The sequence below is a fragment of the Ammospiza caudacuta genome, chromosome 22 (genome assembly GCF_027887145.1).
Source record: "Ammospiza caudacuta isolate bAmmCau1 chromosome 22, bAmmCau1.pri, whole genome shotgun sequence".
NCBI classification, from domain to species: domain Eukaryota; kingdom Metazoa; phylum Chordata; class Aves; order Passeriformes; family Passerellidae; genus Ammospiza; species Ammospiza caudacuta.
The window spans coordinates 7,806,829-7,928,724 of NC_080614.1; the positions used below are offsets into that span (position 1 = coordinate 7,806,829).

The window sequence follows — 121,896 nt, forward strand, 5'->3', positions numbered from 1 at the left end:
TGAATTGGGTAATGTTTATGGCCCCATCTGTGCTTTCCTCATCTTCCTCACAGCCTGTGTGTGTCCTGTGAAGAAAGCAGAGCATGTGGAAGGAGAAATGCTGGTTGGTTGTTGGAGTAAGGAGCCAAGCGGTGGAGCAAACAGGAAAATATCTGAGGAATAACACAAAAGAGGTGTTTGTGTTCCATCATCACACAAAGAGCTGCCCCGCTCTGCCTCCCAGCACCCCAAATCTCAGGAATTCCCATTATTTGCAGCACTTTGTGGAGAGGCAGCAGAAAGAAGAGGCAGAGACTGTGGCACTGCTTTGGGACCCTCTTTGTCTGTGGCCCCAGGAAATGCTGACAGGATCAGACTCAAAACCCAGAAGGAAGCGCCAGCTCCTCTGGCCTGGCTGAAACAACAGGGCCCAGACATTTCCCTGCACTGGACCTGCTGGGTTTTGCTTGGAGAAAGGTTGTTTTCCGTAAAGGCACAATTTCCATGGCACAGAAACCACTTCCATGTGAGAGCTGCTCCAGCAGCTCGGGACATCCAGGGAGAACCACAATTTACCTCAGTTAACTTTGCCTTCTCACCACCAATGGGTTTTTTGGCTGATGTGAGGACTTCTACAAGGATTCCCTGCACATGGAGATCCTGATATACATGGTGGCAGTATTAGTCCATAATCTTGATTTTAGCCATTAATTTTGGGCCCATCCCAAAGCCCTGGAATGAGGAATGTGCTCACTGAGTAAGCAAAACTCACCTGAAACACCTGCAAGCCCTAAAGCTCCCAGCTTTGGCAGACGGAGAAGGAAACCAGAGTGGAAATCTCAGCTCTAAGGGACTTGCATGACTTTGAACCTCACTGAGCATTCATTTATGGGTTAGCTCAGCCTGGAGCCAGGCACAGCAACCCACAGGGCTCCCTCTTCCCAGGTTTTCAGCAATTCCAGCTGGCTGCACTGTCACCTGTGCAGAAAGGAGACAGAAATGCAGGTCTGCATGCCCAGCAGGTACCTGTGGCTCACCAGAGCAGCAGTCCCAGGGATTTTCTATTTTAAGGTGAAGGTGGAGCACACAGAAGATCTCAATGTCACAGCAGAGCTGGGAGGGAGGCCTGCAAGGAGGAGGAGGAGGAGGAGGAGGAGGAGGAGGAGGAGGAAGGCAGGAACCTTCACAACCAATGTCAATTTTCTGCATCAAATATTTTGATAATTAAACAAAGCTGATCAAGAGAGGAAAACAGCATGTCTCCAGAGCTCCGGAAGCAGAGGCCCATTAAATAGAAGAGTCAGAAAGTGCCAGAGGCGGCAGCCTCAGATTAATGGCACTCCAGTAATAGATTTTTCCCAGGCACAGTCACACAGGAGACAACTCCTGTGCAGCCAGAGCAGCGATGAGGCCGTTAAAGCAACAGTAACATTAAATCACCTGGTTCCAGCGGGCTGCCATGGATGGGAGCGCATCGGCCCCACCAAGGTGGAGAGCTGAAATGCAGAACCCAGGAAATTCCTCTGGCTGCCCTGCAGGACTTGAGACCTGCCCAGGGGGCTCAGAGACCATGGCAGAGAGCCCCAGACCCCTGTGACTGTGATTTAGCCCCTTAGAAAAAACAATTATCAACTTTATATGAAGAACTGCAAGCCACGAAAGTTTAAGTAGGATGATAGTGAGTTTATCACAGGGTAAAAAATGGATTTTTGGGGTTTTTAGAATGGGGTTCAGGGGGCAAGATGGAGGAATCTGGGTGTGTCCAGCCTTTCTCCTTTTTCTTCTTCTTGGCTTCCATCTTCTGCTGTGATGTTGGCACTTTTGGATTGGTTTAGCATAGAAGCTCACTGTCTAACATAGGTGATAGGTATTGGGAAGTTATGGTAAATAATGTACACGTAGTTTTTAGCATAAAAAGAAAACACCAGTGTGCCTCAACCCAACCTGCCAGACAGACCTACAGCAGACCAGAGAAAGAATTTTATAGATAAAACACAATAAACAACCTTGAGAATGAGAATAGAAGAGTTCTGACTCCTTTTTCAACTGCTGGGCTGGGAAAAGAGTCTTGTACTTACCTCAGAGTCACTCTGACCAGCAGAAATCCCAAGACTCAGGCACAGGGGCTGCATCCCAGCAATCTTTCCCAGCTGACAGCTGGGATGGAGGATTCATATAAAAGCAGCATTGCTTGCAGAAGGAGCACAAAGGTCTCTTCGTGGGATGGAGAAATGGGGATTAAACGTTGCTGTGGTGGTGTTTGCAGGTCCCAGGATGAGGGAAGAGATGAGAATCTTGACTCCATGTTTCAGAAGGCTGATTTATTATTTTATGATATATATTATATTAAAATAAAATTATATATTAAAATATACTAAAGAATAGATGAAAGGATTTCGTCAGAAGGCAAGCAAAGGAAAGGAATAGAAAAGAATGATAATAAAATCTTGTGACTGCTCACAGCCTCGAGACAGGTGGCTGTCATTGGTCATCAAGTAAAAAACAATTTCACATGCTGGGGAAACAATTCTCCAAATCACATTCTAAAGTATGGAGAAGCTGAAGCTTCCCACCTTCTCAGGAGAAAAGATCCTAATGAGAGGATTTTTCAGAAAATATGTCAGTGACACGTCCCAGCACATTTGCGTTTGCAGGGACCGAGAGCAGTTGTTTTGTTCTTCTCAGGGAATTCTCAAGTTCTCATTTCAGGTTTTAGCTGCAGTGTTCCTCTCCTGACTTTCAGGGTGTGAAAATACAGTTTTGAATTTATTTAGATGCAACCAAAGTCCAGGGAGGGTATGGGAGGGCAGGAAATCAGCCCTGTGCTCTTATTCACGAGTCAGTTTTATCTCAGCAGTGCCTGAGCTGATCTTCCTTGAAAAGTCCATCCTGTCTAAAACATTTCTATCCATTTTTATAATACAATAATAACAGAAACAAGGGGTTCTCCCAAGCCCAGGCTGGCATGGATTAGAGTCCACCACAAAAGGACTTCGCTCCCAGCTGGGGTGGATGGAAACCAGATGAAGTGGCTGAAAATCGGAAATAACTTTGAGACGTTCTTGAATCCTGATATGATCACATCACAGGGATGGGTTAAATTTATGATCTTATCTGGGATTTTTGTTTGTAATCAATCCCAGACCCACTGGCTATCACTCACTATAAGCTTATGATTTCCTGGTGCTAACAAGGAAAAGTTGGGACATCAAACTCCGAGGGAGTGAAGCCAAGCTAGGATATTAACAGATAGGATCAGAACTGGAATGCAGCAACAAGAGCAACAAAAACCCCAAAAAACAAACCCCACACTACAAAAGGAAAGTGCCACCCTCCTGCATTTCAGCCTTTGTATCTTTTGGCCTGTGTTTCAGGTGTGTGCATAAACCTCATTTCCCAGGCTGAAAGATTTGGGGATAAAAGCTAAAACCACCAGAAATTTAACAGGAATATCCTGAGATCAAAGCAGAGCTTCAGCATGGAGTAAGTACAGTTCATCCTTCGTGCTGGATAGGCAGTGGGAAATGCAGCAGGATGCACTGATTTCCTAAGTTTTCTCTGGATGAATATGGATAGGGAAATTGCAGAAGGTTTTGGCATCTTCTCTTATTTAGATTCAAAGCCTGTTTGGATAAAATAAAATAAAAGGCAGGGCCAGTCTAAGGACCCTTCCCTGGTCACTGTTTCCCAGCTGATCACTGCTGAACAAGGATTGGGGCTCTTGCACATTTACCCACAGCACATCAAACTTTGGAGGTCTTCAGCTGTGCCAAAAACACAGCAGAATTTGGATATTTCTGCCCAATTCTGTCACCCAGGACCCCTCAGGCCTGGAAAGGCACAGGGAGCACACACCCACCTGCACCTGCATTGTTGCCACTGTTCCCTTTTCTTAGGCTCTCCCCACACCTTTTCCTGGGGTTCAGCCAGGTTCTCCATGTACCTGTGATGAAAAAAAAATGGATTTACATGTGCAAATTAATGTGCTCCACAACAGTTTTGTTATATAAATTTATTCAGTGAATTCCCTTGCCAGGTGATTCCCATGTGCAAATCAGGATTTGGGTGTTTAGGAGGCTTTAGGAACATCCCTGCCCTGCACTCTGGACAGCCCTTCCCACAGCCAGCAGCTCCCAAATCCACCCTGAATTGCTTTCTTCCCAACTTTGCATGGATTAGCTGGGACTAACAGTGTGACAAATCTGTTAATGTTCCAACAGGCAAGCCCTAATTTCATCCATACCCTTCAGTCATTTTCCATATGGACATGGAAACTTGTTTTTTTTTTTCCTTTCACAAGCAGGCTGTTAATATTTTCAATATAGGCATGAAAAGATGGTTCAGAGTGAAAAAGTTTCAATAGGAGACATTCAGAGTGTTTCAAAAAGTAGAATTCTTCAATAGTTCCTAAGGGTTTTGTACAAAAAAACAAAGAACTGTGCAGAATAAATAGAATATATAAGTTTAGAGAAGAGATTTAGCAGAGGATGAACTGTAATTTATGGATCTCAAGCTCCAAACCCAATCCAAAGGGTTTTTTTAATAATTACTTGAGAATATTCAAAACTGCATTTGGTTCAGGAGCTCACAGCCAGCCCAGCAGGATAATTCATCCCCCAAAGAAACAAAACTGTCCCAGGGAAACCAGCAGGGCCAGGCTCTTTATCATGGAATAAATCAGCTCCATAAATCAGGAGTGGCTCAGCTGAAGCCACTGGTGCTGGTCTGCTTGGGAAGGAATGGATCAGAACCAAAGTGTGGGACTGCATCAATACCTGGAATTTCTCCTAATTAGCCCCAAATGTGGAACAACTAATTACCTGGGCAAGGCAATGAGGGAGAGAAGGCAGAAACTGAGTGTAAAGCATGTGGAGAAACATGAACAGCAAGTTCACACCCAGATAGGGATTGAGGTGTAACAGGCATTAAATAATAGCTATAAACTTTTATGCCTGGACATGAATCACAATATTATTTCTTCCCAGCTGATGCTCACAGTAGAGGTGTGTGATGTTTTTCACTCTCAGTGATGTAAAAATGGCTCCTAAAATTAGCATGGAACAGGGTTTGTGTGGAGCAAATATGCTGCAAATTTGTGCTGGTGCAAATTTGGGACACAGGTTTATGAATTTTTTGACTGCAACTTTGAAACTTTTTGCAACTTTAACTTTTTTTAACTGGCTTTAAAACCAGCTGGAGAAACAATTTGAAGTCCATGAGCTGAGGAGCTCACTAATATAGATGCTCACTTCAGGGTCAATGTCCCTCCTGCCACCTAAAAATGATAAAATTTGGGATCTGTGAATGTATTTGAGGATAAAGACATCCATAAAATCCTGAAATCACAGCAACCTTGTTAATCCTCAGAAGTGAAAGTTCTTGAGGATTCTTTTGTTTATTCAAGCAAACAAACTTAATAAATCCTGTTAAAGTGTTACCAAGAGTTTTGCTGCTCTACTTGAGCTTCATCCCCTCCAGTCAGAATGATGGCTGAGGAGAGGAAGTGCCATTAACTAATGCAGAAAATAAATCCTGCTTTATTCCCAACAAATGAGGCTCCTTGAGATTCCCAACGACAAAAACCAATAAGTTTGAATGATGCCATAACAGCACAGAGACATTATACTTGCTGATCCTTGTAAGTCCTTTCCAACTCAGGATATTCAGGATATTCCATGAAACTTTCTGCTGGCAAAATGCAGCAATTAAATGGTAATAACCACCTGGATACATCTTCCTTCCTGAATTAATCTAGAGGCTTTTGAAAAGCACATCCTGAGGTTAATTATGTGGTTAATTAATGGGTCTGACTCACAGGTCAGGCCCTGGCACAGGGTGCCCAGAGAAGCTGGGGCTGCCCCATCTCTGGAAATGTCCAAGGCCAGGTTGGACAGGGCTTGGAGCATCCTGGGGTAGTGGAAGGTGTCCCTGCTCATGGCAGAGGATGGAATGAGATATCTTTAATATCATCACTCTGATAAGAGGGAAACTCACAGCGCTTGTAACCATTTGAGTGTCCCTAATTTGAAATTATGCTGAAACATTTCAATTATCACTGCTGTAAAGGGTCAATTTGCGCTCCCAGAGGTGCTATTCTATTTTACCATCCCAGTGTTTCAAAAACTTACTTGTTGAGGTAATTCTTAGTCAAAATTCACAGCACAGCCTGAGCCTGGAAGCTTCCTGCACTGAGAGACAACATCTCTGCAGTGCCTCAGGTCTTTCCTATGCCAGAAAGTGGCTGTGCACACTGAACATTCCTGTTGTACCCCAAAAAGTCCCTGCCCACCCTCCAGTGATGCTGGGACCAGCCAAAACCCCACACTGCTTTTCATCCCTCAGCAGGGAGAGCTGGCCACAGCCTGGCCCCAGCTGGCCCCCGTTCCCCAGGCCCTGGCAGGAACTTGAGCTGCCACACAAAACCCTGGCCTTCCCCTTCTGTGCTTTTTGGAGTCTCTATTTCCACAGGGGTGGAAGGGATCTGCCTTTCCCTTCCCTTTTTGTGCTTTTTGGAGTCTCTGTTTCCACAGGGGTGAAGGGATCTTCCTTTCCCTGCCCTGAACAGCAGCAGCTGCCTGCAGCTCCCACCTGAGCAATTCCTTGGGGTCACCTCCCTTCCCAGTCCAATTTCCTTCCCAGGAAAGGAATTCCTGAGCTCCAGCTACTGTGCTGGCCTCTCACATCACCTGAAGCTGTGTCAGGGGGGATTTTGGCTCAATTTTAGGCAAAGATTCTTCCCTCAGAGGGGTTGGGCCCTGCCCAGGTTCCCCAAGGAACAGGCACGGCCTCGAGCAGCTCCAGGATGTTTGAGCAACATTCCCAGAGTGGGATTTTGGGGTCTCTGTGCAGGGCCAGGAGTTGGATTGATGATCCTGTGGATCCCTTCCCACTCAGGACATTCGGAGTGACATTTTGAGTCTGTTCTTGTCCTTGTCCCTTCATCCCAGGAATGGATTCTGAAAGCCAGGCCTGTCCCTGCTAACACAGCCAGGGGCAGGCCTGAGCTCCTGCAGGTGGGCAAAGGAGACACAAAAAGAGCAGAATCTCCTTTTTCCCTGAGATAATTCCCAAAAATAGACCAGACAGGTGTAGAAATACACAAAATTAGAGGGTTTTGGGAAAGCTGCAAAAGGCGGCCCTCAGAGGGAGTAGAACTGTGATTAGAGCAGGGGGTCCCAAGAGCTCCATTCTCAATTCCCACTTTGCTCCCCTCAGGGTTTCCAGGCCTGTGTGTGGGTGGGAGTTTGCACAGGAATAAACTGAGAGAATCACAACTTCAAGGCAGAAAAATCCTCCAAGCAGCCACTTTGCCTTTGGAGATGGGCAGCCCTGCTTCAGGGGGAAAGCTACTGTGTGAATTGGCCCTAAAATTTTATTTTCCCTTTAAAACAAATCCCTGTGCTGGCATTTGAAGCAGGCCCTGTAGTGATTTACAACACAGAGTGACATTTCAGAAAAAAGATAATGTGGGTAATTAATTATTTGCTGATCCAAACGAACAATTGGACATACCTACTTTTGGTGGATTTAATCTTCGCCGAGGCCTTAGCTGGCAAGCATGAAATATCACTTTTCAGGGGCATTTTGGTGCATTTATGCAGGGTACAATTACATGAGGCAGCTTTATGACACATTGACTCGGCTGGGTGTGATGCAATGTAATACAACCAAAGTAATACGAGCTTTTAAATGCAACATGATGGCCAAAAAAAAAAAAATCCATCTCAGATGTGATCTTTGTTTCATTTCAGATGCCAACTGTCATAATTCACAGGGTTGTGCTCTGTCAAAGCCAGGGGGATGTGTCCTCATGAAGGAGGAAATATCAAAGAGGAGTTAAAACAAGGGGCAGAATTAATTGCAATAACCAGGGTGAATCCTCTGGGAAACAAAGAAATGAGCTGCAGTTCAGAGGGAGTTAAAAAGTGCCAATTCAGAGCTGGCACAAAGGGTGCCACACTTCTGAGTTGTGTTTTAAACCCAGGAGTTTTCTCCTCTTGCTGTATTTTGCTGCACTGAGGGATTTGGGATGTGCAGGATTTCCCTGATCTGACTGGGTGTGATGCAATGTAATACAACTAAAGCAATATAAGCTTTTAAATGCTTTTAAAATACATGTTTTTAAATGCAGGAGTTTGCTCCTCTCATTGTCTTTTGCCTGCTCTGAGGAGGGATTTGGGATGTGCTGAATCTCCCTGATCTATTCCTCCTCAACAAGCTCATGAGAGAAGATTTCACCCCATCCCTGATAACAAGCAACACCTGATAACACATTTCAGCACTGAGTGGGAATGGTCAGAGCCAAGGCAGATGCAGGGAGAGGAGATGAATTTGTTCCTTTTTCCTGTCTCCCTGCATTTTTTTCCCCTCCTGTGAGGTATTTCAGCTCTGCACTCCTGCCCATCAGGCCCGGACAGTAGACAGAAATGTGTCCCTTCCAATTCCAACCCTGATCCTGGGATATTTCCAAGCCTTTTCCATATCCTTGATAGATAATGGTTTAATAAGTGATCTGGTTTTTATTTAAAGGGTCGGTAGTAAAACCCAGATCACATTTCTCACTTGGTGGGTTAAAAAACCGCTTACGCTCATTTCTGCAATGTAAAACGACACTATATCAAATCAAACATTTCCAGATGTGGCCAGCTTGTGGATGCAAGTGCGAGAGAAGCCAGCAGGCTTTCCCAGGTTTTTTTAAACAGGATTGGAACCCCACCTACTGGCAGAGAGGGTTATTGTGATGGCAAGGCAGGAACTCGCACTAAAAACCACACACTTGCAGTGAGATCCTAAATATTTACTGATTTCCACACAGACTGAGCATCACTCAGGTCAATCCAGGCACTTCAGTGCTTGAAATTTATAGAAATCATATCTTAAGGATATCCTTAATATGGGCACCTCGGTGCTTGAAATTTATAGAAATCATATCTTAAGGATGTCCTAAATTCCAGCTGCAGTGACAGACACAAGGAAAAGCACAAATGTCACTTTAAAGCTGATAGGTGTTGGCAACACTTCAGAACTTCAGAAAAATTCAGTGTGAGCAAATAATCTTGGTTTTAATTTGGATAATCTTGGTTTTAATTTTGGGTCAAATCAGCTCTGTTTAGCAGATTTGCTAAACAGATTTAACAGATCTTGTTTAGTTAATGATCCCAAAAGTCTGTAGTTTTATATTTTAGTTTTACAGTCTAGGAAGGCAGAAGGATGAAATAAATTACATCCCTCTATGTTATGCCTCTCATGGCAGATCAAAAATTAAGACAGAAATTATACAGGATGGAAAAATCTCATTCTAAGTGCCCACTCCTGAATTAGACAACTTAAAAAGGAAAAGTTCTTGTACTTCACTTAGAATTAACTAAAAAACACCCCAACACTTCCTGTGCTACAACTTTCTATAAAAACAAATATCAACAAACCCATTCCTGGAGAGCATTTCTGCAACCTTAGGTCTTGTTAAAACAGCTCAATTAGCAGCCTGAAAATTTACATTTTAACACATTTCAAAGCCATGTAAGCTTAAAGAACAGAAGAAATTCACAGAAAGCAATCTTCAAGCACTAGAATCAATGTTTTAGCATTCCCAAATGAGACAATTTCCACTTGCAGCCAGAGCAGCAGAGCTCATTCCAAAGGCAGAAAATCTGCACCTCGTGTTGCTCCATGGTTGCTGTTTTATTCGCATCAGTCCCAAATGTCCCAGCTTTGATTTCACCACACAAACAAAAAGTGTTGCAACAATTTCTCTCTGGAAATCCCAAGCAAAGACTGAGGAAAGAGCAAGGAGAGGGTGGCACAGGGAAAAAAAATCACCCATTTCCAAAGGGACTCATGGAAAAACTACTCTGGCTTTACTGGGTTTAATCAAATTATTCCATTTTTGGCGGGGAGAAGAACAGTAAAAAGTTTTTTAAAGCTCCAGGTGTGCTTGGAGATGTGCACTTTTATCCTTGGTATGGGTTTAAGTGTGTAAAGGAGGATTTTCTGCAAGGTTTGCCCCTAAATCCCCATTGAAAACACACAAAGGTGCCCAGTTCTGAGCAAATGATGGAGTGGGTGCAGCTCCCTGATAGCTCCTTCTGTCACAGTTATCCCTTCTGCAGAGAGAATCCAGACCTGTCTGCCCCTGGAATGGCACAGAAGGAAAAAGTCCTGATGAAAGAAGAGAAATTGAGCTATTTACGACAGCTGGAATATGAGCCAGGCATGTCCAAATATGAAGAAAAGCAATTTTCTGTCGTGGGACAAAGTGCTGAGAAGGAGAAGAGGTTTCCACAAATCAGAAGGAGCTGGAAAGGTTTTCCTTGCTGAACTGATAACGAAAGGATAAATTAAAGTTGTTTAAGGATAACTTAAAGCTGTTTAAGGATAAATTAAAGCTCTTTGGATGGGGCTGAGGTAGAGCCACCCTTCCCTCCATGAGAAGGGAAAGGAGATGTTCAAGCTCAGAGAGAAGTGAGCCCCTGAGAGTTTCTGCTGCATTTAGGGAAAATAATCATTTCAAAAGTTGCATTTCCAGCACATTTGGAGTGGGATGGCAAACAGGAGATAGTTGTACCTGGCCAGAGAGAGGACACAGCAGGTACCATCTGTACCAACCCTGCTGGCAGCCCCTGCAGCTGGACTGAGCTTAACAGAGCTTGTTCTGAATAAAAAAGGAGTTTGCAGCAGCAGCCCTGGCTGTGCTTGTCCTCTATCTGCTGTGATCAAAGAATGGAAACAGCTGCATGTCTCAGCTCCCTGGCAATGAAAGCTGCAGCAGATCTGCTGTGTCCCCAGGCACAGAGCAAGAAAGAGGAAAGAGAAAGGGAAAGAGCAGCAGAGGCTGGGAGAGGGAAAAGCCAGCGAACACCCAGGCTGTGTTTAGCCACACTCCACGTCCTCCTAAACTGCAATCTCTTAAGTGCCACTTACTCAATTAATCCAAGCTCTTCTAGTTTAAAAGCCAAGCTGTAACATATTTAAACAGCTCAGAAACCCTACCCACCAAGCCCTGCTCTGTATCTGATCCATCAGCTGCAGCAGTGACTGTGCATTAACTAAGAAAGCCCAAGGTTTGATTAACACTTCCTCTGCCACTTTGCTGCTGCTCATTCCTGCTGGAATCCTGCTAAGGCTGCAATTTCTCAGCTTTTTTTAGCAGGGTGGATCTCATCCCAGCGGGGACTGTCTTTTGGACCAGCTCCTAGAACATCCTTGCAGCAGCTATAGTAACTATTTTTATAGGCAAGTTTTATTAGGAAAGTATTTTAAATGGCCTTTGAATGCAATTTAGCAGCTGGAAATGGGGCAGTTTGCCAGCATCATGTGAGCAGACAAGCTGTGGAGCACCAACAAGTGCTACCAGAGATCCTCAATCCCCTCCAGGCTGGGCATGAAAACCCACAAGAGTTCAATGAGCCAGAAGGTGCCCTTAAAATGCAAATGTTTGCAAGGCTGAGCTCTGCTGTTCTCAAGTCCCTCACTAGAAAAATCCCTAATTTTGGAGGCCTAAAGGGCATATTTAGAGCTAAAATTGGTCTAGAAGTGGTGGTTTTGTTACACAGAGGATGTCAGTTCACCATAAATACATGTAAGGACATCAGCAGCACTTGGATTTCTCATGAGTGTGAGTTCAGTGCTTGGTCCTCAATAAACAATCCAAGGTATAAAACGAAATGGCCCAAACACACAGGCCCCAACACATTCACCTTCTGCCACATGGAGAAGCAGGAAAAGGATTTAGAAAACTGCTGAGCAGACACGAAGTCCTGGTGCTGCAGCCATGGCAAGGAACCACATTGGCATCTCTGGGAGCAAGGGCATGGCTGAGAAAGCAAAAATCAAACCATGAAAGAGCTGGAGACCCAGTTCCAATCTCAAACCACGCTGGCACAGTCCTGGGGGGGGTTACTGTGGTTTCAACTCGTGCAGATAAGAGTGGAAAGTGGCCTCCAGTGGGAGCACACGCTGAGGGAAAAGGCAGCTTTGCTTTTAGACATGACTCCAATTGTACAGTCTGAGAGTCAATTAAGCTTTGCTTTCTCCATATCTCCTTCCAAATAAAGGCTCAGCTTGTGTGCTAGGCATTTTTAAAAATAAAATCAAACAAAAATCATACATTTGGCAGGTCCTGGGCATTCCTGCTATTAAATTGTTCTGTACTTGATGCAAACTCTGAGTGTATTAAATAAAGAGAAGTGGAGTAGCCCCTTTGACCAGTGTCCAAGTGTTTAGAACTGTTAAATGTGAGTTTCACCCGTGTTTACATGTGGAATGGAACACAGCCACTCAACCACAAAATGTTCCCAAAGCAAACATCCAAAACCTGGTTGCTGGCAAGGGACACTGACAGGCTTGCCTGAAACCAGTCATTCACAGGATGCCAAAAAACAACAGATTACCAAGCAAAGGAGGGAGGAGGGAGCCAGGTTATTTTCTTACCTCCAGGGAAGAGGCCATGGCAAGTGACAGCAAACAGGGACTGGCAAAGCAGAGTGTGGGCTCAGAGGGGCTCAGGATGGAGAAGGAGGGCTGGTGTTACTCCAGATGTGCAGAAGAGACGTGGACACAGCCAAGTCTCCACGTGCCAAGGGGGTGTGTGAACCTCCTGAAGTGGAGGGGGGATATTCTGCCAAGTCAAGGCTGGCTAAGCAGGAGAATCACAGAATGGATTGGGCTGGACAGAACCTTAAAGCTCGTCCAGGAGCACCTTCCACTATCCCAGGGTGCTCCAAGCCCTGTCCAAACTGGTCTTGGGCGCTTCCAGGGATCCAGGGGCAGCCACAGCTTCTCTGGGCACCTGTGCCAGGTGTCCTCTCACTCCAATTCCAGGTGAACAGTCCCTCTTCATCCTCCTTGCAGCCTCTTCAGGTCCTGGAAGGTTCAAAGTCTCCACACACCCTCCTCATCTCCAGGCTGAGCAGCCCCAGCAACCCCAGCCTGGATAAAGAGGGAAAGTGAACAGAAGGAAACTCCAGCAGGACTCACCAGCTCAGAGGGGAAGGTGGGATCAGGAGGTGACCTGTGCTCCCTCAAACACTGCCCAGGTTTTTGTGACAGCCCACGTTTGTGTCACCGTGGGGCTGTGCTTGTTCAGAGGAATGGAAACGCACCCTTGGAGGTGGCACACGATGGAAAGAACAAAACAACGCGCTGAGATCACCCTCTGGGTGTTGCAAGAAGGGAGAAATCTATGAAATAGGGCAAGAAATTACAAAAAAAAAAAATGTAAGCAATAGCTTGGGACACAGCTGGGAAGGATCCTTCAAAGTTCCTTCAGGATCCTTCCAGGATCTTTCCAAGGTCCTTCCATGGTCATTCCAGGATCTTCCCACTGCCCCTTAAAACAAGGTCAAGGCCAATTTCTGCCACCTCCAGCTCCAAGCCCTGCTCCCACCTGTGGTGGTGCTCACAGGGGTCCCAGGATGAGGGAAGAGATGAGGATCTGACTCCATGTTTCAGAAGGCTTGATTTATTATTTTATTATATATATTATATGAAAAGAAAATGATACATTAAAACTATACTAAAAGAATAGAAGAAAGGATTTCATCAGAAGGAAAGGAAAAGAAAAAGAATAAAATCTTGTGACTGACCAGAGAGTCCAAGACAGCTGGGCTGTGATTGGCCATTAATTAAAAACAACCACATGAGACCAATCAAAGATGCACCTGTTGCATTCCACAGCAGCAGATAACCATTGGTTACATTTTGTTCCTGAGGCCTCTCAGCTTCTCAGGAGAAAAAATCCTGGCAAAAGGGATTTTTCATAAAATACCATGGCTACACTCACCCACCCATGTGAACCTTGCAGCTGCCCCTGTGCCCCATCCCACCTCTCACCCTGCCTCTCTCCCCTCTCTTTAAAAATAAAATCCAACAAAATCAAACTTTGTTTGATTTTATTTTTAAAAATGCCTAGCACACAAGCTGAGCCATTGCTCCCAAAGCCCAGCCAGCTTTCCTCTCCTCCTGCATGTTAACACCTCCCCACAAGCTGAGTGATCCCTGCACACTCCAAATTCGTGTTTTTATTCTGCCTCTGCATTGACACCTTGTTGCCTGAGCCGTGTTGATGGGTTGCAGGTGCCCCCTCACCATGAAACTGGCCAACAACCCACTCACAAATTTGCTCCACTTGTTAATATTAAAATCAGATGGCCAATGCCTCCCCTAAATTGGTTCAGGCTTGAGGTACTGCTGCCTCACAGTAGGAAGAGTGTTCCAACAGGCTTTCTGCAGGACCTGCTATTTATGGTAAACACTCCACTTTGTTGAAATAACATAAAATTTTGAGATAAACCCATTCTAGACAGGGAAATGTTAAAAGTGCCACCGCCTCTGCTTTGCAGCTTTGCAATAATTTGTGTTTGCAGCTGCCTCGTGGGGCTGGGGAGGACCTGAGCACCACATGTTCCCTGCTCAGCACTTGCAAACCAAGGAAATTTCTTTATTTTCTGGCTCTGCTGGGTTATGGGGCTGTCTGGGCAATGTCAGGCCGGGTTCTGCCTCTGATGGTTGGGACAATGGGAACTCTGTGGGACCAGGACTGCAAGGAGTGGTGGAAATTTTGCAAGGTTCTGAAGATTCACTGCTTGCTGAGCCTGGAGAGGTGGAGGGGAATATTTGCTTTCATTTATTTAACAGAGGAGAGAGGGAAACTCTCTTCAAACTGTAATTTTGGACTGAATTTTTATGTGGATTGGCTAAAGAAAGAGTCATTATTCCATTCTCCAGCATTCATTTACAGATCCCAATTATGATCTCTGGGGAGCTCAGCCACCATCAAAACAAAACCAAAGAAGCCCTCAAGGACAAAACATTATCCCAAACACTCCTGACGAGCTTCTACTCCTTTCCTACTTTGTTGTCTGCAAAATATTTTAACAGGTGGACTGGCAATGGTGTGGAAAGTGATTTGAACCCAGAATTTTTGAGGTATTTCAGGAGATAAGCAGCAAGCTGGGCTCCATTACCCAGCAGTGACACGGAGGGGCTGGAGCTGTTATAGAAACTGAGTCCCTTGCCAGAGATGCAGGCAGGAAACACGGTCACTGTGAGAGCCAGAGCACCCAGCCAGAGCTGAGGAATTTGTCCATTTTCTGCCAACTCCTCGCATGGAACAGAAAAATAAAGTAACATGAAACATGGCCCTCGGTGCTGGCACAGAGCTAGGAAGGAGACTCTGCCAGCCAAGGCTGTTTCCTTCCTCTAAAAAAGTGACCACCCTATTTTTTTATCATTAAAATATGTGTGCCTTTGTTGGACAGGCTGATCTGCAGGTTTGTGGCCGTCCCAGTTATGCTCAGAGAAGCAAATAAAAAATGATGGAATTACCTCTGTTCTCTAACAATAATTCCAATGAGCGAAGGTCTAGGGAAATAACCTGTGGAGCAGAAATAATCTGTGGAGCTCAGCTGGCCCCAGAAGATCATTTATGATGTGCCATGGCTACTGTAAATCCAACTGGAGCCCTCTGTGGTTGTGTCAGTGAAAGGCTTCTGAAATCTGTGAGATTTTCCTGGAAATCTTATTTAGATGTCAAAAATGAACAAAAAAATAAAATAGGAAGCGTGTGTGATTCTGCAATTAATAGATAATTTAAAAGGAGAAGTTTACATGGCATATTTATCTGCTTATTAAAAGAATTCCCTGGAATGTGCTCAAAAGAATGAGTGACACTGACTGCTCCAGGATATCCCCTTAATCCCTCACAGAAGAACCTGTGGCTTCCCTCCACCAGCACATTCCTCAAAGCTTTGACTGAGATTCCTTCCATCTTACATTTTACATGTTCAGGGTTAGGAGCAGATGCATTTAAAGGTCACAAATTTACTTTTTGTTGGGGATCTCACTTGGGATGAGCTCAGGGAGTTGTTTGAACTCTAAACACCAGGCAGGAAAGCAAAGGGAGAATTTGAGGAGCAGAATCATTATCAGAACATAATGCTGAGCTGCTGATAACGTCATAAACCAAATGTGAGCATCTTCCAGGGGGGTTTTCCCAGAATAATGGCACTGCTCATGAAGGCCACCCCAGAAGTTGATGGTTTACGGTAGTTGAAGTGGGATTAGCCCTCATGAAAGACTCGGGAATACTTTTTCTCAGTGAAAGTTTACAATAATATTTTAAAGACTCTCAACCAACACCCACACTTAAGCTTTGAAAACAGATAATGCATTTTTAATGGGATTGCACATCTGACAAGGAATTTGACTAATTCCTCTGATAGCAGACAGCTTCCTCCCCATAATTCATCTCAAAAGGATCAAAAACCCAAACACTCCCTGCCATCCTTGGAATGGCCCCCTCCACCCCTGGCCTCCTGGAAAGGATCAGATCAATTCCAGCCATTCAGTGGCAGGAGAATGGAGCCACAGATCCCTGAGCTCCCTTTGGTCTGTCCTACCAAAATAAGGGCTGGAGCTGAGCAGGGAAAGAGGGAAAATCCTGGAGGAGACCAGGGGATGTTGGGCTGCTGACACTGAGCCCATTGTTCCCATTTGGCCACCAGGGATTTGGTAATTCCAATGCTGGTGCAGCTTCCAAAACCTCCAGGGCTGTTTGAATCCCACCACGGCTTTGTCTGGGAACTACCAGGGGTGAAGCACTGGGAGGTGGCTGAATTTGAGGTGGTTTAGAAGGAAAAGCATGAAGAGCTTTCCTCAGCTTTGTTATGATTTGCCCAAATGAGGATTTCCCACTCAAAACCATCTCCAGAGGAGGGGAACCTCCAGTGCTGGGCACAATCACAGGGCTGTGCCTTTAACACCACTCACAGCATAAATCCCTTGTAGATGCTCCACAGCACAAACCCCAGCCAGGTTCTGTCAAGGCATTTTTAGCATTTGTTCTGTTAAAAAAAAAAAAAAAAAAAAAAAACAAGGCAAAAAAACCAAAACCCTGAGGTATTAGGGTGCACTAATCTTTAGAAAGGTTAATTTATTCATAGGGATTTTGACAGAGATGTATGGCTGGGCTGGAGTCCCAGGCACTCCTTCCCAAGGGGAGCTGCTCGTGCAGAGCCTGACAGAAGGAGAGAGAGGCTTCACAACAGCCCCAAACCACATCAGAGAGGGGCTCCCAAGGGTTCTGAGCATTGCAGTCAGTGTGAGCAGCCCCTGCTGCTCCCCCTGCTCCCACCAAACCTCAGAGACCCTGGAGACCACGGCCATAAAGAGCTCCAGGCAGCAAAAGCAGCTCTGTCCCTCCCAAAAATTGTGGATGCTGAAGCTCTTTGCTCTTTTAGAGCAGGTGAAAAGGCCAAAGGAGCTCCAGGCAGCAAAAGATGCTCTGTCTCTCCCAAAAATCCTGGGTGCTGAAGCTCTTTGCCCTTTTAGAGCCGGGAGAAAGGCCAAAGGAGCTCCAGATAGCAAAAGCAGCTCTGTCCCTCCCAAAAATTGTGGATACTGAAGCTCTTTCCCCTTTTAGAGCAGAGGAAAAGGCCACAGGGGCTCCAGACAGCAAAAGCAGCTCTATGTCTCCCAAAAATCCTGGATGCTGAAGTGTTTTCCACGTTTAGAGCAGGTGAAAAAGCCACAGGAGCTCCAGGCAGCAAAAGCTGCTCTATCCCTCCCAAAATTCATGGATGCTGAAGCTCTTTCCCCTTTTAGAGCAGGGGAAAACCCTTTAGAGCAGGGGAAAAGGCCACAGGAGCTCCAGGCAGCAAAAGCATCTCTGTCCCTCCCAAAAATCGTGGATGGTAAAGTTTTTTCCCCTCTTTCCCCTTTTAGAGCAGGGGAAAAGGCAGCTCAGGGTGGTGTGAGCTGTGTCAGCACTCGGGGCCACCTCAGGACAAAGAGTTCTTCTGTCAGACATCTCAGCCCAGGCTCTTTTTGATGCTCCACAATAACATTTTGGATTTCCAGACAACATCTTGGATGCTTGTTGTCAGATTGGTGTTAGCGAGAGTAAATGAAATGTGTTTTTCATGGATATTTGGGGATCTCTTTTCCAAAAACACAAGAATATAAATCTGTGGATGCTCCAACAGGAGACATCTGCTAAAATAAACTTGAAATAAACCCATTATAAAGGCAGGGGGGCATCACTCTAAAGTATCTGATCATGTCCTATTTTTCCTTCCGGGAGCAGAGTCTACTCCACAATAAGATTAAAATCTCTACCATTCCAAATTTAGAGAGGATGTGGCAGAAAGCAGCCAAACCTTGTCTCTGCAGAGGCCTCTGGGACCTGTCAGGACGCTGTGGGAACAGCCTGATAACTCATTTGGCTGCTTCTTTTTTAATTTGCTTGGAGTCTGTGCAATTAAAACTAAAGTTTTAGAAGGACAGAGCCAGTTTGTGTCTGCCCTCCCCTTCCTGCAGCAATTCCTCAACGCCAGGAACACCTGAGCTGATGCTTTCAGGCTCTTGACCCACAAAGCAAGGTGGGAAGAGGAACCACATCCCAGGGTGTCCTGGTGAGGGTGCAGCCAGCAGAGCCAGGAAAATGAGATTTTCCCCTCTTTTCCCGTTGGGGTTGGGGCACTGTGCCCAGTTTGGGGTCATCAGAGGACTACAGAACCAAAGGGCAGGGGCTGGAGAGGGACTTAGAGGAGCACTGGGCAGAGGTGACTCAAAATTTTGGGCATAGGGAGAAGGGAAAGGGGAGCAGAGGTCTTAAATAGGATCCTCTGAGTGAGGATGGGGCCTCGGAGGAGAGGGGTGATGGTGTGGGGGCACTGAATTTCCAAATGCACATCAGGACAGCAATCAGACCCCAGAAGAGGCTGCCCAGAGAGGTTCTGCAGGCTCTGCCCTCGGGGGTGTTCAAGGCACAGCCCTGAGCAACTCATCCTCAGTGGAGCTGCTTGCCCTGCAGGTTGGAACAGAGGATCTCCAGAGCTCCATTCCAACCAGGGCTCTGGAATTCCATGATTTCTCTCCGTGGCTTTCCCTGACACATGTAATGCCTCCCCACACAGAGCCAAGCACCTCTGGGAACTGTGAAATGTGCTGCAGCAAAGAAACCTCTTATTCTCACCAAAAAAAAAGAGATTTTTTGCCTGAGCTGCCTGTGCAGGACCAGGATCTCATCCCAGCAGAGCACAAACCAGCTCTGAATGAAGAGCTCACCCGAGAGCTCCCACTTCCCTCCTCTCTCAAGGATTTTCTATCAGTGTCTTATTTCCACCCCAAACGTCTCCCCCAGCACCAAAATCAGGAATGATCATCTGCAGCTCACCTGGTTTGGTCTCCACCTGCATTTCTGGCACTGCAAAGGACAAGGGACCAGCTCAGCCTGCCTGAGCCAAAAGCAATAATGCTCTGCTGACCAGAGCTAGTTAACTGCTAGTTTAGATTATTAACCTCTTGCACTTAATGAGAGTCCTGAGGCTGCTTAAGCCACAAGACTGAATTTCCCCTAACCACAAACATGGAATCCTCATTAATACGAATCCAAGACACTTTCCCAGGAAGAAATAATTTGTAGAATGTAGAATCTACCCAGAAGCAAATGATGCTGGATTTAGAAGCAGGCTTGAAACTTGTGCAGTTCAGTTTAATTTGTCCCCAAGGACAAGGAGGAAGGCCTGGATCACGAAATGGATTTTTATTTTTAATTGCCAGGTGTCACCAGACTTTAGCAAGAAAGATTTCTGATGTTTTCCCCAACACCCCCAAATACTTGTAATTATTTTCTGGGGAATATTACTTGAAAAACGATCCATTTCTAACTGAATTTAAGCCTGTGTTATGCAAACAGTAAACCAGCTTGTTTGAAAGTAATCTGTACCCAAGGGCTAGCAGAGGAATAAAAATAAATAAAGTATGAGAGGTTTTACAAAACCACAGACACCACCAGGTTTTCCAGGTCTAAGGGAGGAAAATCTCGTTCTGCAGGCTCCCTTTTGCATCTTGGCAATCTTGGGGGTTTTTCAGATGCCTCACAATCGATCCCCAGGTCAGGTTTCACAGCCATCAGCACCTGCTGCCTCTGAAGGGGAACGTGGCCGTGTCCAGCAGCAAAGCAGCCAGGACAGGAAGCCAAATTTATTGCATTTATTTGAAACTGCAGCAGGGAAAGGCTTGGCAGCACAGGGCCGCTCACAGAATTCACAGAATTCACAGAATTCACAGAATCCCCAGGTTGGGAGAGATCTTCAAGATCATCAAGTCCGACCCAGCCCCAACAACTCAACTCAACCCTGGCACCCAGCGCCACATCCAGGGATGGGGACTCCACCACCTCTAATTCAATATTTAATCACTCTTTCTGTGAGAAACTTTTTCCCAATATCCAACCTGTATTTCCCTTGGTGCAGCTTGAGGCTGTGTCCTCTGGTTCTGAGAAAGAGCCCAACCCCATCTGAGCACAGGCACATTTCAGGAGCTGTAAAGAGTAATAAGGTCACCCCTGAGTCTCTATTCCTTATCTTTTCCTAATATCCAACCTATATTTCCCTTGGTGCATCCTGAGACTGTGTCCTCTCATTCAGGTTTAGCTTTTCTATTTTCCAGATTCTGTGCTGATGCCTCAGATTTTGGTTTTTCTATTTTTCACATTCTCTGATGCTTTAGTGTCTGGGTTCACATTATGGTGAGCTCTGTGCACAGAGCAGGGAGACAAAACAATTCCTGCTCCAGCTGGGCACCAAGGACAAATGATCCAAATCTCAGGCCAGGAGCACAAACACCGTGGGCTGGAGAGAGAAAAACAAGCAGGGTGGGACTGCCCGGGCTAAAGCTGGAATGGGACAATGAACTGCAAGGTGCAAATGGAGCAGAACTGATAAAAGTGAGAGACCCCGTGAGTGATTGTCCATTTTTGGGTTGTGCTGCCCAAGGCGGATTTATTGAGGCCTCTTAATAAATCCCTACTTTATTCTTTAGCTCTGTCTAGTCTCTGTTCTAGGTCTTTAACCTTCACTGCCAGGGGAATTCCTCTGGACCAAAGCTGCATCTTCAACCTGCACTGCCAGGGAATTCTCCTGCATCTTTAACCTGCACTGCCAGGGAATTTTTCTGCATCTTTAACCTGCACTGCCAGGGAATTCTCCTGCATCTTTAACCTGCACTGCCAGGGAATTTTTCTGCATCTTTAACCTGCACTGCCAGGAATTCTCCTGCATCTTTAACCTTCACTGCCAAGGGAATTCCTCTGGACCAAAGCTGCATCTTCAACCTGCACTGCCAGGAGAATTCTCCTGCATCTTTAACCTGCACTGCCAGGGAATTCTCCTGCATCTTTAACCTGCACTGCCAGAGGGGGAAGCTGAGGCTGGGGAACACATCCTCCCGATGGAACCGGCAACACAGCAGCCCTGGAATGTGCTGGAATCCACATCCTGGAAAGCATCAGTGTGTAATGCATTATCCCCTGGTGTCTGAACTACTGTGCTGGCAAAAGCTTTTCCTAATGACACTCACATCCCCCCAGCCCCTCGCACACACTGGTTTGCATTACAGAAAACATGCAGCAACACAAAGGCAATTTCTCCAGGCTGGGTTTGGATTTATTCCAGGCTGTCACTGTCTCACAACCTCCTTCCAGGGGTTCCCACTCGCTCCGCCCATATCAACTTTTATGTTTTTATCTTGTTTTAATCTTTTCTGTCGCGTGGGTGCAAGTGCAGCAGCAGATGGGGCTCAGTTCTGTGCATCACTGGCTGGGCCATAATGCACCTAAAGAGTTCTCTCAGGTGTGTTTGGCTCCATGCATGGTGCTTTTCATCAGATCTGTTTCTGATTTGGTTGAAATTTGAAGGATCAGTGGGGCAAGTCTTCCTCTCTCTAATTTAACATCATTTTTATTCAGATTTAGTAGCAAAGAGGTGCCTGTCAGATATACAATATTCATATTTTTTTGCTGTAAGAAATGGCTATTGGATAAAACACAGATATTTTCATTCACAAAATAATCATTTCATCGTTGATTGGGATGGGGATATGTCGAATTCCCCAAAATGTAGGAACACCAAATTTCTGCCAGCTTTATTGGATAAAGACACAGGTATTTGGATAAAACACAGGTATTTTACCTCACAAAAGAGTATTTTCATTATTGGTTGGGATGGGAATGTGTTGAATCCCCCAAAACATAGGAACACGAAATTTCTGCCAGTTCTGTTGGATAAATACACAGGTATTAGGATAAAACACAGATATTTGGATAAAACACAGATATTTTACCTCACAAAATAATAATTTAATTATTGGTTGGGATGGGAATGTGTCGAATCCCCCAAAATGTAGAAACACCAAATTTCAGCCATGGGGTTTGTTCATATGGGTAAGTCAGACCTGAGCCAAGGAAGGGCTGCTGCCATCCCTGGTGTAAAACCCCTTCTGAGCATAAAAATAAACATTATTCCAATATTATTCCATAAACTGTGAACAGGAGAATTCACAAAGCTCATGTCAAACCGCACATGGTGCAGCAGAGAATTTAAATACAACAGCAAGGAATAATTATAATTGACTCTGCAGGTTTCATTCCTGGTGGTCATCCCCAGCTCAAGTGACAAATGAATTCCTCAGGCTTCCACCTCTTCCTGAAACCCAAGAGCTTCCAGGGCTCAGCAGGGATTGGGAGAAGCCAAGTGCTGCCCAGGCATCCCAGCAATCTCAGCTTTCCCTCCCTCCTGCGCACACAAAGTGGTGTCACCCTGGCTGTTCTCTCCCTTGCCCTCCCTCACACGTTTAAAATGTCATTTTGGGGTGAGTTCACCTCCCAGAGTGGAATTCTGACACACTTCCCCTCATTTGAAGTGTCGTTTTGGGGTGAGAGTGGAATTCTGACACACTTCCCCTCGATTATTGGATGGTAAAAGCGACTTCCCAGCATCATTTCACATCAGCAGTTTTCACCAGCAAGGTGTAAAAATCCCTTTAGTGCCACTCAGAATCTACAAGATCTTAATATGCAAATAATCACAATAATCACAATAATCACAACCCCTTCTCTGCCTGTTCAGATATCACTAGGCCCAAAACCTGGTTTTTTGCAGTATTTTCCCTTCATTTTAACTTTCTCCTGCTGGTGTATCTGATCAGTTACATCAGGGAAAAAACTGTGTTTATTTTCTCATAAACAAACCCCTTTTATAAGCATGAAACAACCATTTCCTCCCCAGCTTCCTCTACCTGGGCACAGCATTCCTGGGATCATGGAATATGCTGAGCTGGATAATCAAAGTCCAGCTGCTGGCCCTGCACAGACACCCCAAAATTCCAAAATCCCACCCTGTGTCTGAGAGCATTGCCCAAACACCCCTGGAGCTGCTGGGGTGTCGGGAGTTTAGTTCAAGCATGGCTTAAAGAAAAAGGCCATGAAGCCATGCAATTGAGAGAAAAGTAAAAGGTAATTGCAAAGCAGTTCCAGAAGCAGTTCCCAGCCTGATTTCTATAAACAATTAGTCTCTCTCAGGCATCACTTTATAAACAATAAGGTTCTCAGGCAGTCTTCCCATAACAAGCAAAACACCCTCTCTGGGAAAAGATGGCACCCTGGGAACAGATATGGAAGTTTTGGGAACCTTTCATATCACAGTGGGAACACTGGTTTTGTTTTGTGTAAACAATTATCGGTATTGTAAAACAAAAGGATGGTTAGAGTTTTCTCTGTTAGCCTATCGTCAACCTGGATTTTGGAATATGCATGAAGTTAATTAACACTGTTATTTAAAGTGACTGATCGATCAATAAACCGGAGTTCGATGCATTAAAGGATGGTCGTCTTCCCCTCACTTCAACACTGGGGCACATCCCAAATTCCATGGAACACTCCATGGCCTGACAGAGGGACATAGACCCTCACCCACACCTCCTTCTGACCTTTTTTCTTCTCTGAATAATGCAGAAAAGAATTTTAGAGGCTCATTTTGCCACATGTTGAATAACAACGCTGGTACCTCTATGATTTCCACCAAGTTTTCTTTTTTTTTCCCCCCCTTTTTTTTTTTTTTTTTTTTGACATTTTACACAGGACAGATGTTGTCACCACAGCTGCTCTTGTAAACAAGATATGGAGATGGTCTGGATTGGGTTACCTTGCTAAAATAGGCTAAAATAAATAAAAGGATGGTTGGTCTCTCTCGGATGAATTAGCCTGATTGGAAATGTCAGATTAAAAAGGCCTAAATAAACAGAGTTGGGCATCCACCCTTAATGGAGCCAAGAGCACAGGAGAGGCAGTAAAGATACAGAAAATGAAAGGCTGGATCCCAGAATTATCCCTGCTGATAGGAAGGGAAGCATCTCCTAAAGCCCAGGCTGAGGAGGGCCCTGGATTTACAGACACCTGGATTTAGCTAAAAGCTGTGCTGCTTCTTCTTCCCTGCTAATAAAGAATTTCACAGCAACATAAAAACAGGAGCCAAGGGCACCTGGAGGTGACAGAGACTGTCACTGCCTGCAGGGTGAGGTGGGATGTTCTCCCACAAACTCTGCTTTGAGTGAGTTAATTCTTTAAAAACCAAAGTTAGTGCACTGATGTCTCCTTCCACGGGATTACCCATGTTCTAGGATAGTTACAGGGTTTTTGTGCTCGTTTCTGTGCCATCACAAATCCTTCTGGCTGCTCTGAACTGCTCAGCCATCTTTGATATCAAACAATCCATGATCCTGCAGCTCCCATAAAATACATTTAAAAGAAAACTGTTCATGTGGTGCAATGGCAAAACATTGATAACTAAAAACTGTTTCTTCTTACACCATTTCCCTTTTCTACATTAAACACCTTGACCTGTTCAGACTGACGCTTTCAAAGTCTGTCCCAGACAGGGGTTTTCCCCCCAAAAACCCAAATCTTGGTGTGTACACCAATAAAACATAAAGAAAAGCAAATTGTTTTGCCATGCTAAATATCTTCTAGAAATGGAGGTTTAGATTTCAAGCTATTAGAAATCCCTGAATCCTACAACACCCCCCCCCCAAGTTAACAACTCTGAACACAACCCTACCTACACAAAGAATTTGGCCCACAGCAAACATACATTATTGTAAAGTTGTCTAGAAAACAGATGCCGTTCAGACCAGAAATTACCTTAAATGACTGTTGAGTTGACTGGGTTACAATATTTTAAGGATCATAAAAATAAATATAGTTGTCCAAACAGCGAGGGAGAAAGGGTTTGCCAAGGAAAACACGAGGCACGGAGGGTGCTCGCCCCGCGCCGCCTCGACACCGCGAGGCCCGGGATGAAGTGGCTCTTTGTTCAGCGCCGTGTGTTTAAAAATTGACGAGAGCTCCGCGGTATCAATCACGCCTGTCAGGCAGCACAAGTGCAGATCTGTTACACTTAAAGGCTTGTCAAACCAGACATGATTTAATTTGTCATTTTTCTCTCCCTCTCTCCGCGCGCAGCGCGCACGTGCTCTTCATTACTCTTCATCATCAGCAAAATGAATGCATTTTTTGTATGGTTTTTTTTTTTTCCCCCTTCTCTCTGAGAGGGTGGAGGGATGGTTGTTTACCAATGACCCAGCACTTGTGAAGAGATCATAAGCAGCTGTTCCCTACATGCCCTCACGATCTGAGAATTTAGCTGAAGCCGTGGGAGGAGTGGGAGACCAGAAGGGGATTTTTGGGGCCATTTTATTTTTTTTAATAGACAAAGGCCACAGTCCCACACAGCTCTCTGGAGTTTGTCCTGCTTTCTATCCCTCCTTTAAATTTTCCTCTTCAAACTTCTCTAAAAAAATCAAAGTCATTGCACTGATGTCTCTGAAATAATGTTTTAATGTGGCATCCTCATGGTGTGGATTTGGGAGCACAATTGTCAGAGTTTTTGAAATTTAAAAACTTTCTCCTTTCTCTATGACTTATTTTGTTCTTGGGAAAAACTTTACCTGTTGCCATAACCCACAGAGAAAAGCAGATATACAAAATATCAGAATGTTTTTAGGGAAAAGATTAACTCCTTTGTTTCGCAGTTCATGTGGGATTATTTTTTTTTTATTAAGATAAAGAACGAAGGATAAAGGAGAAAACAAATAACATAAAGCAAAATATATCACAACTGAAGAAAGAAACATTACCTATTGATAAACATAGTTTTGAAATTGATGAGAAACCTGAAGCTACATCCCCTAAAGGAACTTTCAGATACCTGTCAGTTCTGTTATACCCCTTCCCTTCAAAACAAGACTAAACCAACAGAAAAGTGTTTAACTCTGGGCAAAATTCCAAATATATTTTGAAACAGATAAATCCCCTCTGCTGCCAGGGAGATGATACCCCAGATTTGTCCAAGGATGCCACAGTTTGGCATAATAATATTATGTTGAAATAATAATAATGATAATGAAACTACTACTACTACTACTACTACTACTACTACTACTACTACTACTAATAATAATAATAATAATAATAATAATAATAATAACTTTTTAATAGAATAAAGCTTTCAGTTAAGACTCTTCTAAAGAGCTCTCAGCAGAGCCAAGGCTGTGTGGAGCTTGTCTTCAGCACTTCATAGAAATGGGTGTTTCCTTTGTTTATAGAGAAAACCAGAACATCTCTAGAAGGAAGGAATGTCACAGATCACCCATCTGTATGAAAAAAGGACTAAAATCTCTGGAACAACACTGCAGGAAAAACAAATCTGCTCCAAATGGGACAAGAACACCCAGATCCTGGGCCAAAGCCACAGTGTGAGCTCAGGAGGGCAGGAATTTAGGTGCATCTTTCAATGAACATTTCATTCCCTGGGAGATTTTGGATAGGAAAGCTTAAACTCAGGTTTTCTTACTTTTTTTTTCCAAAATCCATCTTTCTGTGCCATAAAGAAGCTCTCTGCCTTCTGCAAACATCTTCCCCCTGCAGCCAGGAGATGTCATGAGAAATTTCTTCCAAGCACAACAGTGACAGTCCTGTCTCCCATGAAGGAAAACCAAAGCCAAGCCTCACTCATTCCCACATTTCCTATGGAAAGATTTCACAGGTCCTCGCTGCAAGGGAGCTTGAATTAAGCTCAGTGTAAAGAGGAATCTCTGCTGTGCTCCAGCAAGGTCAGATCAGCAGGTCCATCAACAAAGTGTAAAGATTTTAAGGACAGGCACCTCAATAACTGGGGTGAAATGTGATTTATTCCGGCCTTCTGTGGTCCACAGGGTTCTCTGTGCTCTGAGCAGGAGGAATCCTTTATGCAGAGCACACAGTTCTGTTTCAGGCCTTTCCTCTCTCCAAATAACTCCTGTGTCAGAGGCACAGATTTAGGACTTGGTTCTGTAAGCGTTACCCCGTTAGGCTGAATTTCTCTTGGTGGTGCATTAAAAGCCTCAATTTCCCAATATCTAAGAAAGTCTCAATTTCCCAATATCTAAGAAGAGAAAAGTCCTAATTTCCCAACATCTAAGAAAGAGAAGAGACCAACAAGGACAATTGTGCCCCTCACTGAAAAGTAATTTCTATCACCTACATTAAGAGCAAGCAAGTCAAATGATAGCAATTTTGAGTGGTTTTTCCATGTTTTGCCATGGCACAAGGCACAGACAGCCCTCAGTGTCCAGGGATCAGCTCATCCTCATCCTCCAGGACCATTTCTGAGAGCAGGAACTCCCAGGGCTCTGTGACCCCTTCCAACCAGCAGGAAATTCTCCGGGGGACTGTCCCCAGTTATTGATCACTGATCGTGGATGTATAAACCAAAGCAGGGGCCAAGCACTGAGCTGGAATTTGGGATACTTCCCAAGCATCCCATCCCCAGGAGAGCAGATGCAGGGCTCCAGGAAGCTCCAGCCTCATAAAGCATCTCAGGAGTGATGTTCCTGGGCCAGCCAAAAGGCACAATGGGGACCCCAAAGGCCACTGAGCCCCCAGCTCATGCTCCAGGGGCTTCCTGAACCCAGTCCCAAATCCTGCTTTCCCTTTTAATGTCAATGGCCCTATTGAATCCACTTGGATTGCTTGTGGGAATATGGATAGAAGAGTTTGGCTCTGCTTTGGTAAACTAAACTTCAGGAAGTCTGAGTATACCATAACAAAGCCCCTAAAGCCAGCAAGCGTCATGAAAGGAGCTTATTTCATTACTAAATCAATTTATGAGTATAAACTTGGAGTTATCTGACTAAAATATGGGTATTGCCCACTTGAAATACTGCACCTCAAGCCCACTAAATGTCACCAACAGGCATCCCTGAAGGAAGCAGGCAGCATGCTGCCTTTGGATGCCCCAACTATAAATCAAGAGATTTCCTGAAGGCTGCCTGGAATAGTGGACAGAAGCCAAAATTGCATGAAGTGCTATTTGTGTGCTATTAGTTTGTGGGGTGGGAGCAGGGAGGAGTGGTGGGAAGGGAAAAAGGGGAAGAAGGAAAACCACTTTCTTAAGAGTTCCTACAATGTTTGGAAAACATTCATTCACAGCATCCATTTATCAGGCTTTCATGTAATAACTCCAGACTAAAAAAAAAAAAAAAAAAAAACCTCTAAAAAAAGAGGCTGGAAACAGGGATAGTGGGTTTTAACAGGGAAACTTTGGAATGTTGTCAGTGTTTCCATGTAAAAGAAATGCTGGGATTACAAAGTGCTGTTTGTGTCCAGGTGCCGCTCGGAGGTAGGGGATGATGTCAATTGGTTCTGCTCAGTGCTCTCACATCCCAACAATTGCCCACTCTTAAAACAACTCAGATTTTTACACCCCTCAGCCAACTGCAGCCTCTCACAGCCCAGATGAGTCCAAACCCACTTCAGGAATATCCATGGTGGCATTTCCATGGCTGGAAAAACTGGTCGGGTCCTGGAGTCTCAGAGAGCCCCATGAGCTGTGCTCAGCTCGGCTGTTCTGGGTTCTGTGCTCAAAAAAGGATTCTGTGACACCTTTGGGGCTGCCTAAAACAGAGGCTGGACAAAACTAACAGAATAAAGTGGTTTTGTATTAAAAGTCTTCAACAGATTCACCTTGGGCAATGAAAAGCCTCTGAGGGGCTACACCCTACATGGACAATGGCCATGAGTTTTTCATACACTTATACATTTGGTTCATTTACCCATCAGGGCTTAATTTTCCAATTAAATTTTCAGGTAATTAAGTAATTTACTTCAAGTTTGTCCCCCCAACTCACTGTTGTTGACATCTCTCAAGGCCTGATACAATAAGGTGTCCTTGAGTTTCAGGCCTAGAGAGGGATTGTTTTGTCTGAATAAAATTGGAGAACAGCAGCTGACAGGCCATGGAGTTTTAGAGTTACACTCTAAAGCAGTACAGGATCTGAAAAATATAAAAATTAAATCTTAAGGCATCACCTTAAGATTGAAAAGGGGTATTTATGGACTGCACACACAAGGGTCAGCCCTGCAGTTTGTCCTTCTCCTGGTGAAACGTCCCACAGCCATCCCACGGCCAGGTGAGATCCTAGAGGCAGAGCTGGCCTTTCCCTAGATGAAAAACGAAAAGGTGGCAAAAAATCAGCCCTGGGATCTGATTTCATTGTGAATCTAAAAAATGCAGCAGGAACCAGGACACAGAAATCCCACAATGTGCACGTGAGGAGCTGGGGACAGGGATGGGAGCAAGGTGTGAGCAGGAGGAACTTTCCCTACCAAGCTCAGAATCAAAAATCCTGCAGCAGCTGAGAAGGAGAGATCCCCCTGCAGCTCCAGCTCCCAGTCTTGTCCTCATATTTTAGCTGAACACGCTCGTGGTTGCCTTTTTGATGTTTCTAGCTGAGAGAACATTTTCATAAAGCACAACAAAACAGAAAAATCTCTTTGGGAATCCCTGTCGGCGCGATGGTTTTGATTAGTGCTAATGTTTTTCTGGCTGGCTGTGAAAATGCATTTAACTCTAATTGACTGGGCATTGTAATTCCAAAGCTTTCTGCAACAAAAACCCGCCGAGTGACAATCTGATACAGAAATCTGGCAAAAGATGATGTCTCCTGCTCCTCAGAGACGAGTTTAATGGAATAAAAATATTGATCTAATATAGAAAGATTGGATATACATTTTCCTATAACTTCCAGTATTGTCAAGGGGATAAGGGAGAAAATTCTTAACATGGAAACCTTTTCATATTTGGAATAGTTTCCTCTTCAAGGAAATGGTGTAATTGTAATTTCAGCACTGCAAACCAGACAAAGCACCGAGGGCTGTGCCAGAGAGGCTCTGCACCAGCTGACTCCAGCCCATCTTCCCCACTTCCAATTCCTGTGATTCCATTTCCTTTTCCACTGAAACTATGAAAAGCAGTGGGGAGGGAGGCAGGAGGAGGAAAGCAGCAGAATTTCCTCCCTGGCTTCACAGTTACACCAGCACTGGGTTCAGCCAGGCAGAGATGGACTCAAACACCATTTCCCATTTCCTGAAGAGCTCCTTTTCGTGGGAGCCATGAGGAAACCACGTGTTTGCCCAACTCAGCCTCAGCACTGGAAAAAAACACAAGCCTGGGCGATTCTCACACTGTAAATTTCAGCAGGGACTTTTAAATAATGCCCTAAATTGGATCTTCGTGTGGGAAAAACAAATCTGTCAAGAGAAGAGGCTTTTTAATTTGTGAAACCAGGAGCTCAGCTGTGCAGCAGCAACAGCGACAGCATCAATTTGGTGGTTCGGGGAGTTGATGCTTCCAGGGATGGAAGCAGCACTGAGTGGATGGCACCATGGACTGTCCCCTGCTCTCCCTTCTGTTCTAGGGGTGGGGTGTTCACAACTTCATTTCAACCACAGCAAATGTTGGGGATGGTTTTGAAAGGGAAAAGGAAAAAAAAAAGAAAAAAAAAAGACCAAACCAAAAGAACACTGAGGATAAGGAGGAGAAAAAAAAATTGCAGCATCGAATCAATTAATGCGAGTTCTTCCGAACTTCCATGCATGCTTTGCCTTCAATTAGCATGATCTCACTGAACCCTCTTGTGCAGGCCTGGAGCAAAAGCAATGGAAACTTTCTCCCTTCTTGTTTTAATCTTTCACCAAGTCCTGACTTTCGCCTCCAGCCCGTCTAATTGAAACTAATCTTCGCGGGCGAGGCCTGTCTCTTTCCCTTAATCCCTCTCTAAGGAAGCTCACATGGTCCCAATTACAGCCACACCGGCCCCTTTTATTCCCCTCCTCGGCTCCTTCTGCCAGTTTCATTTTTTGAAAGTTTGCATTATTAACTCCATGCTTGCGAGTTCCTGTCTGTCACGGGGGCCTCGAGATGTTATCACCGCTCGCCGCTGTCTAAGGTTACCATGAAAGCATTTTATGGATTACATTCTGTGAGGAGGCAAAGGAGGCCACCATAGCCCAGCACAGTGGCCAGCTTCAGAGCAGCCCAGGGCTGCAATAAATGGGAGGCCAGGGAAGTGTTTATCTTGGATTTAAGTGTATACCTGCTCAGTTATCTGCGGGCAAGGACAATAAGAGCTAAGAAGGGAGCGCCGGCGCTCACAGAGATGCTTTTGAGATGGGTGCTCCTGGCCTGGGAGGAAGGCAGGACACGGAGAGGAGGCTGGCTGGAGAATGTGTTTAACATTACGGAGTTAATGAGGTTAGAGGAAGGCAAAGATAGCCCTCGCTGGTTCCCAAGCTGGCCTCTAATCCCAAGGCAAAGCCCAGGCTGTTGATACCGAAGCTCAAGCAATTTATTAAAAATAGACAATTTTCTTTCTCTTCCTTTTTTTTTTATCCCCTCTACACTTCCTTCTCATAACTTGCAGACTCCCAGGGAATATCTCCTGTGCTCCAGGATTTCTAGCACAGCTTCAAAGTGATGAATCCATGGTGGTGGTTGCCCCACTGAACACATTTGAACTCCTCGGTGCCACCACAGTGACCTCCCTCCTTCCCATCCCCAAATCTGGATTTCTTGCAGCTTTCCAAGAATGACCCTCCCAACCTCACGCTCCTTTCCAAGAAATCACACAAGAGAAGAAAGTTTTCCACCACAGCAGAGCAGATGAATCAGTGCTGAGCCAACTGGTGACAGGAAAATGAAGGGAGGACATGTGTGGTCACATTAAATTGTAGGTGTGGTCTTCATAATCACCAGTGGTTCCACAATTTGGGCTGCAAACAACCAAAACCTACTGTGCCAGGAACCAGATGTTACTGCCAGGGACAGATGTTCCCATCACCAAAACAAACACAGCTCAAATCTGCCCATTTTTGTTCAGTTGGAGTCTCACCTTTCTCTGCCCACAACCACCAAGGATGTTTAGTTGCCTAAAGAAAGCAGTTTTCTGTTTTCTCATATTGTTTTCTCATATTGTTTCCTTTCACTTTGGAGAAACATTAATTTTTGAACATTTTTAAGTGTCTTTACTTCAGTTCAATAAAGTTCAAAAGCAAAAAGTCATTTCAACGAGGAAGATGACAACTGCACCCACTAAAATTTCAAAACAACACATCTTGACAAACTCAAAGCGTTTGTGCAAAACACAGTTCAAGTCAAGAATTGTTGAGAAACCATTCTAAAGAGGAAAAATGCATTTTTAGGAAAAATAGAAACTTGCACATCTGGATAATGAAGTTTTGGCCAAGGCTAACTCATGGACTGGGGTTAGTGAGCAGCAGCTCCACCTGTAGCAGAGTCACAGATGGATCCTCAAGGAATCAACCATGAGTAGGACTGGGGTTATTTCAGCTACTCTTGGGTGAAGTCTGCTCACAGGTTGGCTTTTACTCCTCCTGACCTTCCCTTATAATGGAAATACAACATGGGCTTTTCTCCATTGGTTTTTTTCAGTATGGAAATCCTCATGACTCATTATTTCCTTCTCTTTTGGAAGATATTTTCAATAAATGCCTGAAAATGTCTCCCTTCAAGAACAAAAGTGGTTTTGACTTCTGCAGTTGAAAGTCAACCTTGAAAACCCCTCCTACCTTCACATTTTGAATGAAAAAAAAAAAAAAAGATGAAATAATGACATAATTGAGGTTTTCTGAAGCCTAGCCAGAAGAGGTGCTGCAGTAGTTTGGAGCAGTGTTTTTGTAAGTTTGCACCACTAATATAGATTTTAAAAAGAGAAAACACACCAATGCACACCTACATGTGACCCTGGCTGTCTCTATTCTCTCTCCTGGGAGATTTTGTGGTTTCTGAACACATTTATTCCACCTCCTTTTGGCCGAGAAAGCAGAGTCAGCAAGAAACCCCTACACTGCAACCTCTGGTTTGCTGCTGAATTTCTCACCTGTGAGCTGAGGAGTAAAAACTCATAGCACAACACCACCCATTTATGGCACAGCAAGAATAGGTTGTTCTTTTCCTTTGCCCAGGATATTTATGAGGACTTGGAGAATGATTAACTGAGGGGGAGGGTGGAAATGAATCCTTCTAAATAGCAAAGCTTTGGATTCTCCAACCAAACAAATGGCTCTTGTTCCAGATTTACAACCTTCCCACAGCCTGGCTATGAGGGATAGCCTATCTTTGTCCTATTAAAGAATTTATGGTGACTATTTATCAGCAAAGTAACATCACAGGGCTTGAGGAGGTTGGGAATAATGAGGAGAGGGCAGACAATATTGTCCCAGTGCTCGTTTGCCCAAATATTGCAGAGCTGAAGTGGGAGGGGAAAGTGTCCCAGCAGGTGGGGGAAAATCCAGAGTCCAAAGGTGGGCATAGGAAGGGAACAGCTCCAAAGGAAAGAGAAACAGAGAATATATCTGTGTGTATTTGTACCTCTGGTGTTCCCTCTTTATCCCCAGGCTTGGTGTTGGGGAGGGAAATAGATTTGCAAGAGGGTGTTTAGGTGGAATAATGAGGTTATTCCCCATGGAGAACAATTCCCTGTAGTGGTAACCAAGTGTAACCAAGCCCGACCCTGGAGATGCCCCATCCCAGGCCAGGCTGGACAGGGCTTGGAGCAGCTGGGATGGTGGAAAGTGTCTCTGCCATGGCAGGGGGATGGAAAGAGATGAGCTTTAAGGTTCCTTCCAACCCAAACTATTCCATGGTCCCGTGCTGCCCACAGCAGAAGGAGCTCTAAGAAAATGAACAGCAACGCTGAGTGAGCAGAGAGTGCTCTGGATCTGAGGGGAGCTCCCCAAGGATGCCCGAGGAGCCATACAATATTCCACACACCGCTGGCTGGGTTTTCTCCAGTTTTCAGCTGTGGAACTGTCTGAATTACAGCTGCCTCTGGGACTTTGCAGATTGAGAACAAGGCTTGAGCCCAGGGCACGGGGAGTTTCAAAATTCACTCCATCACTTGAGCTGAAAATATCCCTCCTGAAAGAAACCTCCCCATCTCCTTACAAGAGGCTGCTGCTAGATGAGTTTTCCTCTTTGCAGAGGTTCCATCCTGATGGCAGCTCCAGCCCAGGGAACCAGGAGCAACCGTGGATTGGCTCCAGAGCCTCCATGTGTAACTGAGATCAGCCCGTTCCACTTTGGAAGCAGCCTGTCAGTAAATGTCATCTTTTATTTCACTTCTGAAAGAAAAATATGGCAACACACGCTCTGCTAGCAGGCCAAAAAGAATTCTAACTGCATTTTGCTGAAAGCAATGTTGATTTGGATTTAGGCTAGCACTGCTTGTAAAACTGAATTAGACTGAATTTGTTCTAAGCAGCTGCGACACAAAGATCTTTACACACACACACACACACACACACACACACACACACAGAGTTTCTGCTGGCTGGAGGGAAACTGCAGCTGATGCTCAGGGGAAAAGCAGCTCCTCTCAAAAGCACAGGAAGGCTCTATCCACTCTCTCCAAGAGTGGGAAGAGAGAATTCCTGGGCAGTTCTAGGTGATCCAGTACCAGATTGGTCTCAGGGAGGAGAAGATCCAGGGGTACCTGGAATCTCAGTCAGTCTCCAGCTAAGAACCAAATAGAAACTGAGACCCAAAGCACTGAGTTTCACAGCATTTCCACTCCCTGAACAATCACCTGCAGCTCCAGCCCAACCCACAGGCTGAGGGCACCAGGAAAATTTGAGGTGAGAAGTTTGTCAGAGGGGGTAAAGCCCAAGGACAGTGGGCAGCAAATTGCAGGGGCTGGAACTGAAAGAGGATGGATTGGGGTGGGATGGACTCAAACATCTGGCACAGCTGCAGAGGCATCCAGGGCCTCAGGGCTCCCTCACCTTCCCAGTGGGGTGTGGCTGAGCAGAATGGCAGGAGGCAGATGAGGGATGTGTGTGAGAGCCATGCAAAGCACCTGAGCTGTTCTGGGTTTCCACTGCCCTGCACAGACCTGACAGTGGGGGAAAAGCAATGAGAGGACTCCCTGAGCAAAGGAGAAGGCTGTTCCCTTCCTCATGGGCAGAACTGGAGAAACAGACCTTCCCTGGACAGCCAGGTTTGGATGGGAACTTCCTCCCTCCATGGAGAGCTCTGCCATGGAGCAGTTGTGTTTTAAGTGCTCAAGCACTGTTAGAGCTCACAACATTCTGCCGGGGTTTAGGTCAGGTCTAACATCTCTGGGGCAGCAGCTCCTCTCTTTCCACAACGTATTTTTGTTCCATATTCAGAGAGTTCCAGGAAACTTCACAGGGTCATGCCCCAGTCTGAGCCAGAGTCTGCTCCCAGAATAGGATCCCAGCTCTGCCAGCTGTGCTGTGCCCACTGCTCCCACTGAGCTGCTGTTTGATCCCTGACACCTCTTCCTTCAGGAAAAACTTCCTACAAGTCACCACCCAGAGCCTGCTTGTGGCAATTGGATCTGGTTTAGGCACCAGGGTGGATGAGAGGGGTCACAAACACGACAGGGATGGTTTGTGTGCTTCCAGAACACAAGCTCCAGCCCAACTCGCCAATGCCAGGGCTCTGAGCTCCCAAACCCCATCTGCAGCAATCATTAAATCAACTCTTAACTGTGTCTTCTGTAGCTTTTAATAGACTGGAGTACTTATACTGTCAGTTTTTACTGGGCAAGATGTAATTTTCCAATAAACACGACCTCTTCCAAAAAGCAGCACTTTCTGAACTTTTTCCAGAACCCAAAGGTTTTGGCTGCAGCTGCAGCAATGGGAATCAAATTAGAAAAACAAAAATCCCTCCTTTCACTCCATGCTTGCAAATGTTTTTCCAGGGCTGAGACGAGAGGAGCGCTCAGTGTTTGTCTCTGCTTCTGTTGGCTTTTAAAAGCACAGGAGGGTGAAGGGGCTGGGTGGCTGGGACTGGAACTTTCACAGCTTGCTTATGTACACAGAGCCATAACCTTTGTGTCTGGCTGGGAGCAGCTGGGCTGCCATTGTGCTCCTCTGCCTGACTGTAAACTGTGGGTGAATGTGCAAAACAGATTGTGAGTGATGGTGACTAATTGGAGAACATCTTGGGGGGACACCCTGGACGTGTGGGAAATGTCAGCCAGCTGGAGCTCTCGGGGTTAGCAGGGCCCACCAGGAACTTTACAGATAAATGGCATGAGGAGCACCCCTTGTTTCAGCCTCTCCACCTTTAGTAACTGATAATTAATCACTTATTTAGTTGTTAAAGTTAGCAGTTAGCTGAGAAGTTACTGATCAGTTATTCTGATAATTAATCAGAAATTTAGGAATAAACCTCTGATTTCTTCCAGGTCATTCAGAGCATCCCTGCGTAGAGGAGCCTCTGGCAGTGGTGAACTTGGATAAATCAGCTGCCCTTCCAAAAAAACCTCAAAAACCCAAGTAATATAAAACATCAACACAGAGATAAAAATCCTAAAAACACTCCCTTCATATTCTAAAATATTTTCCCTTGTTCTGGTGCTCTCACAGAGGGACTGACCTCTCCTAGAAAACCATTTTATTCCAGGCTTGGCATCACTGCCAGTGCCAGGGATACAGGGTGGGAGCCCCTGGTTCAAAATTCCAGCAGATCTCTAATCCCAAAAGGAAAATTTACCCATTAGAATGAGGGTTCCTGTTACAGGAACCAAGACTTGCACTGGAGGAAATATTCTATTTAATTGTCAGACCACTGGCCAGTCATGCTGGTGCTCCTGAAAGATTCTCCACCAGATAATGTGGATGGGATGGTGCTCCCACCTCAGAAAGCAGCTCAGGATTTATCTGTCAAAGCCTTCCACTGCAGGTGATAAAGCCAAATAAATTCTGCAGGGGACTTCAAATGAAATCACTAACACTTCTTTAAAATTACAGCTCTGCTGCATAAAAGACTAATGGGTGTGTAGCAGTAAAATGTTCTTTTTAATGGACATAGAAAGTGGATCAGCTCTTTTCTTAAAAATCACTACACAATGTATTTTAAAGATCTTACACTTAAAAATAACAGATTAATAAGAGTGGCCTAGAACCACAACAACCAGTTTTAATAAAAAAAATATATATAAATAAAATGCTAAAACAGCTGGCCTGTGGGATATGCCCACAGCAGCTGCCATGCCACACACCCACTGGGGTCCACAGCAGGTGAAATATTGCAAATTATGATCATTAAAGGGTTGCAGCTTTTATCCAGAGAAGCCATTAGAGCTGAGAACATGCAGGATTCTGTAGGGAATGGGAAGTCCTGGTTGAAACAGGGATTTGTGTGAAGGAGCCTCCTCAGGCCTGTGCAGAAAAGATTCTTCATAAAACATGTCAGTGACACCAGGGGCTCAGCAGGGCCTGGGGAGCTCTGAGGATGAATGGGAGGTGACCAAGGCTCAGAACCAGCTCCTCCAGGGAGCTCCTGGAGATAATCAGCAGCAAATTTGGGGTTTGCAGCCCAGGGTGTCATAGGGGTGTTTACAGGGCTCCCAGGATGAGGGAAGAGATGAGAAGCTTGACTCCATGTTTCAGAAGGCTGATTTATTATTCTATGATATATATTATATTAAAATAAAATGATAGATTAAAACTATGCTAAAAGAATAGAGAGATTTCATCAGAAGGCTTGAAAGGAAAGGAATGGAATGATAACAAAATCTTGTGACTGCTCACAGCCTCGGCACAGGTGGCTGTCATTGGCCATCAAGTAAAAACAATTTCACACACTGGGTAAACAATTCTCCAAATCACATTCCAAAGCAGCAAAACATAGGGAAGCTGAACTTCTCAAGATAAAAGATCCTAATGAAAAGATTTTTCATAAAACATGTCAGTGACACCAGAGGCTCAGCAGGGCCTGGGGAGCTCTGAGGATGGCTGGGAGGTGACCAGGGCTCAGAACCAGCTCCTCCACAGAGCTCCTGGAGATAATCAGCAGCAAGTTTGGGGTTTGTACCGGGGCTCAGCAGGGCCTGGGGAGCTCTGGAGCAGCTCCGTGTGAGGATGGCTGGGAGGTGACCAGGGCTCAGAACCAGCTCCTCCACAGAGCTCCTGGAGATAATCAGCAGCAAGTTTGGGGTTTGTACCGGGGCTCAGCAGGGCCTGGGGAGCTCTGGAGCAGCTCCGTGTGAGGATGGCTGGGAGGTGACCAGGGCTCAGAACCAGATCCTCCCCAGAGCTCCTGGAGATAATCAGCTGAGAGATTTGGGTTTGCAGCCTGGTCCAGAGGCTCAGCGTGGCCTGGGGAGCTCTGGAGCAGCTCCATGTGAGGATGGCTGGGAGGTGACCAAGGCTCAGAACCAGCTCCTCCACAGAGCTCCTGGAGATAATCAGCAGCAAGTTTGGGGTTTGTATCGGGGCTCAGCAGGGCCTGGGGAGCTCTGGAGCAGCTCCATGTGCTGCTCAGGTGGGCACAGGGCCCTGGCTGTGCCCGTGACCGGGCCTTCACCCCCGGCGCTCCAACAGAGCCGTTTTGTTCCCCCGGCGTGGAGGGCGTCCAAACACCGAGCGTTCAGCGAGGGCAGGAAGGGCTGTTTGAAGCAAATTCTTGCAGAAATAAATGTGAATTTACTTAACTTACCATGTCTCCTGCTTTTCCCCTCAGCCCCTCCTCCTTTTCCTTCCTACCGCTGTTCCTCAATAGCATCCCTCTCCTTTCCAAGTCATCCCTCACACTCACCGCTGTGTCCCCCGCTCCCTTTTGCCACCCACTGCCTGCTGCTTTATTTTCTTTTTCCAATTTCTTTCCCCTCCCTCCACCTCATCACAGACTTCTTTCCAGGTGAGAATATTTTACCTAGTGACTCTGTTAAAACAGGCTGTAAAAAAAAAGCCCTATCACCATTTTTAGCTCCTCACAAAGCCACTGCTGCAAAATAAAAGGGACCCACAGAACCAAACCTGCATGGAAATATTTGTTTCCCATGTTCTCTCCTCTAAGTGGATCTGAGGTTTTATGGCTTTGTCAGCCACACAGATATTTTGTCCCGACTTTCAGCACTTTGCATCAAGCCAGAGCTGTGTTTACAAGGTAATTGAATTTTCCTTTACAGCAAGTTGTGGACCAGAGGTTGAACATAAGAAATACAAACCTTCAAAATCCCGAATTTTAAAACAATCTTTCAGCAGTAATTTGTGGGTTGAAGCCAATCCCATCAGCTGGGGGATGGATGATTCCCTTTTTAAGCCTCCTTGGTGAGGCTGGGCCATCTCTAGGAAGAGCAAAGCACAAAATTTTGAGATTTTGCTCCCTGCAGAAGCACAAGGAGAAAGGACACAAGGAAAAAGGTGAAAAAGATCTTTTTTTTTTCCATATTTCAGTCCTGCATGGAACCCCCACTCCCCCAGGGGCTGTCAGGACAGGTAACAGCCAAACTGTTGTGTGGGACAGTAAAATTTCCTTTTCTCTTCCTCAGTTATTTCTTTTTAGGGATGTCCAAACTTCTCCATCCTCCCCATGCCATGACTGAGCACAGACACCTCAGTAACAGCCTCCAAAACAGCTGCACCCTCTCTCTCATCTAAATTCCCTACAAATATGGGCTCAGAAGGAAAACTTTCCAGAACAGAAACAACCCCAGCAGACAAAATAAGAGGACACATTCCCTGCTTGCCATTTTTGCCACCTGCCAACAAAATTCCCAGCAACAAAAACACCTTTGCCACCCCCAAGAGCCTGGGAAGAGTTAAATCCTCTCCTGTTCAAGCTCCTGGAGCTTTTGGAGTGCAGATATGTCCAGAATAATATTCAGGTTGCCATTAAGTATGTTATAATAATACTCAGTATTAAATTTTAATATAGTGATTATAGAGGAGAAAAATTGTCCTTCAGATTAGGAAGGTATTAAAGAGTTTGGAGGGAAAAAAAATCTTTCTTTTGAAAGAAACATTTATCAGGCAGCTCCCAGGACATTGGTTATTCCTCAGAGCACTTCACTGGGATGTTCAGAACCACATTAATAAAAATGGGAGATTCAGCAGCATCTCTTCACTTCAGTTCCTCTAACATGAACTGGAAGTGTGCTCCCAAACCCAAAAAAAAAACCTAATTCCAAGGGCCTGGTGATGGTTCCTCCCAGTTTTAATTATCAGTAAAGCACAGTGAGCCCATTGATTGGAGATTTTCTTTACCTGACCCCATCCTTTCAGATACGGAGGAAAAATAAACAAACAAAATAAAAACCAAACCCAACTTTTGGCAAGTCCTCTGCAAATCAGACTCAAGGCAGAGTTCGGCTGGATCTCAAAATCTCAGCTCCTTTGCCTCCATGGGGATTTTTATGGTGTCCAGTTCTCCTCCAGACTACCTGGAAGGCTTCAAATTTTCCAAAGGGAGGAAAATGCTTGTGCAGGGACAGCACTGGAACCACTGATCCCAGAGGCCCAGATCCTCCAGCAGCAGGGGGAAACAATGGAGGCAGTGTTTTCTGGGAATGAAATGGAAGAAAAATAATTTTGGCTGAAGCAGCACTTAGCAATGAAAACCCTTTTTGTCAGAAAATTCCCAGCTAAATCTGCTGGTGGGAAAAATATAAATATCATGCTCCATTGCTGTGAATCACCCTGATCGAAGACACAGCTGATCACAGGTATCACAGGGAAGGTTTTTCCTTGGAAAGCCTCATGATATCAGCAGAAGAGTTTGTAAGGAAAAGCTCTTCCCAATTACCAACACCAGCAGAAGATTTTGTAAGGAAAAGCTCAAACACCAGCAGAAGAGTTTGTAAGGAAGAGCTCTTCACAATTACAAACACTGTTCCTTAGATATATTTCAGGAGAAGGAGAAGAGCAGATTACAATTTTTTTCTCAATTTACTTCTTGAGTTTTGTATGACCAGCATGAAGATGAAATGGAATGAAGCAGATTTTCAGCCTCACAGGAAGATGCAGGAGGCATCTGGATACTGAGCTTTGTTTCATGGAAAGTTTCACATTTTCTTTATCCTATTTTCAAACAGAAAAGACTGAACATTTCCCAAAGTGACAATTCCAAGCACTGCTCTGGCTCCCTTATATGCACAGGCATTGATAAAAGGCAGAAAATAATGGTCAGTGCTAATTGCCAAGAGTTGCCTTAACTTCTTGTTTCCTTCAGGTGCACCTTGAAGACACATCAAACACACCCAGAGCCAGCAGAGAGCCTGAATGAGTTCAGTGTCTCTGCACTTTCATTAGCAGAAAAGCCACAGTTCATTTCCTAAAGAAAAAAAAAAAAAAAAAGGAAATTGAAGGGTTGGTTTTAATCTTGTCCCAGCCTGAGTGAATCCAAGAGCTGGAGCAAATGGGATCCCCGTAAATCTAACGGGTGAAACCTTATCCAGGCCTGCTTTAGGAAGTACTTAGTGTAAGAAGTAGCAGAACTGGTTAGTGGAAACAGACCCTCTCCTCCTGCTGCTGTGACCCTGCCAGATGTGGCACCAGGGCCAGGGAGGGACCCTGGCCATGGAATTAATCAGTTCCCATTTATTTAACCCCTCCCGTGCCCGTGCTGGGCGACTCTCCACAAGCCTGGAGGTTTCTGTGGCCGCTCAATGCTGAGAAAGGCACAGAAAAACCTTTGCTGGCCACTGAGAGAACAGAAATCTGAGATTCTGAGAAATTCCAGGTGGCCAAGGCTGGTGCTTGGAGCTGAGGAAAGGAGGAGGAGGAGGAGGAGGAGGAGGAGGAGGAGGAGGAGGAGGAGAAGGAGAAGGAGAAGGAGAAGGAGAAGGAGAAGGAGAAGGAGAAGGAGAAGGAGAAGGAGAAGGAGAAGGAGAAGGAGAAGGAGAAGGAGAAGGAGAAGGAGAAGGAGAAGGAGAAGGAGAAGGAGAAGGAGAAGGAGAAGGAGAAGGAGAAGGAGAAGGAGAAGGAGAAGGAGAAGGAGAAGGAGAAGGAGATCCTGGGCTGTGCCTTCACCTGGGCAGTGTTTGCAGAGCTCTGTAGCAGTTCCCAACCCCAGGACCCCTCTTAGATGTTCTTCACAGCCTGGAATTCATTTTACATGCACCCTCCTCCTGCTCTGCCCCTGGAATAACTCCTGCAGTGGCTCTAATTCCCTCTCCAAGCTGAATTCCCTGCCTGGCTTCTCCCAGACTCACACATGGGGATTTCAGGGCTTGGGCAGCACAGCCCTGCCGTGGCCTGGGCTGGTCCCCACACCTCCTGCTAACATTCCAGCCATGCCTGCTGATCCCAGAGATCCCAGAGATCCCAGTTATCCCAGAGATCCCAATGGTCCCCGTGCCTGAACTGGCCAGGAATCTCAGGGATACAGGCAAAAACTGCTGCCATGGATGGAGGCAGAGGGGAAATCTAACCCTGCAAAAAGGGCTGAGCTTACATGGGCAGCGTGGTGGATGGGAAACTGGAAAACCAAGGGATGTCCTGGAAATGGAAATGAAATATTAGATTTAATTGAAAGGAAAGCTTAGGAAGCAAAAATGCACTTTTTGGGCGTAAGAGGAAGCTCTGGTATCTGCACTTATAGCAAGCAGGAAAACTGCTGTGCTGCCTCTTCCCACCTGTGCCTGAGCAGCGTTATTTCAAACTTCCTCATGTTGTGTTTTTTATTTAATTTTCCAGCGAACGCACTCTTTTATCATCCAGAACCGTGAAAGTAAATTAAGAAGAAATGGTTTTCTTTCAATTAGACTCACAGTTGCTTTGAGTAACTGCCTATAATTCTATTTAATGAAAAAATAAAATCATTATTCCAGCTCTCCCTGTGCCCTGACAAGCACACAGACGGGCCCCATTAGCAAGCACTGTAGATTTACTTAATTAGAAAAATATTTTGTTTTCTCCAATTTTTAAAAAAGGAGAAAGAAAGGGAAGAAAAAAAAAAGAAGCAAAAAAGAAACCTCCAGGCTCAATATTAATCTAACCTGTTACCTGGTGCTTAATAACTTATAAACTAAAGGCATCTATCAATCTATAATTTAGTTTTGCCTTTGATCTGCTCCAGCCTTTGGCTCCCAGTCTGGCAGCTGCTGCTGTCTTATCCTTCCTGCTTTGCTTCCAATCACAAGGTCCCACACCCTGCCTGGGCTTTAATGGGATTTTTGGACACAGAACCCTGAATTTGGAGGGTGCAGAAGAGCAGAATTTACACCTTGAGCTTGGGGAAATAAGAGAACAAAAGGAGGGAGCCCAGTGCCCACCCTGGACCAACCACCCACCCTCTGTGCCCTTCCCTTGGGGTGATGCTCCCATCCCACTCTTGGCTGAGGGGTGGGAGATTTTCAGAACGTGATCTGCAGTTGTCAGTGACTGCCTGGTCTGGTTTCAACACTTTGAGAACAAATATTCTGCTTTTGGTGAGCGTTTCCACAGCAGGACAATGAAATGACACAACCACGACTTGGGCCTGGCTGTGCCCAGCCCTGGTGCTCCCCAGGGAGTGACAATGCAAACGAGGGCATTCTCCAGGAGAAAAAGACCAAACCCCACATTTCTGACAACAAATCTCCTGCAGCTTCTACAGCACTGCTGGTAAAATCCAACAGAAAGTCCAGTGGGCATTCTGGAGCTGGGCACTGAGTGCAAGAGTTTCCCTGGCACTTCTCCTGGGAACAATGCCCTCTCATTTTATCTGCATCTCCCTTTCTTTCCTGATGATTATTATTCCTCTGGAGCAGAATGAATGCCTCCAAGAAGAGGAAGTTTCAATTAGGACGCCGAAACCCTAAGCTGCAGTTTTATGGCTTTAAATTAACATATAGAGATTCGCTCCAGGTACCGTAACAAAATCAACATCCAGCCACGCTCTCTGATTACAGAGCTGATAAAGAATTTATGGAACATAGCACAGGAAGCTCTGTCTTTGCTGGCTGCCATTCCAGGGGCAGTGCCCCTCGCTAGGAAAGGATGGGGGCAGTGGCAGAGCACATAAAACACACGGGGCTGCCCCTCAGCTGCTGTAAATCACCCCCTTCACCCCCTTCCCAGCCATGCAGGGCTCTGGGGCTGCCTGGAGCACTCCACCCTTGTCTCATGCAACAATTCCTTCCCCTTTCAGCGTTCGCTGTCTTTTCTTTGCTAAAATTACACATTAACCTCCAAGGATTGCAGCTTTGCACGGTACCCTTCATAGCCACTCTCTGCCTGCCTGAGCTGGGGGGATTTCAGATTTTCCCTTGCCCTTAAAGACACTCTTGAATTAATAAAGGCCAGTGATGTGCCAGCAGGTAAATTCAAAAATCAAAATCTTTCTGTCTAAGGGGAAAAAAAAAATTCAAAAAGGAAGAAGCAAAGACATTTAAGGCATTTGAGCCCCCCAGAATTAACTCCTTCATTCTGGATAGAAAAGTCAGAATTTTGCAAGCAGCCTTTTGGGGCGAGTTCCCTGCGCTGAACCCACACGGCAGCGGCAGCTTTCCTGCTCGTGTGTTAATAAAAAATAAAAATAAATAATAATTTAGGGGCAATTCCCAAACGGGCCCGTCGCTGCCCTTTCCGGCGGTGCGCTGGCCCCCCCTGCTGGCCAGGCCCCGCCATGGCAGCGGTGGCGCTGAGGGACCGGCGGCGACAATCGCGGCGGTGCCACCTCTGCAGCACAATTTGGGCACAAACCTCTGTTTATTTACGAGCCACGACCACGGGAATCGTCATCTTGCTGTAAAGAATCCCTGGGTTCCCGTGGAATGGGGATTCAGCCCTGGTTTGGGGTGAAAGCTGCGGTGAAAGGGGTTTTGTGGGATGCTCTGCTGCCGCATCCCAGGGAGTGTCTGCAGCCAGGCTCTAGGGTCACCCCGCTGTCAAAAATCAGCATCAAAAATGCCCAAACCTTCTCCTACAAATGTTTATCTGACCCATTCCCAAAATCCCCGGTGACAGACCCCACAACCTCCTCGGATAATGTGTTCCCATCCAAGGACAAAATTCCTGCTGCTTTCCATCAGATTATTGACTCCTGATCCAGTGAGAAGCGCTCTTGGCAGGGAAATGTGGGATAATTCCCAGAATTATATTTTATCTAAGGGATAAGAACAGAGTGAGCCTCACCTGCAGATTTTACTCATCCAGGATCTTGGGAAAATCTCCTGAATCCAAATCCACACAGGTACCTGCACCTGACATCAGGCAGAGTGGGCAGCACCACCTACAAACCACAGCTTGCATTTCTCCTTCTTATTTGGAATTGTCTTCCTTTACTTATTATATCCTTAAGACAAAATTCCAGCTCTCTGTTTAACTTTTGACTGTAATTTTTAAAAATCTTAAAAACAAGAAAAAATTCTTTGAAATGCATGTGAGCTGGCTATTATTTATATTGGAATATAAATAAAATAATTATTATTTATAATGTAGTTGTGGGATGGAAGTATAACCACCTGCAAAAAAAACCCCAAAAAATGAACAAAAATACAAAATACAACCAAATAATCAAATTATATGTCAATAAACAAACTATATTTAAATTTTCCATTAAATCAACAGAAAATTTCTCACAAAAAGGAAACAAAATAGCGGTAAAACTAAAGTAAATTAGTTTTTATTAGGAAGTTCAGGATTTCTTAAGTAGATACCAGTCAAAAAGGCTGAGAGAGCCTTGTGCAAGGGTGCCCAGAGCCTCAGTGTGCACAGGGGTGTGTAAGGGCACATCTGGGGACCCCAAATTGCCCAAAACAAACCCAAAACAAGCCCAGCCCTGCAGCAGGACCAGCACAGGGAGAACTCCCTCGTCTGACTTCATTAATCCAACTCTTGCTCGTGTATCAAAGTGCAGCACGTTTTCTTGTAAAAATGATTAAGCTGCTAATTAAGCTGTTTATAACTTGTTTCCCTGGTTGCTAATGATAATTAACATGCAAATTAGCTGAGGGAAGAGAGGCACAGGGGTCCTCAGTTCATTACCAAGTTAATTACTGTTTGCATACTTAAACATAACAGTTATAAATGGTGGCATTTAATGTAATGGCCAGGATGATAATTATACCAACGACATTTTGAAAAGTCGTTTCACTCTGTGCTATTTTTCTGGGTGATTGATGTTGCCATGGCTGCTTGATAAACTTACTGCAGGCCCAGATGACTTGGAAACAGCAGAACCAAACAAGTTATCCCTTAACAACATCCTCTTATCCCTGGTTGTTTGGAAAGCAGGGAAGGAATGAGGGGAAATAAAAGCAGAAAGATTCAATATGAACAGAGGAGGGATGAAGTGGGATGGTTAAAAGTGTTTCATTTCAGCTGGCAACATTAACAGCTTCCCATTTTTATCCCTCATTTATTCCAAGTTTTAGCGGTGCTGGGAGTCCCCTCTGAGGCTCAGCCCACCAAACTCATCACTGTCCTCAGCCTCAAATAAACATGGAAAATCACACATCACACCAGAAATGTGGTGACTTTGTCACTTTGCACAGGGAAGAACAGAAGCAGAGGGCACAGCTATTCTTTTGGAATGCCCCTTGCTTGGCACATGGAGGAATTTGTTCAAACCAACCTGTTCCAATGTCCCTCACTGGCCACAGAGGTGCTGAGCCAGCTGGAAAATCAGCCCGATTATGAGGGTGGGAAGTCTGGGATTTTGGAGTGTTTGGATATCCAGAGGTTGGTCTTGGTCCCCAGTCACACATGGCCCAACTGCTCCTGATTTCAGCACTTTCCATTTGGAAAATCCTGGATTTGCAAAGCCAGGCTGGGAAATTCCAGTGGAATAACAGAGCAGGAAAGGACAAGATTACAGGGGGTGAATTTTGAACTACTCAGCTAGATCCTGACTGACTGGGTCAGATTAGAAAATCATAAAGGATAAAACTTCTCTGGCCTGGGCCACCTCCCACCCACATGTTTGAGAGTTTTCCTAAACACCAATTTAATCACTGGACAAGGACTCAGAGCTCTGGTCTGGGTGACAAGGTGGTCACAGGTTGGATTTGATGATCTTGGAAGCCTTTTCCAACCTCACAATTCTCTGACTTCAGCTGGAAATTTCTACCCTCGAGCCTCTGTGTCAGAGGATGCAGCATCAGAGGGGAAGGCAGGTGTGTGACCATCCTAAGGGAACACCATGAACGTCAGAGGGGAACCTCCTTCATTCACCCCACAGATTTTTACTCCTGGTCAAGCACAACCATTGTGCCTGTGGAATAGGCAGAGCCACTTCCCTGCCTCACATGGAGCCTCTGCAGAGCTCCCAGCACAAAAAGAACAGATTAAATTAAATTCTGCAACTGCTGAATCACAGAGCCACTGCCCAGCCAGGCACTGAGACAGCAAAGTCTGTGTGTGGTGACCTCTGGGTGCTTTCTGCTGTCACTGCTTTAATCTCCAGAACATAAACAAAGGGATTATTCCTTTTTTCTAATGGAACAACCACGCTTTTCTTGTAATCTCACTCAAGTGCATCTTAATCCTGCTCCTTAAGGAGGATCCCTGCAATCCTTTGCCTTGTCATTCTTATTGGGTGGGCAGAGATGAAATAATCCAGTGCATGGAGAGATCATCTTGGCTTTCTGTGCCCACACACCTTCATGCACCCACGAGGTTGTGAATACCTGGTGAGCAGAAAAGTTCGACTGAGGATCTGTCTAACATATCCTATAACAGGATTTTAGTCCTATTATAGAATCTAGGACTGGAATATAGAATATAAGTCCTGGAGGAAAGGAGGTTCAAATGGGAGCTTCTATCTCCACAACTGCCTGACAGGAGGAGTGTGAGGCTCTGCTCTCAGGGAAAAAGGGTCAAGATGAGGGTAAACTGCCCCAAGGTGGCCAGGGCAGGCTCAGCTTGGACATCAGCAGGAATTTCTCCATGGAAAGGGTGGTCAGGCCTTGGCAGGGGCTCCCCAGGGAGGTTTGGAGTGCCCATCCCTGGAGATGTGCAAGGAAGGGCTGGACATGGCAATCAGTGCCCTGGGCTGGTGATAAGGTGGGGATAAAGCACAGGATGGGCTCTGATCCTGGAGATCTTTCCCAACCTCAATGATTCTGTGATAAAATCCACTCTTAAAAGACTGAAAACATCCTGAAAATGAATAATTCCTACCAGACTGCATTAGGAAGCAGATCTGTCACCAAGAACCCTTAAGAGGTCTCTATTAGACCTCTGCTGGGACCCAAAGGAACAGCAGCAGCTCTGGGGACATGGGGACGGACACAGTGCCAGGGCTGCAAATTCCCTCCGCAGAAGAAGGAGATCCTGCTTCAGGATCTGACAACAGAGCTCCCAGCTCTCCCAACAGACTGAGGGCGTGGAAATAAAGATGCCTTGGGATGAAATTTCATCCTGTGGCTTCACACACCAGCAGAGCTCCTCTGGCTTCTGTGGGGAGGGCACCCAGCCTGGACCATTTAGAAGAAACATCTTCATTCCCCAGCCTGAATGTTCACACCAGCCTAAAGAGAGCAGAATTTGGTGTTGTTTACACCATCCTAAAGAGAGAAGAATTTGCTGTCTGCTCTCCAGCCCAGGTACGGCTCAGAGTGAAAAATGGTCATCAGATAAATACAAGATTTTTTTACTTTATTAATACCGAACCCCATTATGCTCCTTTCTGTCAAAGAAAGGTCATCCTCCTTTTAAGGCAAATTTTCAGCCCCAAAGTGCTGGTTTCTCAGCCTCAGCCAGAGCTACACGTGGCATTTAACAGCTGTAAGAGAAGGGACTTGTTACACTGCAGGAATTGAGAGCCTTTAAAAGAAAGAAGTGCAGGATTTCTCAGCCCTGACTCTGAGCAGGGCTGTTGCAGATGTATTTGTGAACCTCCTGCTCTGCAAAGCAAGAAAAACAAAGTTTACAAACTTGTTCTGTGTTTACTCCCTCCCCACCCACCTTCCTTTAAAAATTCATCAGTAATCGGAGACATCCCGAGGAGCTGTTGTAGTAGAGTTACTATTTAATGAGTGTGTGGCAGACTTAATATTTAATGTTTAGATAAACATCTCCACCATTTCCCTCCCCTGCCCTGTGTTTTTATGACCCTTTTAGGAAAGGAGCTGGTCTTATCTGCCCCACAGGCCACGCAGCAAATTGTCTGGGGGCTTGAGAAGAACCTGTAAGTCTTTAAGAGACATTGCTGGTTCCACCTCTTAGACAACAGGTTTAAACACTCACACTCTCAGGGATCACACCAGGACACAGAGAAATATTCTCATTTCCCACTGAGCTCCTTAGATGTTGCTCCTCTTATTCCTTCAAGCTCCAAAGTTAGGAACCTAAATTGATTTCAGTTTATACACAACGTCAAATTTTGTGGACCTTAAGCCAACAAAACAACATTTCATGAGGCTGCTGCCTTTTTGGCCAAGCACATCATCCCCTAAACCATCCGTGTACAGCAGGGAGCACAGGGCATCCTTACCCAAACCAGCCTTTTCCAGCTGGAAATGATGGATGGAGGACAATGCCATCCTCACATTCTCTGTATCTACAGGGCAAAACATGGCTGGAAGCAACTTCCAGCCCACTCAGTCATGCAGCAAAGTCAGATGATGGGTAATGATTTCTGCAGCCTGGGCCAGGCTCTGTTGGAGGCTCCAGTCCCAATTTTATTCCCACAAGCTCTGCCTGAGCCTCCAAGGAGGGGCAGAGGCATTTGATCAAGCCAGCTCCCCTTAATGTGATTTCTATTTCGGAACTGCTTCTGTCGTGCCCTTGAGTCTTTTCCTGGCAATATCACCTGTGGCCCAATGTGACAGCAATGCTAAATTATATCTTGATGGCTAATTAGGGTAATTAAAGTGAAAGTAATCAAATCAACGTAATGGGCAAACTCTTAATAAAATGTCAAAAAATCTCTATTCATCACAGAGAGGTTTTTTTACTCTTTTGAATGTCAAAGAAAGAAAGAATTGGGCTTCAGAGTGGCCCTGGCTTAAAGGGGCACCATCAGGCTAAACACACCTAAAAACAGAGTTGATCTATTGCTAAAAACACTCTAATTGTTAAAAAATAAGGGCTATGATTTAAAAATAAGGGTTATTATTTAAAAATAAGGGTTATTATTTAAAACATAAGGGTTATTATTTAAAAAGTAGGAGTAGTTATTTAAAAATGAGGATTACTATTAAAAATAATGTTTATGATGAAAATACAAGGCTTATTAATAAAAAATAAGGTTAAAAGTTTAGGCTGCATCACAGAGTTTGCTGTTTCATGTAATTCCCTGTATCGTGTCCTGCTGAGGGTCATGACCTGGATTAGTTTCCTGAAGATGATGGGGAACATTTCTCCAAAGTGAGGAGGATCTTTATCCCAAAGGTGAGGAGGATCCTTTCCCAAAAGTGATGGGGATCCTTTCCCCAAGGTGAGGAGAATCCTTTCCCTGAGGTGATAGGTATCCTTTCCCTAAAGCGATGGAGGATCCTTGCCCCAGGGTGAGGAGGATCCTATCCCAAAAGTGACGAAGATCCTTTCCCCCAAGTGAGTGGAATCCTTTCCCTGAGGTGAGTGGGATCCTTTCCCCAAAGCAGTGGAGATTCTTTCCCCGAGGTGTGGGGTATCATTTCTGTCAGATGAAGGGGATCATGCCCTGGCCATGCCCTGAGCATCCCTCCCGGTCCCTCGGGATAAGGAGGGAGAAGCCCTGGCTGGGTTCCCGTCCCCGCCCCGCAGGACACCGGGGCCAGGCAGTGTTTGCTGTCTCCAGGCAACACAGCTCCTGTCCTGTGCTCCCTCCCTCCTTTCTCCTTCCTTTCCTCCATCCCTCCCGTCCCAGCCCCGTCTCATCCCCTCTCAGGTATCTGCAGGGACAGGCTCAGGTGTGCGGGATGAGGGGCAGGAGCCTCCTCCTGTCCGCTGGCTGGAAAAAAACCCAAATTTGTCCTCCTTCCTCCAGGCCAAGAGAAAAGGTAAGGGGTGGGTGATGCATCGAGGTGTGGCTCTGTCTCCTCCGTGTCCCCACCAGCGGCGACATTGATGATTAAAAATTTATCAAATGGTTGTCCCAGCCTCATTCCACGGGCAGGGAACACTGACCAAGGGGGGTGGGTGCTTTCCAACCTCTGTGATGTTTCTCCTCGTGGCTTTACTCCCCCAGAAACCTGGCAGTGACCAAACCCTGGCTTTTCATAGCGCCTGGGCTTGCTGGCATCTGGAATTTGAAAAGCTGCTCCCTCCAAATGGAAAAACTTGTGTTCCAGAGCCCCTCACGGCTGATTTTCTGCTAAAATTCTGCTCCATGGTCCCCCATTGCTGATTTTCTCTCAAAATTGTGGTCCACAGCCCCTCAGTGATGATTTTCTGTCAAAACTCAGCTCCACAGCACCTCGTTGCTGTTTTTCTACTAAAATTCTGCTTCACAACCCCTCATTGATTATTTTCTATTGAAACTCTGCTCCACAGCCCCTCACGGCTGTTTTTCTGCTAGAACCCTGCTCCACAGCCCACCATTACTGATGTTCTATCAAACCTCTGCTCCACAGCCCCTCACTGCTGATTTTCTGATAAAATTCTACTCCACAGCCCCTCATTACTGATTTTCTGCTCAAACCTCTGCTCCACAGCCCCTTGTTGCTGATATCCTGCTAAAATTCTGCTCCACAGCCCCTCACTGCTAATTTTCTGCTCAAATTCTGCTCCACAACCCCTCATTTCTGATTTTTGGATAAAACTGTGCTCCACAGTCCCTCATTACTGATTTTCTGCTAAAATTTTGCTCCACATCTCCTTATGGCTGACTTTCTGCTCAAACCCTGCTCCACAGCACCTCATGGCTGATTTCCTGCTCAAACCCTGCCCCACAGCCCCTCATTTCTGATTTTCTGCTCAAACCCTGCCCCACATCCCCTCATTCGAAATTTTTTGCCCAAACCCTGTTCCACATCCCCTCATTTCTGTTTTCCAGGCCCCGGCCATGTCCGGCCCGTGACGCCGCTCGGTGAAGGCCCAAGGCCCGGCGATGTCCCCTGAGGAGCTCGCCGCCCTGCTCTGTGGGGAAGGGGACGAGCGCCTCTTCCTGCAGGAATTTCCAGCAGCCACAGCTTTTTACCTGGCTGCCTTCAGCTGCTGTGCCCCCACAGCAGTGCAGAGAGTGAACTCCATGGCCCATGCGCTCTGGGAGAGAGTGGTGGCCACCTTGGAGGCCTGGTGCCAAGGCAAGGCTCAGATCCCCAAAATCCAGAGCAGGAACTTGGCCGTGGTGTCCCTCAGCGTGGGAATAGCTGCGATTTTCCTCTCCACCCTCATCCCAAACAACATGGTGGCCTCAGTGTACGAGCTGGAGGCCCTGCTGAGGCGAGGGTGCTCGGAGGAGGTGGTGAGGAAATGCAATCTCCTGCTGGAGGGTAACCCAAGGGGTTCCATGGAGCTGCTGCTGCTGAGGGCGCTGGCACGGGTGCTCTCAGGGACACAGGTTGGGAAGGGAATTGTGGATTATATCCAAGCCTTTGTGCTGCACCAAGCTGAGGCAGCAGCCTACGTGTGCAGCAGGCAAAGGGAGCACCTGCCCCAGGTTATCCAGGCTTTTTCTGATCATCTCTCCACGTGCCATGAGGAAAGCCCAAGCTGCAGCTCCTCAGAGCAGTGGCTGGGTGAGTGCTACAGATTCCTGGCTGCGGTGGCACCAGGGCATGCCTGGGTGTGCAGGGCACGGGCAGCCCACCTGCGAAAAAAAGGAGAGTTTCAGGAGTGTGTGGCTGTTTGCACCAAGGCTCTTGAGGGAATCTCAGCTGAGAATCTCAAAGGTGAGGACGTTCTGGCTCTGCTCCTTGAACGAGCTTCTGGGTATTTCTTCCTGGGAGGATGCACGCAGGAAATGATGCAGGATTTAGCAGCAGCCTTTGCAGCAGACCCTGCCCAGGCAATGAAATGCTTTGAAGAGCTTTTCTCAGCCTGTGATGCTGAGAAAATCGAGGAGCAGGCCAGAGCTGCCCTGGAGGGGAGGTTTGCAGCCTACAGGGAGGCTGTGCGTGCTCGGGCTGAGCTCAGGGGCACCTGTGGCACTGAGCTGCTCCCTCCTGTCATCCAGACAATCCAGCTGCTCCTGCACATCTGCCCAGCGTCCAGCCGGGAGTTCAGGGTCCGGCTGGCAGACTGTCACCTCCTGCAGGGACACCCCAGGGCTGCCCTGGACATGTGTGAGCAGCTGCTGGCAGCAGAGCAGAGCACTTACCACAACACGCTGCTGGCACTGCGAGGCTTCTGCTCCCTCCACGCCCAGGACCACCATGGAGCCCTGCAGGACTTCCAGAGGGTCATCGAGCACGAGTCCCCACACCCCAGCAGCTGCATCAAAGCCCTGTGTGGGCGTGGGCTGATCCGCATTTCTGGTGGCAGCAATTACTTGACAGCTCTGGATTATATCACAGCTTGCCAGCTAAAGCTGGATGAAACCATCTTCACCATCAAGTCCTACGTGCCATGGAACCAGAGGGGATTGCTGCTGAAGGTGCTCCAGGAGGAAGGACAGATGATGCTCCAGAAGAAGAGGTACCCAGGAGGCAGCTCAGTTTCCTTTCACAAAAATCAAACAGAGCTGTGCACATCCCTAACCTTGAAGGTGTTTTGTTTTGTTGGCTTTTTTTTTTTCCCACTCCAGAGATGCCCCTGGGGTTTTCCAGCTGGCTTCTCTTTTGGTGGAGCTGGACAGCTCTGACGAGGCATCCCGGATCCTGTGTGCTGATGCCCTGTACCAGATGGGCCGTGGGGAGGAAGCCCACGAGATGCTGTCACTGGCCCTGTCCAGAAACCCCCAGAGGGCTCCTGTGCTGGCCAGGCTGGCCCTGCTGCAGCTCAAGAGGGGCTCTGTGTACGATGGCAACCAGGTAAGGAGCACCTGGAAAGCCTCATCCTCGGGGTCATTCCCTCCTCAACAGCTGATTTGCCAGATTTTTCACATTAAATTACAGATTAATCCCTGTGTTCAGTGGTTTTGGTGCATTTTCCCTTTATATTTCCCCTTTATAACTAAACTTTGCTGTTAGGAGCTCCCTGAATAGCAGCAGGAACAGAGCTGTGACACAGTGAAACTTGGAGCCCACGTGCAGAACCTCTAGCAGAACTTAAAGGTGTAAATACAGGGCTGGTATTGCTATAAAATCATAGAATCAGGAATTTGTGTTGAAAAAGGCCACACAAGGAGTCCCAGTTAAATCCAGCTCATTCCTCATGTGATTTTTAATGGGATTTCTCAGCACTTTAATCAGGCAGAGCATCCTGTCCCTGGGGACAACATTATGGGTTTGGGAATGTTCCTTTAGAGAAAAGAAGGCACAAGTGCCACCTCCCCATTGTTAGAAAAAAAGACACAAATGCAGAAATTCCAATATCAGTCTGCAGTTTTCTTTCTCCAATGTTGATAAATTGTGCTGGAAACCCTGAAAGCCATTCCAGCAAAGTTGCTTCTCCTAGCCAGGATTACAAAGCTGAAATCCCAGGCTCTGCCATAAGAGGGAACTGTTGTATTCTTTTTAAAATGCCATATAATTTCTGCTAACCCATAAGGAGAAAGGTTTTGTTGTCAGCACTTCACTACTGCCTATGAAAAATTAAAGTTTGCTGTAATTTGCTGCTTTTAGGATGGCTGTTAATGAAGGGTGTGGCTTTATTACAGTGCTCTCTTTGGACGTTGGATTTCCATCTATAGCTTCTGCTTCAAGTTCTGCATGAAACATCTGAAAATTTCTCTTCAAAATATTTTATCTCACCTGCCTGTCAGATGCCAATCACTTTTATCTATCAATAAAATAGAGAAAGTTATGAGTTCAAGGGATGTGTCTGGTACATCAGGATAACTTTATTCTTGTCCAGACTTCTCTGGCTCAGATTTGAATATTCAGTCTCTGCTGAGCACTGCAAAACCATCTTTTGATTCATTTTCATTGGAAATTATGTTTAAAAAGTGCTTTTTGAGGCAAAGATACCAAAGGTCAGACAGGATTCTTTTCCAGCAGGACTTTGTAGGTTTGAATCCATGCTTTTCCCAGATTACCAATAACAATACTAAAAATAACTTACAGCACTTCTCTAATTTTCCATTAGTACAGTGTTTTTGATTTTGCAGTCAAAAATGTCACTGGAATCCTTGTGTTCCACAGGAATATTCTCTTTTTTGGGCAATCATCCTTTATTTATAAAAACACTCCACTGCCAATGTGGATGCTGCCCAAAACAAAGCAGGCAGCACCAGGTACTTGCCCAGAATTATTTCCACAGCTGCAGTGGTGGTGAGAAAAGATAAGAATTCCTGTTTTCTCCAACCTGCATTCACAGCATGGCTGTCTGAGGAGATAAATCAGAGATTTGTGATCCTGGGCTGGCTGAAGCCCCAGGGAGAGGCAGGGATGCTGAGGAAGGACACAAATCTCTCACACACAACCTCACACCCCATTCAACTCTTTCTCTGCTGCCTTTTCCTCTCCCATCCTTAAGCTGCTGAGGAGGCTGATCAGAATTGGAGACTCCTCCTGCCTCCTGCCAGTGCTGGACATTTTCCAGGACGAGGACAGAAAGCTGCTGCAGAGCCACTGCCGCTGGCGAGCCCTGGCCATCCTGAAGGGCAAACAGGAGGCTGCTGCCATCAGAGAGGCCATTGCCCACCTGTCCTTTGCCATCCTTGCTGCAGGTAGGACACCAGGATGCCCGTGGGGATTTGTTCCTAAGCAAATCAGGGTGGGACAGGATGTCCAGATGTCCTCTGTCACCTCCCCAGTGAGGGCTGACACAGCACGCTCACCTGGGCCATGAATTTTAAATTTTAAATTTCAAAACTTTTAAATTTCAAAACTTTTAAATTTTCAATTTCAAGGAATTTAAATGGCTTCAGCACAATTCTACAGGGACATCACCCCCTCTTCTTTACCCTGTGCAAAGAAGTGAATGCAGGCCCTCACACATTTCACCATCCCAGCTTTCCCTCAGGAGAGAGACCAGGCTGACAAGGAAATTCTTCCAAGTAAAACCATGTTTGTGTGGAAATCTGCCTTTCACTCTGAGCAAATGTTATGACAGCAGCACTGAGAAGAAGAGAGACTGGCTGGTGGAAATGGAATAAAAACCCTGTTAATTGCTTGGAGATGGTTCCATTTCACAGCCCGTGCATTCCAGCTTATCAGCTCCCCACCTGCTAGAACAGATGCTTGTTAAGAAATAGATATTGTCTTTAGAGGAGCCAACTGGTAGAGCTCCAGAGTGATAATAACCTTTGGTGCAGAAGTTTTGGAGCAAATCAGGAGGGAATAAAAGCCTCATTACTGCAGAGGAATTGCTTGGAGCCTGTCTGCTGGCTGATCCCTGCAGGCAGCTGCATTTGCTGACCTCCCTATGAAAACATATTTCCAGTGGCACTGATGATTTATCATCCAATATTGGATGCCACAGTTATTGATTGCAACCCTGGGCATGTTAAGATCCTTATCGAAATTGCCTTGGAAGGAAGGGATGTGTGGATGGCAGGCACAGAAATGCTCTGCAGGCAGGGAATGGAGGGACCAGGATTTTCTCTGAAAACTCTATGTGTTTATTTGGGCAGCACTTGTGTGAAAACAGAGGGGGAAAAAGGGGAAAAAAAGCAGCTCAGTATCACAAATCCCAGTGCATATTAATTCTGGCAGGGAATTAGTCAGTCCCATCTGGATAACTCATTTTTCCAAAACAATGTGTACCTTCCCTGCCCGTGGGAGGGGGCTGGGGACTCTTTAAGGTCCCTTCCAACCCAAACTATTCTGTGATTCTGACCCCACTTTATTAAAACAGCCAAATGGCTTCATGCCTCCACTCTCAATAATCCCAGATCTCCCTCTTGGGGCTTTCTCCTCTCATTCCTGCTGCTCCCACTCCAACCTGACACAGATTCTTCTTTCCTCTCAACACGTGGCAGGAATTCCACTTGCAACAACAATAAAGGAAACTTCCACTTCAGCAAACTCTCATTGTACTTCATCCTGAGGTATCCTCAGGCCAAGTGGAGCCTTTTTGGAGCTTCCTGTGAGTATCCTTGTAGTAACCATGGCTGCATCCCTGTCCTCCAGGTGGTTATGCTGAGGATTGCCTCCTCACCAGGGCTCGATGCTACGGGCGCCTTGGGCAGATGAAAACTGCAATTTTTGATTTTAATGCTGTCCTGAAGGAGGATCCCAGCAATGTGCAAGCTCTGAGTGGCCGAGGGTTTGTTCACCTCGCTCTGAAGCAGCAGAAGGTACAGTCCATGTGGGGCTTTGCTGGTTTTTCTGAACAACAGGAGTGTAAACATCACAGAATTTGTTGTGGAATCGCTGGAATCAGGAGTTTCTCACAGAATTTGGACAGTGAAATGCTCTGGGTTTGGCTGGGTGTATGAACAGCTCATCTGGCTTTACTGATTTTCTTTCCCAAGCCTGGGGAGAGGAGGGCTAAGCCTTGGTCATGATTTTCTGTGATAACCCAAGGAGTTTAAAGTACTTTGCAACACTGATTCAAACCTGCCTTTATGACCTCCTATCAGCTTTGCAAATGGAAAAAATGCAGCACAAGGACAGGGAAGAGCAAAGTTTTTCCATGGTTCAGTGTCGGGAGTTTAGTTCAAGCATGGCTTAAAGAAAAAGGCCACGAAGCCATGCAGCTGAGAGAAAAGTAACAGGTAGCTGTGAAGCAGTTTCAAAGCAGTTTCCAGCCTGACTTCTATAAACAATTAGTCTCTCTCAGGCATCCTTGCATAAACAATAAAGTTCTCAGGCAGTCTTCCCATAACAAAGGTAACATCCTCTCTGGGAAAAGATGGCACCCTGGGAACAGTTATGGAAGTTTTGAGAACCGTTCGTATCACAGTGAGAACACTGATTTTGTTTGATGTAAACAATCAACGGTATTGTAAAACAAAAGGAGTGGTTAGAGTTTTCTCTGTTAGCCTATCGTAAACCTGGATTTTGGAATATGCATGAAGTTAATTAACACTGTTATTTAAAGTGACTGATCAATCAATAAATTCGGAGTTCGATGCATTATAGGATGGTCGTTCTCCCCCTCACTTCAACAGTTCAGCAGAGAGCTTAAAGCAGCTGAAAGAACAAACTATCAATACTTAATTATTGCTTCCATTTCTTTCCTTGGTGTTGTTTTTCCACAGGAGGCAGTGCAAGATCTGATCTCAGCACTGAAGGTGGAGGCAGGAGCAGTGATCCCAGCAATCCTGTCCTTGAAGCCTGAAGCCCAGGGCTTGGTCACTGGGTGGCTCCTCCAGCATGGCAGGGCCACTCTCAGGGAGCTCATGGCCACCAAAGATGTCCCAGAAGAAACCCTCAGGGACCTTCTCACGATGGCAAAAGCACTGACCAAAGTCTGCAGGGCTGCACAACATCACATCTTCTACACTGATGTTCTGATGGCAAATGGTGAGTCCCAGTCCTTCAGCACAGCTGGTGAGGGAGCAGAAAATGGATAGAAGTGAATATGAAATGTCAGGGGTGTTGCTGGATGGTTCTGGATGGTGCTGGATAATGCTGGACAATGCCGGACAATGCTGGATGGTGCTGGATGGTTCTGGATGGTGCTGGATGGTGCTGGATGGTGCTGGATAATGCTGGACAGTGCTGGATGGTGCTGGATGGTGCTTCTCAAGAGAAGTTTCAAAACATTTTGGGACAGGGTATTCTTGGGACTTTAACTGATCAGAGTGACCCTGAGATGTGTCACAAAGTCTCTTTTCCCAGCCTGGTGGTCGAAGAAGGAGTCAGAGCTCTTCAGTTCTCGTTCTCAAGGTTGTTTATTTTCTTATCTATAAAATTCTTTCTCCTGTCCTGCCCAGGTCCATTCAGCAGGTCAGACAGAGGCACTCTGGTGTTATCTTTTATACTAAAAACTACCTGTACAATATTTACAATTACTTTCCAATACCTATCACCTATGTCAGACAGTGAGCTTCTACTCTAAACCAATCCAAAAGTGCCAACATCACCCTGAAGATGGAGGCCAACAAGAAGAAGGAGAAAGGTTGGACATGCCCAGATTCCTCCTTTTTGCCCCGTGAACCCCCATTCTAAAAACCCCAAAAATCTATTTTCCACCCTGTGACAAACTGATTATTATTCTAGTTAGACTTTGTGGCTTGCAGATGCTCATATAAGGTTGGTAACTTGCTCCATGGGTCATAATAAAAACCACAGGCATCTTGGGCTGAATTCCAACAGGATATGACAAAATTAACGCCTTTAGACATGGACTGGCTGCCTGACCCCTGCCTCTCTGTGGTTTCTGGGTTCCTTTCTCCCCATGGGATGGGTTATGGAGTTTGTGCTGATGTTCCCCAACAGGAAGGCACCAGGAGGCCCTCAAGCACCTGCAGGAAGCCTTTGGCCACTGTCCTGCTGAGGACACAGCCAGGGCTCGCCTGGCTGTGCTGCAGCTGCAGGGCAGGAACGTGGCAGGAGCAGCTGCCCCGCTCAGTGCCCTGGCCAGGAGAGATGAGAAGGATTTGGTCTTTCTCCTCAACTTTGTAGACACCAAGAAACAGCAGCATCTCGCTCAGGTACAGCCTTTTTTGTTCGGTTCCACATCTGTGGGTTCAGTGGGGAAAGAATTGGGAAGCAAAACTGGGATTTTGCAGGGATTTCTCCCTGCCTTGAGACGTGTGTGGGGAGTTTCAGCAGATTGTCAGGGCACAAATTGGCTTTTCCTCCAGCCAGGTCAGGAAGAAATTTGGAGCCAAATTTCTTCCACTGCAGTGACCTTGATCAGTCTCTAATAATCCATCATTGCCACATCTGAGAAATTAGGATTCCTTTTTGTTCTCCCTGGCACAAGAGCTGGTGATGCTCACACTGAAATTCAGGGGGTGTGAGGGTGGCAGGTAGGGATTTAACAGATCATTGCTAATTGTTGCACTCTGGGGGATACATGGGGCTCATGAATGGCTCCTGGTGAAGGAGGATTTATGCTTTGTTCATTTTCTTGGTGAAAAGAGCTGAATATTTCAATTCAGTGACATTAAATTCTTCCATCCTTCTTTTGTGCAACATTTAGAATTTCTAATATGATCTCATCTTTACAAAATTTAAGGCTTTGAGGCTGGTTTTCTTAGCTAAAACTGACACAACAATGCCACAAAGCTCTGATCCCCCCCCAAGCATTTATTATTCAGCATTTTTCCTATTTCTCCCCCAAAGTACACCCAGAAATCATCCCCAATAATAAGACAAGAGAAGGTCAGATTGATGGTGAAGAGTTTTAACACTCAGCCAAGCATCTGCAATTCTGATTACCCAGAAGCTCTGCGTTCTGAGAATCAGTTTGCTTCCTTTTATTCAATTTGTTGCTGGTGTGCACCCTGGTGAGAAGCTATATTGTTATGCTCTCTCCCAGGTTATAAAACAAACAACATGCTGATATCCTTAATGCAGCAAGAGGAGCCCTTGGAATGTATTTGAACAGAACAGCAGGAGGATATAAGTAAACAAGTATTAATTTACCAGTCCCCAGACATGGCCCATTACAGAGAAAAGAGCCCCTCTCTTCTAAATAATGTAAAAAGTTCAGTCTTAGAGGGAAGAGTTGGAAGATTTCAGAGGCAATTTGCAATCTTCCACTTTAGAAAGTTGATAAAGGAGCAATTGAGGCTGTGACTAGGGAGGCCCTAAGGAGGTGTCTGTAAATGAAGACACATTTTAGAGCTGAATTTCCCCTGCTTCACATCACTCCTTCTGTGGGGGTCTCACAGCCCAGTCCATCCACACTGCTTTCCTTCTGAAGCAGCACAGGAGGATGTTCTTTGCTGTCAGGAAGAAAAGAAAAATGAAATGAAAAAAATCAAACTAACATTTGTATCATTTATACTGCTGTGACAAGTGAGAACTCACCGGTGCCACAGGTGAGTGAAGCCTTTAAAGTGGGAGAGAAACTTATTTCTGTCTCTTTTTGGCAGCTGTGTCTGAAATAAAACCCCTCACTGTGGCTTATTTATCATGAGAGATTGAGACAAAAGGTGTGACCAGGCTGATTTCAAAACTGGAGCCCAATACCAGGGCTGGCAGTTTAAAAAGAAAACATTACTCCCTTTCATCTCATGCTTTTAAATGTTTGAACTTGAGCACCTGGGTGTTTTTAGATGTATTTTGTGACCAGGGGATGAGTGTGTGCTCTCTGGGGTGTGGAAGGAATTGTTTCATCCACCTGCCTAGTGTCTCAAAGGATTTCCCAGCAGCACTTCCTTTTGTGAAAAGATCTCAATAAAAGGAAAGTTTTAAAAGCTTTCATACAGAATTAATGCTAAAATTCCTCATGATGGCCTGACTTTGCCAAGGTTCCTACCCTGGGAGAGGGAGTTTGCCCTGTTCCTGAATTTTCCAGGTAGGAGAAGAAGAGTTCAGAGCTCACACCCAGTCTCAGCACTCCAGCACAAAAGCATTTCTGCCACATTGTTTTTCTGAGAATTTGGAATTACAGGCATTTTAAAAACGTGTCATCATTATCCTGGAGCCAGGTCTGAAGACCTAAAAATAGTTCTCCATAAGCTGAATAGGAAAGGGTGGAGGAAGGAGAGAGCTCCTGGATGTACTCTTTCTTATTTCATGGAAAACAAAGCCATAAAATTCTCCCATTATTTATAGCAAAAGGGGTCCCATGTTGAGAAATTTGTAAACAACTGGGAGACCCCCATGGGAGCAGGAATCTGAAAGATTTATCAAGCTGCAAAAGGTCAGAGGAAGGGAGGAAGGGAGTTTGCTTTGCTGCTCGTGCAGCTTCAACCCTTGGCTCTCCTGAGTCAGGGGTAAATGCACGACTGATTCCCAACCCCTCACACAGATCCTCAGGGCTGCAGCTGCTGTGGAGATCCAAATTCCTACAAAAAAGGTCTCCACAACTACATGGTCTATGCCAGAATTAGGTGAAGTTGCCATTCCTCATGTCCTTCATGGCATGTGCAGGTGGAGAAGGAAAGATTTGCTCCAAACTCTTCTGGAAGCACCCAACCCTCTGCCAAAGCTCAGAGTTTATCGTTCCATCTGCTGGGATTTGCTGCTCAGGGTCTGACCCTTGGCCATAATTCCATGCCCAGTAAACTCCTCACTCTTTTTCTCTCTAAGGAATTAAGCCTTGGTCATGTCATAAGATTGGTCCCTAGGGACTGGAACCAAAAATGCCACAAAAATATGTGTGTGTTCAGTGCTTTACACTCAGTGAGGTAAATAAATGGAAAAAAGGGACACAGAGACCCAATCCAGGGATCCACTCATGGACCTTTCCAGGTGGCACCTGAATTATTTCAGTCTGGAAGCCAAAATTAAAATTTTAATGACAAGTAGGACTCCAGTTCCCCTGGAATGCACTCTGAGGATTTTCCTGCCCTTCCAGGTCACCTGCAATGAGGCTGATGACAAAAATGCTCCTCCAAGGCCACGTGCAGGGAGCAGCTGAACTCAGCCATGGCCATCCCCTTCTGCCTTCCCTTGCCTTCTCTCCCTCAGCCTGGTTTTCATCTTTATCTCTGTTAGGAGACAATGTGCAAGCTGTTGATTAATCCTTCCCTGTTACACCCCAAAAATGTCCCAGCTCAGGTCCCTTAAATCCGGGAGAGCCAAAAGAGAATCCAGATTCCAGCTGCCCAACCTTGCTCCATCTGCAAGGGTGAAAGGGAATCCTTGATTTTCAGATGGGATTTTTCCTCCAAGTGTGGCAGGAAAGGCAGAATCTCATGGCTTGATGTGGGGACTCTCAGGGAAATGTGAAAAAATGCGACATTGAAATATTGCTCAGTGAAGAAATGCAATATTGTGGTGCAATAACCCCAAATGCCCCAGGTCAGAGCATGAAAACCTCCAACATCAGATTTAGCATTCAGCACAACAACAACCATTGTGTTTTCTTCTGCCTCCGAGACAACAAATGCGCCTTAGAGGCTGAAAATGACAATTTAACTACACAAACACAAAGCTATCTTGAGGAACTGCACTGAGTTCCTTGGAACAATGTGATCCAGAACTCTGGAATTTCTAGGGGGGGAAAAAACCACCTTCTCTTGCCAAGATGCTCCTCAGGCAGCTGCAATTCCACCTTGATCCCTGTTAAATTCCTGCCACTGAGGGGACACTGAGGAGTTGTCTTAAAAACATTTCAAAGCACAAAGCAAATGTGCTGCTCTTTAAATGTACAAAGACATCTGAAATGAAAATTTATGGCCAGAATTGTTAAAGCCAGGGGTTGACACTATTTGGGGAGAAGTCCTATTGCTATTTCTCTGTGAGGAAGCTGAGAGACTCTTTAATAAATATGATTAGGTCATATTTATTTATCAAGAAAGTATATGTCATATATATTTATCAAGAAAAATAGCAATATGCATATATTTCATATATTTTATATATATATATGATATTTATTTAGCAATATATATTATATAGAGATGTATGTTGCTGTATATAAAAATAGCAAATATATATATATATATATATATATATATATATATATGGTTTTTTTGTTGGTTTGGTTTTTTTTTTTGGTGCATTATAATGTAATAACTGGGGCAGAATTCCTCCTAAACCATGAGGACAGGCTAAATTATTTCCTGGCACTGCTCTCAGATGAGGTGCTGGGACTTGCCCTGCAGTGTTGCTCCCTTTCCTGCAGAACCTGTTTTCAGTCCTGGCAGACAGAAATCAATCCCAGCCTCAGTCAGGCAAAATAAAAGGGGCACACAAAGAAACTGGAGAACCTGACCTGGCTCTCAGGTGTGGCTACAAAAACAGTGGCTGGGCTAACTGGATTTCTGCCTCCACAAACAGGAATTACCCCTGAAATGAGGAGGATGCAAATATTTATCCTTTGCTTGAGCCTTGTTTGACCCAGCCTTTTGTAAGCCCTCAGCTGCTGATGGCAGCCTTGTTTATAACCTGAATATTCTCTCTGCTGCAGCACGTTAAAAGCTTTATTTATTACCAATGAAGGGGAATAATGAGAAATCCATTTCAGGCAAATACTTCTAATGGACTTTTCTTCATTGACCTCCATGAACCTAAAAATTATGAGGCTTTTTCAGCCTTCTCTATTTCTCTTGTTGTTGTTTTTCCCTTCAGATGAGGGCAGAGAGTTCAAATTGTACTCAAGATTAACAATTAGCAAAGCCACCAGTTGGCCTTTTTTTTTTTCCAACAGCTTAGGTAGGCTCCAGTAGAGAGAAAAATTTCATTTTTACCTCTTGCATTTGTGGGACAGCACCTGGAGATGTTGGTCCAGGCACCTTTTTGTTCATTATTCCTAAGTAATTTAAACAAATTCAGAAGAAATTCTGTGCGGAAACAAAAGACTTCAGAAGCTCCTGAGATAACAGCAAGTGCCCAGTGAGCCAAGAGTTTTATATCTTGGTCATATCATAAGATTGAATAGATGGAAAAAAGGGACACAGAGACCCAATCCAGGGATCCACTCATGGACCTTTCCAGGTGGCACCTGAATTATTTCAGTCTGGAAGCCAAAATTAAAATTTTAATGACGAGCTGGACTCCAATTGCCCTTGGATGCACTCTGAGGATTTTCCTGCCCTTCCAGGTCACCTGCGATGAGGCTGATGACAAAAATGCTCCTCCAAGGCCACGTGCAGGGAGCAGCTGAACCCTTATCTGTATGCGAAAATACACCAATTTTTATTTCTCCAGCTAGATGCAATTATTTCAGTCTGGAAGCCAAAATCAAACTTTTAGTGACGTGATAAAACAACTAACATTTCTTAGTGTCTGTGTGTGTTACCAATCCAGATTAGATTTTTTTCTTTCCCCAAATTTTTTCCCTTTATGTCACTATAGAATACAAACCAACACAAGTGCACACTGCTGCTCTGAAGGTGAAAAAAGGGAAGTTTATTTTTTGACTATAGCATTTATAGTTTTCTAAAAGTGACAGTGGATTGGAGGGTGACAGTGCCACCTCTCCGATGACACTGGACAAACTAACAATCTATCCAAATTTTTTTCTTCCATAAAAGAATGCAAAATAAGAAGTTATTTACAGAAAGTGCCTGACAAAGTTCGTAAACATCAGAAAGCTTAGAAAATCTTAAAAAATCTGGGCATTTTTATTAACTAACATGGATTCCTCTGTCCCCACAGGCAGCAGCCCAGGAAGGGAAGATGCTGATGAAGGGCCACAACCACCAGCAGGCTCTGGGCTACCACAGCCTGGCTGTGCTGGCCAGCAGGGCCAACCCCAGGTACCTGAGGCACAGAGCTGCCTGCCTGATGCACCTGAAAAAATACGAAAAAGCTCTGAAAGACATGGAGAAAGTGATCCAAGGGCATGGCTGCAACAGCCCAAAAACCCAGGCTGGGGATCACTGCTGCCAGGGCTTCCTGCTGCTGGCCCTGGCTCAGGAGGAGGCAGCAGTGCAGCACTACATGCAAGCCCTGCAGCTGGACGAGCCCCTGGCCCTGGGCACCATCACTGAGTGCCCTGGCAGGGAATCTTTGACCCAAACTTTTCACAAAATTGCACAATATAACTTTGAGAAGCGGCGTTATGAAGAGGCCTGGAAAATCACGGACTATGGGCTTAAAATTGATAAAAGTTCTGAGCTCCAGAAGCTGAAAGCGAGACTGAAAAGGGAGGCATCGAGCTGCAGCATACATTGATTGCTCTGTTTGGGGATTTCCCAGTCTGATTGCTTTCTGGGAGGCTGCAAGAATGAAGGAAAGATGAGGAAGATAAGAAGGATGAGATGCTGATGATAAATATGCAACAGACACTGGACACGGAGCAGCAAAACAAAACTGATCAAGAGAGCAATGAGGAAAAAAAAAAGCAAATTGCAGCATTCAGGATTCCTTAAAATTATTGTGGATTATGTAAACTCCCCATTGTGAAAAAAACCTTTTTTTCTGTTTAAACAACAAATTCTAACACAGGGGTTCCAGTTCTACAGAAAACATTCAAATCACTTGCAGCCCATGAATAATAATCATGTATTTTCTAGCTAGCATTTTATGAGCTTTAACACTTACTGTTCCACCAATTTGCTTTATTTTTATGGGCCAGTCAAAAGGATCAGTCAAAATAACTCCCGTAAGGTGTTTGTGAAGGGTCTTTCTGTTGGTTACCACTGGAAGAAAATTGATCCAATTTTATTTTTCAGCTTGCAAATGGAGCCAACAATTAAGAATATCATTTCATGTTTGGAAAGAAGCCCTCCCACAGCATCTTGATGCCCATTATGGGGGAAAAGCCTCATCAATGTCACTAGGATTAAAATATAATTTGAAGAGGTGTCTTACACCCTTCTCCTGCCCCTCCGGGATGAAGGATCTGCCCTGGTGGGAATGCAGTGGATTTGTCAGGATCAGCACCAATATCAGGGATGGGGCAGCAGAAGTCCCAAATAAACTGTTCTACTGCCCCAGAGAACAAAGAAATAACAGATAAACTGTTCTGCTACCCCAGAATACTGAAATAACATAAACAGAAGCAGAAAGGTCCCAAGTGGGGCCCAGAGCTGCAGCTCCTTCTTTTGTTTTGGCTGCTCCAAAGGAGTTGTCCCAATGTTTTTGGAGTGTAGTAGCACAACCATGGAGAAAAACAGAATCTGCTGCTGAAAACAAAGATGAAAGCAATGCTGAGGAGTGCCCTGCTGCTTTGATTAGGATGAAAGGGAAGAGGGAGCATTCTCTTTTTTTGTTGTGCTGTTGTCTCAAAGGCAACATTCCAGGGTGGAACCTCATTCAGCAGCCATGGGATCAGCCCACAGCAAAGACACAACCTGGAACCTTCCACCTTTTCCTCTTTGCATGCTCCTTTTCTCTGCCCTAAGAGCACAGGTAAGACGGAGCTTCTTGCCCTTCAAATTCAATTTTAATCCTTGTGACACTGGTGAGGCTTTTCCCCCATAATGGGCATCGAGATGATGTGGGAGAGCTTCTTTCCAAGCACGAAATTATTGTCCTTAAACAACTGTTGGCTTCATTTGCAAGCTGAGGATATATCCTCAAGGAATTCTGCTGGAAATGTCACACAGCTGTGAAGAACTCAAATATATTTATATTAATCAAGATTAATGTAGTCAAGAAGAAAATACAGCCCAATAAAAGATGAAACTGGATACCTCTTTGTAATCCAGCTTGAAGTCATTAATTAATTACAACTTAAATATCAGCGTCAAGGGAGATGCAAGTTAGAATTAAGAAGGAAGTATTTTACAGAAAGAGTGGTCAGATACTGGAATCATCTACCCAGTGAGGTGGTGGAGTCATCATCCCTTGAAGAGTTCAAAAAAAGGCTGGATGTGGCACTTGCTGCCATGATCTAGTTGAATTGTTAGAACTTGGGTTGGACTTGATGATCTTACAGGTCTCTTCCAGCCTTGAATTTCTGTGATTCTGTGATTCTGTGTTTATTCAGCTCTGAGCTCTGTACAGACATTACCAACTATTTCCTTGCTTTCCATAAATTTTGTTCCTTCAAAATATTCTGCTAACTGTGTTGCACATCATCACCAGGTAATGAATGCTGAAAGAAAATGTGAAATCATGGTTGAGAATGTTCCTGCACAAACAGCACCCTGCCAGGCTTGCCCCCCTCTGAAATATTCAACATTCCTTCAAAGCATGTGAAAGGAAAATCAGATGTGAGAATATTTGCATTATTGCAAGCAGAGTTAGACAAGGGAAGTTTCCTGACCTCAGTGCTCTGCAGTCCAGCAGGCAAAGAACAGCTTAGAAATGATGGCAATGTGTTTGGAATTAAGTATTCCACTGGATGCTTTTCCTCAGGGTTCAGGCAGAGCTAAACTTTGAGCTTTTGTGATCTCAGAAGGTTTCATTTCCTTTCAAACCCCATCACTCCCATTAATATTTCCTCTTTCACTTCGCTGTGCACTCCCAGGTACTGAGGGAACCCAAACACAGGAACCAACTTCTGCAGCTGCTCTGGAAGCTGACACATCTCCAGGGAATTCTTTTTCCTGCCTTTGAGCCCAGGTCATTGTCCTTCCCAGCTCCAGAGCTGGTGGAAGTATGGCTCTGGCCCAGAGCTGTGCAAACCCAGGAATTTAACGAGTCTCCTTGTGCCCAAGTGAGGACAGTCCCCTCGGCTTGCAGGGGCAGATGTTCCCCTCTAATGACAGCTAATCTAAAAGCCATTTCTCTCACCATCATGCCCCTGCAGAAGATAAACTGTTATCATTGTGCTGCTGCTGCATCCGGCAGTTTCCAATTTGCCAGGGCTCCGAGGAGCTGCTGCCACCAGAAATTGGATGTGGTACATGAAATGATCTCTGGCACTGCAGCCTCCCTTTGGAGCCTTGGCTGCTTCCCTTGGATTTCAGCCACGCTGATCTGGGCTGGGATCTGCTGCTTCTCTCAGCCATTACTCAGTGGCACCTCAAGAAAAGGCAGGTCATTGTTGAGAGTCCAAAGCTGGGGGATTCAGGAGATTCCTTCCCCTCCTGCTCCTGCTGTGCATTTCAGGAATGAATTTTCCATATCAGGAATGAATTTTCCATTTCAGGAATGACTTTTCCAGAGACTGCACCTGCCCACAGGTGTGTACACACAACCCTGAGCACAGGAGCAGTGGTTTCTTGGCTCCCAGAGGTTCCTGGAGGGCAGAAAACAAACACAGCTGATATTGCTGATATTCCTGATGTGGCTGGTACTGCTGATATTCCTGATACTGCTGATATTGCTGGTTGTAGTTCTCAGCTGAGAATGTCTGAGGATGGGTGGGGAGCAAATTTCCACCCCAAATGGGAGGCTGGAGAACATGAGCCAGTCCAAAGATGTCAGCTGAGAGTGGAAACCACTCATGATCAGAGTGATGCTGTTTTAATGCCTCACTAATGAACCAGCAATTGAGAAAAGTGAGAAAACAGCTCCAGATCTGGCCCTCCCTGAAGTCACAGTCCGGTGCCACTGACACTCTGGGTCCCACACCTCAATACAAGTGTGGAACCTTCACCTCTAAGGTGTGCAACCAGGCAATTTTCAATTTATTCACTTCCAAAGTCTACCTCGGGCACAACATGTATGGCCAAAACCTCCTGGAAACCTTGGCAAGGCTCCCTTGTGTCCCTGAGAGCCACTGGGGACACGTTCTGTGCCAGAGCAGCTGTGGTTTAGGTGTGCCACCAGCCAACCTGATAATTTCTGTGTTTCTGTGCTCCCTACACAACCCCAAAGAGTCAGGAGCTGCAGAGAATGAACGAGAACAAGAATTTCCCCCTGGACTCCAAAGAAAATTAAGAGCAGTAGCTCATAATCAGTTTGCATGCCTCATTCCTGAACTGCATCAGTAAATGAGAAAATTTAGCTGTAAAGCCAGGGGAGGATTGTAGGAGGGAGCAGGAGGATGTTAATGATTCCATTCCACCCTGGTTTGCATTTTGTTATCCCCTTCATTTGTGCTTTCATCTCCAGGTGGGTCCTGCCACACCAAAAACCTCCTTGGGGTAACCCAGAGTGAGGGACCTGGAGTCCCCACAGGGCCCCAGGCTCAGATCCAGATCAGTAGTGGATGAAATGGAAAACTGACAGGGATTAACATTTCCCCACTTGAAATGACCACCTCAGAGAGCTTCTTGATTGCTTGGAAAGCTCAGATGTGCTGTTAGAAGACATTCCAACACTGGTAATGTGCTCCATCTGTTCTCTGCAAGTCACAAATTTCAAATCTGAAATTATTGGGAACACCTCTGAGTGCCTGTCACGGTGCAGGGTTTATTCTCCCTCTGTAGATTTTAACAATGGGAACAATTATACCTTGCCTTGTGCTAATTTTTGCAGCCTTGCCAAGAGGATTTTTTGCAATGCTATTTCTTTTCTTCTCGTGCATCATTTGGCCATTCTTGATCAGCTTCCTGAAGTAAGCAGGTAATTAATTAGCCATCTACAGAAATTGCCTTGTGTCCACAGCAATAATGTGCTGGGATGTTTTAATTGATTGCATTCTCAAACGGCTTGGACGCCTTAAATGCCAGCTAATGCAATCCAATTAAGACTCCTAATAAACCTGCCTGATGAACTGCAGGATAATCACACATCAAGCACAGATGCAGAGGAAAATGCCACTGGAGTGACAGTTCAGAGTAGGCTGTGTCATTTGGGAAGATCCAAACCATTCTCAACAGGGAAACTGGGAACATTCCCTCTGGCTGGTGTTGGGTTTGGGGCCCAGGACCTGATCCAACACAACTTTTAAACACACATTTACACCAGTTTTCCTATGTACAAAACCTTTTACACAGAGTCATGGAACAGCCCAGGTTGGAAGGGACACCAAAATGTCATGTGAGCCAACCTGAGTGGAAAAAGGGGTCCTACATAAAATTATCCAGCACGCTGCCCAGCCTGGGAAATCTTATAAAATTCCACTGAGCTGGACCTTGTCATGTCCCTGGGGTGGCTCTTCCAGTGATTGATTATTCTCACTGGCAAAAAAATAATTCTTTTATCAAGATTAAGTCAAGATTAAACTTTTCCCACTCCAACATTCTTTTGGCCCTCGTCTCCCACGTGAAAATAACTCAATAATCACCCTGAGAGAGCACAAATGCAAAGGAGATTTCAGATGATATGGAGGGGGGAGGCTCTTAAAAATATAATTCAAAGAATATTAGCTGAGACAGCAAGAAATTGAATAAACTCCTACTGGGACAGGATGTGAAATTCCAGTAGTTCCCCACAAGTAACTTATCTGAAGATGGTGCAGTGTCTTTGTGGCAGCTCTGGAGGTCTTTCCTCAGCCCAAACAGAGATTGGAGACTTAATGGAGCAATCTGTGTGAAATTCTCTGCTCTGTTCTGCCAGATGCCAGACAAGACATAATAGCTCCTCTGGCATCAATGTCTATTAATCTAATGCTGACTTTGATTCTCTGTGTGACTCCCTTTCATCTGTAAAATGGGGATAATTCTCTCTTTCAGATGCCTGTCAGTACCTCTTCGTTCTGGGTACATGGTGCTTTGAAGATGACATTATTTGTACATTTTCTATTATTGTCAAAAAGCTGCACCTTGTCCCTGTCCCCAGCCCCAGCCCCTTGAAAATAGGAATTATCTCCTTTCCATTTTTAAAAGCAGTACATTTAATGGAACAGCTGAAACTTGCATGTGCTCTGTTAACTGAAAATAATTTAAGGTAAAATATCTGAGGTTTATTTTGTTTGGAATCTGTCTTCCTATACTGCAAAACAAGGTAAAAAAAATACCTTTATGCCTTTCTAGTTATGTACATGGAATTTTGAAGTGTTTTTTTTTTCATTAAGAATATAATTGCAATACTGAAATAATGACAATACTGAAAATTATTGTGAAAATGAGAGACCTGCATTCCAGAAGTCTTGAAAAACCTCTTGAGGAATAAACCTCTGAAACTTGCATGTGCTCTGTAACTGAAAATAATTTAAGATAAAATACCTGAGATTTGGTTTGTTTGGAATCTGTCTTCCTATACAGCAAAACAAGATAAAAAAATACCTTTGTACCTTTCAAGTCATGGGCATTTAATTTTGAAATGCTTTTTTCATTAAGAATATAATTGCAATACTGAAATCATTACAATACTGAAATAATTACAATACTGAAATTGGGTGTGAAAATGAGACACCTGCATTCCAGAAGTCTTGAAAAACCTCTTGAGGAAAAAAGGTAAAGCACCTTATGGAAAATGAGAACTTTCCTAAGAATTAATTACTGGAATAAAGAGAATTCTCCAAATGCTGAGAAGCCAGGAAATCACCTTGTCCTCTTAAAGGCAGCCCTGCTACACAGGGCTAATTTCCTAATTTCCAGTCTAGACATCAAACCAAGTGATTTCAGACGTGTTGGAAGGGGTTAAATCCCTGAGAAGTCTCAGAGCATTTAATTCATTGGGCACTGGGAGCCCCCTGCGTGTGAGAGAGGGGGAGAGAGGGAGATTTGGGCACAGCACTGTGCAAGGACCATTCCTGGGGAGAGCCTCAGTGCTGGGAACGTCAATAAAAGAAATAAAATTTCTTTCTGACTGCCAGGAGACACGACCAGCCCGGTTCCACCCCACAGACTGCTCCAGGCACCTCTGCAGCTGAAAATCCTCCTCCACAAGAGCCAGGTAAGGCACCTTCACCTTTTTACCTGCTTGTCTCTGCAGTGAATGCAGCCAGAAACTCAGGGCAGGAGCTGCTGGACCTTTCCTGCATAACAACACTGGTATCTGATCGTTTTTAACTCTGGGGGTGCTCCAAGGATGCTCATCCCAAAAGGGAGAGCAAGAGAAGAGTTGTGAAACTTCGAGGTTTTCCCAATTCTAAATGTTTGAGCTGTGCCTCTACCAGGACTTATTTCAGCTGGCAGCCAACCTGCTCCAAGGAGATATTTCAGTGCTGAGCTTTATTTCTTTTCTGCTGGCTGACAGATGACAGGGTTCTGCTGGCTCTCAGAGACAAACCCATTATTTCTGAGCACAATGAGTTCTCCTCTGTGGGCAGCATCCCTGCCACAATAAATCACAGGCTACATCCAGTCATTGTCCTGGAGCCAGGCATCTGCTGATTCACCAGGGAGAGGCTGCTGGGTTGGGCTCTTTTTTTGTTTTAATGTCGCCCTATAGCTTCAGATTTAAGTAAAAAGTGTATCATAATCTCATTTGTTGGCATTTTGACTGGAATAATGGACACTGTTCTGGTTACTAAACTGACCATTTCACACATGCATTATAAATCTTGGTTCAGGTCAGTTTTCCTGTTTAGGTTAATTTATACACACAGAAGAAATAGATTTTATATCTGTGTAAGCTGAACATTGAAACTCAGATGACACCAGGTAACAGCTCTCTTTCCAGACTCATGGTTCTTTATTGCATTAAAGCCAAAAAAGTAAAAAATAAAAGAGATTTTAAGCAGTCTTGGAGGAGTTTTGGAGCTGCTCCTCACACAGAGGAGCTGATCATTTCTAACCTGCATTTCACACACTACAGGTGATTCCAGATCTGGAATTCCACTGACACAGAACTGCCTCAAATATTTTATTTTACGCACAGGCAAAGGGTTCGGGGCAAACTACAAACCCTGACAGCCAGAGGGAAGAGAATTTTCCTCCCATCCCAGATAGATGTGGATGTAGAAATATATATATTTACATAGATATCTATAAGGATGTACCAGATAGAGATGGAGACCTTGTTTCCATGGCAACAACTCTTAAGACAAATCCCTCTAAAGATGCTGCCACGTCCTGCTTGGCTCAGATTGCTTTAGGACGTGGAGTTGTTTTCACATTTCACATTTGGTGGAGCTGTTTAATTCCTGCAGGAGAGCCCCAGAGCTCCAGCTGGGAAATCACTGCTCCACTGCACATCCACTCCCTGGATTTCTGGGAGCAGCAACCATGGGATCATCCATTCAGGTGACCCAGAGCATTCAATCCCATCCATATCAACACTAAAAACTGTGCAAAAATTGGGCAGGCAACTAAAGTAGGTAATATGTTCTCATATAATACTATCAGGTGCATATATATATAATTTTAGGTTATATATTCTCATGTATTCTTATAAGCACAAAGTTTTTGAGGTTCACATCATTGGTGACAAAACAAACACAGGAAGAGAGGAAAAAATACAATTTCTGATAATTTTTATCTTCAGAATCAATTCCTTCAGAAGGAGGAGCTGAAGGTCAACTTGACATTATGGCAACTATGACACAGCAACCAAACTTCTGAGCAAGATAAAAAAGTCCTCAAAGAGTCTCATCCCAGGTATTTATTCCAGGTTCTCCAGGGGAAATATGAAGACAAAAATATTCAAGTGCTGTCTCCCAGACAGGTGAAGCACCAGCTCAAATGTTTGCTGTCCAGGGCTGGAATCTCTGCCCTAAATTCCCCCCCAGAAATGAGAATTTTTCCCAAAGAGAAAAGCACTGCATAAAACCCCAGAGCTGCTCCCTGTCTGCGTTCAGGAGTTCTGTGCAGTTTGGGATGTTTCATGTCTGAGGAAGCATCTTTGGAGTAAATATTCACATGTGGGGTGAATATTCCCACTAAACACACCCCACAAAGAGGCTTGGCTGCTCAAACCCCATCCCTGCAGGATCCAAGGGTAAAATTCCCTGATTTGAGGTTTTTTCCAAGCTGTAACCCTGCCACACTGTGAGCTCTTTACACTTCCAAGTTCCAGTAACAGGAGAGTCTCCTTTGCAAAGTTCCAAAGTAAGCAAAAAGCAAAAAAATCCTTTCAAAATGGCCCAACCCAAACAGAAAATGCCTCATTGCTTCATCTGGTTTGTGTCTACGTTGCTCTGGGGAGAGAGGATGTTTTCCAAGAACTGAAAACCCCCACAGTTCCTCAATCTCTGGAAGAAGAAACCCCCAGAGCTGTGTTCACCTTCCCAGGATTGCAAGGAGGAATTAAGCTTTTTAAAAAAGCTCTTTTGTAAAATGAAGGGCTGATAGAAGGTGGGGTGAACCAGCAGATGAGAATTTCTGCGGGTACTGATTAAATGATGAATAATTTAATTGAATGTGAGATTTAGGGGGAAAATAAATAACAGAGCAACCCCGTTCCACCTCCCAGCATGGAGCTGCCTTTGCCACAGAGGCTGCAAGGTGAGAGTGAGAGTGTCAGAAATCAAAGCAGCTCTGTCCCCTCCGAAGCAGTGACCAGAACAGGGACCTTGCTGCACTGCCAGCATGATGGATTGCTCCATTCCAGTGACCAATCCAAGCTGCTCGAGATAATCAAAATTAATGATTCTGCAAATAAGTCCTTTACAGTTGCTGGTGCTGCTCACTTTCTTGAGTTTTGTTTGAGTTGGGTTGGATTTTTTTGTTGTTGTTTTTTTCACCTAGCACAGCAGAAGGAATAAAGCTCTTAGATTCTTGGCATCTTGGTTCTCCACCTCTAAAATGGGCAGAATAACAGCGTGTTATAGCCATGGTGTAAGAATAAATACATTAAATCTATGAGAAAAACTACATTAAATCTATGAGAATAGCTACATTAAATTTACCAAAAAATAACTACATTAAATCTACGAGGAAAAACTACATTAAATATATGAGAATAGCTACATTAAACCTACAAAAAGAATTACATTAAATCTATGAGAATAACCACATTAAATCTACAAAATTAACTATAATAAATCTTAAAAAAATGCCACATTAAATCTATGACAATAACCACATAAAGGTACAAAAAGAATTACATTAAATCTATGAGAATAACTACATTAAATCTGCAAAATTAACCACATTAAATCTACAAAAAATGCCAATTAAATCTATGAGAATAGCCACATTAAATCTACAAAATTAACTACATTAAATCTACAAAATTAGCTACATTCAATCTACAAAAATTGCCACATTAAGTCCTGTGAGTACCCTGCCTGTTGCAGTTTTATGGATGCCAACCAGGTAGATCCTACTCGGAGCAAGCTTAGTTGTAAAGTAAAACTACTCCACAACAAGGAAGATTCCCATAAACCAATCTTAGTTAGCTGCAGAAATTTCTGCAAACAGAAACGAGAGGCCACTTAAATCCTAATTAAATGTATAGATTTGTGCTTAGCAGTGCCCCTGCCTGCTGCAGCTCTGTTTGCCATATGGACACCCAGGAACGTTTCCCATCCCTGGGTTCTCCCGCTCCTCCTCAGCTGCTGGGATCAGAATTTCTGCCTTCACACTTGCCTGGAGACCCAGTTAACCTGAATCTGGAGAGGAAAAAATGAAAGGGAAGTTCTCCCAGGGGTTTTGAGGCAGAATGGTGACTGGGAGAAGGAATTGGTGTTTATTCTTGGAACACTGAGTGTCCAAGCAAAAAGCCACAAAGGAGCCTCTGCTCTGCCCCCAGCACCTCCTCCTGAGCTCACACACAAAACTTGGAGTGCAGAGGCACAACCTGGCATTTCTGCCGTGTGAAATCCTGCAGTGAGAGGAAAACACCTCCAGCCCACCCTTCCCTTCTCCCGGGGTCTGTCTGCAGTGGGGTGAAACAAAACCCACGGGAAACCCACCCTGCCCTCGCTTTTATGCCTGTCCCAGCTGCTCCCAGCCACATTTCCATGCAGGAATTGTGTGCACTGCCTGCACCAACCCATAAATCAGCCTGTTTGCTGGTTTACACTCTGTGAACACTTCTCCTTCATCCCACCCCAAAGCTGCTGGTGCTGAGGGAAGCCGAAGAGCTCCAGTGGGTTCCCAAATCCCTGCGAGGGCAGCGGCCAAATAATGGGGTGGCTGCAGGGGTAACAGGATCCCGAGTGGAATTCAGGGATAACAGGTTCCTAGGTGGCATTTAAGGGGTAACAGAGTCCCGGGTGGCTCCAGGGGTAACAGGATCCTGGGTGGCATCCCAGGGGTACAAGGATCCCATGTGGAATCGCAGGGATAACAGAATCCCGGGTGGAAATCCAGGGGCAACAGAATTCTGGGTGGCATTCAGGGATAACAGAGTCCCGGGCGGCATTCCGGGCTGACAGAATAATGGGTGGCATTCTGGGGTGACAGAACAACGGGGTGGTTCCAGGGATAACAGGATCCCGGGTGGTGTTCCGAGGATAAGAGAATCCAGGGTGGCATTGAGGGATTACAGAATCCCGGGTGGAAATCCAGGGATAACACAATCCCGGATGGCATTCAGGGGTAACAGAATCCTGGGGCTAACAGAATGCCGGGTGGAAACCCAGGGATAACAGGATCCCAGGTGGCATTTAAGGGGTAATAGAACCCCAGGTAACATTCTGGGATAACAGAATCCCGGGTGGCATTCAGGGATGATAGAACCCCGGGGCTAACACAATCCCGGGTGGATTCCGGGCTAACAGAACCCCGGGTGAATTCTGGGCTAACAGAACCCCGGGTGGCATTCATGAATAACAAAATCTCGGGCTGACAGAACCCCGGGGCTAACGCAATCCCGGGATAACACAATCTCGGGTGGATTCCGGGCTAACAGAACACCGGGGCTAACACAATCCCGGGATAACACAATCCCGGGTGGATTCTGGGCTAACAGAACACCGGGGCTAACACAATCCCGGGATAACAGAACTGCAGATGGAAATCCAGGGCTAACAGAACCCCGAGGATAACACAGTCCCGGGTGGATCCCGGGCTAACAGAACCCCGGGTGGATTCAGGGCTAACAGAACCCCGGGTGGATTCCGTGCTTACACAATCCCGGGTGCATTCGGGGCTAACAGAACCTCGGGGCCAACACAATCCCGGGATAACAGAATTCCAGATGGAAATCCCGGGCTAACAGAACCGCGGGGATAACACAATCCCGGGTGGATTCCGGGCTAACAGAACCCCGGGGCTAACACAATCTCGGGCTAATAGAACCCCGGGGCTAACACAATCCCGGGCTAACAGAACTCCAGATGGAAATCCAGGGATAACAGAAACCCGGATGGATTCAGGGATAACAGAACCCCGAGGATAACACATTCCCGGGTGGATCCTGGGCTAACAGAACCCCGGGGCTAACACAATCCTGGGATAACACAATCCCGGATGGATTCCGGGCTAACAGAGCCCCGGGGATAACACAATCCCGGGCTAACAGAGCCCCGCGGATCTCGGAGCCGCCGCCGCCGCTCGGAGCGCCTCCAGCCCATCCCAGCCCATCCCTCCTCCCCTCCGGAGCATCTCCCGGCGCTGGGAAGGGCTCGGGGCTGAGCTGCCCAGCCCGAGCATGGCTCGGAGCAGCCGGGCACAGCCGCAGCCGCCCGGAGCCGCCCGCCGTGCCCATCCCGTGCCCCCGGAGCCGCTCCCGGGCACCTGCGAGGGTCCCAGCCGGGACCCCGTGAATGGTGACAGCGGTGACAGAATCTCAGCCTGGATTATTTGAATGGTGGCGGAGGTGACAGGATCCCAGCCCGGATTCCCTGAGTGGTGACAGAGCTGACAGAGTTCCAGCCCGGATTCCCTGAGTGGTGACAGAGGTGACAGAGCCCTGCGAGGGTCCCAACCCGGATTCCCTGACTGGTGACAGAGGTGACAGAGTCCAAGCCCCGATCCCTTGAATGGTGACAGAGGGGACAGAGCCCTGCGAGGGTCCCAACCCGGATCCCTTGAATGGTGACAGCGGTGACAGAGTCCCAACCCGGATTCCCTGAGAGGTGACAGAGCCCTGCGAGGGTCCCATCTCGGATCCCTTGAATGGTGACAGCGGTGACAGAATCTCAGCCTGGATTATTTGAATGGTGGCGGAGGTGACAGGATCCCAGCCTGGATTCTCTGAGTGGTGACAGAGGTGACCGAGTCCCAGCCCGGCTCCCCCTGCTGCTGACGGAGCCCAGCGCCACGCAGGGATTATTCCGATTATTCAGGGAGCACTTTGGAAGCGGGCAGGGGAAGCGGCTCTTTGCCCCCCTCCTTCCCTGCCTGCCAGGAAGGAGCTGCCCCAGCTGGTCATGAGACTTCTCCAGACTTCCCAAAGAGGCTCCTGAAGTTGTGGCGCTGCTCGGGAGATGGAGAATGAGCTTGGCAAATCTGTGGACAATCAAATGGACAAATACATGTAATAACTTGGAAGTTTTCTTGCTGTCTTTGCTCTTATCCTGCTTCCTTTTTATTTTTTTTTTTTTTCCTTCTCCCTATCCTGATGTAGCCGTGCTGTTAACCCTTTCCCCTCCCTGATTTAGCGTTACAATAATGGGGAAATCAGAAAGCCAAATGGATATTGTGGAAAAATCGACCAAATCTGGGAGGAAGCCCTGGAGCTTTGTGGCCATCGGGCTGGCTGTCCTGCTGCTCCTCATGACCTGTGCTGCCGTCGCCCTGGTGATCCTCTATGCCAGCACCAGAGGTAAGAACCCGGGAATAATCTGAATTATCTTCCCCTTCCCTCTGCAAACAGCAGAAAAAGTCCTTTTTTTGTTGTTGTTGTTTTGGGTTTTTTTTTCCCTTTTTTTTTTTCTCAGAGCTAAATGAAAACAAAAACACAGGGAGACCATGAGGTCACCTCTGTGTGGGACTGAGCTCTCCCTGCCTTGTGCACAGAGATTATGTTGGCTTTCACTGAAATTTTGAGTTATGCTCTGCAAAATTCTATTATTTTATTTAATTCCGTGCAGTTTGTTGTTTTCAGAGCTGTTTTGACAAAGATGATGTGCTGTTTTAGAGGGAAGGTGTGTGTCTGTGTGTAAGGACTGACATTTCCCTATTTTATCCAAGCACAAGACAAGATTCATTATTGCCAGGGTTTTTAAAGCAACAGCTGCTTTGAAACACTTCTAAAAACAATCTCCCTGAAGGGGAAATTGCTTATTACAATGTGAAAGCCTAAAAAAAAAAATAAAAAACCACTTGCTGCTGAGGAAAAGGAGACTTTTCAAATATTCCATCAGGCAGTTGGATCTCTAAGTGTGATTTGCTTCAGCAACTTGAATGCAAATATCTTGCCAGAAACCTGGCATTGAGGCACGTTAGTTTGAAGTGTTTTGCCTAAATATTTAAATATTTTAACTGCAGAGCACACTTGGTTAAACCAAAGTTTTCCCACTGGCACAGCAAGTGCAAAGCCCCACTTTGAAACCCTGTGAAGCATCAAATGCTGGGGAGCAGCTCGGCCTCGTGTTTGTCACTTCCATTAAAGCCTCCTGGGCTGGGAGCTTTGTTAAAACACTGGAGAGTGAAATTAAAGTGGGAGCAGCGAAACTGGAGCAAAACACAGCAGCAAAACACAGTCTCTGCCTCCCCTGCTGCAGGGAGCTGCATTTCCAGCACTTGTGAGTGAAACGCTGCACAATGCTGAGCAATAATTCATGAAAAACCATTGTTATTGTTCACTTTTTTGCTACCAGCAAAATCTGAGTGTTTGGTATTCATAAAGTTCATCAGAAAGTTGATTCTATTAGCTCAGGAGAGAAATTCCCCAGAGCCAGGTCCTGCAGGAGGAGTTTCTGTATCAAACACTGAGCTTGGCATTGGGTTTTGCTGCCTGCATGCAGAAAGGATTTGGGAAATCTGCCCCACATCCTCTGCTGGCTCCAGACAATGCAGAATTCAGGTATTAATAATATTTACCCAAGTGTTGGTCTCATCCAAACCCAGAGGCAGGGTCTGTGCTCATTACGTGTTTAAGGAAGGCTTATCTGTGAGAAAACAGGTCTCAAACTTAAATATTTTCTCATATCTGCAATTAAACTTTCCCTGGAAGTGTTCCCCAGAGCGCAGGGCTGGTGTTCTGCTGCCCTGTGCTCCTCACACCCCACCAGATGTGTCCAGATGTGCCCTGGAGCCACTTTGTGCCTCTGTCCCCATCCCAGCCCACAGCTGGAGCAGCCACCAGTGTTAGGTGATTCCAGGTGGGAAAGGAAATTCCAGGTAGGAAGTTAAATTCCAGGTGGGAAATGAAATTCCAGGTGGGAGATAAAATTCCAGGTGGGAAATGAGATCACAGGAGGGAAAGGAAATTCCAGGTGGGAAATGAGATTACATGTGGAAGATAAAATTCCAGGTGGGAAAGGAAATTCCAGGTGGGAGATAAAATTCCAGGTGGGAAATGAGATCACAGGAGGGAAAGGAAATTCCAAGTGGGAAAGGAAAATTCAGGTGGGAAAGGAAATTCCAGGTGGGAAAGGAAATTCCAGGTGGGAAATGAGATTACAGGTGGGAGATAAAATTCCATATGGGAAAGGAAAATTCAGGTGGGAAATGAGCTTCCGGGTGGGAAATGAAATTCCAAGTTGGAAAGGAGATTCCAGGTGGGAAAGGGAAATTGCAGGTGGGAAATGAGATTCCAGGTGGGAAATAAAATTCTGTGTGGGAAATGAGATTACAGGTGAGAGATAAAATTCCAGGTGGGAAAGGGAAATTCCAAGTGGGAAGGGAAAATTCAGGTAGGAAATGAAATTCCAGGTGGGAAATGAGATCCCAGGTCGGAAATGAGCAGCAGGAGCTCCATCCTCACAGACCACTGCCCACATGCCCTGCCTGGGTCAAGAACTGGAGCAGTGAGAGCTCTTCAGACTCTTTCTGCAGCAGAAATATCTATTTTTTATTTGTCTTGAAAAGTTTTGTCCCAGTGCCCCCCTTAGCTCTGTTTTTCTCAGCCCATTCCCAATGCTCAAATCCCTTTTCTTCATGGGAAAGGCACCTCTGGCTCAAAGCTGTGCCACAGAAATCCCACAGAACAACAGGAAAAAACCACAAAACAGGAAAAAATACCCAATGTGGCTGAGCACCCTTCATGTGACACAACCACCAGTGTTATCCCGGGCATCTCCTATTGCTAATTCCGCTGAAATGTTAATTTTGCAATGTGCAGGGGGCACTGCATTGCTCACCAAGAGCAGATCCACATTTCTCACTTCACCTTGATGCACCCTTGGTCACAATGACACTACCCAGGCTTCCAAAAATCATTTTGTTTCGCTTGTAATTAGGAATTAAATTAGAAAATTGAAGCACTGCCTGTCCTGCTTTGCATTCACTTTTATTTTTTTTTCATTTCTGAAGGCATGTTTAGGCTTTGTGCTTCAGGGGGAATATTTTTTTCTGCTTGTGTCCATCTTGCAGAAGAGCACTGTGGTGCATGAAATGGGCACAGCAATAATTCCTGCAGTTCTCTTAATGCTGACTGGGATTTTTATTTCTATTCCCAGCCAACAAAAACACTCAGGCTCTCACAGCAGTGCAGTTACAGAGGTCTGGACACAATTTGGGGATTTTTGACAGGAAAAGGAACTTTTCAGACCCAAAAAACCACCCTCATCTGAGGGTATTTCTGCTGAAAACTTGGGCTGTTATTCAAGAAAATTAATTCAGATAAATAGATAAATACCTGTGTTTCTTCTGAAAACTTGGGCTATTGTTCTAGAAAATTAATTCAGATAAATAGATAAATACCTGTGTTTCTTCTGAAAACTTGGGCTATTGTTCTAGAAAATTAATTCATATAAATAAATAGAGAAATACCTGTGTGTCTATTGAAAACTTGGGCTGTTGTTCTAGAAAAGTAGTTCAGATAAATAAATAGAGGAATACCTGTGATAAACATATACATGCCTAATGAAAAATAAAAATAAAAATAAAAATAAAATAAAAATAAAATATAAATATAAATATAAATATAAATATAAATATAAATATAAATATAAATATAAATATAAATATAGATGTACCTATAATTATAAATATAAATGTATGTATAAATATAACTATAAATATAGCTATAAATATAACTATAACAATAAATATAAATATAAATATAAATATAAATATAAATATATAACTGTAAATATAAATGTAAATGTAACTATAAATGTAACTATAAATATAGATATAAATATAGATATAAATATAAATATATAGATTCCTGTGATAAATATATAAATACCTATTGAAAACTTGAGCTGTTGTTCTAGAAAAGTAATTTAGATAGAGAAATGTTTGTGTTTCTGCTGAAAACTTGGGCTGTTGTTATGGAAAATCAATTCAGATAAATAAATACCTGTGTTTCTGCTGAAAATTTGGGCAGTTGGTCTAGAAAATTAATTCAGATAAACAGAGAAATACCTGTGTTTCTATTGAAAATTTGGGCTATTCTAGAAAATTAATTGAGATAAATATATAAATACCTGTGATAAATAGCTATTGAAAAACAAATATATAAATACAAATTAAATAGAAATAAATATAAATATATAAATACCTGTGATAAATATATATTTATATTAATACCTATTGAAAACTTGAGCTGTTGTTCTAGAAGAGTAACTGAGATAAATAGAGAAATGACTGTGTGTCTACTGAAAACTTGGACTGTTGTTTCTAAAATAAAATCAAATAAATAAATGAATAAATGTATTAATAAATTAATTAATTTTATATATAGATATAGATAGATAGATAGATATAGATAAATCTATAAATAAATTATCCATTTCAGTCCTGCCTGGTCCCTGGGAAACAATGAGAAATTGTCTCCGCAAAACTTAACAGATTCTACCACAAAATTCTTGGAGTACAATGATTTCTTCCTCACGTTGCTCTTTGCTGTTGCTCCTTTCCTTTTTGCCCTTGAACTGCTCATTTCTTTCCCTCCAAGTATTTTATTTCCCCCTTGGAGATTCAGTGGGCTTTTAGGTTTGGTTTTCGCAAAATTGTTTAATTATGGGAGGGTTTAACAAACTCCACAAATTTGGCTTGGCTTCATCCGGCACATAAAAAAACCCCAACAAATGCTGAAACAAACACCAAAAAAATGGAAAAAAAAAAAAAAGGGGGGGGGGGAAAGGAAAAAAGAAAGGGGAAAAAAAAGAAAAAAAAAAAAGAGAAAAAAAGAGAAAAATATATAACTATCTCTATGAAGCTTCCCATTGTTCCAGGTATTTTGCTCCTCCACTGTTTGGGTTTCCAGACTCAGAATTTGGGCAGGACAGCCCAAATTCAGGGCAGGACACAGAATACACAGAATTTTGCTCTTGCAGATGTGCTCCCACCCAGCACAGCCAGGCTCAGCTGAGCCCTGAACATTCCCCAGCACAGTGGGGGCTTTTTATGTCATTTCCAGTGATGAACTTCAAAGCCCTCTTTTCTCCCCCACTGTTTTATTTCCCTCTGAATTGCTGTAATCTTGTTTGCTCTCATGTAAAGCACTTTTACTTGCAATGAAAGTGATTATTTGGTAACTCTTTTCTGCAAGCAAGGATCAAAAACAAAGCTTAAAAATGGCTGAATCTGCTGGAGAGGACCAAGATTTTGTTTTTCAGAGTGGAACCACATTGTTCCCTATTTGATATAAGTAGTAAAGCATTTGATATAAGGGTAGCAAAGCAAGGCATCCAGTTTTCTAAATGGGAAATTAAAGCAGCAAAATCAATTTCCATCTCCCAGGCCAAGGAGATCCCCCAGATCCCTCAGCCTCAGTGGCTTTGAAGATGCTCAGAGCATTTTAATAATTATCTAAAAAAGGATCCCACACTTTGAGCAGACTGTGGAGGCAGTTAGCAGGTAGAAAAGATGGTCTCATTCTCCTTCCAGGAGAGATAAAACTCACTGTCAAGGCTGTTGAAGTGCTGCTGCCAATAAATTTCCCTCAAAAATCCCCAGATTTCTTCACAGTTGTCATCTGATGTCTTTGACAGGCACCAACATTTCACTCTCCTGCTCTCAAAGCGACGAGCTGTCACCGGGATTGGGCTCTGGTGAGTGATTTTGGGAGGAATTCCCTTCCCAAACAAGTGATTCCATCTGCTTTCCTCCTCTCCCTGCAGGTTCCCACTATGGCACCAACTCGGGCAGCATCTGCACCACCCCTGGGTGTGTGACAGCAGGTAATGGGGTGTTGGGGATTCCTGCTGCACTGGGGAGGCTGTGAGGGCTGGCACCGAACCTGAAAAAAAGAGATATTCAGAGTTTAAGGTGAAAAGGAGTGAGATTTCCCCTTGGGTAAGGAATATCATTCATGAGAGGCACAGGAAAATTGCCAGGATGGCCAAGGCCATGGACTCACCAACACAATCTGTGTCTGTAAGCAGAATAAAACTCCCTTTAGACTGAATTTTGTCTCTCATGGGGCATTCACCTTTTTATTTGTGGTATCTGCACTCAAGAGACGTGAGGGTAAAGCATAGAGGCTCACAACAGCCCCATGGGAACACTGGATTTTTGGGCAGTGCCTAAACTGGAGCCCAGGGGAGCACTGGGCACTGTTCCCTGCAAGGTCTTGTGCTCTGGGACAACTCTTCTGCCATCCAGATGTGCTATTCTACACCTGCCATTCACATCTGCAATTCTGCATCTGCCATTCCACACCTGCCATTCTACATCTGCCATTACACACTTGTCATTCACATCTGTAATTCTACACCTGCCATTCCACAGATGTATTTCTACATCTGCCATTCTGCATCTGCAATTCTCCAGACCTGCCATTCTGCATCTGCCATTCTGCATCTGAAATTCCACATCTGCCATTCTCCACCTGCCATTCCACATCTGCAATTCTCCTTCTGCAATTCCACATCTACAATTCCACATCTTCAATTCTCCTTCTGCCATTCCACATCTGCAATTCCACATCTGCAATTCTCCTTCTGCCATTCCACATCTGCAATTCTCCTTCTGCCATTCCACATCTGCCATTCCACATCTGCAATTCTCCTTCTGCCGTTCCACATCTGCCATTCCACATCTGCAATTCTTCATCTGCCATTCCACATCCGCAATTAAGATCTTCCATTCCACACCTGCCATTCTCCACCTGCCATTCTCCACTTGCCATTCCACATCTGCCATTCCACATCCGCAATTCAGATCTTCCATTCCACACCTGCCATTCTCCACCTGCCATTCCACACCTGCCATTCTCCACCTGCCATTCCACATCTGCCATTCCACATCTGCAATTCCACATCTGCCATTCCACACCTGCCATTCCACACCTGCCATTCAGATCCCTTTCTAAGCAGAAAACAGGATTTCTCAAGTCATAACATGCAGGGATTGAGTCTTGCCAAGCAGCTCCCTGAGTGTCCCCAGCAGTCCCAGGGGTTCCTAGGCATTCTGTAGAATTCAGCTCTCCACTTTTGCTGCCCAGCTGCCAGAATCATCCAGAACATGGACCCCACAGCTGACCCATGCCAGGATTTCTACCAGTATGCCTGTGGGGGCTGGCTGAACAGGCATGTCATCCCAGAGACCAGCTCCAGATACAGCATCTTTGACATCCTGAGGGATGAGCTGGAGATCATCCTCAAAGGTAGGCATGGAGCTGCTCCATCCCCAGAAACCTGTGCTCATTTCAGAGCTTCCTCACTGCACACCAGACAGAGAATTAAATTTGCACAGAAGTGTTCATTGGGATTTTTTTCCCTCTGGTGCTTTTTTCTCTCCCATTTTGTGGGGACATCCTGTTCCCACTAAAAATTATCCAGAGGTGCTGACTCCAAAAGGAGCAGGACAAGCTGTCTGCAGGTCCTTCACCTGACACTTTATTCCACTAATAGCATGAAGAGCTCTCTGGTTTGACAGTAATTGCAGCCCACACTTCACAGCCCTGAGTCCTCAGGGATTTCTGTAAAATGATCAAAGGTCCCCAGGGCACAAATCTCACTGCAATGGTTCCTTCCCCAGGTGTGCTGGAGACTTCAGACCAAGGGGACAGAGAAGCATTTCAGAAAGCCAAAATCCTTTACAAGTCCTGCATGAATGAGAGTGAGTGTCTTGTTCCAGCAATTCCCCTGTTCAAAACCAGCTGTACAGAAAAACCAAAGCATTTTAAGCAAAATCCAGTCAATATCTGTCTAATCCACGTGGCCTTGCCTGGAAAATTCATTTTCAGATGAATTTGCTGGATGAAAATGCCTTGGTTTTTCATTAAACCTCAAAATACCCCTTTGGGATGTGGAAAGGGTGGATGTTGGTACCCAGCCCTGGCATGGATGCAAAGCCTTTCCTTTAGAAGGCACAAACCTGGCCCAGCTCATCCTTCCCAAACCAACCCACTCCAAATCAGCCCTGGAAGTATTGCAGAAGTTATAATTATAATTATAATTATAATTATAATTATAATTATAATTATACATTATATTATATTATATTATATTATATTATATTATATTATATTATATTATATATTATATATTATATATTATATATTATATATTATATATTATATATTATATATTATATATTATATATTATATATTATATATTATATATTATATATTATATATTATATATTACATATTACATATTACATATTACATATTGTATATTATATACTATATATTATATATTACATATTATATATTGTATATTATATACTATATATTTTATATCATATTCATATATCATATATAATATATCGTATATCATACATTATATATTATATAGCATATATTATATTAATATATTACATTTATTTTTATTTTATTTTATTTTATTTTATTTTATTTTTATGCAGAAGTATGTTCATTCCTTTTCTGAAGACTCATAAAGAATGGCTTCAGGATATCTCTTATTTTTTGCTGTCTTATTTATGACACATTCAGTTGCAAATTCAAGCTGTTAGGCCGTTACCTATTTTTCCTAATTTTATTTTTGTATGAAAACAATGCAGAATTTGTCTTTGCTCCCTCAGGTCTTATAGAGCAAAGAGATTCCCTGCCCCTGCTGGAGGCCTTGAGGATGGTTGGAGATTGGCCAGTGGCTTCTGCAGACTGGAGTAGGACCAAAGGTATTGCTGGGCCTGGGAGGGCTTATCAGAATTATTTACTGAAGCAGGGAAGCCATTGTCACCAAAATAAATCATTCCATTTTCAGTTCTCTTCCCAAACACAAGTCAGGCTATCACATATTTAACACTCATTGATCCATTTAAATAGATCTCCAAAATTTCAGCGTGTGAACTGCACAGCTTCAATCAGTCTGACACAGATTGACAAATTAACTCTGTTTTATTTTTTCCCTTTTATCTCCCAGAGCCAAGCTGGAGCATGGAGGAAACCCTTTCCATCATGAACTCCAGGTTTAACAAACGTGTCCTCATCGACATGTTCGTGTGGAATGATGACAGGGATTCCAGCAGACACATCATTTATGTAAGGAAAAAAAAAAAAGGACAGGGAATTTTTTATACGCCAGAAAATCCTAATGGATCATTATTTACACTGCAGGGAGATGAGTTTCTCATTGAACAATAGTGGTAAAATGTAGGTAATTTGTATAAAACTCTGTACCTTGAGAGTCAGATCTGTCTCAAAGACATATTGGGAAATGTTTTACGGCAGCAGAATTTTTGTTTCAGCAAAAAAAATAAGGATCAATGGAGCTTTTGCTGATTTACAGCATTTAAGGGCTGTAAATTCTTGTGACTTAAAAAAAAATGAGGACGAGGTTTAAGATACAGCAGGAAACCATGGGTTTAAAACACATAAAGGGTATTTCAGAGTTTGTTGATTGATGGTTGTGCAAGAAGTTCAGCCTTAAAGTCAAGCAATGTAGAAAAGTTACTTAAATTTGTTCTTGGGTCTTCATGGTTAGTGAAAAATTTTGCTTTTTAACCCACACTAAGATCCACCCTGTTGTTGCCTGGAAACCCAGAGATAAGAGCTGCACCCTCCAGTTCCTGCTTACCACTAACCAGAGAAATGCATTTTCCTTCAGATTGACCAGCCAAGTTTGGGGATGCCATCCAGGGACTATTACTTTAATGGGGGTAACTATCAGAGAGTAAGTATCCCTTGTTTTGATTTACTCTGTGCACTAAAACAACTTTATTCCTTATCCCTGTTCCTTCAAAAACCCCAATACATGAATTTTCACACTATGCAACAACCACAACTAGGCTGTGACATTCATTGCTATGTTTTTTTTCCTAATTAAACCAACATTTTGTAAAGTTTACAAAACGACTGAACAACAGTATAAATACTAAGCTGGGCAACTCATGAAGAAGGTTATGAGAAAATAAAATTGTGTTTTGTAGCTTAGGCAGTGTCTCATTTTGAAGAAAAGCTTCACATTTTCAGTGCAGATTTGCTTGGATCTCCCTCTGAATCCCTGATGCTCGACAAGCAGGAATCTGCTGCCACTTACCCTCCCCTTCCCCCAAAATTACACGAAATTGTGAGAGATTATTTTCTAGCTGCTTTCCCCTGCCAATGCTCGGGGCAAAACCACTGATTCTGCAAAAACAGTTTCTGTAAATACACAGAAAGCTCTTGCAAACAGAGCCAGATAATTTGTCTGTTTCCAAGATGAAAATACTGCTTTAGTCCATTTTATTTTCCTCAATTATGCCTTGCTAACAAAGAACATTTGCAGCCCAACATCAAACCAATTTTCCTAACAAGAATGGAAGGGAATACAGAGGGACAACAATCAGCATTTGAGTCTCTTTTGTCTTGTGGCTGTAAAGGCAGATGAAAACATCAGTGGGAAGAGTTTTCTTCTCACTTCAGTGTGTTTGGCTACATTTTATAGAGAATTTAGCTAAAATATAGCCCTGTGAGCATAACAAGGGATTGTCCCCACACCTTCTGGGCACCTTTAGGTGCTGCCAGGTTTTGGGACAAAACAATCTGGAAATGGAAAAGTGTGGAAAGCTGCTGAATCTCCCCTGCAAGCGTCACCTCCACAGCAGCACCCACAGCAGAAAAAAGGGATATTTATGCATTGGGGCATGAAGGTAGGACACAGATTGACTTGGAGGAGGTAGGAAACCAGGTAGAGTGCAGAGACAATCCTAAATTAGAGAAAGAAAACCAGTTCTGCTCAATACAGCTTTAATTTGAAGGCACAAAGCAGAGGGGCTGAGGCTGTGCTTTTAATCCTAATGACCAAGGAGGAGACACAACCCCTTTTTATTTGTATTTACCAGCTCGCTGCCCCCAGACAATGAGCCCAGCTCTGATGACCCAAACTCCCCCTGTGCTTAGTCCAGCATCTTTTGGCAAAACTCCTCCTGAGGCCTGGGGGAGTCTGGCCTGATTAAGGCTCAGCATTCAGCCTAAAACCACAAATCATCATCTGTAAGTGCCCAGACTCAGTTTCACCACAGCCACTGTGTTTATCTGGCTTCCAGGCTCTACAGAGGGAGAAAAATATGTGAGGAGAAGAACAGGTAGCATGGAGTTTTCCTGCATCAGGGATCAGCACTCCCTCAGCAGCCAAATGTCTTTTCAAGGCCCTTTCTGAGGCATAAATCAGTCAGAGCCTCCCCATCAGGAATAAAGCAAAGGTGCCACTGGGAACTGTCTGGAACAGAGCTCTCCTTTCAGACACTAAAACCAGACCTGAGCAGATTTGTGGTATTACTTTCAGAGAACTCAAACCTTCCCTGTTCACCCTGGAATTTTGGATCGCTGTTCCCATAGTGTAACTCAAAGCACAGAGCCTCCTCTTTGCCCAAGCAGTAATTCTAACCCAGAGTGCCAGGCTTGCATGGCACAGAGAAGGAGAATTTTTGTTTTGAGGCTGGCAAGTGCCCTGTAAGGTATTCATGACAAAGAGAATGCTTTGCTGGATCAGAAATGTGAAGATGAACCACAGAAATAGTGAAGAGTGATGTGCTGGTGTTCACAGGGGTCTCAGGTTGAGGGAAGAGATGAGGATCTGACTTCATGTTTCAGAAGGCTTGATTTATTATTTTATGGTATATATTACATTAAAACTATACTAAAAGAATAGAAGAAAAGGTTTCATCAGAAGGCTAGCTAAGAATAGAATAAGAATGATAACAAAGGTTTGTGGCTCGGCTCTGTGTCAGAGCCAGCTGAATGTGATTGGCCATTAAATACAAATATCCAACATGGGCCAATCAAAGATGCACCTGTTGTATTCCACAACAGCAGATAATCAATGTTTACATTTTGTTCCTGAAGCCTCTCAGCTTCTCAGGAGGAAAAATCCTAAAGAAAGGATTTTTCATAAAAGATGTCTGCGACAGGGAGATTGTTTACAAGGGCCTGGAGTGACAAGGCAAGGGGGAATGGGTTCAAACTGACAGAGGGTAGAGTTAGAGGGGAAATAGGGATGAAATTCCTCCCTGTGAGGGTGGGGAGGCCCTGGCACAGGGTGCCCAGAGAAGCTGTGGCTGCCCCTGGATCCCTGCAAGCATCCAAGGCTGGGTTGGACAAAGCTTGGAGCCGCCTGGAATAGTGAAAGGTGTCCTGCCATGGCAGGGGTGGCACTGGATGGGCTTTAATGTCCCTTCCAACCCCAACCATTCTGGGATTCTATGAAATGATGGACAGCAAACCTTTCCTGCCTGTTCTGTGTCCGAGTGCAGGTGAGGGAGTCTTACCTGCAGTTCATGATCACCATCGCCAAAATGATCCGCGAGGACAAGAACGTGTCCAGGGATGATTCCTTTGTCCAGGAGGAGATGGCAAAGGTCATGGAGCTTGAAACAGAGATTGCAAATGTGAGTAGAGAGCTCAGGAAATCCTCAGGAAGCTGTGTGGACAAGGGGTGAGGGGGAAGAGTCTCCTGCTGGTTTGTGCAGGAGCTTTCAATGCAGAAGAAAAGCCACAGACCAGAACAAGTGGGGGAAGAAGATTTTCTGTGCCATGAGCAGCCCAAAAATCAGAGTCCCTGTGTCTCTAATTCTGCCTGCTGTGCTGCTCCAGTCCCAGCCTTATTTCTATTTGGAGCTGTTCTAAAGCAGGCTAATTCACCTTCTGCTAGCCATGCATTGGGATAACACCAGGGCAGGCTCCCTTGTATCCGTAATAACCCACAGCACCCTAAAAATCCCCCAGAAATCCTTCCACTCTAAAGGGAACAGAAGGAACCATATCAGGTTCAACATATCCCTGAAACATTATTGGTTCCTGTACTGAATTTTTGGAAGCAGCACTGGGCACAACCAAATGATTTTCCTTTTCCCCAAAACGAACTGGTTAATCTGAATATTGTTAGAGTGTGTGTGTGTGTGTGTGTGTGCACCTGCATGTGATTTCAGCCATTGATTCCTGTAATAACCTTGTGAATGTCCTCAGGCCACCACCCCAGCAGAGGAAAGGCACGATGTGACCCTGTTGTACAACAAAATGACCTTAGGAGAGCTGCAGGAAAAGTTTGCATTCAATGTAAGTGTTTCATGAGCAGTCTCATCCTTCAGGTAATTGGTAATTACTTGCCAGTTGGAAATTGCTTTGTGAACTGGTCAGTGCTTCCACAAAGAAGTATAAAATCATTCCCATTCCTGATTTTACCCTCAGAATCTCTTTAAAAGCTGCATTCAAGGCCATAAGACTGTCAAAAGTTACTGACGTATTTAATCATCCAACACTGGAATGTCTCTCTGTTAAATTCTGCCTAGGAATTTAACTGGACCTTCTTCATCCAACGTGTCATGTCTTCAGTGAGTGTTCAGGTGGACCCAGAGGAGGAGGTGGTTGTGTATGGGATGCCTTATCTGCAAGAGCTGAAAGCAATTATCTCCAAGTACTCAGCCAGGTAAAGAAACTGCAGGATAGATAAAACAAAAGTCACAGAAGGATTGCTGAAATGTCAATTATCGGACCCCCTTTGCTAGTTCTGAGCTTCTGAGGGAAAATTGCTCTCCTGTAAAATACAGAAAATGCCTTTGGAGGTTTCAAATTCCAAATACTGCAGCACAAGGTGCCTCACTTGCTGCTTGCTTAGAAAAGGTTAAATGGGAAGGAAAAAACACATGACAGGCTTAGCTCTTGTTACATTCCAGAAGGAAGAAAAATAAGAAATGAATCCCAGAACAGACACGGCAGCCCAATCCTCAGGCGGGATAACTGCAGTTAAATGAGATGCTGTGACACCCAGCACTGGCAGCAATGATTTCCTTCATTGTCTCCATCCAAAATTCAGATTCCCCTCTGTCTGCCTGCCCTAGGGCTGGTTTTTAGAGGGGGTTAAGCTCAGCTTTGCTTTCCCACACAGCACCATCCAGAACTACCTCATCTGGCGGCTGGTGATCGACCGCGTCAGCAGCTTGAGCCGGCGCTTCAAGGACGCTCGGGCCAGCTACAGGAAGGTATTTCCTCTCTTCACCAAGAGGAGAGCACCACTGCCCCTTTATCATCACCAAACCCAGCCTGCCCGGCACAAAAACCCAGCCAGGGCTTTGGAAAGAGATGAACTTTAGGCTCCCTCCCAGCCCAAACCATTCTAGACACTGGGATTACATTGTGGAATGCTCAAACACGCCCAATCGCAGCAGTGGGAAACTTTGGGTTAATTTTGGCAGTGGTTTGAAAGCTTTGGGTTAATTTAGGCGGTGCTTTGAAAGCTTTGGGTTCATTTGGGTGGGTTAATTTAGGCAGTGGTTTGGAATTTTTAGGTTAATTTAGGCGGTGCTTGGGTTAATTTAGGCAGTGGTTTGAAAGCTTTGGGTTAATTTAGGTGGTAGGTTTAAAACTTTGGGTTAATTTAGGCGGTGGTTTGAAAGATTTGGGTTAATTTAGCTGGTGGTTTGAAACCCTTGGGTTAATTTAGGCAGTGGTTTGAAACCTTTGGGTTAATTTAGGCTGTGGTTTGAAAGCTTCAGATTAATTTAGGAAGCAGTTTGAAAGCTTTAGGCTAATTTAGGTAGTGGTTTGAAAGCTTTGGGTTCATTTGGGCAGTGTTTGAGTTATTTTAGGCAGTGGTTTGAAAGCTTTGGGTTAATTTAGGCAGTGTTTGGGGTAATTTAGGCAGTGGTTTGAAAGCTTTGGGTTAATTTAGGTGGCGGTTTGAAACCTTTAGGTTAATTAGGTGGTGGTTTGAAACCTTTGGGTTAATTTAGGCAGTGTTTGAGTTAATTTAGGCAGCAGTTTGAAAGCTTTGGGTTAATTTAGGCAGTGCTTTGAAACATTTGAGTTAATTTAGGCAGTGGTTTGAAACAACTGGGTCAATTTAGGTGGTGCTTTGAAAGCTTTGGGTTAAGTTAGGCAGTGGTTTGGAACCTTTGGGTTAATTTAGGTGGTACTTTGAAACCCTTGGATTAATTTAGGCAGCGGTTTGAAAGCTTTGAAAGCGTTGGGTTAATTTAGTCAGTGGTTTGAAAGCTTTAGCTTAATTTAAGCAGTGCTTTGGAACCTTTCCGTTAATTTAGGCAGTGTTTGGGTTAATTTAGGCGGTGGTTTGGAATCTCTGGGTTAATTTAGGCAGTGTTTGGGTTAATTTAGGCAGTGTTTGGGTTAATTTAGGCAGTGTTTGGGTTAGTTTAGGCGGTGGTTTGGAACCTTTGGGTTAATTTAGGCAGTGTTTGGGTTAATTTAGGCAGTGTTTGGGTTAGTTTAGGCGGTGGTTTGGAACCTTTGGGTTAATTTAGGCAGTGTTTGGGTTAGTTTAGTCGGTGTTTGGAAGAGCTTTGGGTGGATGTGGGCTGTGTTGCTGCAGGCCCTGTACGGGACGACGCTGGAGGAGGCGCGCTGGCGGGAGTGCGTGAGCTACGTCAACAACAACCTGGAGAACGCGGTGGGAGCCATGTATGTCCGGGAGACTTTTGCTGGTGAGAGCAAGAGGATGGTATGTAGTTTACCCTTCATACTACTGTACATCCACTCTGCTGGCAGCTCTCTGGTCAGAGAGAGGGAGGAAGCCAAATAAGCTTTGCCATGAGTCGCCCTGGGAAGGTTTAGGGAGCTGGAGAGAAAGAATTCTGAACAATCTGCACCTGGTGTTTTGTAATAAGCTCTTTACAGCCCATAAGGTTGTTTGCAAATGGGTGTCTTCTTAATTAGCTAATGGTGTTTTGATTAAGGGACCAATCAGGTCCACCTGTAGTGGACTAGAATATAAAAAGGAATGGGTTTTCTGATAAAGTGAATTAGCCTTCTGAATGGGAGCCTGTGTCGTTCATGACTCAACAGCAACGCATCCACAATGCCCACAGTGCCCATTCCCTCTGGTGCCTGGGAGAGTTATCCACCAGTCAGGAAGGTGCAAGGACTCATTTGTGATGCTCTTTTATGTCACTGTTGTATTAAGAACAACATTTCACTCCAAAATCTCAGAAGGCATAAAGCAAAACTTTATTACCAAATTTCCCATATTTATAGGCAAGATTGTTCACTCAGAACCTGATTGGTTCTCAAACAATATTTCTCATGCCATTGGATAGTTAGGAACAACACTTTCTTGTACATTTCTCTCTATAAAGTAACGTACAACATTCCACATGTTCCTAAATACCAGGTGCACAGACCAAGATAAGAATTGTTTTAATTCTTTTCTCTGAGCTTCTCACAGCTTTTCCCAGAACAATGCCAGGGAAAGTTATCTGTTTGACTCCCTGACAAAAACTGTCACATCCACACTTTGAGGTGCTCAGTACCATGGTTCAGAGCACAGAATTTGGAGACATGGCCTTCCAGCAGGAAGCTTTTCATCCCTCCCTAGCTGGGAATAGGGCATGGCAATGATGAGTGTCTCCCTGGCTCTCTTTCAGGTCCGAGATTTAATAGAGAAGATCCGCGAAGTGTTCGTGGAGACCTTGGATGAGTTACAGTGGATGGATGAGGCATCCAAGGAGAAAGCTCGTGAGAAGGTCAGACACAACAAAGAACTTCAGTTTTCCCTCATGAACATGAAATATTTGGAATTTTGTAGTATCACCATATCCAGTTTCTCCACAAACAAGAGGCAAAGAGGACATTATGATCCTGTTACATTCTCCTTTCCTTTCAGTCCTTTGTTAGCCCACATCAATAAAAATGCCAACTGGATGTGACGCAATTCCCCCCAAAAAAACCTTTTCCAACTTTTAATTGACCTCAGGACCATCAGCACCATTCCAAAGCCAAGAAAAAACCAAAACATTTCACTATTCTTTGTATTGAAACTTTGGTAAAAACAACCCAACAACAGCACACCAACAAAAACCACAATTAAGAGGAAACATTCAACTCTTTTCTTCCAGGCAATGGCAATCAAAGAACAAATTGGCTACCCAGATTACATTTTGGAAGATCACAATGAGAAACTGGACCTGGAATATGCCAATGTAAGTGTTTTGTGCATATCTCACTAAATCCCTCAAAATAAACCCCTGCCTTTGCTTTCTTCCCACTGGAATATTTATACCTGTGCAACTGCCCTTTCCAAGGACATTGAAATAAACACATTAATAAATAATTGGTGCAAAGAACCAACTATTCAGTGAAACCATGCAACCAAAACGTCCTTTAGAGGACACTCAGTGGGACGAGGAGTTCCTCTTCCTGCTCAGCTGACCAATGGATCCCTGTTTGTGCAGTTAAACTTCAGTGAGCACAGATACTTTGAAAACATCCTGGAAAACCTGCGAGCTGGAGCCCAGAAGAGCCTGAAAAAACTGAGAGAGAGAGTTGACCAAGACATGTGAGTTTCCAGACAGAGCCACGGACACAACCTAAATTCTGGGTTCATGGTGGGGGTGTTCAGCTCATGCTGTGGGTACCTGGGAATGCCTGGGGCTGAGATAATCAAGGAGTTAAACAATTCTAAGATGAAGTGAAAAATGCTTTTCCCTTTGAATGTTGTTTGTTTGGGATGAAAGCTGCCCATAAAGAAGCCACCAACAATTTCCTAGTATCAGGAATTCTTCACAGCTGTGATCAGTGCACCCTTTTTCCTACATGAATTCTTGCCTATATAATCTCTTTATAAGGGATTTTTCCTTCTTGTTACAAGGTTCTTCCCTCTCCTAACAAGGAAATTATATTTCTTCATATATCCACCCATACATTCCTGAGAATATATATATATATATTACATATATATAGATATATAGTACAAATATGTGTATGTATATATGTATACATATGTATATACACATACATATATACATATATAGAGAGATATATAAAGATAGATATAGATATAGATACAGATATCAATATAGATATAGATATCGATTATATAGATTATAGAAATAAATAATCCCTGAAAGGATTATATCCTTACAATTCTTTCCTATATACCTTGCACTTTTTAACCAGAATTAAATTTCAAAAAATGTCTGGGGGAAAAAAAACCATCATGACTGACTATATGCAACATTTATTTTCAGATGGATAATTGGAGCTGCAGTGGTCAATGCATTCTATTCCCCCAACAGGAACCAGATAGGTAGGTTTAAACACTTTTAACCAGCTGGTTTTTTCCACAAAACAGTTCAGGTTTGCATCCAGAGGCAAACCTGCCTGTGCCCATCCAGGAATTGTGGGCAAGGCTGCCTGGCTGTTCAGCTTAAGCACTTTATTGGTGAATATTAAACTCCTCAGTTTTATCCCCTGTCACTGAGCAGCCTTGGGTTTGAAAGCCAAGTGCCAGCGCCCAGAGAATGCCCCCAGTGTGTCCTGGGCTGCTCCTGCTGCTGAGTTTTCAGCCCATGGGGCAGCTCTGCATTTGCCCTGTGCAATGACACTGCTAAGAGCCACCCAGTCTGCAGAAATTAGGCTGAGCTTAATGTAAATGCTGCTTGGGTCTCAAACAGGGAGATACTGCAGCTGCAGATGTGCTAAATTAAACCTTTATTAACTTGTCATTTTCCATTTAGCAAGAGAGAAACGATTTCGCATGAGGCATGAGCTTGTTTCTAATCATTTTATATTTTCTGTTCCTTCCTGACCCTTACACCAAGCAAACAATCTGCAAAATTAAGCCACTTTACAGCATTTCCCTCCTTCTCCCTGTCTTTGCAGTTTTTCCTGCTGGGATTCTCCAGCCCCCCTTCTTCAGCAAGCACCAGCCCCAGGCCCTGAATTTTGGAGGGATTGGGATGGTTATTGGGCATGAGATCACACATGGCTTTGATGACAACGGTGAGGAGATGACTGAAAAAATGGTTTTATTTCAGCTAAAACTCGTGGCAGGAATGGCAGGGATTAAAGTGCCCTGGGATTGAAATCCCTGCACAGCCACATCCAGCTCAGCAGCAATAGGAGCACACTGGGAGCACTCCATGGAAGGTTTTGCAGGGAGTGTTTCCTGAACAAAGCACTGGAATTAATCAGATGTTTAAAAAAATTGAGGAAATTACAATTCTCAGGGGAAAAAAAAGTTATTTTTACAGCATCATCACATCAGGAACACAAAGCAAGCAGATCCATGGGCTCCTGAATACAGTGAAATCTGTGAACAACATTTTTGGGATAGAACAAATGTCAGCAGAGTCTTGAAATCCCAGGAGACTTTGTTTTTTTGACCCAAATGCTTGAAATAAATTGGCTTTTTTAAGTTTCTCAAATGTCATGTAAAAGAATTTGGGGGAAAAGCTCACTTCTGACTCTATAGGTCAGGAGTTTCTTCCACGTGGTTTTTTTGTGCTCAATAAGTTTGTGCAGATGAGAGAAACTGCCTCAGACACTGAGTTCCAGAGCAAAGAAAAGCCTTTTTCTAGCCAGAAAACCAAGAACACAAACTCCAGAACTTCAATTCCAGCTTTTAATTCTCTATAAACCTCAGTTCTGACATGTGGCCACACAGAACCAGCACCTCAGAGCTGAGAGAAGGTTTTGTTACACCATATCTGCAAAATCCATTTGGAAATAAAACCAGGCCTTGGAGCTATACCTGGGCTGCAGACTGAACAGGAAATCAGGGAATTACAGGGCCCACAATTCCACGCCTTTGTGACAAAGAGAATAAACTGTGCCCAGAATATTTAAATTCAAGGAGGAAAGAGGGAGTGCAGCTCCAACATCCCGGCTGCTACACTGCAAGAGTTTTAAAATCCTGCTCAAAACTTTCCTTTTGTCCCTGGGTTTTCCTTCAGGAAGGAATTTTGACAAGGATGGGAACATGCTGGACTGGTGGAGCAATTTCTCAGCACTGCATTTCAAGGAGCAGTCCCTGTGCATGGTGCACCAGTATGGGAATTACACCTGGGAGCTGGCAGGGGGACAGAACGTGAGTGACAACAACAGCCACAGCTCTGGCTATGCACAAATATTGAATTTAACAGGGGATAAGCATAAACCCCAGCTACTATAGGACTGGGATGAACTGGGGACTCTGGTGTGGCCCAGAAAGCCCAGGGTCTGTGTGCAGTGGTGTTCTGTCTATATTATATTATATTATATTATATTATATTATATTATATTATATTATATTATATTATATTATATTATATTATATTATATTATATTATATTATATTATATTTGTGTTATATATTATATTATATTATATTATATTATATTATATTATATTATATTATATTATATTAGTGTCCTATTCGTGTCATATTCGTGTCATATTCGTGTCATATTTGTGTGTGTTCTGTTCCAACCTACAGCTCTTACCCTGTGATTTCTCTAATTTCATTCTCTCCTTTCTTGTCCCAGCACAAAGTCACAGCTTCTCTCTGTTCCAGGCATGTCAGGCTGTTGTATAACTGACCTGCCATTCTTTTTTATTTTATTTTATTTTAATTATTATTTTTACAGGTCAGTGGCATAAGCACATTAGGAGAAAATATTGCAGATAACGGCGGAGTCCGACAGGCTTATAAGGTAATCCCCACCTTTAAAACCTTAACTTTACCTGTTTTGTGAACTATTCTATGCTAAAATTTGACAATTGTCATGCTATTAGCATATTCCAAAAAGCTAAAACCCCAGCTGCACACCTGGAAGCTCATGAGCCCATGGTTTGCTGCCATTCTTGTACCCAGAAGCAGCCCAAAGGTGGAGCTGAGAGGATGTCCTTCCTTACAAAGAACCCTAACAGATATCACAGTAAAACCTTTTATCTGTGGTGTTTTGAGTGTGGTGTTTATAGAACACCCAGAATTTTCAGAAATTTCAATTCCAGCCCTAAGGGACACCATTCCAATTAATTATTTCATTAGGATTGTTCTAAAAGCCATGACAGATGTGGAGGGGATGTGCCTGCACACAGAATCCATGGATGTTCTGTGGTGCTGGATCTCTTTTTACCCTCATTCTCCCTTCTGTTTCATGCTTTGGGATTGTCTCAGCACCTGGGAGGCTGCAGAAACCAGAATGTTGGGAATTAACCAGCATGAGGGCACATTAACTTGTCTCCATCATGTCAATATACCTAAAAAAAGCAAATTGGCCAATTAATGTGCAACAATAACAGGTAATGGATTTAACATTGAGCAAGGTTGTTATCTGCTATTTAATGAGCAGTTACCTGAAGAGAGAAAATCATCACTATAGAGAAGCAGAGAGATTTAACACTTTATTTACAGATACAAATTCCTGTAGAAAGAGACCATGAAGTCAACAGTGCTTATGCTGACAGCTTTTTCATAAAATTCTCTGCACTGTTTGTATTAGAGACAGAAAATGTATACAAATACAGAAGGGAAGCATACTGGTTAATGCATATGGTGAATAAAATCCCTCCTCCCATTCAAAATCCTCCTGCTGCTGCTCTGAGTTGCTCTGTGATCATTTCCAGGCCTATTTGAAGTGGCTGGAACAGGAAGGGAAGGAGCCAAAGCTGCCTGGACTGAACATGTCCCACAAACAGCTTTTCTTCCTCAACTTTGCCCAGGTGAGAACACACAGGGCTGTGCCTCAGGCCCTTGGAGCAAACCCCTGGAGGAAATCAAGGGCAGATAGATCTGTCCCAGAGCACCAGACCTTGATAAAACAAAAGCTGATTAATAAATAATTACATCTATTCTACCTCTCTATAAAACATACCCCAGTGTTATCACAGCAAACTGGGATGGTTCTAAGGAAAGCTGAGAGGTTCCCAACATGAATTCCCAATACTGACCCACTAATGATGAATCTCCCTGTGCAGGTTTGGTGTGGTTCCTACAGACCAGAATATGCCAGCCAGTCCATAAAGACAGATGTGCACAGCCCTCTGAAGTACAGGTGCGTTTTTATTCATTGTCCATATTACCTGCATTTCCTAAAGCATCCCATATTCTGAACTGCAATCAAGTTCTGAAGTGTGGGTGGGATGGATGGAGATGGGAGATTTTTGAATCCGGGGCTTGGAATTTGGGGTTTATTGCAAAGGGCCTGGGTGCAGGGCCCTGCTGGGAGCCGCCAGCCACAGCTCAGAGCAGGCCCAAAAGGGGGGGAGAGAGATAAAGAGAGTGGGAAAGAGAGAATGAGAGAGTAAAAGAGAGGATCAGAGGGTGAGGTTCCCATTACAATACAATAAATCTTCTTCTGGTCTTGGAATTTGGGGTTTATTGCAAAGGGCCTGGGTGCAGGGCCCTGCTGGGAGATGCCAGCCACAGCTCAGAGCAGGCCCAAAAAGAGAGAGAGGTAAAGAGCAAGAAGGCAAGAGTGTGGTAAAGAGGATGAGTGAGGAAGATTAAAAGAGAGAGAAGTTCTCATTACAATACCATAAATCTTCTTCTCTGTTGAATATTCTAGTTCTCACTAACCAATCTAATCCAAGATACAAATCCTATAGCATTTGCATACAGCCTATAAGAATCATTACATTACCATACTGTGTTACATTTTAAACCCTAAAAACTCCTCTTTGGACCCTTCTGCCAAGCTGTAGGGTCTGCTGGGACCCTTGGACCTGTCTGCAAGCAGAGGGTGTTGTTTCATCAAAAGGGGATTACCTTCAGCTGACCACACCATTGTTTTCCAGTTGTTCAGTAACTAAAGGATCTCAAAGCTTGCTTTCATTTCAATCTCGCTTATAGTTTCCATATTCTCAAAATCTTTTGCCAGGCAATCCTATTTATATGGCTTTCCTGCTTCATCTTCCCCAACATGAGGCCCCAAACCACTTTCTATCCCCCAGAGCAGCATTTTCCATGTAAATGAGAGTCCCTTCTCTTTGTTTAGGGTGATGGGCTCCCTGCAGAACTTTGAGGCCTTCTCAGAGGTGTTCTACTGCAAGAAGGGCTCGGCCATGCACCCCGCGGGGACGTGCCGCGTGTGGTAACCCGCGATGGCACTCTGGTGCCACCACAACCAGCTGCTGGCAGGGATGTGCCCGGCGTCCCGCTCAGCCCCAGGGGCAGCAGCAGGGGCAGCTGCTGCAGGGAGAGCCAGGGAAGCCCTCAGCTGTCCCAGAGCCGCTGGGAACCTCACAGGGATGACGGGGATGGAGCCCGGGGCTGGCAAAGCCGCGCTGTGTCCCCGGGCTCAAGGACTGTTTCCAAGGACATCCTGACTGTTACTGAGACTCTGCTTCAGGGCTACAAGGACTCGTTCTCACACAAGGAAACAAAACCAACAAGCAGCCACGAATCTATTTTTCAGGAAGGAATAATAATTTTAATACGCCGGCCCCGCTTTCTGGGGGCTCGGCAATGCTGTCCGAGACTGTTCCACTGCTCCGTTTCCAGTGTTCTGCTTCTGGTTCTGGTGCATTTTTCCCCCAGAGCAGGTTAGGGCTGGTGTAAACTCTCATGCTGTCTGTGCCCCTGCACTTTGATCACTGCTTTGTGGTTCATGGATTGCTATTTGTGGTGACAGCGAGCTCTGTGTCAAGATGCCTGTCGCACTCTCCTCCTGCACTTGAGTTCCTCTGCTCCAAAGAACCCCCTTCAAGTGAGGCATCACTACACTCCTATCACATTGTAGGAGTACAAATTCTGTCTTTCTGGTTAAATTACAGGGTCCCACCCTTCAGAGATATATTTAAAATGATGCTTTTTCTTGTAGAAAGTGTATAAAATACCTTTTGCCAAATAGCAGACATGTATCCATGGAAACAGTTAAGCTGGTTTTAATCCTGTGCCTTTTTATTTTGCCATAGGCTATTTTTCAGTATTTACACTTGAAAATGTAACGTGTATTAATTTTTAATAAAATTTAAAAGGAAAAAAAATCATGGTGGTGAATTCAGCAAGGATTTCCAAATGGGGGGCTTTCCTTGGTAAGCATCCTGCTATAATGAGAATACCTTAAACCTCCAGCATTTATTAGTGAGTTTTCAATATTATTCCAGCAAATGCTTTTCTTTTTAGCATAGGAATCATTTGACAGCAAGGGAGTAACTGCCTGTGTGACTGGAGATGGGCTATTAAAGGTTCTGGCACATGCAACTGTTAAAGGATAACTAAAATATGCCTGGAAGGGTTAATTCCAAGTGAATCAACACTTGCACATACAGCACATGGAAGTTCCTCTATTTTTTCATGTAAGTTTATCCCATCCTGAAAGAGCCTGAATGAGAGATGTGGGACTCCAGGCAGCTCTTCAAAATGCATTTTATTGTATACAAAACGCAGTTTATTGCATACAAAATGCAGTTTATTCTATCCAAGATGTCACAGCAGTCCAGCTGTGCCCACACACAAACTGGAGATGAGAGAAATGGCCCTGAATCCCTGCCAACCACTGTGTTACCTCCCCACAATCACAAAATGCTTCAGCCCTATGGGAAGTTGTGCACCCAGAGGTGTTTTGCTGCACTTTAAATCGTGGACAGCGAGAAGAAGCTTTATTAGATGCTGAGGAAAAGAAGATCCTGATGTTTCCCAGAAGGAAATGAAGCTTTTCCCTCTCCCATGCTGCCACCTGGTGACAAATCCTGCTCCAGCTCCTAAAAGACCAAAATTCACATCCAACAGGAGCAGCTTTCAGCTCCATCGAACCACAGCTGGTGCTGACATCAAATCCTGCAAAATAATTCATTTTTAGTTGGTGGATTGCTGATCCTGGTGGATGCTGCACCTCAGTCCCCGGCTGTGCAGATATCCCTACAGCAGCTGGGATTTTGCACAGGCATTCCTATAAACCAGAGTGTCTGAAACACCTTACTCTGAAAAACCACCCAGAACTAATTCTGCTGAAAAAACTAACACAGTAAAATTAAAAAAAAAAAAAAAATTAGAAAAAATTAAGAGGTTGTCTATCATATTTTCCTTGAGAAAAAAAGCCAATATTTCCCATTTTTTCCACTCCTCATGGTCATGTGGATGTCACCTCCCAGATGTCCCAGCACATCCACTCAGGGCTTTCTTCTGTGCCTCTCCAGATTCTTCCACATCTCATTTTACAGACAATTCAGATACCCAAAGCCTTTCTATCCTCACCAAATTCTTCCTTAAAAACATTCAGAATAATCCTTTTCCTTGAGGTAAAGCCAACAGCCACATAACTCAGAGTTTTCCCTTCTGCAGGTACCAGGAAATTTCTTCAGTAAGAATTTGCATTCTCTCCATAAAGAGAATGTGTTTTCTTCAGTAAAAACTTTATTTTTAGACACAGTGGACACAGAGGATGTTAACTTTCTTTACTAAAAGCTACATGGTTTGCTTGGCACAATGGATTATTTTTTTTTTAATTTGTTTTACATGGAATTGCTGTGTACAATTCCTTTCTTTTCTCCTAAAAACTGAAAAAATCTGTACAAAAATCCATTTGGAAACTGCATTGTGTATTATGCAGAATGTTTAAAATGGAAAAAAAAAAAAAAAAAAAGCCAGTTTTTCCCATCAACAAGCAACAAGTGGAATAATTAATGCATACCAAGTGTCAACTGTCCATGGGGAAAAGAAGAAAAATCCAGGCATTCCACACAGCCCAGTGCTCCTGAAGGGGATGTGAAAAGGAAGAATTTCCAGCCCCTGTGACACTCCCATGCCTTGATCACTCAGCTATTGCCACTTTGATGCTTCACAAGATGCCACTGGGCTGTTTCATGAACTCCTTTGCAAACCCTCCTTTTCATTTTCAAGCTGCCTTTCTCTTCATGATGATTTAGGAGGGAAAAAAAAAAAAATAAGAAAAAAAAAGGGGTTGTGTTTGGGTATTTTAACCATCCCCATTGTGTGTCACAGTTCAAACCATGTCCAATTCAGGCCTGGTTTCTTTCGGGTAGGCACCAAGTTCCTGCACAGGAGAAGTTGTTTGATCTCCTTTCTCCTCATTAACACCAAAACCATGTCAAAAGGAAACACAGAGTATGAAGAGTCAGCTTTTATCAGCTTTTATCAGCAAATCCTGCTCTTTCCACTCCAACAGCCAGGATTCTACTGCTCTCTTAAGAGCAAGAATCACTGTTGGGTCACTCTCAAAGCAGATTTGAATGTATTACCCAAAAAAGAGAGACACTTCTGACTCCTGCACTGCTGCAAAGGAAAGGAAACAGCCCCACCAACAAGCAGGGAGGGGAATTTTCAGCTGGAGAAATAAGACCATTATTCAGGATATTATTACAAAGCTACCCCTTTACAGTGATGTTCTTCATATTTATGGGGCACATAACTTTTCCTTCTTTGCCAGATATTTGTGAGGGCAGCTGCACCAGCCTGCAGAACCACAGAGACGAGAATTTCCATGATTGCTGGCAGAGGTGGAGCTGGGGAAGTGCTCTTCTCCTCAGGTGTGATGGGAGAAAACCCCTCAAAGCCTGACAAACCCCTTAAATCATGGCAAAACCTTCAAAACCTGACAAACCCCTTAAATTGTGGCAACCCCCTCAAAACCTGACAAATATCTGGAATCCCAGCAAGCCAACCGCTCTAAGCATGGTACAAACGACTTAGGAAAATTAAATTGCCCTCAAAACCTGGCAAACCAAGCCCTTAAATCAGGGTAAAAACCCCTCTAAACCTGGCATGAACTCACCCCTCAAAACCTGGCAAACCAAGCCCTCAAATCCTGGTAAAAACCCCTCTAAACCTGACACAGGTCCACCCCTCAAAACCTGGCAAACCAACCCCTCAAATCCTGGTAAAAACCCCACTAAACCTGGCATAAACTCACCCCTCTAAACCTGGCAAACCAAGCCCTCAAATCCTGATAGAAGCCCCTCAAAACCTGGCCCAAACTCATCCCTCAAAGTCTAGAAAACCAAGCCCTTAAATCCTGGTACAAATCCCTCAAATCCTGGTACAAACCCCTCTAAACCTGGCACAGGTCCACCCCTCAAAACCTGGCAAACCAACCCCTCAAATCCTGGTACAAGTCCCACTAAACCTGGCAAAAACCATCCCTCAAAACCTGGTGAAAACCTGCCCCTTAAACCCTGGTACAAACCTGACTAAACCTGACACAAACCCACCCCTCAAAACCTGGCCAACCCAGCCCTCAAATCCTGGTAAAAACCAACCCCTTAAATCCTGATAGAAGCCCCTCAAATCCTGGTACAAACCCCACTAAACCTGGCACAAACTCACCCCTCAAAACCTGGCAAACCAAGCCCGCAAACCCTGGTAAAAACCAACCCCTTAAATCTTGGTAGAAACCCCACTAAATCTGGCACAAACCCACCCCTCAAAACTCAGCTTAGTGGGCTGAGTTTGTGAACAAATGGTGTGGAAATAGGAGTCAGGTTCTGGGCAGGTGTAGGAGGACATTGCTGCTCAGGTGAGGGATTTGGGACAGGACTGAGGGAATGATCAGTAGGATTCTGCAGGAATCTGTGGGATTCTCAAGAATATGCAGAGTAAACATGAATGGGAGTTCTTTGAGCTTTACAAAAAAACCCATTTCTTCAGAATGACAACTTTACCCAGGGGTGCAGGCACCTGCACATCCTTCAGATGGAGAGACCCACACAGGAGTTGCACACAAATGCATTTTATTGCTCTCTACACACACAGAGATGCATACACAGTATGCAGGTGAGCCATAGGGCAGTCCCAGCACTGGGAGAAACATCATCCACCAGGAATTCGACCACTCAATACAGATAAAAATCATTATTATAATGAAAATGCTAAAAAAAGCATAGCTTACACCCAGAATGTATAACATTGACAAATCAAGCCTGTTACCTACTACTTCTCTTTAACATAAAGCAATAACATACTCTTTTTCTAAATTGAAAAAAGCATCAAATAGTAGAAATATTCCACATAACTTCCTAACTCCTGGTCATCCCTCACACTGTATGTACAGGACTATGAAAGGGCCATGGGGGAGAAATCCAAACCAAAACTCCAAACCTGTTTTTGGTGCTGCACAACTGATGAGCAAACAGAGGGAAATACTTTAACCAAGTGGAAATAAATTTATCCTCCAGAGTGACTGGGCCAACCAGAGTTGTCAGTCAAGCCAGAGCAAAGCTGATGGCTCTTACTGGGAATAGTAGAGAAAATCTCCTACAGCAATTCCTGTCCATCACAAATGTAACATTTACAAACACCCTCCTTCATTCTGAAGACATTGCCCCTGCCTGGGCAGCACTGCACCAGTGCCTACACAGCTTCAACACTAAACAGAACACCTCAGCTTTTGCCAGAGCATCCCAAAAAAAGCCAAAAGCATGGCATTCTCTCACACATAAATAAAACAAAGGGGGGGAAATAAAATTCCCTACAGGAGAGAGGATCACAGCTGGACTATCAGATGCAGTCAGATCCTTCCTCTGGACTGGCACAGCGAGGATTCCTCTGACTACCAGGGCCTCCAGAGAGGGCTGCTGTCCTTTGGAGACACTTGTTTCAGGGCACTGGCATTCCCAGGGCAGAAGGAGACCTCTGGAGCAGCTGCCTGGCTCTTCTGGAAGTGGCTTAAAAGTTTGGTCTGAGTTTCAGTTCGGACTTTGTGAAGAGAGAGGAAATAGAAAGCTTCTTGCAAACACCTGGAGTAGCCCTCCCTGAAGTCAAACTGGGAGCTTTTATGGAAGGATCCTGCAGCTGGAGAAGGGAAGAAAGGAGGGAGAAGGGAAGAAAGAATAGTTTAGAACAGTTGTCCATGGCTCGAGATTCATACAACAGTCACAGAATTGTGGTAAAATGGGGACTGAAAGAAAACCCAACACTTACTCTTCATCTGCAGCTGGCTCTGCTGCTTCAGGTAGCTGACAGTCATCTCCAGGATGTCGGCTTTCTCCAGCTTGGAGTTGGGCTGGTGCCTCTGGAACTCCTTCTCCAGGAGCAGCTTCAGCTGCTCGATGCTGCTGTTAATGCGGTCCCGGCGCATCTTCTCCACCACCGGCTTCCTCAGCTGCAAAAAGCAAAGGGAGAGAGCCCTGTGATTAAAGGATCCTCTCCCTGACCCTCCATTGGATTCCTCAGGTGCAAAAAGCAGAGGAAAAGAGCCCTGTGATTAAAGGATCCTCTCCCTGGCCCTCCCCAGGGCTGTTTGCTGCCCAATGCTCCTCAGCAGAACCAGGCAAGGTCTCGCCCAGTGCAAACTGCTCTGCTGTGCTTGCACTTACTTTATTTTTCTCCTTTGGCGTCAGCATGTTGTCAGACTCCAGGAAAAGAGCGCTGGGAGCCATCTGTCCTGAGCAGAGAGAGGATTTGGAGTGGGATCCAGGAGGAACGTGCTGCTGGGGGCTGCCTGTGGCCGATATTTATACGCGCTGAGCGTGTGGGTCTGCGGCTCGGCGGCGTTTCCCACACTCCAGAGCCAATCCCCGCCACGGGGCAGCACAAAGGGGACAAGCAGCTATTCTTGCATGCTCCAGTGGCACTGAATGGCCGGGGGATAATGACCTCCTTCTCCCAGATGAGCAGGTGGGGAGTGCGCGCTCCCCGAAAAGCCACGGGCGCGGTTCTGCGCGTATCAGGGGATGGGAAGGGCTGCTGAGTAATGCCAAGGATCCATGGCATCCCAGGGGCAGCACGGGGGTCACAGGAGGGAGGAGGAGGAGGAGGAGGAGGAGGAGGAGGAGGAGGAGGAGGAGGAGGAAGGTCAGCTGCCCATGGCGGGATTGATGCTCCAGGAGCGCGCCCAGGCGCGCCAGGCACACGCCAGCAGCTCCTGCCTCTGGAAAATGTGCATTTTGTGATTGGGTTTTGGCAAATAATAAAGTGAATACTGTGAAAAATGCCTATTTTGTGATTGGCTTTTTGCAAATATTAAAGTGAATATTGTGAAAAAAAATGCGTATTTGATGGTTGGCTCTTTGCTAATATTAAAGTGAATATTGTGGAAAATGCGTATTTTATAATTGGATTTTTGCAAATATTAAAGTGAATGTTGTCAGAAATGTATATTTTATAATTGGATTTTTGCAAGTAATAAAGTAAATATTGTGGAAAAATGTGTACTTTATGATTGGGTTTTCACAAATATTAAAGTGAATGTTGTGAAAAATGCCTATTTTATGATTGGCTTTTCGCAAATATTAAAGTGAATGTTGTGAAAAATGCGTATTTTATGATTGGCTTTTCGCAAATATCAAAGTGAATATTGGGGAAAAAATGTGTATTTTTTGATTGGCTTTATGCAAATATCAAAGTGAATATTGTCAAAATTGCGTATTTTATTATTGGCTTTTCGCAAATATTAAAATGAATATTATATGTGTTGTGTTAGAAAGTTATGTTATATTAATTTTCTTAAGTAGTGTGTTAAATACAGTTTTAAGTTATGCAAAAAATGCGTATTTTATTATTGGCTTTTTGCAAATATTAAAATGAATATTATATGTGTTACGTTAGAAAGTTATGTTATATCAATTTTCTTAAGTAGTGTGTTAAATACAGTTTTAAGTTATGCAAAAAATGTGTATTTTATGATTAGCTTTTCGCAAACATTAACGTGAATATTGTGGAAAATGTGTATTTTATGATTGGTTTTTCACAAATATTAAAATGAATATTATATGTGTTATGTTAGGAAGTTATGTTGTATTCATTTTCTTAAGTAATGTGTTAAATATAGTTTTGGGTGATAGCTGTTAGGAAAATTAATCCACAAACACCAGAGGTTTATGTCCATAAAGGAGACAGAGGGGTCATTTTATGGTATTCCAATAAAGGGAAACAATGGGGAAAACCCCTAAATTCCATAAAAATTAAAAATTAAAAGGGAGGGCTATACATTAAAGGGAAATCTTTGGGATCAGGTGTATCAGGAAGTCTGAACCTCTCAAGTGCCTCAGCCAATGTGGAAAGAGAGAAGGGAAATGTGGCTGGGAAACTGGGATAAAAAGGAGGCTGCATCTTCCAAAAATTGGAGACACCCCAGGAGATGCCCCATGGCCTCTCCCTTTATTGGAATAAAGTCAAAGGGACTCCTCTGTTTCCTTTTTGGACATAAACCTCTGATGTTTGTGGATTAATTTTCCTAACATTCCCTTCCCTCAGAACCTTATGCAGCCATTTAGAAAACTCTCATAAGCACTTTATATTTCTGTTTCCAAATACCTGCAAGACAAATACTTGTGGAGAAGGGTCTTGGGATTGTTTCAGAATCAGTTCTGTATCACTTGCTTCCCCCCCAAATCACATTTCACTCTAATTATTTTCATTTAGTCTATAAACAAAGGAAAACTGGGTGCAGAAGAGATTTATATCTCATAAACGTGTTAGAAATCAAATTCCTGATTCCTCATTATTCTCCCCGGGGCCAGTTGCTGTGTTTGTGCTCAGGAGGTGCCTGCGGCTGGGAGAGCTGATAAAAACACAGCCAGGGATTCCTGCTGGAAAACTTGGTTAAATCTGCCAGCAATTTATCCAATAGGTAATGTCAGGGTTTATGTTTGTGGAGCTCTTACTGCAGTAAGTAAACACCAGTTTATTATTTATTATACCACTTGTATTCGCATTAATACATCTGTAGGTGTGCTCACCTTTACATTAACGCGCGTGCGGCCACATTAATGTGAGCACACACCCCCAGAGAGCACAGGGACATTTCTCCCTCCCTCTGCAGCTCATTAGTGGTGCACCAGGTAAGGCTCCAGTGGCCTCTTCCAGGCTCTGCTTTTCCATCCCCATTGTGCTGCCCTGAATGGGCTCCCCTCTCCCAGCACAGAGCAGCAGCTGTTGAGCTCAGGGTCTTTTATGTCAACTTGTGGGAAAGCTTTTGTGACACCGTTTCACATGTTCTCCTCAAAGCCTGTGGATTATCTCTGAGCCCGTGTAATGCCACCTCTGAAACCAATCTCGCCCTCTGTGCAAGAGATTCCCTGAAACAGAAACTCCAGAACTGGGAGTTGTTTCTCCAGCTCGTTAATTGAGCACAGGAAGAAGGAAAGTGCCAGTCCTGTTTTATTAGAGACAATTTCTGTTTCCTTATTGCTGCTTTCCTCTGATTCTCCACTCAGCACCCAGATAAAAACTACATTAATTCCATGGGAACGGCCATGTCAACCTCACCCTCCTTGCTCGTGGGAGTGGTTGTGCATTGGCTCAATGCTCAGAATTTCCTCTCCACCAGCATCCAAACTGACCCAGAGGAAGCTGAACACAAAGTCCACATGCCCAGTTAAAAAAAATTAAATAAAAAAATTAATTTTCTCTTTCTTTAGTATAGTTTTAGTATAGTATATATTTAGTATATATATATAGTATTGTATAGTGTGTATATATATAGTATATATATATACAACATATAGTAAATAGTTACTATATATAGTATATATATATACAACATATAGTAAATAGTTACTATATATAGTATATACATAGTATATATATATACTATATATACTATATATATACTACTATATATATACTGTACATACTATATATACTATATATGTATAGTGTATATATAATATAAATATATATTATATATATTTATATGTATAAATTAATTATATTTAATAAATATATATTTAATATAAAATTAAATATATTTATATAAATATATAGTATATATAGTATAAATACTATATATACTATATATTTAGTACATATAAGTTTAGTAGAGTATATATATATAGTATACATATTTTTAGTATAGTATAGCACTCTTTAATATAATTATATTATAAATAAAATAAAATAAAATAAAATAAAATAAAATAAAATAAAATAAAATAAAATAAAATAAAATAAAATAAAATAAAATAAAAATAAATCAGCCTTCTGAGAGCATGGAGTCAGACTCTCATCTCTCACCTCATGCTGGGGACCCCACAAACACCACAGATCTGGATGTTTGAAACAGGGCACCAACAACATCCTTGCCCCAGAATCCCTGCCAGATGTTAGCCCTTTGGACAGCCCTGAGGATGCTGCTGCTTTCCCAGATCTGCAGAGATGCTCCCACTGCTGCCCTGGCAGCCCGTGCTGCCCAGATGGCCTTTTGGGAGCAGGGGTTTCCCACTGAACACAAAGCAGAGCCAAGCACCGTTGCTAATGTGGTTTGTAGTGGGGCACACTTCCTTTGTGACAGGAGGCAATGTGGTTAAGGAAGGTGTGGGAAACTCCAGAGCAGGAGCAGCCAAACTTCCCCAGCAAACTTCCCCAGCTGTGTGTTAGTAGGTCATTCAGAAAGGGGAGCAGGGGCAGAGATGAGCTGGGAACAGGAAAAACAGCAAAATTGGGATGTTTAGCCAGTGCTGAGTCCTGCAGAGCATCCTGAGGTGGAAAATAAAATAGGTTTAGTCCCAAAGGCCTTACTGAGATCCACACTGAGGCCAACAGAGAATTTGGACTCCAAATTTGCTCTGCAGACTTCCTACCTCTAGAGCAATTTCCTGCTCTCTGTAAATTTGTAAATACAAATTACCTCCACACCTACCCCAGAATGTATCAAAATTTGAATTTTTTCCTTCCAAATACCAAAACAAGAATCAGATCTGTTGTCCCTCATTTCTTTTCTCCACCTGGTATAAAACTTGGCTAAGTTTTCTCAGCTCCCATAGCTCCACATGGGCCATACAAAACTCTCTCAATACCCTCATGCTCCACAGGAGTTGCTGCATTTCCTGGGATGTTTTAAACAGATTGGGGGGTTAAAGAGGCAGACAGGGGATGTGCCTCAGAATTCTCAGAGCAATCTGACCCACCCATGCCACCTCCAGTGGAATAATTGGCTTTGGTGGATGAGCAAGATTCTGCCCTGCAGCTCCTTTCCCTGTCATTTCCTCCCTGCTTTTCCTCCTAACCCTTCCCTACATTTCTTCCCTGCCCTTCCCTGTCCTGCTGCTTAGCTGCTGCAATTTCTCTCTGCCTTCACAGCTTCCTTCCCTTTTTATTTTTTTTTTTTTTATTATTTTTCCCTTTTTCCTCGTGGCTTGCTTTCCCTCCGTGCAGGTTTTATAATCTGATTTTTCGATCTGTCACTCCTTTCCCCCCCTGGCTGTCACAGGCAGATGTGGTTTGGGGACAGGGGTGTCTCAGAGCCCCCACAAGCCCTGGTGAGTGTGGAGTTCCCTCCAGTTTCCCACACTGCTCTCCCATTCAGGCCATTCAGGCTCGGCATAAAGGAAGTGTGCCATGCTACAAGCTGAATTAGAAATGGTGTTTGACTTCCCTTTGTGCCGCACAGAAACCTTGCTCTGGGCAGACCATCTGCATAGCCCTCACCGTGGAGAAAACCATTGATCAGGGCCTGTCAGCCCAGCTGGGGGAACTTGGGAAAGTAATTCCTTGTGCCACTTCAGTTCTTTGGGGCTTAACATCTGGCTGGAAGGGGAGGCGACACTTGATGGTTTAACAGTCGTGCTCCCTTTCAAGTTTGGGATGCTGTTTTGATCCCAGATAAGCCTTTCTGAAATCCTGATTTTAATAACATGGAAAGCATCCAGAAGAGTAGGAATAATGCACTGGGCTTTGCATTTTTTCAGAGTGCTTTACAAATACCAGCTAATGAATTCTCAGCGACCTCCTCCGTGGGTGAGGATGTATTATTAGCACAGTGGTGTTACAAAGGAGGGAAAATGAGGCTGAGAGGAGAAAAACCAAGATTTCAAGATTTCAAACAGCCTGCAGGTCACGGGCTTCTATGGCCAAGAGGTTGTTTGAGACATCTGGTTTGCAAAAATGCTCAGCACCAACTTTTGTTTTAATTAGCTTTGGCATTTCTGAATGGGACCAGCTCCCTTGCTTGTGGGAGGAATTGGATTTCCAGGCTGGACCACACTCACAGCCATGCACCACCCAGATAAGCAGATACCAAAGTTCTCCTTTGCCCTCAAGTGCAGCAGTGGGCTTTGAAAATGTTATTTAGTATGATTTTTCTAAGCCCATGAAACAGCTGGAAAGGAAGATAAATCCCCAATCAGGAAATACTTATTGTTGTGCTCAACAGAAAATAACTCAGTCTCTCCAGAAAGTAAACCAAGTTTTCATTTGCTTATTCATACCCCTGCAGCTGTGCTTAGTGCCTGGGCAAGTCTGTCTGTCTGTCTGTCTGTCTGTCAGCACCACGGAATTCTGCTCAGCTGCTTCCAGCAGGGGTGGTTATCCTGGGATTGGAGCTCCTCAGGGAAGGGATGAAGTGTGCCCTGAATGGACTCCTGAGGGAATTTCTGAATTTTCTCTCTTGAGGGAAATCTGACAATATGCTTTGCCCTGTGGATGGAAATAAGAGCCAACCCAACCCTGCCCATGGCCTGGCAGCTCCTGTGTGTGCCCCTCTGCCAGTCCTTTGCCTGGCTCAGGAGCAGATTTTCCACTTCCTGAAAACCTTTCTTGCTTTGATCAGACACCCTCTCTTCATTCTGCTGCCAGCTGAGAGAGGCAAAAATGTCACGGACGTATTTTCTGAAAAATCCTTTTGCTAGGATTTTTCTCCTGAGAAGCTGAGAGGCCTCAGAAATTAAATGTAAACAATAATTATCTGCTGCTGTGGGATGCAACAGGTGCAGTTTTGATTGGTTTTATGTGGTTGTTTTTAATTAATGGCCAATCACAGTCCGACTGGCTCAGACTCTCTGGTCAGTCACAAGATTTTATTATCATTCCTTTCTATCCCTTACTAGCCTTCTGATGGAATCCTTTCTTCTATTCTTTTAGTATAGTTCTAATAGATAATTTTCTTTTCATATAATAGATCTCATAAAATAATAAATCAGCCTTCTGAAACATGGAGTCAGCTCCTCATCTCTTCCCTCATCCTGGGACCACCACAGATGTGGATGTCTGAAACAGGGCACCAACAACAGCCTTGCCCCAGAATCTCTGCCAGATGTTAGCCCTGTAAAAAGCCTTTAGGATGCTGCTGCTGAAGGCTGCTGGCAGGGCAGGACCCCACAGGAGCCCTGGGACACTTTCCCCAGACACACATCCCATCTCAAAAAATCAGGAGATCCCTGAGCCCCATCCCAGAGATGGGGAACAGGAACGTTCCCAAACTCCTCGGTAACGCAGCACTGAGAGGCAGGAAGGAGCAGAAGGACAGAATCCATCCCAAGGTTGTGTTTTCCAGGTTTGGAAGGAGGAGAATGATGAACACAGCCCGTGGTGGCTCTCACCGAGCCTGAAAGTTTGTCATAAGAATGCAAACCTCAGAAGGCTCAGAAAAACGAAAAAATCAGCGTGACATCCCTGAGCCCCATCCCAGAGATGGGGAAAAGGAACATTCCCAAACTCCTCAGTAACGCAGCACTGAGTCCCAGGAAGGAGCAGAAGGACAGAATCCATCCCAAGGTTGTTTTCTCCAGGTTTGGAAGGAGGAGGGTGATGAACACAGCCCATGGTGGCTCCTGCCAAGCCTGAAAGTTCATTAGAGGAATGTAAACATGAGAAGGCTTAGAAAACCTAAAAAAAATATCAGGGTGACAGGAGATCCCTGAGCCCCATCCCAGAGATGGGGGGACAAGAACATTCCCAAACTCCTCAGTAAATCAGCCCTGAGCCTCAGGAAGGAACAGAAGGACAGAATCCATTTTTCCAGGTTTGGAAGGAGGAGGGTGACAAACTCAGCCCTGAGCCCCAGGAAGGAGCAGAAGGACAGAATCCATCCCAAGGCTGTTTTCTCCAGGATTGGAAGGAGCAGGGTGACAAACGCAGCCCGTGGTGGCTCCCGCCAAGCCTGCTCCCAGGGCAATGTGTTCCTTTGAGCCATAATTGATTCCTGCCATCAGGCACCAGCCTGCTCTCCCCCAGGGTCAGCTCTTTCCCACATCCAAGCCCATTATCCCACAGACCATGCCTTTTGTACAACACACTCCAGCCATTCATGTGCAAAGCAGCTGTAATCCCCAGACCTTTCAGAGTCAATATACCAGGAAATAATAAATCCCTCTTGTGCACTCTTGAATGTGCCGAGAGGTGACTTGTGGGAATTTCAGCTGGGCAGAAAAATAATAAATTCTCCTTAATTTTTAATTATTTGTGATGCTCACTGTAGAAGGACTATGTGGCTGCTTGGGGGTCACCACACAAGCAGCTATAGAAAATTGCTTTTGCCTCTAACAACCCTAAAAATGCAGATCAAGTTGTCTTACATGTTTTTTCTTAATGATCAAAGTCCACTTTCCTTCACTTGTGCACCTGGGAAAGGCAGTATATTAAACATTCTGGATCCAAAGAAAAACTAATTTAAAAAGGTTAAATCTGTGAAGAATGGACTTTACAGTATTAAGATCCCTTTTTGAGTGGGTTCTGGTGTCTCAAGGAGGCAAGATAATGCCACGTTAATGACATTTAATGGAATATTTCATACAACAGTTCTAATAACAACATAACCTTTTCCCCTGGAAGAGGCAGGTTTCCCTCAACTGGTTCACATGCAGAGTTCCCTGTGGGAACAGAGGCCAGTCCTGAATAACAAGTTTTTCATGGTTATTTCTTTATATATTTCCTTCCAGCCAAACAATTTTTATATTATTTTCTGTTTTTCGTGTCACTGAAGACCCTGAGCAGAGCTTGATAGGTAGGATTAGGGCTGGGGTTGGGGTTAAGGACAGGGTTAGGGCTGGGAGAAGGGAATTTCACCTGAGATACCAAAGGAAGCAGAATCCTCAATTAAGAGCTGTCAGAGATAATTAGTGGTCACCTCAAACAGGTAATTCCTTGGCCAAGAACCTCCAGGAAGGAAGTTGTGAGAACAGGAGGGTGATGAAGGGATGTGCCAACACTGCAAGGATTTGTGGTGCTGAATTCTGTGAACCTTCACCATTAGATCAGATCACCCAGCTGTGACACACAGACCCAGCAGCTCACCAGGGTTCATCATTTTGAATATCATACAAAGATAATCCAAAAATAATCCAAAGATTTCTCCCCCAATTGTGTCTGCCTGGGACTCTAGCAGAGTTACTGCTGCCACCAGCACATTTCCCATTAAATTTAGATCAGAGCTGGCTCCATCCTCACCTCCCTCCATTTCCCTGGCTATAAAAGCTTTCCAACAGACCAAGAGAAGAGGATCTCTCAGCACCCCCAGCTCTGCTGCTCCTCCACTCTGCTCCCTGGTGTGGTGGTGTTTGCAGGGGTCTCGGGATGAGGGAAGAGACGAGGATCTGGTTCCATGTTTCAGAAGGTTTATTATTTTGTGATATATATTATATTAAAACTATACTAAAAGAATAGAAGAAAGGATTTCATCAGAAGGTTAGCTAAGAATAGAAAAGGAATGATAACAAATGTTTGTGACTGGCTGAGACAGTCTGGACAGCTGGGCTGTGATTGGCCATTAATTAGAAAAAACCACATGAAACCAATCACAGATGCACCTGTTGCATTCCACAGCAGCAGATAATTGTTATTTACATTTTGTTTCTGAGGCCTCTTGGCTTCTCAGGAGAAAAAATCCTAAGGAAAGGGTTTTCCATAAAAGATGTCTGTGACATCCTGAGGTGCTCCCAGGTGATGCCAGAAAAGCACAAGGGCCACATGAGCCCCATCCCTGCCTCTTGCCACGGGCACAGATCAGCTCCCATCTCCCAAAGGGTTTTTTGGAAGAGCTCAGCACCACTCTCCCATTTCCCAAAAGGGCAAATTGAGGCGGAATACAACAAATCAGAGCCTCAGGACAGCCTGAGCTGCAGCTCAGCATTCCTGCATGAGCCACCCCTGCATGAACCTCTGTCCCTGCCCTTGTCACCCTTTCCCCCTTGGGTGGTGAAACGTGCCCGTTTCAGCCTTGCTGGGTGAAAAAGCCACAGAGTTCGTGGTGCCCCAGCAGCAGCACAGCCCCACAAAGGGGTTATTAGCAGCAGGCTGTGTGGGTTTGGGTTTCTCTGCCTTTCCCAGACTCTTCCCCCATTGATAACATTTCTGGCCGGGACAATGGAAGTGTGCCTTGCGACTCCTCCCGGCATTAGTGACGGTGCTTGAGCCTGAATGATTTAAAGGGAAGGAATCCAACTCCCAAAAGGCCATCTGGCTATCAGTGCTAATGCAGCAATAAAGGTCAGGGCTTCTCAGGAGCGGGGGAAAAGATGGTTTTTGACACTCAAGTGTCTTCAACCAGCTTGGTCCGTGCCTACCTGTGTGCCAGCACGGAAAGGGATAACCCGGGATAGCAGCTCCTGGGAAAAGGCCAGCAGAGCGCACAGGAAAACAGGCAACACCTCATTAAAGCTGGCAGAAGCCGGGGCTTGGTCTCTGAGCTGTGTCTTATTTTGTACCGTAATCCCTTGACTGCTTCAAAGTGCTCATGAGATGTCTTGTCTCCCGGCTTTCCCACAAGGCAGGGAATAAAGGGCTGCGAGGACAACATCTGCCCTCCACAAAGAGCTGGGTCCATTCAGGCTGCCACAATGAGTCCCGCAGCAGAGACACCTCCCTCCTTCCCGTCAACTGCCCCTTACCCCCAGGGCTCCACTGCAGCATTTCCAAGCAAGGAATTCTTAGGTTTTCTTAGCTCACTGCACATTTCCCTCCTCCCTTGCCATGCCCAGATGCTCAGGGGAGGAGCACACCTCTGCCTGGGGCACGCATGGCAGGATGCAGCACAGCTTTCCCCAGGTAGCTTTTGGGTTATTTTGGTGCTGTCTCAAGGGCTGTACCCCAGCAGATATTTTACTCTGCTTTTATATTATATTTACTCTGCTTTTATGTTATAACCCTCCTTTTTACTCACAACACAAAATCAGAACTGACCTCCAACGCCCTCAAAGCTTCGTTCTTTATCTCGCCTTTATCACAAAATATATGGTTGCTTCCCCAGCTCCACACTCCACTGTCACCGGGATATTTTCTGAAAAATCCCCTTAGCCAGGGTTTCTCCTCCTGGCAAAATGAGAAGCATCAGCTCCTTTGCTGCTTTGCTGCTCTGGAATGTGGTCTGGAGATTGTTTGTCCAAAGATGTGAATTGTTTTTAATTAATGATCAATCACGGTCCAGGTGTGTCAGACTGAGGAGTGAGTCACGAGTTTTTATTATTCATTCTTGTTAAAGCTTTCTCTTTCTTAGTACAGTTTTAGTAGAGGGATAGGATAGGATAGGATAGGATAGGATAGGATAGGATAGGATAGGATAGGATAGGATAGGATAGGATAGGATAGGATAGGATAGGATAGGATAGGATAGGATAGGAAGAGAATAGAAATAGAAATAGAAATGGAATGGAATGGAATAGAATAGAATAGAATAGAATAGAATAGAATAGAATAGAATAGAATAGAATAGAATAGAATAGAATAGAATAGAATAGAATAATAAATCAGCCTTCTGAGAACATGGAGCCAGATTCTCATCTCTCACCTCATCTTGGGGAATCTCACAAACCCAACACACAGACACACACACAAACTCAACACACACACACACACAGAGCTCCTCCAAGCTCTGGGAAGGGCAGAGATGTCCCTGGGGCTGTTGATTTACACTCCAGCAGGGTTTCCCTCCCTTTCCCACCTTCTCCAAAAGCGTGCCTGCTCCACCGTGCCAGGCACATGCCAGGCTCGGGAATGCCACCGATGCCAGCCCAACCAGCTGGAGGCTCGGTCCTTTCCCAGCCCCACGCTCCACCAGCGGCGTGGGCAGAAGGTTATTCTCCCCGGGGGCATTGGCAATCAATGTACCATGCACTAATGGATGCTTCCCCTATTGTCCCTGTGCGGGGCTGGATTGGCTGCGGGGCTGTGGGAAACACCGGCCATCCCCACACTCACGTATCTGCCCCGGCTCCCCGGGTATAAATAGAGGGATTTGGGAGCTGCCAGAGCATCTCATCACACTCGGCACACAGCAGCTGCCTGGGGTCTGTGCCCAGGGCTGAGCGCTCGCAATGGCTCCCAGCAATGCTCTCATGATCCACATGGAGGAGAAGCTGCTGCCAAAGGAAAAGAATAAAGTAAGTAGAGCCCCAGAGGGGATTGGAAGGGCTGGCCTGCTCGTAGAAAATAAATATAACGTGGGAGAAGAGGTCTGGGGGAGAGCAAATATGTTAAAGAGACATAAGGAGGATTGTATAGATTTTAATAAATTAAAACGAGTGGGAAATGGGCAGGCAGCATCACACAGCTCTCCTGCCAAAAACACGCATCGTTGAAGATACCAGAGCATCAGAGGGGAAACTGGGTCAGATCTCACCAAATCTCTGAAGATCTGCTCCCTCTCCCACAGCTGAGGAAGCCAAGGGAGGGTCAGGGAGAGGATCCTTTAATCACAGGGCTCTCTCCCTTTGCTTTTTGCAGCTGAGGAAGCCGGTGGTGGAGAAGATGCGCCGGGACCGCATTAACAGCAGCATCGAGCAGCTGAAGCTGCTCCTGGAGAAGGAGTTCCAGAGGCACCAGCCCAACTCCAAGCTGGAGAAAGCCGACATCCTGGAAGTGGCTGTCAGCTACCTGAAGCAGCAGAGCCAGCTGCAGGACCAAAAAGGTGAGAGCAGGGCAGGTATTGCTCACCTGGGGCTGCTCTCTAGCAGATCCAGCCAGGCAGGGGATGGAGCACCCCAGGCACATGAAAGTCACTGCACAAATTGTTGATTTGAGCTCCAGCAGGGTTTCCCTCCCTTCCCCACCTTCCCCCAAAAGTGTGGCTGTGCCCAGCACATGCCAGGCTCAGGAATGCCACTGATGCCAGGGTCACTGGGTGATGAAGGGTGTTGGGTCGTGCCCCATGTTTTGGTGATGATTTGGTCATGTTTTTGGTCATGATTTTAACCCCCAGCATTTGCTTTTTTCTTTCTCTCTCAGGTTTCATGCACAAGAGCCCAGAGCAGGACTTTAACAGCGGCTACCTGCGGTGCCTCAAGGAGGCCATGCACTTTCTGTCCTACTACGAGCCCAAGAAGGAGACCCAGGTGCAGCTGATCAAGCACTTCTGCAAGGCCCAGCTGGCTGCAGATGCCTCCCACCCTGCAGCTCTGCGTGGCTCCCCCCTGTCTCCCTGTGTGCCCCCCAGAAAACAGCCTGCCCAGAAGAGCCTGCCTGCTGCTCCCACCATCTGGAGACCCTGGTAGAGATGCTGAACTTTATTCCCACGTTTTTGCTCCAAAAAAAAAAAAAACCAGAGGGACCTGTGGTTTGTTAGTTCCTCTTCGAAGTAGGAAACGTTGCTTTCCAAAGGTGGGAGGAGGGGGTGGTTATTGTGGTTTTATTTTTTTCTGTCAGCAGAAATGAGGGTCGCTGGGTGGTTTCCCTTCATAGTGAAGGATTTTGGGTGTATCTTGCAGCAAATTTGTTGCTTTTATTGGTGGCTCCTGGCCAAAGGCAGGACCAAGTTCTGTGGTGATTTAGAGAGCAGGTGACCTTTGGTTTCCATCACTGGGCTGTCAGTGGAAATCTTTCTGCTGACTGCCTGGGTCACAGTTCAAGTGCTCCATTGTCTCCTGATAATGTATTGACCTTCCTCCAAGAAGGAGCCCTTTGGAGAATGTATTTTGTATCATAAAGAGGGGATTGAGCCTTTCCCTTTTGAGTGAAAGATGTCATTAAGAAAGGCTGATTCTGCTGAAGCTCCTCTGCTGTTTTTGGTGTCCTTCTTACAGAGAGTTGTGATGATCACAGAGAGCTCTGGGGACAATTTGCTTTGTGCTGCTCTCATTTGAGGGATAATTGGTGCCTTTTGTAAAGGAAATACCTCTGCTATACCTTAAGGAAAAGGGGGAGGAAGGGAGGGAGGCAATAAGTCCTTTATAATCATTCACTGAGCACTGCTAAGGAGCTTAAAAAGCTTTTATAAAGTTGTGATGTATTCATCCTGTGTGATGTTCAACCTGCATGTCTTCGCTGTACAGTACAATAAAAATGGTTTTAGTCATTAATGCTTTGCTTTGGGATGATTAAAAGGGGTGACACTGCTGGGGTGGGGAAGCATCAGGAGGTGTCAGATCTGAGCCCTTCACTCCAATACATGAATAATGTACATGAATAATGTACATGAATTACACCTGGGAAATCCCTTTGGCAGAGCTGGATCTCAGATCCTGTAAGGAAGCAACCTCTGGAAAAATTATCAAAAATCAAAGTGGAAGTGAAATTGAAGTGAGGTGCTGAAAAGTGGCAACCTTTCAGATTTAACAGTGACCTATTGAGCCTCCAACAAATCACTCATTCCAAAGCCAACTTCATTTCCCCCACTCATTTTTCCACCAAGCAGAGATCAGCCTTGTGCTTTCTGCCTGTGCAAATTTCCCAATAACTTCCAAAGGGCTTGGCACCTGCCTCAGCTTGGGGATCTTTGAAGCAACCTGCAATGGGGTGAACTAATTTTGCTGGTTTAATTTTATGACACAAATTCTGTTAGGCTCCCTTTACTGAAGTGACATTAGCCCACATCTGGTTAAAAGTATAATTAGGAGAGGCTGAGGAAGCATTTCCTCTCCTAAATTATTTCCTTTTATTTTACCTTCTCTCCAAAATAAATCTGCACAAATAATCATTTCACAAAAGGATTTTCTAAACACAGTAATTCACTGGTTTGGGTTTATGATAGGGTACCTTCTCCTTCTTTCAGAGATACAGGAACAGCACAAAACACAAATTTTGGTCAAAAATTCAACTTTCCTCAGACTCCCTGGGAAAGCTGCCCTTGAAAAGCTGCATTTCAAGGTTTGAAACTCAGGGTTTGCTCCCAAACAAAAGCAAACACTCAATACCTGATCTTGTCAAAAGCAACCTGAGATCTGCTCAGCTGACAGATCAAACTGCATCCAGCACTGAGCCTGCCCAGTCCTCGCTGGGTTTGTGGTGAAATCCTCTGTTAACTACACAGAAATGCCCCAAA

At 44.7% G+C, this 121,896-nt stretch overlaps 4 protein-coding genes across 4 annotated transcripts; 3 read left to right on the forward strand and 1 right to left on the reverse strand.

Moving 5' to 3' along the window:
* The first annotated feature begins 51,866 nt into the window (after positions 1–51,866).
* TTC34 (tetratricopeptide repeat domain 34) lies at positions 51,867–65,493 on the forward strand. The gene is made up of 8 exons (XM_058818556.1): positions 51,867–51,897; positions 51,988–53,467; positions 53,505–53,730; positions 55,337–55,529; positions 56,935–57,101; positions 58,008–58,272; positions 59,191–59,405; positions 64,975–65,493. The coding sequence occupies exons 1-8, from the start codon at positions 51,867–51,869 to the stop codon at positions 65,491–65,493; spliced, it is 3,096 nt and encodes a 1,031-aa protein (XP_058674539.1).
* A 12,182-nt stretch (positions 65,494–77,675) lies between these two features.
* MMEL1 (membrane metalloendopeptidase like 1) lies at positions 77,676–101,953 on the forward strand. The gene is made up of 23 exons (XM_058818763.1): positions 77,676–78,351; positions 78,476–78,639; positions 84,053–84,112; positions 85,378–85,539; positions 85,914–85,994; positions 86,923–87,018; positions 87,264–87,382; positions 87,948–88,013; positions 90,574–90,708; positions 91,286–91,375; positions 91,609–91,745; positions 92,205–92,298; positions 93,645–93,773; positions 94,696–94,794; positions 95,167–95,250; positions 95,503–95,606; positions 96,298–96,356; positions 96,932–97,051; positions 98,005–98,138; positions 98,677–98,742; positions 99,659–99,754; positions 100,010–100,086; positions 101,029–101,953. The coding sequence occupies exons 1-23, from the start codon at positions 78,302–78,304 to the stop codon at positions 101,126–101,128; spliced, it is 2,322 nt and encodes a 773-aa protein (XP_058674746.1). The 5' UTR covers positions 77,676–78,301; the 3' UTR covers positions 101,129–101,953.
* A 4,586-nt stretch (positions 101,954–106,539) lies between these two features.
* LOC131567313 (transcription factor HES-5-like) lies at positions 106,540–107,368 on the reverse strand. Its single transcript, XM_058818888.1, has 3 exons — positions 107,306–107,368; positions 106,911–107,091; positions 106,540–106,781 (listed from the first exon to the last, which is right to left on the reverse strand). The coding sequence occupies exons 1-3, from the start codon at positions 107,366–107,368 to the stop codon at positions 106,540–106,542; spliced, it is 486 nt and encodes a 161-aa protein (XP_058674871.1).
* Positions 107,369–118,912: 11,544 nt separating this feature from the next.
* LOC131567299 (transcription factor HES-5-like) lies at positions 118,913–120,934 on the forward strand. Its single transcript, XM_058818872.1, has 3 exons — positions 118,913–119,020; positions 119,364–119,547; positions 119,865–120,934. The coding sequence occupies exons 1-3, from the start codon at positions 118,955–118,957 to the stop codon at positions 120,128–120,130; spliced, it is 516 nt and encodes a 171-aa protein (XP_058674855.1). The 5' UTR covers positions 118,913–118,954; the 3' UTR covers positions 120,131–120,934.
* Positions 120,935–121,896: the final 962 nt, after the last annotated feature.

Excerpts from the sequence above, each read along its gene's own strand:
- TTC34 (XM_058818556.1), top strand. The coding sequence starts at position 51,867 with ATGTCCCCTGAGGAGCTCGCCGCCCTGCTCT. Across the intron at positions 57,102-58,007 it reads TCGCTCTGAAGCAGCAGAAG|GAGGCAGTGCAAGATCTGAT; the intron begins GTACAGTCCATG and ends GTTTTTCCACAG. Across the intron at positions 58,273-59,190 it reads TGATGTTCTGATGGCAAATG|GAAGGCACCAGGAGGCCCTC; the intron begins GTGAGTCCCAGT and ends GTTCCCCAACAG.
- MMEL1 (XM_058818763.1), top strand. The coding sequence starts at position 78,302 with ATGGAGAATGAGCTTGGCAAATCTGTGGACAATCAAATGGACAAATAC. Across the intron at positions 78,640-84,052 it reads CCTCTATGCCAGCACCAGAG|GTTCCCACTATGGCACCAAC; the intron begins GTAAGAACCCGG and ends CTCTCCCTGCAG. Across the intron at positions 91,746-92,204 it reads ATCTCCAAGTACTCAGCCAG|CACCATCCAGAACTACCTCA; the intron begins GTAAAGAAACTG and ends TTTCCCACACAG.
- LOC131567299 (XM_058818872.1), top strand. The coding sequence starts at position 118,955 with ATGGCTCCCAGCAATGCTCTCATGATCCACATGGAGGAGAAGCTGCTG. Across the intron at positions 119,021-119,363 it reads TGCCAAAGGAAAAGAATAAA|CTGAGGAAGCCGGTGGTGGA; the intron begins GTAAGTAGAGCC and ends TGCTTTTTGCAG. Across the intron at positions 119,548-119,864 it reads CCAGCTGCAGGACCAAAAAG|GTTTCATGCACAAGAGCCCA; the intron begins GTGAGAGCAGGG and ends TTTCTCTCTCAG.
- LOC131567313 (XM_058818888.1), bottom strand. The coding sequence starts at position 107,368 with ATGGCTCCCAGCGCTCTTTTCCTGGAGTCTGACAACATGCTGACGCCA. Across the intron at positions 107,092-107,305 it reads CGCCAAAGGAGAAAAATAAA|CTGAGGAAGCCGGTGGTGGA; the intron begins GTAAGTGCAAGC and ends TGCTTTTTGCAG. Across the intron at positions 106,782-106,910 it reads GAGCCAGCTGCAGATGAAGA|CTGCAGGATCCTTCCATAAA; the intron begins GTAAGTGTTGGG and ends TCCCTTCTCCAG.